The sequence below is a fragment of the Thunnus thynnus genome, chromosome 1 (assembly GCF_963924715.1).
Source record: "Thunnus thynnus chromosome 1, fThuThy2.1, whole genome shotgun sequence".
Taxonomy (NCBI): Eukaryota; Metazoa; Chordata; class Actinopteri; order Scombriformes; family Scombridae; genus Thunnus; species Thunnus thynnus.
In genome coordinates this window covers 29122599-29266535 of record NC_089517.1, presented here as the reverse complement: position 1 = coordinate 29266535, position 143937 = coordinate 29122599, and the positions used below count along the sequence as shown (strand labels likewise).

Sequence of the window (143937 nt, the reverse complement as noted above, 5' to 3'; positions counted from 1 at the left end):
TCTCCTGATGTAAAATTAATGACCACAAGCTTTGTAGATGGCCCTAGCATGCAATGCCCCCCTCCTGTCCCGAGTGGCGAGGAAGGGTGAACTCTAAGAACCCTGTGTGCTCAGTCACTTCTGGGCCCATGCAGTCAATAAGGCTATTTCTGATCTCCGGATGGCTAGGGTTTCAAAGCTGTTTAAATGGGCTCCCACAAGCCGGAAGCACCAACCTCAGTCCTCTCCCTCCCTGTCTGTCTTTCTCCTCTCTCTTTTCTCCTCCACTCTTTCTCTAAATATTGAGAGGGAGCTCAGCTTGCCTACCCCCCTCGGTAAAGAGTAGGGGAGGTGGCGGTGGGGGAGTCCTCCCCTTCCACATGCAGGGTGGTGAGAAAGACAGGGAAGCGCAGGGTCAGGGCTCCCGGTGCTAAGCTGTGAAAGGCAAACGTTTGGCGGAGTAATTACACGCCGCACTGCTCTGGGAGTGATTAGTGATAGTTGTCTGTTCAAAGTGTTTGGAGCTCACAGCCTTTATGGGCTACGCTTGCCTTCCCTTTGCCTAATGTCTAGATTGCATTTGCATCAGGAAGAGAGTTGCATGTGTCAACATAAACAGAGTGCCTATGAAGCTCACCAAGTGTGTGCTTGCTTGGGTGTTTCGCTGATGCTCCAAATATATTTTTACTATGATATCCTTGAAAGATTATTATATCTGTGTGGAGTATCTTTCACAATCATTGGAGTTAGTTAAACTTATCACCACTGATATTGTGGAGATTTTGTCAAGCCAATGATTTAGACAATGTTTTGTTATAAATTTAGTGTCATATTGAGCAAAAACTTTGGAATTCATACATCCTCAAATGATTATGTTTTCAGCACCTTTTGAAACAAACCAAAATATCTATTCAAAAGCGTTTGATCTGCAAATACTGCTTTCAAGCTGTATTACTAACATTGTCTACTCTGGTAGCAAGCCTATTTAGCACTTCCTGGATATAATGCCTTCACTTGGCACAACAAAATCCTCTCCATTCCCAGGTCAGGTGACACTGCGGTGCATTGCAATCAACATGCTCAGGTGGTGCGGCCCGGGCTGCCAGCCTTTGATGTCCTTGCTGTGTTTATGTTGGCTAGCCATGCTGTCCCAGCGCAGCCTGCAGATGTGCCTGTAAGCTGTAAGGTGAGCAGCAACACTCCTGGATAACGTGTCCAGTTGTAAAGCATACCCTGACAGAGGGTGTGGTGTGGTTGGTGGTGGTGGTGGTGGGGGGGGGTGAACAGCAGGAACAGATGGATACAAGGTAGAAGACATGTGGGATTAGGAAAATAATGATGTTTGCACTGGAAATGTTTTGATATCAATTCTCATTCAGGCAAAATTAATTCCTTTCTTTGTTGAATGAAAGCACGTCTCATTATGAGACCGAGTTAACTGTTACCTCTGTAACATTTGTCTATCTGGTGTTCCAAATAGACATTAACTGTGAGCAACTAATTAAAAAAAAAAAAAAAAAAAGTTGACAGAATCTTTTTACTTGAAAATCTTAGATAAATTTACATTAGATTTTAATCGGCATCTTTTGGGGCCTAAAAAAAAATTCCTTAACAAATGAGAATAGTATAAATCAAAGGGATGATAGGCATCATGTTTCAACACCTTCTCTCTCTAATCTCAACACAGGGACCGACGTTGACAGAGGCTGAAGAGTTGGGTGGCAAAGCAGAGTAGAAACAAACACAGCCGCGGACAGAAAAGGAAATACCTCAGGGACTTTCTGGGATTGGGGAGGAGGTAAGACGGTACCTGTAGTGCAATCCCCTCCAAATCTGCACCAGGTGTCAGGCATTAAGGAGAGCATCTCCGCTTTGGCTTTCCACGTCTGGCTCAATCACCCAGGGCAGTGTGTCAGATGTTGGACAAAACGGATACTCTCGAAGAAGAAGAAGAAGAAGAAGAAGAAGAAGAAGAAGAGGAGGAAGACCTGGGGCTCAGCACAGTAAAGAGAGGAAGGTTTCTGATGACAAGAGTAAAATGTGTACCTTGTCTAATAAAAATGCCCTTTTGCAGCGGTTATTTCATTATTTTACCACGATTCTCGACAATGTTTGACATTTAAATATTCAATTACATGTGAAATTAGCCTACTGAGAATACAGTATATTATGAAGACTGCAGTAAGACAATAAAATATGGGAGGCAGAGCTGAACACTTTGAGTTTTAATGAATTAAAATAGATTTTGAATAACATTACACTGTATCCCATTGAGATTTTCAGTTAACTACAAAGACAACTGAGCTCTGCTTATTCCCTGTGTGATAATAAGCATGGAGTATAGTATAGAATGCTTAGCTCAATACTCATATTACACTCTCAATCATAAAGACAATTTCTAAATTGAACACCTGGCACCCTCTCAGTTTCAAGTAAGTAAGCTTTTTGCATGTGCAATTGTCCTGAAACAAAACATCGGCAGCGGAATACTTCAGTACCAAGAGAGAGAAGGGAACATAGAGCCTTGTTGGCATTGTTGTTGCCACAGATTATACATGACACACCGAATAAAAGGGGCTGATTGTAAGATGTTTAAATGTATCAGAGGCATGGGAGAGGAAACTTAATACCTCAGCACTGGGAGATGGAGAATGCGACTGGGCACGTGTGGAATGCAGAGTGGCAGGAGGAAAGCGGCAATCTAAATTTCTAATGCTGAGGATGTTTCCCATTCTGTGTTTATGAAACATGGCTGCCGGGCTACAAAGGTAAGGGGATACAGCATCAAAGTCTGCCCTGACAAAAACAAAAAAGCAACAATGCTGCAGTGGAATGCACGGCAGAACATAATACTCCACCTCCTCCTTCTCCTCTCCCCTAAGCAGTCTCATTTGATTACAGTGTAGCAGGCCCCAAATCAACCCCTTAGTCCCATTTCTCACTCCCCACTGGTGTTGTGAGTAGGAGGTAGAACACAACTTTGCCAAAGTGGCCAGGGAGGAGATGAGGAGAGGTGATGTTGTGGAGGAGAATCCCTCATTTGGGGAACAAAAGAACATGGGAATGGGTGAGCAGAGGTGTCCGCAGCAGGAGAGGAACGTGGTTGTTGTCCCGAGTGTGGTGAATGAGGCAGAGACTGCATGTCTGATGACGGCGAGGCGAGGTATCGTTTACAGGCTCCCTCAGCAGAAGCCCCTCGCATGTCCGTCTCCAGCCACAGAGTTCGCCCTCTACTTAAGGCAACAAGAGTCAGGCTCAGCATTACAAGCCTATTAAAAGATACTTTTAATTATGCCCTGCTCTCCCGGGATCACTTCTTCCGTGAACTCTGTGTTTCTTTGGCATGTGCACTTAGGAATGGCACAACCAGAAGCACGTGTTGTTTTCTCCCTCCAATTAAAGGGCATGTTGACAGATTAAGGCTGCTTCTGGTTTGTGCTCCACTAACGCATTTAGGGGAGATGATGAACATGGAGGGAGGGAGGAGGGGGAAGGGGGGGGGGTCTCAGAGAAAGAGAGAGAGAGAGAGAGAGAGAGAGAGAGAGAGAGAGAGAGAGAGAGAGAGAGAGAGAGAGAGAGAGAAAGAGGGGCTGATAGAAAGAGGAAGAGAAAGAATAAGAGAGAAAGAACATGCACATGAACCCTGAGGGATTAATGTGTTTACATTACCTGGGCTGTGATCTATCACCAACCTCGTCAACTTCTATTATGCATCACATACATAAGCAAGCAACAGACCTGGGAGCCCCTGCAACTCACTCATACTATTTCAATTGGATTAAGTCAGTGCAAATATCTAGGGCACAGCTCCCACACTGTGGTTTTATCATTCTGGTAGTCATTTGATTTGTATGTTGTATCACTTTACCTTCATGAAGGCATTGCAGGAGTACCTCCTACATGCCTCAAGAGCTTTTAAGTAGTATGGGATTTAGATGATTACCATATGGCACCTATAGCACCTTCAAAACAAACATGCTATTTAGCCGAAGGTCTGCTAAGACAGCAGCCAGGCACGGAAGCCCCTCAGATCATGAATCAGAATATACAGGTACACATCAGTGAGAGGGATAGGGGGAATGTTGAGTATGTGGATTCACCATCTGTGATATTCACTAACATCAGGTTTACTTTGTCCCAGCTGTAGTAGCAGATCTGTATTGTGTGTAAAACACTCGTTTGGAGAGGTCTGGCATCACTATATAGATACTGACAGTGGAGTCTGCAGCAGGGCCCCTGAAAGAGCTCATATTCACACTCAGGCTTCATTATATCCAATCAATATTCGTTTAGTCACTGAGCCTATTGACTCATTTCTGAAATAATATTATAGGTCATTTGTCTTGTCATGGAGCAGGGAGAATTATCTCTTTTATACCATCCCCCATTTGGAAAAAGGGGGTATGGGGTAAGTCTGGATACGCCCTGGATACAACTGTAAATAAATATTTTTGATAAAACACTGAAAAATCAATGGGTGCTTCCTGTGATCCATCTTGGGCGAATCAATCATCATCTGCACAGCTGGCAGTGTGGAGCAGGAGGACGGTGTGGCAGTGAGAGAAGGGTTGCAATCTTTGTCTGATACCTCTCATTTTGGAATCGTTTCTCATAATAGGGTCATCATTTCATCACTTAGCCAATCCAGAACCCTGCCATTCAGCCTTGCGGGGATCCTGAGGTGTGGAAGGTGAGGGGGTTGTGTGTGTGTGGGGGTGGGGTGGGGTGGGGGGGGGACAGGTCCCATCAGGAGTAAACTGAACACACACACTTTCGCTCCATACATCTTCATTCAGGTCAATAAAAGAAAAAAAAAGAGATCACAAGAGCAGAGAATAGATCAGAAAATCCATTTTCTTTCCTGAAAGCCAAATGGCTCATTATGCTTCATGTAAATTATGTGATTCTAAGTTTTAACTGAATAGTCTGAGCAATAGTTATGTTATTCTGATAAAAAAAATTAAACTTTTCAATGTTAAAAATTACAAAAGTGTTGCCATAATAGCATTCCCAAAATGTGGGAGGCAGAAAATTAAATTATTTGAAACAGACAACATATGATAAATAGTTATAAATACAGACCTGAACATTATATTAGAACATTCAATAATGATCACTTAAAAAAAAGAACTGATATGACAGTAGAGTTATATAAGTACGTGTGTTCCTGTGTGTGTTTGTGTTGGGAGTGGGGGGAAGGGGGTGTTTGACTGACTGCTTGGTGACATAAGAAGACTTCCTCAACATGGATCTGAACAAATTCAATACAAAGACAAACAGTCAATTATTATTTTTTTAATAGGCTACATTTGAAAAAATAAAAACAAAAACAAACAAACAAAAAAAAAACAATAACTTTGTAACAGTGACATCAGTACTAAAAAAAAACAAAACACAAAATGTGCAGCAACAACCAGTGTTACTATGCTATCACATTTTAAAATACATAAATAAAACGCTTAAAATTACTGCTATAATAATTAATTACTGTAATATAAGAGCTAATCATAGCTGTGTGGATGCCAGTTGTTTAGTCAAGTAGCATAGTGCACATATGTTTAATCATTTAATAACCCCCTCTTCAGAAAAAAAAAAAATGCAAGGTCAAAAATAAATTACATCCATTATTTGCAGCAGATCTCCCCAAAGCATTTGGAGCGAAAACTGTTTTGAATTTCAATTGGCTTCCAAGTGGCAAAAGCCCTCAGCTAATACATCAAAGAAAAATTGGTGTCAACTAATCGGTTTAGGACACAGATTTAGAATGGTTAAAAATCCCATGAATACTTCAAGCATTTTTCTGTAACACTAAAGGCTTGGGAGCAGTGCAGCTGACCTTGTGCGCTCCAGAAACCTGTCCGCCACTCGACATTAACTGACTGTTTAACTCGCCCAGCAACGCAATTAGTCCGCCACAACGAATAATGTTGTGTAATAATAGCCTCTATATCCAATTTAGATTACACTTGCTCCCTCAGGCATTTTAAGTGGCATGCATCATCTTTCATTCACTTCTTGTTTGCCACGTTAAGCCGTTTTCATGCGTCAAAAAACCGAGCGCGTTCTCGCAGGGAGAGAGGGAAAAAAAAAAGAATGAGCGATAACGAAGAGGAAGCGACAAAGTTAGAAAGCTGTCAAAGCACCACACACACACACATATATTTATGTATATACAGATTTGGATCCGCATCTTGCGTGAGAATATTCATCTAAACACACAGATGCACCGCAAATGAGTAAAACTATACTCACCTATACCTCCTCCTTTATCAGAGCAGTGCTGTGAGGTGGTAGCAGTTGCCATAACCTGCTCCTATTATAGGCTGCGTGATCTGAAATTATGGGTCCTCCTCCTACTTCAGAGAGCAAGTCTGAACCAAAACGCATTAAGGAGGACACATGACAGAGACCCTTCATCCCGGGCTCTCTCGTGTATAAACTTTGCCGACATCTTTTATGCAATAAATAAATAAATAAAATAAAATAAAATAACGTCACTAATTCTGCATGTAAATTTGCATCAGCTCACACTGGCGTAAAATATTCTGAGATGTTTTCTTTTATATCTCAGGAGATATATCACGGACAACAATTTCACTTGAAACTTTTAACATAGATAATAATAAGGCTACATTATGTTTATTCCCCATCGTTAAACCTACATGAAGAGGGATGATTATTGTCAGTGGCAGCGGATCAGTTTGGTCCTTGTTGCAGCCGTTGTGATGAGGAAAAAGTTCCAGTAATTATTTGATTGTCTAAACACTACAGGAGGCTGTGAAACTAGGTCTCATCGTATCACTGTCATCTGATTAGGCTATACTGTAGGGTCGCTTTGTGTATCCATCCTCCTTTCTTTCTTTCTCTCTCTCTCTCTCTCTCTCTCTTCTTCTTCTTCTTTTTTTTTAAAGTCTGCGTCGGCTCCCACTGTACCAGCGTCATCATTCTTTGCTCTCTAGAGGTTTTCAGAGCGTAAAAAAACACGTGACAGTGTGTGCACACACTCTTTAGCAGCGCCTACAGCGATCCCTTTCGGCTTATCTGAGACTTGAACTGGAAAGTCAATCACCACAATGAAAATGGCTTTTTACATGTCTGAAGCAAAGTGAATAATAATCATAATCGGCTACCAATATTTTTTTTTAAAAGCTAATTTAGTGATCAAATCAGGTGCATTTATTTCTAAAAGCCCTATAATTAATCATTATTTTCCATATTGGCAATAATAATAATAATAATAACAATAATAATAATAATAATAATGATAATAACAATAATAATTAAATGCATTGAGCATCACATCAAAAATGTGTTTGGCAGACTGGCGTCTTTTGTCTATTAAATATAAAAAAGTAATTGCTGATAAGAGTGTCATGTTAAATAAATCTAGAATATAAATCTGGGATTTACAATATTTCAACATAGAAATGTATCTGCAGTGATCAAATGAGATTAGGCTACATCCACTGGTCCTGGCGGATTTGGTGTAGTTGGCACTATCTGTCCTGGCTTGAGGGTTTATGACTTTCTGGGAGTGTATCATCTGACTGCTTTTTTCAAGGATATACTGCAAAAACTATGTAGCCGTCACCACCGTAAATCCTTCTAACACAAGTGACGGCGCAGAGAAAATATACTTCTACAATTACTACATATACATGTTGGTAAGGAAAAGTTTGTTTACATTAACTATTACGATACAGCTATTCGGCCGAGTGCTGTTTGCGTCATCTTACTTTTACAGTTGTCATATATCTTACCAATGCAAAATGCGTCTGGCGTTAGGAAATCGAAGATTTTTTTCAATAGCAGTAATCCATCTGAAACTCCCATTGCGGATTTTAACACAAGTCGCGCGGAGATCACGAAGCATCAGTCTGTTGATTTAACGCGCATATTTAAAATGACGACTTTTTACGCACAAGGAAAGAATAACAAAAAGAGTGCAGCAGTGGAGCGCCTTTTTTTTTTAAATTCCTGCCGGTATCTTGCAAGCCCATATCCTGGCATACAACAGCCGATTTGTTATTGATCAAGTGTGAAAGTGGAGAAAAAAAGAAGAAAGTTGGGAGTTGACAGACTCGCGTGATGTCGCCATCCAAAGGGGGGCTGCCAGGCGCACTTAAGACTTACTGCAACGATCCTTGTTAAAGAGGAAAAAAATAGAGAAATAGACGGATTGTTAGTTAACGCGAGAGAGGGATGGAGGGGGGTGAGGAAGAAACAGAGAGCGAGCGAGCGAGCGAGCGAGAGAGAGAGAGGGGGGGGGGGGGGAGAGAGAGAGAGAGAGAGAGAAAGAGAGAGAGAGAGAGAGAGAGAGAGCATGGATTTGGGCAGGGCTGTGGTTACCCAGCACAAGCTTGCCTTTTCCTTCGGTGACTACACCCCAAGAGGAGGAGCGTAGTGTGCAGCGTAGTAGGCGTCAGGATCCTCAATTTCCAACTTAGCATCTTGGCAGGACATTTTCCCAAGCAAAGCCCCAGTCCGACGGGTAAAAAAAAAAACTTCTGCACGGGCATGAGAGCGGCGGTGCAACTCAGATAAGGGAGCAACAGAAAAACAAAACGAGACAACATATCCGACGGGCAGTGGCTGCGACCAAAATAATCCATCCAACATCTAAGCTCTTTTTTATTTTACCACTTTTACTTTTTTTGTCCTCACCGTTGTCATTTAGAAGCGGGGACAGACAGCGGGTCTGCAGACACACGGCTCTATGCGCTCCGACAGCAGCGCATGAGAAAATAAAGGGGGTAAAGTGCGCAAGTTAAGTGGCTTACACTCTCCGGGCTCCAGCATGGCGTATCCTCAGGGCTACTTGTACCAGCCGTCCGCTTCTTTAGCCCTGTATTCATGCCCTGCGTACAGCACCAGCGTTATATCGGGACCCAGAACCGAGGAACTTGGGAGATCCTCTTCGGGATCTGCTTTTGCGCCCTATGCCGGATCTACTGCGTTCACCAGCGCCTCGCCAGGTTACAACTCCCATCTACCATACAGTGCAGACGCGGCGGCAGCTGCCACATTCACCTCGTACGTGGTGAGTAAACTAAAGGTGATTATTCAGTCTAGTAAGAAGTAAAAGCGAGTATATTAAGTCGATATAGAAGCCTTAAGCTTCCACTGTGCGCTAGGAGCCAAGAGATTAAGAAGGAAATATGCGTTACTGAAGAGTGCATGGATATAAAATTACATAATGTCAGGTCCAGAAAACATGTTGTTGGATAAACAGAACTAATTTAACTGAGTAGTAGACAATTATACGGTTCTCAAGTAAATTGTAGTTTTTATGAGAAAGAGTGGGCAATGCTTTGCTTCTGCGCTCAGAACTGACTGCAACGCGCCGTGTGATGGCAATTTGGGTCATCTTTCCTATCATCTTATTCATCGTATTAGTTGCTCCAATTGGAAAACTTAAATATTGCAACTTTTGAAAAATGATGAAAGAAAATTCTGTTCTACTTTTGTTGTATTCCCAGTGAGTGATCGCAACATAAGTAATTCATAGGGACTGATACTAATGTAGGCCTAGTCACTACAAAGAAACATAATGTTGGGCCCATCATGCATAATGTCAATACGTTATAAAAAAAAAAAAGCAAATTGTATCATTTTAATGGCGGAAATAATAGCAGCTGCATGCCGACATCATGTAAATAATAACAAGGGAAAACAATAGAAGCACAAAATCCAATTTTAAATATCTGATCAAGTTGAAACAAACTCCATGAGAATATACTTCAAACTTGACCTACTGGAGGAAAGCCAATATATTTGTGCATGTGTGTGTGTGCGCGCGCGTGTGTGTGTGTGAGTGAGTGAGAGAGAGAGAGAGAGGGAGAGAGAGTCTGGGTCTCTGTGTGCACGTGCATGTCGATGGATGCGTGTGCGCGTATGTGTGTGTTCATGTTTGTGTACCATAAGTCGTTTTTAACTTTGATGCAGTTTAGAATTAGAATGAATGACTCAACTTTAACACACTTTTATTATTATAATTTCCTTTTTTTTTTAAATTACAGAGTTCTCCCTATGACCACACTACGGGTATGGCTGGCTCAATAGGATACCACCCTTACGCAGCACCCTTGGGCACCTACCCTTATGGTGACCCAGCATACCGTAAAAACGCAACCCGGGACGCCACTGCCACCTTGAAGGCCTGGCTCAACGAACACCGCAAAAATCCCTACCCAACCAAGGGCGAGAAGATCATGCTGGCCATCATCACCAAAATGACCCTCACCCAGGTGTCCACATGGTTCGCCAACGCCAGGAGGAGGCTAAAGAAGGAGAACAAGATGACCTGGACCCCCAGGAACCGGAGCGAGGACGAGGAGGAGGACGAGAATATTGATTTGGAGAAAAATGACGACGACGAGCCAAACAAGCCCACAGACAAGGGAGACTCCACAGACACAGAAGCAGGTCGGTGGTGCAGGGAGAAAAAAAAAAAAGGCAAACAAAAATCATCAATTTTTCATCGCAGTCGTTTCCACTCAGGGTGCAAAATTGATTGCTGGTTAATGGTGGTATATTATTTATAATGGGACAATTGCTTTAAATAATAATCACCTTGAACTCCCCTCGTTTGACTTCTCAGTGGCTGAAATTGCTGGTGACGCAAAGTGTTCAGCAATCAATTTATCTTTAACTGCATAATAAGGATACAGCTGGTGCATTGCGCCGGGTATTCAGCAACAAAAAAAAAAAAAAAAAAAAAAAGCCTTTGTATGATCTTATTCCAGTTTTAAACGTTGTTGAATTCTGATTATCATAAGTATTCATATTTGAAACGGAGAATATATTTCTAAATGAAAATAGTCAACACATTACATGCTCATGCTTCAGTTTGTGCCACAGTGTTCGTGCTTGTGTTTATCCTCGTTCATAATTATGGAGAGGAGTTCATTCACCTTTTTAGGGTGGCACACAACTCCACGTGGACAATTTATAGCACACACAATAACTCTTTTTAAGGGAAATATGCAGCTAATTATTTTTTATATATCCCGAATTCAGTCTGCATTGCTGCTCGTTTGTCTCATGATCACCTAAACAGTTTTATTCACTCATTAATGTTACACTTATTTGACAGTAATTGTATTCTTTATTTGTGCTTTAGATCATAAATTGCTGAACCCAGGGGACATAGGCTGTGACAGATTTAAAGAGGAGAACCATGGCAAAGACACGGATCCCCTTCTGAGCGACACGGAGTTAAAAGAGCAGGAGGAGCGGACTACAGAGTTGCTGCCGGATTCCGCAAAACCAACTACTTCGTCTCCCTCGGCGGTGCCCCGGGGGAACCAGACCGTTGCGCAACAAGACAAGCCGTCAGATTTGAGCCATGCAACGGGTACGGTGACCAGCAACGTGACCTCTGTTATCCATTCGCCCCCCTCGGCCCCTAAACCCAAACTCTGGTCCCTTGCGGAGATCGCCACGTCCTCAGACAGGTGTAAAGGCAGCAGCGAGGCGCCACAGGCTTGTCCCGGTTTGGGTCAGAGCGCAGTTATGGGCACCAACGCGTCACCATCACGGTCCTCCCCACAGTGTCCGCTCCCTAACAGCACGGTCCTGTCCAGGCCTCTGTACTACACCTCCCCTTTCTACCCCGGCTACACGAACTATGGTGGCAGTTTTGGACACCTTCACAGTAACCACGGCTCGGTAACCACGGGCTCCACGGCACATTTCAATGGATTAAACCAGACTGTGTTAAATAGAGCAGAGGCTTTGGTAAGGGAGAGCCAGAAAGTCAGAGGCCAAACGCAGGTAGATCTTTGTAAAGACTCCCCTTATGAACTAAAGAAAGGTATGTCAAACATTTAACACCTGATTATTTTCCAGTCACCGCGGACTTTTATTTATTTTTTGTGGTTGCATAAAAAAAAGACAAAGAACAATGATGAAGCCAATTTCTGAGAACAGTTATTTTCTGAGTAAATGCTTATTCTCAAATTTTTAGTTTCTGAATGGTTAATCCCACAATGTAACAAGAATGGTCTTAATCGCTGCAGCCGCCGGAGTCTATTTGTATTAAAGACTAACATGTATATTTAATGTAGCATTTTTGTATTTAAAATGGACAATACACTATCTTTGAAGTAAATTATGGAAAAAAAATATATACTTGTGCAGCGATTGTTTTGGGGAGCAGTTGTCAATTCCTGATATGTGTCTAAAGTGCTTTAAGGCCAATTCATTTATACGAAATATCAATTCAATTTTTGCACCGTGACAGATGTTTCAATGGCAATTATCATTTCAAAATGAGCACTGGCGCACTTGAAAGAAAAAGGCCTACATTCAGCAAAAGGATGTTGTCATATCTAAAGAATAAAAGGGTTCAGTTTGTTTTGGTTGATGGAAAATATTCATAGATTTTCTGTGAGAGAAAAATGTTGGATAAATCACGGAGGTATATTTTTGGTCCATGCTTTTCACCAGTTTATTTATGTTATTAAAAATACACCCAGGGCCTCCTCGAGCACGTTTCTAAAAGTGGATATTGATATAATAACAACACCGAGGCGCAGTCATTTAACCCAATTACCTATCGTGTTTTATGCAGAGCAATCAGGTGGTGAACTCCGGTAATGAGCTCGATTTTATGCCAAATTTAGACCTCATTACTATTTTCCAAGGCGTGGCAAAGCTGTTAAAAGAGACGCGGCCATGCATTTAGAACATTACTGGCCTATTATATATCATTTGGCGCGTTAGATGTGAAACATTGCTGTTTGGAGAAAAGTGAGAAGGCTGTCATGCACACAGCAGAGACAAGACAGATATTATTATGTAGTGTGCAGCCGGTAGCCAGGCACTGTCCTCTAACTCTTCCAGCTTCTGCAGGTAGGTGTCACACTTGCTCCTAATTTCAGGGGGGACTCTTTGTTAATCCGTCACGGAAACCCATCCCTGATCAAATGGCTTGGTTAAAAAGAAGTGGAGCCAATGGGGCACACACAATGATCACAGTTATTATGAGGATTATAGCAACTTTGACAAGTGGATAAAAAAAAAGGCATCCATTACTTGACCGACATGCAGAACAAAAACAATAAGGTTATTTCCCAAGCACTGAGGATAATGTTTTTTGTTTTGTTTTTTTCTTTTCTTGATGGTTTATTAAATTCGGAGCCATGCATTCAAAGAAAAATAATAATTATAATTATAGCATCATATATAAATTTGTATTCTTATTATTATACATGTGTATTTTGACCCTTTCTCAGTATTGGAACAGCTGTAGGCCACTAAAGGAGCACAGGCCTAAACTTATTTTCCTCTTTTTTTTAAAATCTAATAATATATTTTTGAAATATTCGTTTATTCAATAGCTATTGCATTTTAAAGGGCATTTGAACATTATTTTTAGATAATAATAATTATCATTATTATGTGTATTATTACTATTATTATTAGACTACTGATGTTGGTGTTGTTGACCTCTACTGAAGTAGGACAGCATGCTCTTGTTTATGGCTGCCATTAATCTCTATAGTTTACGTTCCCCTTCTCCAGTTTGAAATCTCCCCTGAGGTTTATATAATTCCCTTAGCCTTAATGTCCTCTATTCGGGCCCTCTATTTTAATCTGACAGAGTGTGCTGGAGCAGTGATTGCGACACATCAGCCGGCTAAATAGCATAATTATGTTTTTTTTTTTCGTTTTTTTTTTCTTTGCTGATCCCCGCGGGATTTAACTGTTCGATGCAATGCCCCCTAAGAGAGTATTAGAGTTTTATTTGAAACTGCGTTGTTTTCTCACAATATATTGAAGGAGTGACGTTTCACCGGGGGGAAACACACTCACAATTTTTGGAGGTGTAAATCGCCTGTGTGAGGCTAGGTAAATACTGTGACGTTTATGTGTCAAATAGGTTTTTCATGTGTGTGTGTGTGTGTGTGTGTGTGTGTGTGTGTGTGTGTGTGTGTGTGTGTGTGTGTGTGTTGGGGAGATGCGGGGTTACAGCAGTGCAAGTCAAGTCGCAGAGCCGTGTAGCTGATATATATTTATACCAATTAACTTTCTTGTTAAAAAAAAAAAAAAAAAGAAAAAAGAAAAAAAAATACATGTTCAATATTTGGGGAATTACCATCTAAACCGACCAGGAGGAGTGTTTACAGGCGATATAAATCATGTCTGACTTTTTTTTTTCCACTACTGAAATAGCCTAAAACATTTGACCAATTTTGTACAATGCTGTTTTGCGGGAGATATAATTTTGAGGTGTTCTTATTTTGATTTTCAAAGATGTGTAATATGATCATTCGCCTTTTCTCCCCCTAACAGCTGTTTTTAAAATCACACCCAAAGAATAAGAGGTCTTTGATGCTCCTGTAAAGTCTGCATTAATCATTTGGATTGTAGTTGATTATAAATAGGAATATTATTATTATGATTATTATTATCTTCATTATTATGATTATTATTATGTGCTTGGAGAGTGGAGTGAGTTGATAAAAACGGTAGGGATCTAGGGCTATTTAAAGCAGATGTTATATTTTTATAGTATGACTTGGAGTCGCGACAGCTCTGATGTCACTGTGTTTCTGCTCACCATGTTCACTATAGGGCTGCGTCTGGGAAGAAAAAAAAATCTCACCAATTAAAAAAAAAGATATATTCGATCGTTGATTATACTTGTTCTATTTCTGTGCGTGATAAAAGTCAGTCAATTAACCCCAGATTATTTGAGGAAGCGGAGCGAGAGAATTCGCAAGCCTTCATCATAGCCTACAGGGGAGATCCTCTCTGCAACTTTATACAACTTGGTCCCTGGCTTCCCCTCCACTTGAATGGCGTGTCGGTTCATTGTTGGGATTGCTACAATGTGAGAATACTAAGCAGGGGTGAAACTGTTCCCACGTGTGAAAACGGGGAAATAATCCGACAGGAGAAGAAGCAGAGGAGAAAAGAGGAGGATAAGTTCTGTACCCTTCACTCCGACTTTGTTAATGTTGAGCGTTCAAAAGCAGCTTCCTGGATGTTTGGAAAAATGCTTCTTTTTTTACTGTCGTCATATTAATTAAACGACTTCCCCTAAAAACTGAAAATAAAGGCCACAGGCTTTACATGGAAGTCTGAGGGCCGCGATTCACGGCTGATTAAAAATGATTGAATTAAATCTGTATTTTTGTCAACGTAAAATTCATTTTTTTGGCTCAACCTTCTAAAATTAAATTAATGCATAATTCGAATTTATGCACTAATGAAGGCACGTCAAAAAAGACAGGAAAACTATCTGATTCTTTGCCATGTTTTGGACACCAAAGAAAATGAGCAACAGCTTCTTTTTTTGCGGGCTACTCTGCGGCTGATGCGGTTTATTTATGCGCGTTTACTCTAAAAGCAGATACGACATTTGTTTATTTCCACGCGCTGTTGTCACGAGGGAGACTTTCAGTGGTGACTGAAAATAGTGCTAATATAAGACTAATGAAGAACAAGAGTAAACCGTGGTTTCTTGTTTGTTTTCCACACTTTTGGGAACGGTAAACTCTAATGAAGTGAAAGTTAAGTCTGGCATCTGTGGCCCCGTGTAACCTCTGCGCCTATTATTGTAAATATCTGCGCAGCCTAGTGCGCAGCTTTATCAGCGGCAAAGCAACGGAATCCACAATTTCAGTGTCCAATGTTTAAGTGCCGGGGTATTTAGATAACAAAGGATGCAACATGAATGCAACATATGAACGCACGTAAAAAAAAAAAATCCCCTTGCACGTTTTATTCCTCTGAAAGGAGTTTACGCATCTTCTGAGGCTTGTATATCTCCACGCAGGAATTCACGGCACGGAGCGCAGTGTTTGAGAGGAAAACACATGTTCATACATTTTAAAATTTAATTAAATCGTTTATATGACTTGTTATTTGCCTGATAATCGACTTGAGATCATAGTTAAACCCTATCTTCCATTTGTCATAAACAGACCTGCAGATTACAACCCTGAATGTAGTCTGGCAAGAGATTTGCTGTATGAGCAGAGTTGTGAAGAAACTTGGAGCTGTGGACCAAACAGATTAGACACCTGCCACTGGACAGCTCTGTGAACGCCTGTCGCATGCTACTGTGTGTCAAGACCACAAGGTGAAACCCAAAACCTGTTGATATGCACATTCCCCAATATCACAGGGATTACTCAGCCGACCAAACGGCACTTCGTATAAACAGCATACTGTTAAAACGTCCGTCTACACGATACAACACATAAGAGTTGGGGTCAAATTCAGCTCAAATGTGTAATTATACACCCGCTGTACTTGACCTGCAGGGATTATTCGCAGGGGGTATGATGATCAGCGACGCAAGTGTTGCCAAATGCGGTATAAAAGAGGGTTGAAATAAAAGGAGGGCGGCTTTTTTCAGGAAAGGAGGTCATTCATATCTGTGACTGAAAAGCAGACGGCTGTTGGGATATTTGTTTCCCCTGAATTTTCTCTTTTCCCTTCAAAATGTGCCTTCCAAATTCAAACACCACCACCCCCCTCCCCCCCTAAAACAAACAAACAAACAAACAAACAATCACTTTAATGCTTTACAGGGGCCAGCTGTGTGCGTCTTTTCTACAACACCCTTATAAGAAATTGTTTGCTTTGCTTTAATATTAGCAATGTTTGCATGATGTGTAAGCAGCTCCTTTTCTTTCAGTTTCAAAGGTAAAGAAATGAGCCATTTCTTCTTTAGTGACGTTCAGTAAGGAGTGCAGTAACCGCTCAGGGCTATTTAATCATCATCATTCCCTAAATGAGAAGGCTAATTAAGGACACGATATTTCAGCTTTAGTCTTCTGGCGAGACATGAGGCCAGTGTCGATACGCGCCGTGTTTGGGTAAAACAACTTGTAATTCACGAATTCAATTTTATCCCACTTTAAATCAAACAATTTTGACTTCTGAAATGTCTGAATATACACCCACGTTTGGAAACCAAAAAGAAAAGACAAGAAAAAGAAAACAACGTGTCAAGGTAACGTGAGTCTCAAGCCTTAGCCTTTGGCTTGGCTGTTAAGTGGAGTTATAAAACGGTCTTGAACACACTGTAAAGCGACCCAGATAAGGTGGCAGAGAGTGATTTACCACTGTTTTTTTGCACTTCACCGACTGTTTTTCTATTTCTCCATAGAGCTCCTCTGGGAGAGATTACATGTGTAATTTTCAGCTGTGAGATGTTTTAAGTGACCTCCCCCCAACATAAATAAAACATTTCTATGAAGAAGAGAGAAAAAAGAGGGGGGAGAAAAAAAAAACATTAACGAAGAGTGATGAACTATGAAGTCCTAGGAGGCCAGGGGTTGAGGCTACAAAACTGAGGGAGTCAGTTCCAGTGGCAAGAAATAATAAGCCTCTATTTAGCAATGGTTGGGTTATTAAACTGTGTCCATCATCTTAAATAACAGTAAAATACAACAGATATTTTTAAAGGTGATATTTTTAATTTGAGATTGGATGATTATATAAACTTAAATCTATCTAAATCTTCCATAATCTTTTACCTATTTGCTTTTTTTTTTCAACGTCACAAACAAGTTGTGTAATTCTAATATATAAATGACACACACACACACACACACACAGAGCCCTTCTCTGAAAGCACCTTGACTTCTTGAAAAGGGCTGCTCATTGACCAATCTGCTCTGACAGCAGTGTGGCGTGAGCTTCTGACCCTGTGACTGCAAAGGGTCTGTGTTCAGTGGCCATGTAAGGGCTCACTGGCACTCACACTGGGGGTTTCTGCCCTGCCCTGGAGGAGGTGGCACGCACGCACGCACACACTCTCTCTCTCTCACACACACACACACAAACACGCATACATACGCAGGCGGGCCTTACACTCAACGCCAACCCCCTCAGGTATGCACAGCCACAGAGCAGTAAGTGTATGCATCCAGTCTGGAGGTGGAGACACCGGCAGGTTCTTCCTCCTGTGGCTCTGTACAGGTCCGGCCTGTGTCCTCATCCAGCTCCTCCCCCACTATGGTCACAAGGTGAGAAAGTTCAGCACACCCACTCCTGAAACACTGACTAATGCCAATGTTTTGTGACACAACCCTGCTACCTCACACAGTGCGGCATCCTTCTCAGCAGTTTTCACTCTCACATGCATACCAAAGATAATGTAAAAATAACATAACCGAACGCAACATAAACCAAGTATTATTGATTTCTTCCCACTGATTTACACCAACGTCAGTATCTCTGCTTATGTGATGTGTACATTTATTAAATGGTAATAATATTGTAGATGTGATTTGTAAGGAAACATTAAAAATGGGATTGGGCTTTGCAAGATAAGGCCCTCTAATTACAATATTAATGGTTGTGATGAAGATTGATGAACTGTTTTCTTTCAGTGACTTCAGAGGGTCCAGGAGGGAGGAGGGGTACCAAGCAGCCTGACTGTTTATTTACATTTGCCCTTTTTAAATGATCCCTTTCTTCTCAACATCTGCTCCACATTACCACACAGATATCTGTCCTAATGACTGCTATAATGCCTGTGCTCACACTCACTTGCTCAAACATAACCACATGCACATACACTGGCTGTAACATTACCATTATCCACCGTTCACCTGGGACACTTTACCCTCTCTCATCCACCTTGCACAACAAATGGACCCTCTCTCACTGCTGGCCCTTTTTGTTTGCTCTGAGCTCTCCACTTTTCTCTCCCAGTTTGGTGTAGTCTGGTGGATGCAAATGGGCACTTACTTAATTGGATCAGTTCCCAAGATGGAGATAAACGGGACACTGCCTTTTTTTTTTTTTTCTTCCCCTTCCCAAGTTATTTTGAGCCATGCTCAGTTCAGCGGTGTGTGGAGAGAACGTTAATGAGGAGGGGCGAGGAAACGCCGTCGCTGCTGGACTCAAACTCTCTGCTCCAGACTGGCCTTCACTCTCACACAATGAGGGAAGGAAGCTGCATGGGACACATGTGAGACTGTATCTCAGTGCCAATTTAGTAAAGTGCCTGCTAGTGATGTAACGCACAGACTGTCCAATCAAGAAACATCTCAACGCCTCCTCTGGTTTTGGTACATGCAGGTAGCTGTTGGGTTTTGTCATTCACCAGACAAATTAGATGGCAGCCAAAATCTAAATATGGAGAAAAACAAATCAGTTTAGTTCATGCCCACGCCTGCTTACACTTGACACCTGAGTGTTCCAGACATTAGCAGATTATTACTAATGAAAATATTTGGCTCTGTATTTTTCTTTTTTTGTCTTTTTCACCACTCATCCAAAAAAAAAAAAAAAAAATCAAGCAGTGGCTGCATGCCAGTGGGAGTGTGTTGGCTGCTGCACCCTGATTAAGGGTGGTTTACAGCCAACTCCAATAGGTAATCTCATCAGAGAGAGGCTTTAAACAGATAAAGACCACCCCTAACTACCCCCACCCCGCCACCCCTCCACCAACCCCTCCAACTGCATCCCTTCTCGCACAAGACCTCCCATCTAACACACTAACTGAGACCTGCGAATACCTGGAGCAGGCTAACATGGCCAGCCACAAACCAGGCTCAAATCATCTATTGACCTCATTTTCAATAAAGGAGCCGTTTCCAGTCTGATGGATGATTTGTTGGTCTTGCATGGAATGGCCATCTGGATGGAAGGATATGATCGCTGTAGTAGGTATGCATCACCTGCCAGCTAGGATTCTCTTTATAGACTAAAGCTTGTAAGCTGTAGCTATGCGTCTGTCTATGTCATCTCACTTGAGCTAATGTGTTTAAAACCAGACTAGCTTCTAAAAGAAAGAAAGGAAAACAACTAATTGAATTTTGCACCATATGGTCACTATTGGCTAAGTTTTGATTTTTTTTTCATCTCAAGTCAAACATGAGCTTATTTTGATCCAATATGAGAAAATCCCTGGTTGCATCTGGAGACATAACAGCACTTCATTCAGTTATCAAAAGCTTTGTACCCGGGCCTTTTGTTACAGAATAAAGAGGAGGAATCCAAAACAAATCTGTGAAAGAACTTCGGCTGTAGTAAAACCCCTTGTCCCACACAGCCTCCCTTTTTTGTTTGGGGAGCTCAGATTGGGTTCACAGTAGCTGCACATTAAGTATAGAAAGATCTGATTTATTAGCTTGTCAGGGGAAGCATTGTTCAAGAAAGCAATCAAAAAGCACTTACCTAGCTCCTCTAAAATTACTGCTTTTTTCACTGGCTAATTTGTGTAACTCCCATGGAGAGGCTGGCAAAGAGTTTGATGAGGCATATAATGATGATTAATGAATTTATTGCCCTGCTGCTCATCAAACGGTTGTAGTATATACTTCTCTCCTTTTCTGCCAATGTGTCGCACAGGCTCGAGAGCGACAGAGGGGCAGAGATGAGATAGTGTTGCCCTCCTCCCTGCTACCTCCCTTTGGCTGTTAACCTGACGGGCATGAGAATGTAGCGGGAGGTCTGTGGGCAGAGTGGGAGCACAATGGACAGTTTAATAAAAGCTTAAACTGGAAATGCGAGTAAACCTGCTGCAAGGGACACATGCTCTCAACTTTCAGCCTCTGATCACTTTTGTGGGAAAAGCTGGGGGTAACCAGATCTACACGGCTTCTTCTGCCCTCCACCACCACCTCCACTACCACAGCAACCTCTCACAGGCCCCTGCGCACCACCCATGAACAGAGAAAAAGACAAAAGGCATGAATGCAACTACAACACTTTTAGTAACGAGTCAACAATCTATGTAGGAAGCAACAGCCATGCTGTGAGACGAAAGCGAGGTGTTCACATATACTATTATTCTGTTCAAACAAGCCCTGCTCTCATCACAAATGATGATTAACGACTGACGGGGAGGGTAGGGAGTGTGTGTGTGTGTGTGTGTGTGTGTGAGTGTGTATTGGTGGTAAAGTGCTTGTGAAGCGGTCACTATGGGGTCAAAAGCACTTCTGCATATTTGCTAAATAAGCCCACCCCCTCCATCCAGCCTGCTCCCATAACTCCTAGGTCACGCATCTCTCCCGTTCAACATTGTATAGGATGTTTACACTTGATTACACTCTATGCCTTCCTATCCCCTGCTCTTTGGCCAAATGTGCTTGATTAAGTCCTTGCTTGTTCACCATTGCTGGCAACCAAAGAACGCATTGTTGCAACTCCCCCCCAACACCACCACCACACACACACACATCCCCACCCCCACCATCACCCCCTTTGAGATCAGCTCCCTGGATAGGCTGTTTCTGCATTCACTGATTCATTAGGTTGGTCCCTTAAATACATCAAAGAGCTCCTTCGCTCACACAATAAACCAATAAAAGCAATTATAACCCCATATCTTCTAGGCAATGTTGATCTCTTGGGTGTTAACGTTAGATAATGAAAGAGTTTGATGACATAAGTTTTCTGAGAAAGCTTACTTTCTGTCTCTTTCTAGTATGCATATTCTCCCACTGATGTTGGTTCTTTCTAAGCATGCTGTGCAAAATAGCACATGCCGCAATTTCCCCCTCAAATAACATGCATGTAATTTGCCCATATATCATAACCCCAGAATTTTGTAGTCAAAATTAGAAGCCATATAAAGTCTTTGCAAGTATAGTGAGAAGCCTGCACAAATATAGTAGTGCTTTGGCTCTCATGTGTTTAACATTAAATGTTACCCGTTAAAGTTCTTTAAATATTCATTGCCCTCCCTTGCTCTCTTCCTCCTTCTGTTTGATGGAGTGGATGGAAGGGTTTAGGTATGGGCCATTCTGGCTCTGATAACCTCTCCCGCTCAAATGGTGGAGATGAAATGCATTTGTCAAAAGGAGAAATTGAGATTCACTCAGTGCTGCCCGATATTGCTTTCATTCCTTTTCCTCAAAACAAGAGACGGCAACCCAATCAGTGGAATCGGCGTATGCAGATCAAGCCGATAAATTTTTCATGAGCATGTTTCATCCTAAAGCAGATAAAAATGAAGAAGGGGGAAAGTGGTTATTTAACAAAAGATGGATCAACAGAGTGAAAAATGGTGTTGAAAATGAAGTTTCTAAGTGGGTGTTTTGCTTCACAAGCAGTTTCAATTCTCTGACAAGTATGCATATGGTACGACCTATTACGCTGCATACAGTATGCTAAGTGGGAGCGGTTAAAACTTCCTTTTATGCAGTTTGGTAGTATTTCTAGGATGTCATCTTAACCATGTTGTCTTTGCATCAACTTTTCTGTGCCACAAGTTAAAAAAAGGACACATTTTCTCTTATTGGAAACACAGTGAACCAACGGTCAGCAGGTTCACTTGCATATATCACCAATAAGTTATAATCACAGTGTCTGTCGCCTGTGGGAATCCTGGAATTTTAATGAATGATGCTTCAGCCTCCATATGCATGAGCTTTAGTCTCTCTGGATAGAGTGAATGTGTGTGGAGCAGAACTTGTTCAAACAATATTTGCAAATACTTTTCATGGTTTAGTTTAATCTAACAGGTGCTAGATGGGTTTGCCGCAGTAGAGGTTTAGAGGAATGCAAGAATGCTTAATAAATTAGTGAAATATGCTAAAGTCCATTTTATGTGCTTTTTTGTGACCGGCGACTTATCCAATAGCCTGGATTGACCTAATGCAAGTAAAAATCTTTGTGAATACATAAAAATGACTTCAATTTACCCTCTTTGAGTATGTTTATAATGTAGCCTGAACAAATAAAAGTTTTGAGTTGTTAAAGACGGACTTGTGAACAGAAGGTAATTACTCCAAATCCCTACAATGGCTAATAAGAAAAGGCCAAGAAAATGAATAAAAATACATTAAGTACCATCACCATACCTTTGAGCAAGGCATAAAACCTACAGCTGCTGCAGTATGTACTCAACCAACATCCTTGAATAAACACAGTTTGAAAACAAACACTGAAGCCATAATTTCCTAGTGTTTACCTGAAATATGGTTAAAAAAAACGATTTAACTACCTTCACATGTGCTGGTGCCCTAGCAGAGGACGACTGTGAGATCTCCTCCAGTCCTTGACCTGTTGACTGACTCACAAATGTGCTGACTTCATTAGGAGGTCACCAGTCAGCGCTCGCACTGTCATTAGTAAATACATGAGTATTGACACACACATATAAAAACCTTATGCACATTATGTCATCGACTAGTTTTATCTACAAGGCTACAGGGCTCCAAGTTGATGAGGGGTCACCCAACCAATTACAACTGTTCCACCTGAAACAGTCAATAGCAAGTAAAACCTTGATTCATTATCAAAATTGCATGGATAAAAATGCAAAGTAAAAAAAAAAAAAAAGATATATGGATCGGCATAATATGCGTACAGTTAGACAGTCCCAGTTTGTGTGCATAATTGCTTTAATGTGGGCTATTAAGCCTAAGTGGATATGATTTTACTGTCTGCCCTACATTCAGTATGATCCCTGCCATGATCAATACTTATGATTTGTAAGTCACCAGCCATCGATAGCATAGTGTGATAGTTAAGTGTTTGACCTTGTGAGGAAGATCTCTTCTTGTTCTTGAGAATATCAAAGGACAAATTGATGCTGGAGGACAAAGCAGAAACACTGCAAACACAAGAGCTGTAGACACAGACAGATGCACTTTCTCTGTGTGTGACTTTTACAAACTACGGTGTTCTTTTAACATTCACATTATTAAAGATGCATCACGTGAGGCTTTTGGTAACATTAAAAAAGTAAGACTTTTTAAGACCAGCTATTACATGCTGCCATAAATAATAAGTATAATAATAAATAAATAATTAATACCATCATAATCAATACCATCATATTGAACATCTGTATGCAGGCAGGAGGAAGGGATGCAGGACGGGAAAAATGGGCTTCGACTGGGCTTCTGGCCCGTACATTCTTTCTCAATGTATGACCTGTTTAGAGTGCTTCACCGTGTATATAAATGACACAAACACACACACACAAACACGCGCTTCAGATTAGACGTTTAGCCTGAGTGACTTAAACAAGAAAAGATAAGTCTTTGTATGGTGACAGATGGATAAGCAGAGCTATCTCAGCCTGTAATCTTGGAATAGTTTGAGACACTTTGTGTTTTGGCAACAGACGAACACGATATGTGATCTCCCCCTGAATGAATGAGCAATAGTGTTTTAAGAGAGAGGGATCTGTTTTTGATTCGTGTTGTGTCATGTTTTTACCGTAGGCGATCAGACACCAACATCTGGCGTGATCACCTCCAAATCCAACAAAAATGTCACTGTAAGATAATACATGAAACCAAAAATCAGAAACACCAAAGGTAAATAGCTGCTTTGCATGCACATATTTGAGGTCTGTATATCATATTTTGTATTTGCCTGCCCACAATTGTAAATGTGCATGCATAGGTATGCAGTCTACTCAGGTTCTGAGGGTCCTAGACCAATTAAGATGTTCTTGCTCACGATCAATGAAGAAAACATCAGAGGGGAAGAACTCCCAGCCTCATTAGTTTTAGCGAACCCTGACACTGGTCAGTCAGTTGTTGATGAAGATCTACTCTCAGATCTCCTGTGTGCATGTCTACATGTGTCTGCATACACATGTGCATGTGTATTTTACAACAATACACGCGTTTGCAATTTAATACGACCACTTTGAAACATGCTGAGGATATGTAAGCATCAAAGACTTTACTCATAAGTGGTGATTAAGATACAAAAATCATTCCAACCTCTTTAATCTGCCTGTCAGTCATTTATGTTATCCAGCATTGCATTATTCTTGTTTCAACTTGTCTAGAATCTCATGTTTCCAGTCAAGCCGACTCTGACTGGAGGCATTTCTTGACCGCTGGCTGGAGCAAAGTTTTAGTGAATTCTGTTTCTATGGGTGGATGAATCTAAAGGAAGCAGAACCAGAGGCTTCTAACACAACTCAATAGTCAAGTGCTGGTAGCATGAGTGGCCGGAGTACACAGGGCTATTAGATGTGAGTGATACGGTTGAAGCTGCTCTTGTGAACTTTGCTGTGACTTGATGCTTGGTACTGTTTGGGAGGAGGAATTCTTGGGGGGGAACCACTTGAGTCAGAGGTGAGGAGGGGATGTATGGCCTAACAGTCGATATTTATTCCAGCGGCCACACTCCCCTCCTTGTTTCCAGTTGGATTCCACTCATAAGTGCTGCCATTCTTTCCGTCATTGAGTGCAGGCAACACGTGTTTGTGACCGCACTCTCTCTTTCTTTCGCTCGTTCGTTCACTCTCTCACTCCCTCTCCGCCGAACCCGGTTATTAACACAAACACTGGCTGACACTTGTTTGTGCTTTTAATTGTGCCTGGATGTTATGTCTCTTGTGAACACATACATTAGCATTTCTCTTGCACAGTATAATCACGCCTTCAACCACAACGCCATGCAGACAGAGCACAGGAAATTACCACATGCAATCATGTTTGCTGCACAAGCACATTTGGCTTCGCTCGGCTCCTGTATAGTCTGCAGCAGCCTCTAACTTTGTGTTGGGTTGTGAGTAAGTGCTGTTTGTAGATGTTATTTAACTTCAGCTCTCATTTGCCAGTGTAGTGATGGTAAATTGAATTATAGAATCTTTCTTTCCAATGATGTCAATAGTGTCAAATTATTAGATGGCTGTGAAATAATATGTGAAACATAATTTACAGTGGTAGATTGACGACGTATTCTGCCCTGTTTAACATTTAGTATAAATGAAATGAACATTCAGTATAAATGGTATCTATTAGCATAACTCAATTTGAATGAAAATGAATAACAAACCACTAAGACAACAATGTAGAGATGAACGCACAATATTCCTTTTTTACCTGCCAAGTCCTATGCGATTATTAAAGACTTCACAGTAACAGTGAGATGATTCGGACTGTCAAAATGCATTTATATTTTTCTCGTTTTCCTCTCACTGATAAAACACGACCCCCACAAAGAAAACCTCCTTCTCTTCAGGCCTCTCCACATACTGTGAACAAAGCAGTGGTGTGCCAAGGATTACACTCTAAAATATGCATGTCCCAATGAAATATGTATATAGCCGTGTGTCATCAATGACATGGCTTCTACAAAGGCTATACCGCGTACACAGGAACGCGTGTTTCTCTGATTCTATTCCCTTGACTTTAATGGGTGTAGACACAAGAAAAGACTCATCTGAGGGAATAATTAAGCCTGACATCAGTGTATTTGGTGTGCATCTTAACACGTCTCACTAAACCACTCATTTAGTTTATTTGAATAACTCCTCGAATGGTAATAAAAAAGCATGCAATAAAAGGGGCTCAGTGCGCCAGCCAGCATTGTTTCTGAATTAAACGCCCCAAATATCTTCAGGAAATAAGATTGTTTTCCAGCGGATGGGGGCCTAATCTACTCAGTCATGGTGGTTTGAAGAGGGAATGTTTTCAAGTTTTAACAGGGTTGGTTCCAGCATTCCCACCACCACAGTGATCTAACTATGAAGAGGGGCTTCTCTTTTCCTCTCTCCGCCACCAAAGGGAAAGGAGGTTACATGGATGAGCTGTGAATTACACCCTGGAACAACCTAAGCAAACCAACTTCAATGCCTAGGACCTATGAAGTGTCAGTGATGATTAAATGATATTTATCAAGATGAGCTTTGTATCATCTGTGTACAGTATAGCGAAACTTTGTCCTCTAAGCAGAGATTAAAGGAAAGGCTTTTTTGTATTCATTACAAAAACTAAGCCCAAGGCTATAGGGCCACCAGATAATCTCCCCGTGACTTAGACTCCCACAATCAACACAAAAGCATTAGAACCATAACAGTTTGACAACAGTCAAGTACAAGAGGGTGCAACCAGAGGGAAGCTGCATTAGCTTGTTGCCTCTAGCTGCTAGGCTCCGTGTCTCAGGTGTCTGCTTCTCTACAGGTATGTGTTACCATAATAGAGCAGTTAAGAGGGCCTCTTGTCGAGGACCCTTCCCTCCTGTCTCGGCACACTGACTCCAGTGTGAACAGGGGTGCCTGGCCGATTTAGCGCAGTCTTGTTAGATTGAGTATTGCACAATGGAAACTGTCATGCGGCTTGTAATGTGTAATTGAACTTGGAGCCATTTTGCTTGAGAATATTCAGACCCAGCTCGATTGGATTTCACTTGTAAAAGCCGACAGACATCCCAAACACTATTTGCTCAAAGGCTCATTTTTTTGAGCAGGGAGCACAGACTGGGGAACACTTCTTAGAGTTTCTTTTCCCAAATGGCTACATGTCCAGTACAGTTGCACCCTTCTCTTATGTCCCCAAAACCACAATCAACCCCCGCCCTCACAACCCCCACACTGCTCTCTCACAACCCACCCCACCCTCGCTGGGACTGTTTTGTCCTCTGGAACTTTCATTATGTGAAGAGGATAAAAATACAGCACCCTGTGAATTTATGGTTCCTTCAGAGTTGCCATTGAAAATATGAACTTTTCAGAGTTTCGCTCTGAAACCTAAGTAAGAAAACAGAGCAACCACAGCATTTATACAGAGTCACCGCAACACAGAGGCCTATAGTCAGTGCACTCACACTTACAGCTTCTTGGTATTAAGACACAGTCAATTTAGGCTCTCCTCATACACACACACACACACACACACACACACACACACACACACACACACACACACACACAATCTCATACATATCCACCCACAGCATGAGTACACATTCATGCAAGCACTTAAACATCCACATGTATTCATATGAGGAACACAAGCATTCAGTAACAAATACAAACATGCACACAGGAAAAACACACCCACACCCACAGACAGACACAGTTACCATAATCCATTACGTCCTTTTGGATATATTATACTTGTTTATTGACTGTGCTAGTTTTAAAGGACAGTCCGTATATCTTATTCCTCTCCAGTGTAAACGTCTCCTACCCATTTCAACCTCAGACACTGATGACACATCCCTTTAAACATCCCTTTCTCTTGCATGGACATATGACTCAATGATAATGACAGTATTGAGCGTTTTATAGAGAGTCATAATTACAATCATCTAAATCTCCATTCTTGGAAGTTTATGTCCATCTCCACCTTTCTGTCTTTCTCTCCATCTCTCTTTTTCACTGACAGCGGCTTTTCCTGGGAAAGTGCCTCTTTTCTCAGACGATAATCTATTGCCATCCTCCCATCGCTTACATGTAGCTACATGGTGAGTCAGTGCTGTAATTCCGTCATTAGCTGGATAATGTGTGTGCTGTCTGTGTGTTAAAACTCTAAGTGCCAGCTTTGGTGTGACCCCGGGGCAGCCTGTGGGTTTGACTGATGCCAGTCTACCCACCAAGCGTCATCTGAGCTCTGTAATAGGTTTTGTCCAGCTCAGTTGAATTGTATTGGCTTAGGGTTTCACGGTTGTTATATGTGTATGTGGACTAAATGTTCCTTTTCTCACTACCAGACAAAACATTTCATGTGTTTGAAAAGGTGATGTACTATATAAAACAAACAAAAACAGGGATGATTCTTGATCATATTGAAATGGTTAGGCTCACATTAAGGCTATTAGAGAGCATCAAGAGAGTTTATGACATAGGGAACCAAGTGGAGGCAAGACTGTACATAATGGGATTTTTATTAAATGTCTAGAGAGTATGTGAAAGCTCATCGCTGTTTTGTGCCCCACCTTTTTCTTTTCCTGATGAACTTGTTGACCGTGCGTGGTGACACATCTCTGACATGAGATTCACACCAGCACACAGTAACACCCAATCACCTCCAGCCACGTTCTCCATAGCCAGCCGTCACAGTGGGAGCATTCACCACAACGCCTGCCAGAGAGACACCTCTAAATCAAAAGTGGAATTACAGTGAAACATGGGTTGTATTACGCCAATACCTTCAGATACATTGAAAGACACACAGCCAAATTGATAAAACATGTCTCGGCTCAGTCCCCACCTGTCTTTTTCCAATAACAAACCTGCACAATTAAGTTCTAAACTCTGCTATAAATCTTCCAGGACGCATGTTTAAAGAGTCCCTCCAGGCAGGCAGACATTTGCTTTTGATTGCAGTGTGAGGAAGAAAGCGAGAAGTTTGTGTCTGGGTTTTGGAGTTTTTACTTAAAGTGACATATGTATTCATATATCCATATATATGTATATATATATATATATATATATATGTTTGTGTGTTGACGTACATACAAACATGCAAAGACTAATTTAGACACAGCTCATGTGTGAGGAGTTTTACAGATTTTTAAATGCATATATCAAGTGCACATGCGTCTACTCTCTGCATATGTGTGTGTGTGTGTTTGTGTGTGTGTGTGTGTGTGTGCAGGCACATGTCACATTCAAACACCACATTCAATCACAGATGAGCTGCTACCAGCCCATGACAAATCTCCACCTGTGTGTGGGATCAGTGTTGTTGCACATGTGGGAGCTCGCTCTGATCCCACAGTCTCTGTACTATCACCCAGCACCTGAGGCCCTGCCTGAATGACTGACTGACTGATGGGAGAATCTCACCTGACTAAAAGCGTCAGTGATTGATCACCAAGGCTCACCTGAGCACCTGAGGGGGTCCCAGCATGCCAAGAGTGCATCTTTTCTGGGCTTGTCCACCTGACTCCCTGGGGCAGATTCCCATGCACATGGATCTGTGTGGTCATCACCGCTGCTACATGTATTTACACAATCTATCACTGACTGCGTCATACCAACCTAAAACATACAGTGCACCCTAGGGTCAGGAAAATTAATTAGACACTAAATAATTTATACTTCCACACAAGTGTTCTTTCTGTTGCTCTTGAAAGGAGCCCACTGACGAAGCAGGTCTCGGAAATAACCTTGGGCTATTATACTGACTAGTCTGAGAAATGGGATTTCGGCTCATTAAAAATAAATCAGGCCATTTTACACCATACAAGAGCAGGCCGAATCGCACGAAAGGACAATTAGCACAGAATCAATCCCTTTCTTCCCGTTTCCTTTTTTCCCATCTCATTTTGTTGTTTCTTTATTTTAGCACCATAATGAATGCTGGGAGAGGAGATTCTTGGAAGAAGAAGGCAGACAAACCCCCATCTCGCTCATAGCTATGTCTGGATTGCCTTCTGCGCTGAGATAGGAGTCAACATGTTTAGCGACATCAAAAGAAAACCTGATACCTTAAGTATAAGAAGATTAACACTTGCAGTGATCTTGAGCTTAGGCTTCTCCAGGACTTTCAACAGACTGTGCCAGAAGGGACAATTACAGATGAATTGGCACCAACATCTCGTAGTTATTTAACAAAATCTGGCACAGTGTATAAGCTCTCTTCCTTAAGACTTCCTTTTAAGTCTGGCCCTGGTATCAGAAGGCTAACAGATTGGGGAATGTGACGAGAGCCGACAGCAGGGGAATCTGCAGGAACACTGGAAGAGGGAGGTGGGAAAAAAGAAAGCAAGCAAACAAGAAAGAAAGAAAAACAAAGGAGACAAAGAGACAAATAAAGAAATAAAACTGTATCACTGAGTAGACATTTTATTTCCTAACTTTAGGGCTGTGTCATATCTCAGGGTGGATATTTGTGGTATGTCTAAACTCACTGGTATGCCTGTGGGTTTTTTACTGTGTACCTCAGTGGACTCAATATGACAACTTTAGGAATGTGACATTGTGCAAAACTCTGAAACGAATGCTGACAGTCTGACAAAGAGCAACAGTTGCAGGCAAAAACATGCGCATACACACAGAGAACGACTTTAAATACATTTTAATCATATAATGATTTAAAAAGCATTTTATTCCATGATCATTGCTATTTAGAGTTTTTATAATACTTAAGTGTCACACACAGTCATGCACACACACACACACACACACACACACACAACTCAGCTACAGCGCACCTGTAAGAGATGTTACGTTGCCACAAGCCCTCTGTTAATCCTTACCTTGAGCACCATGCACTCACCACAGGACTTCGCAGGGTTTATGGAGTACACTACTCTTTACACATATATCACTCCCTATTAAGCCAAAGTACATATTGTATGCTTGTACCTACAACGACTTTATACAGCAAATGTAATCTGCCTGTCAGAGGGGATGCCAAAGAGGAAGCTGCATGGGGGAGTCATGGACAAGCTCCTCATACAAAGATGTCTCCTTCCCTGCAAGAAACTCTGACAGCATCCCGGCTTTTCGTCTCCAGAATCTCTGAGTAGGAGCAACGACTTGGGTGAAATTCCCAAACAACTCAATTGATGTTTTATCTTTCATTTTTGTTAGACCTGTACTAATTAATTAGTGTGTGGTCTTATTGGCATTCCTCAACCTCCTAAACTGTTTCCAGAAAAAAAAAAAAAAAGTACAAACTACCCCACACAAAGTTAGCAAATAAATGTGAAAGAAGGCAATTGTTTGCTAAGATGTTATCGGCAAGAACTTTATAAGTTGCTGGTTGGTGGTGGCTGTTTAGGCTATTTGTTTTGATGTTTTTCTGTCCCCTAGTGGCCAAAAATTGATTAGTGCAACTTTAACGTGTCTGACAGTTGCTTTTCAGGGACGTTCAACTGTAACTGAAACCTGTTTGAAAGATATGAGTAGTCTAATAGCATGTATTGTAAATGCCAGTGAGAAAATGAGAAGCAATTTGTAGATTTTTGAAAAAGTACATAGCGTAGATATTTTGTGATTTTCTGACAACACCATTAACCATTCTGTGTCCATGTAACATGCTAATGTGATGAGGTAGGAATAATAACTATGTAAAGTGTTAAAAATAAATCTACATCTCCTAACAAATCTGTAACAAATGTTTGCTTCAGCAATTCTCCTAAAACTTAGGCTCACATAAAACCATTCTGCATTTTCTAAATATTTTCTAGGGAAAAGATCATTTGGAAGATAATGGTTTTTTTTGTTTTTTTTTACCAAAATATCGACCAACGGATCATTTTAAATATACCTACATGATGTTTTTCTTTGACATTCCTTACATTATCTGCTTGTGGCAACAAAACCTTGATGATACCAATCATAATCACTTGGTTGTGGTTAGGGAAACCTCAGTGTCATTGCTACAGTATGGTTAGCATATGTTTTGTTAGGTTGAAAACTGTGGTCTTTGTTAAATACTGAAAAGTCAATGCAGAGTTGAAGTAAAAACTTGGGTGAAATACATACATCCACTATACCATCCAGACCTCAACATCTTTCTGTTGCCCTCAACTACATGAACTTCACACTACTTTCTGCATTGGCACTAAACATTGAATGTGAATTGCTATTGCAAATTAGTTGCATATGAACACAATTTCTATGAGACATGGTTGGTTTGCTAAGGAGAGTACGTTTGCCATCTGTCTTCCCTTGTAAGTAAGTAAGTAAGTGTTAACTAAATACAAACACCATAAACCATCACTTGGCTCGACTACAGAGCAGCATGATTTCTGAGTGACTTATACCCATTTAACTTGTTTCCAGCCATTATGGGTCATCAGCTTTAATAGACCTGAATAGATGCCACGGCACGTTCAATGTTGTAAAACTCCCACCCTGCATTTTTAAGAAAGCTGTGAGTGATCCGTCGCAGAACTCAAAGACATGGTAAAGATAACAGGTGACAAGACAAGCGGCGCCAGTTCGTTGTTGGATCTAGAGGCTGCCTTGGGATACTGTGACAGACGTTGGATTCTGACACATCTTCATGGTAGATGGGGAGGAGCAGGAAAACTGAGTGATTTGGCGTTGGTTTGGAGAAATTCCCTCCAGTCATGTGCTCTCTCATTTCCTAACTCTCTCTGGAGTGGCTCTGACAGATAGACGGAAGAGACGTGACCTGAAACAAGTGGCTGTTTGATCATCTTCGTACCACTTTCATTCTGTCACAAAGATCTATGAAAAATCACTTAATATTAAAAAAGATTTCAGTATTATTAAAGTGAAAATAAGCTCACTGGTGCCAATGCATTATACATCAATAACTCTGACAAAATCTATTTTGTAAGTAAACTGATGAGCCAAGGGAAGAAACAGAAATTGTGATAAGTCTTGAAAAGGGTATAACGTAGGCCATAGAGAGATTTGGCATATGCCTCTGTGTGTTACAAAGAGAGAGAGAGAGAGAGAGAAAGGAAGAGAGAGTTTCAAGTAGATCATAAGGTGTCAAGTGCAGGGAAAGAACATTTTGACTTCTAATTCTGTCCACTCTCCAAGCCAATCACAAGATGTTATTTGATTCAGATTTAAAGAGAGTGTATTACATGTATGTTTTTGTAAAGGGCACATGTACTAAAACAAATGATCTACATCTTTTTGCAGAAGGGGCATCTGCAGACACACACGCAGATAAACAGAAATAAGCACACTCACACACATAAACTCAAAGCTATCCCAACACCTCATAAAGTCAGAGACCGCCCACGCCCAAACAAATTTAAAACAACCAGAGGGTTTGGCAGGAGCAGACTGCTGGTCGCAGTGACAGCTTGTCCTGCTCACCTCATCTGTCTGCCCTCTATAAAGACCAGCCTTATGGGCAGGCCCCCCAACCCCTTCTCACTCCCTTCGTCAGACACTCCTATTGCCCCTGACCCTCTTCTGACAATTTAGGTATGTAGCTTTTATCCATAACCACAAAGGCTGGGGAGAGCATAGAAGACAACTTCTAAAGTACTAACAAACTTTAATGCATAAATTAGCTATCTCACAGCTGACAATATAATAAAGATCGTCCTGCAAAGTTTGTTATATACTGAGACTTATCTCAGGACTTCAAATATCTTACACATATTTATTTATTTGTGTGTTTATTTTCTTTTTAAAGCATATAACCCCATGTCCCTGAGTTTAAAATAACTGGAGCAGCAGAGTAAATTCATATCACAAAAAGTACAAGCCACCAATACTAAAAAGTTCAACAACTAAAATGAAGACACCAAGACAAATATTCCTGTATCCCTAGGATAATCATATGAGAGCAAAATTACCGAATCTCTCCACACTCTAATATCTTTCTCCACTATGAGCTTCAACTCAAGATATTTTTTATAGCTCTGTTGATTTACACAGTGAGGAGTGACAACATATCCAAGGCAATGAGGGCAGAAAAAAGCCTGTCAAGTCATCACTATGGTCTAAAACCCCCAGTGATTTCACTATTGTTCAGTTTTCTTCCTTCTTTTAGCCACTAACACATTTATATACACCCACGCAACAGATGGATGCATCCTATCACATATGTGATCTGTGTAAAGCTACACAAAGACATGCAAATCTTCAACTTTTCCTTCTAGGCAAACATGCAGAGACAAATAAACTAACACACCCCAATATAAGCCTCTCCGACTCTCCTCCACTGCTGTACCCTGCCGCAGCCGACTTAGGCAGGATTTACGCAGCCCAGTCACAGCGTCTCCATTAATTGCTGAAAGTGACACCGTGCACGGTTATTACACGATTACGACATGACAGCTCTCGTTTTTCACCATTAAGAAGCAGAAGGGTCTGCGCTCAGCTGCAGCAGAGTGTCAGCACATGGAAGTGACTAGGCAGGAAGACAGGTTATACTGCGAAGGCCGCGGCCACAGCATGGGGTGCTTAGCTTGCTTATGTGTTGGCACGACACAAGGAGGGCGTTAAGAAATCCACCATCCTTACGAAATCGCACACAAGTGACTATGTAAACCACGTTCAGTCAACAACGACAGCACTCACATAAAAGTCACAAAAACAAAGCCAGGGGGATTTTTCTCAGTGCTCCAGAGTTAAAAAATAAGGTAGGAGCAGTATAACTAATTGTAACCCTAGTAGACATTTATGAGAAACAGTGAGTGCATGTCAGGCATTCAGCGGAGTAGTCTGGGGTTTATGGCTAGCGCTGCCTTGCTATCTGTGTGTCGCAACCAGTATAAATTATGTCAGAGGGCATTAGGGTCCCTAAGGTCATGACGGAAGGTCTTGGGGGGGCAATAGGGGACAGAAAATTCTGATTTAATTCATGTCATTTTTCAATATGAGAGGTTTTGTCTTTTTTTTTTAAATCTACAGTACCAGTCAAAAGTTTGAACACATTCCCTTTCAAGCGAATGGGAATGTGTATCCAAACTTTTGACTGGTACTGTTAATTAAAAAACACACAGCAATCACTGACTCAGATGTTTCCCAAAATGATTTTAGAAATACTTGTCAAATAATTATTTCCAGATGAACGCTCAAGATTAATTCTTACAATCATACAGTACAATGTAATGATCATCAATATACACAAGTAATGTGATTAAGCCACCCTAAGCAGATATTGTGATATATATTGATATTTAATTCATTTTCCATACTGTCCATTATGTGTATAAATATTCTTTTTCTTCATTTTGCAAAGCACTAGCACACACAACTAGCACCCTGGGGAGGCATTGACTGACTCAGCATAATCATCAATAACATACATTTCTGATCATAGTCTCCTTACCAAAAAAAAAAAAAAAAATAAAACCCAAAACATAACACTGCCATTTAATGACATCATTACGTCCTCACCTTTAACTACAATTATGAGAGAAAATAGATCCGTCTTGCGGTTCTATTAATTGCCCACTTGAAGCAAGGACGTCAAGGCCGTATGGATTTTCTGCCAGGGAAGTCATGTGTGGCTGTCCCTTTCCTGATGCAAGAGGATTGGGAGGGGGTGTGAGAGAGGATGTGAATAATGCATTACAAGGTATGAGGCTGGTAAGGAGCCGGGGCTCTGGGAATTTAAAGGCATTTGTGTTTGTCACACAAATCAGGAAGTCTTGCTGCGCTTGGAGGCAAATCTGAACCGACGGCTCAGAGCAGGGGATGACACCACCTTTTCCACAGAACTCAGGCCTGAGAAGGCAGCCGTTTGTGAGACAGTGAGAGAGGAAGTGTGCGTATGTGTGTGTGAAAGATAGAAAACAGAGTGGGAAAGAGAGAGAGAGATAGGAACAGTTAAAGGAAGCAATATCAGATGTTTTTTTTTTGCGAGGGGTAAAGCACAATTGAAATGAATACAATGAGTACAACATACATACATACTGGTATTTGCCTCACACTGTGTTATGAATAACTTTCTGGATTGGAATTCACAAATACTATATAATATTAACTGAAATATTATCGCTGAATAAATATTTCTACATTTTTGGAATAATTGTTGTGAGGCTGATATCCACAGCGACTTAAAGTAATGTGAGTAAGTGGTTGGGCTTTAGAGTCATACTCAAAGATACTTCAACATGAGCATGAGGCCGACAGCTGACCTATGGCTTTTAAGGATCAAACTTATGAGCCACATATAGTAGTTACAGGGCGGTCTTTCTAATCTCAACTCATAGTGTTACAGATAATATTTGCTGCACTGATTTCTTCAGTCAGAAATAGATACCCATGATTCAACTTTTACAGGCAGCTCCTTACATGTGAGACCTTCAGATGAATAAGACCCATGCAAAGGTCAGACATACTAAAGATAAAAGCCATTGACCCCTGCTCAGGGGGAGATTGTCTTCCTGCCTGGCATGCCGTGCTGCTCTGTAGCTTGTCTGTCAGTGGTGCTATGTATGTGTCTGTGTGCACATGAGCCTGTGTAGGATAATTTGTGCGTCTGTGTGTGTGTCTATCTATGTACCAAGGGTCAAGCCGGGCTCCTTGTGTAAACCAGTAAGGCGTGTCTGATGCAGTCTTGAGGAGTTGGTTGGTCTTGGAGATTTTCACCTGACCTGGTTTGGAAGAGGGGGGCATGGTAGAGCCTAAGGAAATGGACATGGAATGGGTGGGTGTGGGTCAGGGCTGTTTCGCTGTCACTGATGCAGAGGGCGCGGAGGTGCAGACAGACAGGAAGCAGATCACACTCTGAGAGGCTGAGCCTCAACAGTCTCAACCCTTTTTGACTCTAACTGTTAACACTGGGTTACTATGGACTTGTTCCTTATTCAAATAAATACAGTTTGATAGAAATCATAACATGCAACTTGACATGGTTTTCAGACAATGTGGTATTACAACCATGCAGTGTAGAAAAGCAAACAAGCTAGGATAAGCAACAGTTAAGTTCAGTCAACTTTTCTGAATGGAATTTGTCTGCTGCATGTTTGGCATGATTCCATTTTTTTCTCTTATTGTTTGCCATCATTGTTGCTGCTGTAAGTTCACTGCTGCTAAAACGGGAAAAAAAAGCCAGAAAATCAAATGTTAACAAGAGATTGACCACCCCTAATCCAGACCATCAGATCATGATGCAAGCACCCATAAAGACAAAAATGTGGAAAATGCCCAACTTCTCTTTTCCTGAGTCTAGAAGTTTGAAGTGGTTTCCAACCTCCCTGCTGACAGAGGATTGCATGTTACTTAAGGTAATGGCACAAAGGCTTGACTGCCAAGTTAAGGCTGGCAGACACATACCAGACCTTCACTTAAAAGGCCGTGTCAGGGGTTAAGTGGTCATGGAAAAGGAGGCAGAGAGCTGCTGCTGAAGTTATTAGGCAGCATAGTTTCTCTCTCGTCAGCAGGTGGGAGGTGAGATCTGGTGTGAGGAGCAGGTGCTGCTTAGGGCCAGAGATCACAGCTGAACCTTAGGCTGTGATAAGCCCAACGCCACTTAAATTACACCCCCAGAACCGCTTTGACCCAGCATGGTTTGTATGTGTGCGAGAGAGAGAAAGTGAGAGTTGAGGGTATAAGTGTGAGAAACAAAAGCTGAGACATGTGGATGCATCTGTGTGCGTGCGAATGTGCATGCGGGTTCTTTTTTCTTTTAACGGTGAAGGTTATATGAGTGTCTACATACTGTGTATACATTAAAGAGAAAACATTGATGGCTAAATAAAGTCCAGTCAGGAATGACAGCTAAGAGCATGTTTTTCTGTTTATAGTCCCTCTCATTCTTCAATTTCTTATTCACTTCAAACATCCACCCAAGTGTTGATTTGCCGTCATAACTCCCAGGGTGTGGGGGTGGATAAAGGCTGCCAATGAGAATGGAAGATGGAGGCTTATGTTTTGTCAAACGCGTGTGCTCATCCACAAACTGGCATCAAGCCATAAATTTCAAACTTGGGTATTTTGTCAGAAGCCAGTGTCAACACATGTTAATGACATTTTGGAAAGAAAAAGAGTGGGAGAGAAGGCAAGCAAAGGGATGAAAGAGGCAGAGTGAGAAGTGAAGGAGAGAGAGCAGGGGCGGATGCATTTATTTGATGATTACCTTTTTGTTTGTTACGGCCCTGGAGATCCCAACACCAGGAGCACTTCCAGAAAACCGAAATCATAAACAAACAAAAAAAATGGTAGAAGAACGAGGTGATGAAAGTGGACAGAGAGCAGGAGCACAGGGAGCTTTGAGGATGAGGCGAGGTGATGTATCGATCATTCATTGACAAACACAATAGAAATTTTAGATGTGATGTGAGAGGCCCCCATCCATAATTTATCAGCGGGCCAAATGTGAGTGACGTGGGGTGTGGACAGGGGGGAGCGCTGAGTATTGATTAGTGGGGGAAAAAAGTGCACAGTGCAAGGGGGGCTCTAGAGAGGGAAAGAGGGGGGAGGAAGGGTGAGGGAGGTGGAGGGGATGCAAGAGAGAGATCGCTGTGCGAGGAGGTGGGGGGGGGTGGGGGTGGGGAGGGGGTCTAAGATGGAGCACAGGAAAGCCATTAAGGAGGGCAGTGTTACCAGACACTGGCAACGACTGAGAGCGCAAAAGAGAGAAGCGCAAAGATTGGAGGAGAGAGAGAAAGAATGAGAGAGAGGTCAACCCCCCCCCCTTACACACACACACACACACACACTACCACACCCCCTTTCCATCCCATCTCCCCACCACCCCAATCAATATGACCATGTCAAAACATAAAATGCATGCTTTTGCTCTTAAGTAAAAGGTGTCTAAGATTTTTAAAAGCATTGATTCAGGGACGGGTCGATGGAAATCAAGGCATATTTTCCTGTGCAAAGAGGGGTAATAACACTCAGCTGATAATAGCACAACAGAGGGGACTTGACTGTGTCTGCGAGGAGTGCACTGGTCAGATTACTGCATCCCACTCCACCAGGAGAGGTCACAGGAAAGGGGCGGGTCAAGGATTTCGCTCTGAGATTTGTCTATGGGGAGAACGCACGGAGGAGCATGAGTTGATGGCACTGGACTTTTACTGGAGCATCTGCCAGAAACATTTTACACATTAAAGTGAGGAGTATCTAGACAAGAAGTTCTCACAGGCTTGGTCCTGGGGGAATATAGACCTTCAAACACAAGCAGACGGAGCAGATAATTCCTCTTTTGCAATGCTAACCACACAGAGCCAAACACATTTAATGAAAATTCTTTTGAATGATATATTGTTGTTTAAACATGTCAATCATCCTACCTTGGGGTGATATGGCTGTACTATTTTTGTGGTTGAATTTCAAGCTCACCCCATCAATTATTATTTTGGCTGCGAGTTGTCTGTGTGCCCTGAATGAAAGTCAGTCACCAAGGGGAGAAGGCGTCCAGGGCAGAAAATTCTGGGTGGGTTCAGCGGTTAGGGAAAGTTTTTTTTTTTTTCCTAATGTGGGCACCAGTGAGGCAGAGGCAACCTCCATACCGGCACTGGGGACACAGCACCGCCCATGGAGAGCCAAACCCAAGTAGTTAAAACAGACCAAGCACAAAGAGAGACAGCAAGAAAAACACAAGACGAGAGAAGGAAAAAACAAAATCATGTTCCATAATCAGAAACAAAACTAGTACCCACCACATGAAGGGCACTGCCAATGTGCATCCATGTGTCCCTTGTTGTTGCACCAGTTAGCACAGCAGCCACAAAATGGGGCTTTAAAGACAATGGCAGCACAGCAGCAATTAGCCTTATCCCTGGGTGTGGCTATGCTCTGAACACACTCATCTGTCCATGACCACAGAGGCGTGTAATGAATGACATGACATTGCTATGACACAATAAAATAAACAACATCTGGCAGAACTTAGACAACTCCCTTCCTCTTTGTTCACCCCTTGACCTTATATAGGTTGTAAATCAGGCTTTAATCAACAACAACAACAACACAGTTAAAGCTGAAATATACAACTTTTTCAAAATTAAAAATTAAAAAAAAATTCAATTACCTCTCATTATTCTAGAGGCCAATATAGTTCAAAAAGTGGAGGACTTGAGCTTTAAAAATGTCCTTTGTTTCATATAACTCCAGGGATCCCAGCAGAAAGCAGAAATGTCACCTAAGAATAAAGTATAGTCATCTTTCGTACCTTGGTAACTGAAAATTTGACAGGATGGTCACAGTGGTCGCTACAGCCTAAGATTGAACCAGTGTTCCTCTAGATACCCAACAATCTCACTAACCACCAGGTCAAGCTAACACCCCAAACAACATGGTTTTTAGCTCAGAGAGGCGCATGCTTGACAAGCAGCATTCTTCACTTTGGACCATAGCCCATCGAACTCTAAACCTAACGCCAAGACCTTTGAGTCAACAATCTCTGACCTGAACCTTTCTCTGACACATGCTGTGGAAATCGCAGGCAGCGAGTGACCGGTTGGTCACTTGGTTGGTTTCATCCTGACTGTGTGATCTGTTTTCAGTGCGGCGCATGAGAATGTGGGAAATGGAAGCCGGATGGGAGATAATCTGGTCACCTGATCCACGCTTGGTGGAGGCGATGACAGCCGTGCTGTGCCACCGTGTGTCATATGATGAGGGGGCCAAACGGCAGGTGACTGACTCACCCCCTCTTAATGGACAGATGACCATGGCACCAGGAAGACGTGGGAGGAGATGGAGGAAGGCGAAACGGGGGAGGTAGATGGGGTTAAGCAGGTAGAGTGACGGCTTTCGTTTGATGCAGCATTTTGTGCGATTCTTGATAAAAGTGAGTCTGATGTAAGATGGCGAGGTAGGGAATAAGGAAGGAGGAACGGAGAGAAGAGGTATTCTGTTTCACAATGCAGTGGGCTAGAAGGCTCTCTGCTGGTACTCCAGCGACACTGTGTGAAGCCAGCAGGTATGGAAACACTGTGTAACACATCAATGTGCGATCAAGGATGCATATGAGCATGTCGTGTGTGTGTGAGTGTGTGCGCTTGTCCGCGTGTATTTAACAGCTTAATCAATTACCCAACCACTTGCCAAAGAGGAAACAGGATTTGCTCAACATGCCTCCCACCTTGCAGAAGTAGAGTCTACACAAATAGCTTATGCACGCAGCTCAAATAAAGAACAAAGCATCTCCCCCTCCTTTTGTTTAAAAGAGACTTCTAGTGAATTGTATCAATAGCCTCAGTTCTCTGTGGAAACAAAGCCAGATGACAGTCATCAGTGTGACAGAGAGGGGGTAACCACACAAACACATCTATATTAATATCTTGTATTACTACATACACACAAGATAATTGCCCAAAATAGATAAAGGGCCAAGCAGCATGCTAACACCCTCATAAATGCAGATGTTATGCGGATGATTTAATCATGGGTCTAACAGATGTTTTTAGGCTGCCCCCTTTCATTAAAAGCCTGCCGCCGCAGATACAGGAATCAAAGATTATTCTAGGAATTAGGATATGAAAAGCATGTTAGCTCAATTAAGAAAATTAAATTGTGTACATTAAACAGAGCCTCGTTCAACCAGCAGTGAGCGTTCTGCCGGCAAGGCCGGGGCATAATAAAATCAAAGAATCATGCCTTAATTGAAATGCACTTAAAAAGGATCATGCTGACAAATGTGATTGTATTGAGGCGCTAATGTGCACACCTCCTCCCTGTTCTCTTTAAATCCAATGAAATTGAAATATCCTGGGCTGCTGACCGCTTCCTGATACAATCAGCCAGCCAGCCAGCAGCACAACACATGCAAAGAGGAAGAAGATGATGAAAAAAATAGGAAGCAGGTAATCAATTTAAAACAAGCGCACAGCACCTCCCTCACTGCTCCAACCCTTTCCTTCACATACACACATGATGTTAAGACCACTTAAAAGATCAAAACAAATAAAGGGTGGCGTGTAGATAGCAAGTCATCATAGCCTTATCAGTCTTCTCTTGTCAAGGGAGACCATTCACTTCGTTGAGCTCATAATAGCATGAGGTGGACACTAGAGATGATAGACCACTTTGTATTTAGCCGTAGGCTCAATTAACTTGCATAACACATGCACACACCCGTAGGAGCACGATCATACACACATTTGTGAATGCAAACACAGGCTGGCATACATATACCCTCCTGTATGTTTCAATATATCTCATCTAGATTTCACTAATCAGAGGGCAGGACTGCTTACAAGCTCAGTGGGAGGCTATCTACTATCTGAAACACACACTCTCAGGTCTGTGTGAAAATCCATTTCACTGTCTCCTGATCAACAGCACTGATCACTCTGTTTGCACCTCAGTCCAAATGACTATAATTAAGATAAACTACCAAGTATGTTTGTAGGTGTATACTTCTTGGCTTGGCCTGCAGAGGGGCTGAAAAAGAAGTGTTTGTCCCAAAAATACTGTTTGGATTAAACCAATTGTCTTAACACAACAAAACATTAATATCCTAGTTAAAAAAGAGAAGATCAGATTATTATTTGGTGCTCCCCAATGCACTATCCTGCAGCCTACTTCTTCTCATTGCTAAACAGAATATATTAGGGTGAAACATAGTGGTAGAGAAGGCAAAAATTACCATCTTGCAAGTTGAAAATCATGTATATGAAAATAAACAACTCTTTCCCTTAACACTTTTATTTTATTTAGTAGTAGTTGATGAAAACATTGTACTTGAATTGCAAACACTAAATACCTACACACCTTTTGAGCTTACACTATGTTTCACAAACAAGCCTTTCCCTCTACATATATATGTAAGCAAACAAAAATAGAAGGCACGCATTTGGACTGCTGATATGGAAACAAAAAAGTAATGTGTTTGCTATTTTTCTTGCCATTAGTGTGTTTGCTGCTGAGCAGATAACTCTCTAAGGTAATTCTCTAGAGGAGCCACTAGGGGAGCTTCCAACCCCCTTTTCAGCAAATTTGAACACACAGTGTATGCAAACACAGAGGAACACAAGGCACACACACATACACAAATGAATGGATAGTGGAGACAAAAAGAGAAACGAAAGAGAGAAGGAGAAGAAATGTGATCTTGGAGGACTTTGCTTTGAAGATAAATTGCATCTTTCAAAGTAAAAAGATATCTTGTAATGCACTTTATCTTTCTGTTATTATTGTGGCCTTATCCTCTCATCATCAAGCCATCCACATTCTCTTCTCACTGTTGACACTACTGTGCGATCTACAAGCCGATATACTATTGTAGTACAGCCTAGTATAGCGATGGGAATACTGCGCACCCCAAACTACAGAACACACCTCCATTATGCATTACACATCTAAGATATTTAAGCTCTTTGTAAGAGTTAAGTCTTGGAGCCATGCCGTGTCATTCTGTGGGGGATGATAGGGAGCTTTAGTCATGTCTGTATTAGCGGGATGACTTCCAAAGCCTCTGGGATGGTGTGTTACAACCACTAGCTCCAGTCAGTCCCTGCCTGGCCCTAAGCGCCAGATCAGAACCCCAAATAGGCCTTGCATTAAAGGGGATAAGCCTTACCACAGGGACTGACTATTCACCAAATAAGATCAAATGAATCGCTGTAGATTTATTGTGAGTCGAAATAAATAGAAACGCAGTGGTTCAACAGTCCAGTGTGGGGATGGAGCCAAGGAGCAAAGCTCTGATTTCTGTTTTGTGCATGGGGAAAAAAAGGCTGTGCAAGATTATTGTGCTTTACAAAAAGTCTTAGGGAGGGGAAGTGAGACTTGAGACCTGTGAACATCAACTGACATGAATTCCAGGACATGTGTCGTCTTCAGAAGTGGGAAAGACAGTGTTTTCCCTTCTTGGAGCAGGAGAACATGGTTCTTATTCTAAGATAAATACCGCCCATCTGTCTGGTGCTGTATGGTGGCGGGGTGTGTGTGCCAACATCGGAGCCCTTCAAGAGACACTTAGGTCTGTGTGTATATTTTCACAGTCTGATTGAAGTAAAACACAGCCTTTAATGTATCATTTCAAGTGAACACCGTGCCCAAATGAAAACACACACACCTACAAGCCCCACTTAATTGAAGGCTACAGGTTTTCACATAGCAGGCAGTTTTTTTTTTCTTTTTTTCCAAGGGGAGAAGAGAGCACTTTTTGAAATCAATATTCTCAACTTGTTTTCCTGCAAATTAAAGCTGCCATTCTCAGGCTGGTGTCACCAGGGACCAGCACTGAGAGACAGAGAGGGATAAGAACTGCAGCAGTAAAGTTTTATATTTCAAGCAAAAAAGATTGAAATGTAATCCTGCATTATCTCAAAACGACTGAAAGGGAGAGAGAGAGACGGGAAAACATATACACCAAAAGGGAGCCCAGATGCTATTTCTGTTTTCTAACAGAATAGGGAAGAATATTCAAAAAGAAGAAAAGAATAAAAATACCATGGCATGATCATAATTTCAAATGTTCCTCATACATTTCTCTTTGAGATATAACATGAGAATGTGTCTGTTACAATAACTTGCTGTTGACATACTTTCCATCCGTGGGAGAAGAATTTCATTGGTACAAGTTTCTGCCTCATCTTCCATCTCAATAACATGCAATTGCCTCCAGTTAGTCTACATAACATGCAATTTACACACAAGACTGCACTCTTTCGCTGTCTGCTCCGGTAGAGCAGGACTGTATTTTGCTATAAAAACAGATACACTCTTCAGGAAGCTTTGCAGTGCCTAAAAACCTCAATTAGGTTCATCAATATTTGATGGAATGGCTCTGATAAGGCCTGGTTGCACCCCCCCTCCAGAGCCCCTGTGCTGCCGTGATGTCTTTAATTGTTGGCCCAAAGCACTGGAGACAGACAAGACTTTGTTTGCTCAGTAATGGATGGCTCTGTCCCTGACACAATATTGAGAGTGGCTGTTGTGAGAGCATGGCTGCCGCACTTCTGGCCTGCAGAGAATGGAAAGGGGGAGGGAGAGGGATGTTGACAGTGGTGGAGGAATATGGAGGAGTCATGTGATGAGCACTGGACCCCCCTACATCCCCTAACATGATGTGCAATACAGTATGTCAGTACATGCTGACACTTGGTAGAAGGACAACAAATCACAGGACTTCCATCCCTCCCTTCCACCACCACCACATTGTTTCTCCTCCATTTCCAACTCTTACAACAAAAGAACTTCTCCTTCACTGTGTGCAGCATTGCAGGCAGGAAGCATCCACGTCAGGCCAAGCTCTTTAAAACTATCTTGCACATACGGCAGGGCTGTCAAGATAAAACAGGCACGAGGGGAAAACATGAAAGACAGTCCTCACCCTCCCTGGCTCCCCCTATCTCCTCCTCCTTCCTCTGGCGTGTGTGTTACTTTCACCTTGGCATGCGGTGATCGCATCCTCTATTCTCGCCTGTGCTCCTCTTCCAGGACCCCTGAGCTGTCCTGGGAGGTGCCTTTACTAAGGGATTTCTCTTCATTGACTTCCTGGGTAAATTGATTTTAATAGCCAACACTTGGGGCCTTTTCTCACGGTCTCCTCTTTCAGCAGCGGCAGGCTCTGTCACGCCCTGCCATATTTCTCCACTCAGGACGTCTGGGCTATTTTCCAGGGCTATTGGAATAAGAACTGACGAATCCCTTTCAAGGTCCCAAGGAGATAATCTCCTGTCATTTCTGATTTGCATAACATTATTTAAAATTTAATGTAATGGCATTAAGCTATAGAAGACCCTCCCTTTTCTGTGAGCCCACATCTGTTTGTGGTGTGTGCGCACACACTTGTGCATTTGTGTATGTGTCTGTGCAGAGGCACAACACTGTGGGGGCTCATCTCTGATGGGGTAACAGGAAGCCCCCTTCTTCTCTCTGCTCTTCTCTCTCTTCCTATCTTTCCAGAGCAACCCCCACCTTCCAATCTGTCCCAGCTAACACACACTACGACCGCAATGCGCTGAGATAATCAACAGATAGCTCAAAGCAGATGAAAGAGGCATCAGATCTATCCACACTCAAACACACACACAAAGACACACACACACACACACACTGAGCAGCTAACAAAGCAGTGTGTTCCAGGGTACAGGGCCAAGGCATAGCCCAAAGGACCGAGGGCCGGATACCATTCCATTTGTCGGATCCGTACGTGTCCTACTTAGAAGGCTGCAATGGGACTCAATTAGGCTGGAACCAAGACGAGCTGATAAATTAATTTATTAATGAATACAATGGAATGGAGAATGGAGGGATGAGCTTGCTCATTTGTTCAGGGTTGGCTAGTCCAAACAGCTCCACTACAATACCAGGCTTTGATTGGGGAGGAGATGGGTCAAACAAGGATTATGCAATGGAGACTTCAATAGCTTTGTGTCGGGTTTGTGAAAAGGACAACTTTGAAAACAGTTTAGTATCATAATGTATAATATTAAGCAAAAATAAATAAATACATAAAGTAACATTCAGTGCTCTGTTTAAGTAACCATCTAATCTTGCATTCATGTTTTCCTCTGTAATCTCAAAAAACATGAACATAAAGTAAAAACCACAGACACTAGCATTCTGATACAAAGGCAGGTAAATGCACATACAATGTGCAATTGCATTACTGATACATACACACAAACACACAGGCTCATAGGCACACAGGAGCATGTTATTACACTGCAGACAGACAAGAACACAAACTCACATACGCACCGTCTCTATTCTCTGTGGTAGAGCATCTTCCACACATTAAAAATAAATTCATTCAGAGTCAATTTGGAGAATGTTTGGCGATGCAGGGCAGGAATACCATCTGAGCTCTGGGAATTGTAGATTGCTCCCCCTCTCCCTAAGGCATTCTCTTTGTCTATCTATTTGGTGTGATTAAAAATACAATGATGAATGCATATTTCTTCCAGATGAATAACTTGAAGGGGTTGGCAGCAGATGAATCAGGGTGCAGTGTGTTGGTAGAGAGACTAGCCAGGTCAGACAGATTCACAGTCAGATCCTCTGTAGGCTGGACTTCCTCAGAGAAAAAAAAAAGAAGAGGTCATCTGGACAACAGTCTACCACGCAGGGCTGGAGCTGGTTAAATTCACATTAAAGCTGCAGGCAAAATTTTTATGTAAAAATACATCTAATCGTCCTAAAAATGGAGCTGCACAGGGTCCAAATTCACATGAAATCATCTGAGAGACTGTAATTCATTCTATTTGCCCAAATTAATCTCTACTGTCTTGTTCACACACAGAAGTGATAGATTAAACTCAAAAACAAAACTGTTTACTGATTAGGAGTTCATAGCACTACATCCAAACCATCGTCTTCTACAAAAACAAATGTAGACTGTGTATTTCATCGCAGTCACATTAAAAAACATCAGTGCATGTTTTGAGATTTTGAAATCCAAGAAAATAAAAGTGATAACATCTCACATCTTGCTGCCATTTGGGGCCGCCCACGTATGAAGCTTCTTTATTATGCTTTATTTTTGTCAGCACTTTTAAATAGGGGGAAACAATTGCACTGTGTTACAACACTAAAGAGCACTACCAAAACTGTACTGCATCCTTAATGTAAACACACAAACACACAAATGCATGCTTGTACCAAGACCCGCACCAACCCCAACATCATACATAGTCAACCGGGCACCAAACATATGAAACGTACGCTTCCCTAGTGGCTGGGGAAGGTCTGGGCTTGAAGGGCAGCGGTTGAGGCTCATATCCCCAGTAGGGATCGCTCCTGGCAGGGCTACTGAGTGCCCCCACTCCCCCCCCCCCTCCCACTGCCCCCAACAAACCAGTGAGAGAGGAAGGCCCTCCTCTCCTTACATGTCAACTTCAGAGAGCATGCCTCTTGCTGCCTCAAAGCTTTGATACCAAAATAGTTCAGGAAGCCTCTGTCTTAAAAATGCCCCAACAGGCCTTGATTCTGGGGATGCAGGGAAAAGAGGTTGGAGAGAAAACATAGGAGAACGAGAGAATTACTAGGAAGAATAAAAGAGGGAAAATGTATGGGTTTCTTATACAGTAACCGTTCCCACACTGTAGTGTACTGCAAACTGCTCTGGCAATGAGGTCCACTCTTGACCAGCAGATAAATCTTTGCATGAAAGGAATTCAAACAGATTTGAAGCTCGAGGACCGGATGAAGAAGAAAGGTGTGAACGGCTCTTAAGGGAGAGCCAACATTGGTCTCCTCTGAGGCCTTAAGCTTCCAGGTTTTTCAGAGCATCCAGTACGCACCATACTTACATAAATAATAGATAAACAATGTTATTCAAAGCATCTGAATGAAAAGAATGCTTTAATAATAGAGCTGGTGGTGAGTTAAGAAAGCAGAGGAAATACTGAATATTGGAGAGGAGAGGGGTTATTTTTAATGATCTGCAGCTGGAGTGAGAGTGAGAGTAGGAGGACAGAAAGACACGATGAAGGGTCAAGGGGGTGTATTATCCAAATCCTGCCAAAAAGAGGTGTGTTGGTCCATTCAGAGACGACATGCTGACATTCTCCACGCATTCACCAACTTTAACAACAACCAGCCATTCAACAATGAAGCAATGGCTTTCTATCATACTTTAAAATTAGCCTCAGCCTTAAACTAATACTGCAAAGATGCAGATTTTATTCTTCATATAATAACACCTTAAAGCACAGAGCGACCTGGCGTCTATGCTCTGGCAACCTCATAGATATAACATGTTAATTAATGAGCTTTTAGAGGTGCTGCTAGGTGGGTAATGTGATGTTTGAACACAGCAAAGTGTTTTCTCCAGCTTGTAGCATTAAGAATATTTCCCAAAATGTCAATCTATTAATTTTAAGTCTACCCACAGGTAGAGGTTTTATGAAAAACTAGTCATCAGCAGACGAGAATATCTTTAGGGACCTTGAAATGGCACAACAGCACCTCCACTAGACATTCTGCGCTGGTTTAAACACCAAACACCAACCACGCCTTTAGGTACTTGGTGATGAAGTTCATTCGGACCAGGGTGTAGCAGTGAGCAACTCGGCCTGTAGCGGCCCTACTTAGAACTGCTGTAATGGGTCACTAGAGTGTTGAGTAGGGCCTCTTCAGGAAGTACAGATGCTACAATAGTGGGAGTATATCTCTATGTCCTGTCTGCACCTAATCCCAGTATTGAATTGGAGACATTTAGGGGTTCTAAGGGGTCTGACAGAGAGTGAGCGAGGAACCAGCACTTGAAGGACGCCCCCCTCACAATTTGACTCTATTTACAGGCTATCTCACTTGTCCAGTTAACAAGTAGGCCCATGCTGGCACACTTGCTCATTCTGCGGACAGACCCACTAGTTGGTTCAACTCCAAGCTCACCTGCTTACTCAACATATAGGTCTGGGTTACCTTGTTCATTCGGCAATGCCTAGCACTAGTAAGATGAAAGCACTTGCACCTGTCAAACAAACTGCTGGAACTGTGATAAATTAATGATCAAATGGCTCACTGAGAAGTACAGTGGCATCACTGAGCCCTGTAACCACCAAAGCCAAAGAAATACAGATAGAGAGAAAGGGAGAGGCTGAGAGAGAGAGGAGGAGACAAAAGAAAGACAAGGGGAGAGGAGAGGGAGAATATCAGAGTGAGATATATTGGGATGAGGGAAAAAGGAAAAATAGAAGAAGAAACTGACATCAAAACATCTTCGATAGTGCGTGTGCACGTTTGTGCAAGTGTACAGACCGGAGTTGCGCCTTCAAGGTAAGGGGAATGGTGGGAGCACGCATCTCAGTGGGGGCTGCTGCAGTGCCCTCTAGTTTGAACAATACACACACAACACAATGATGGTGGTGTACAGTGAACGTATTTACTTTGTACCTGTTTGAAGTCTTTATGGACCCTTAAACTGCCATAACCAAACTCTTATACACATTCAAAAGCTGCCTACCAGCGTGAAACATTGGCCTAGTGGCTGTTTCAGATTGTGACAGCGTACCGACATTGCAGTAAACACATACACTTTGATAGAACAGGATTTTTATTATAGACATACAAGAGAATGTTAGCAAATCAAAACACTTCATCCAAACACAGACAAAATTCATTATTCATCTGCCGTATATTCGTGGGGCTTTACACAAGCATATTGTCTTTCTCTGTGAGTGTGATTGAATTTACTTTGGGCGGCGAGGGATTGCTAACGGCTTCTGAGGAAAAAGGGAAACAATGTCAAAAAAGGGTTTTTGTAAACAATGCATGCTTGTGGGCTTTTGCTGGTTGAACTGCGAGTGACTAGATACCCTGTTCTTTCCGGCATATTTCCATCCATTATGTCGTCCAGGCATTGTGACGGAGCACTGCAGCTCATCTCATACAGTATGCAGTTATCCAGCTAACTATCAGCCTTCCCCTTGCTGCTCCACCGGCCTTTGATAAGAACAGAGGGAAATTAAAATCATGAACCTGAATTATGAATCCAATGACAAGATAGCCTCTGAAGGCTCTTTCTCAGTACTGTCTCTCTTGGCTATTTCTCCGTCTCTCTCTCTCTTTCTGGTTCTCCTTCTCTCACTTTGACTCTTGTTCTGTATTTCTCTTCCGATCTCAGTGTTGTTCTCTTTCACTTTTTTTTTTTCTTTTCCTAAACCCTGCCCCCCGTCTCTCTTGGTTACAGAAGATTCAACTGCTAGCATATTCCATAAGAGACTGAGGGGGAAAGAGAGGAAAAAAGTTTCAAACGACGATAACACACAGTTTGATAAAACTGACAAGGGACTCAATTAAGGCTTCCCTGTCAAAGCAGTAGTGATATTTTATTAAGTGGCAGTGTGCCATTCGATGGGTACATCAAGCGACACATCTGTAGACGAGAGGACTGCACCAGCCGGGTAAGAGGGACACGTGTTGCCACTTTCAGGAAACATCAGTCGAAACTCACTTCATCACGTCTGCTGAAAAATTAAGAGGCCCCGATATTAGGATGCTCATTTACTTTTTCATGCACCACCCCTCGTATTTGAGGAGAGAATATTGCTGTCCCCCTTTTTTTCCGCTTTATTTCGAACACATCCAAACACAAAGACTTCTGGTACGAGCTTTTGTTGCATTACCATCAGAACAAGCGCGACCAAGATTCTGGCAAATCTGAAAAAGAAAACAACCAAAGCCCTGCACTGTCAGTGTTGCGCATGAAGCTTTTAAGAAACAGATTTTTAGGCCAACATACACGCTTATTTTCAAACTGTGTCTAACGTTTCAGAGGGCTTTGATTCTGTTTCCATGATTTCCTGATTCGATATATTAAAAACAGGTGAATTAAATGTTTCAGAAACATGGCAGTAAAATTTTCCTTTTGTGAATATGCACTCAGATAGTTATTTATACAGAATTCTATTTTATTATTTCACAAAATATGAGACACAGACTACAGTATTAGTCACCAGACTTATGTATTTCGAAATACAAACATCTATATAATCTGCATATAATATATATATATATACACACACACACATATATATATATATATATATATATATATATGTGTGTGTGTGTGTGTGTGTGTGTGTGTGTGTGTGTATGCTCATGACACACTAAGCTTTTTAGACTCTTCAAGAAAAGCCTGCACTAATGTCAATGTCATAAGGATGTCAGGAGACTCTTCAACTACTTTCAAAAGAATTACACTTTATCATTGCAATCAGATATTTTTCATATGAATCTTGTTTTCCTCTGAAAACTTATAAGGCTTTACTTTATTGTCTCGCAAATCTGATGTCTGGGTGCTGTGTTTTTGACCCTTACACACTTTACTATTGTTTGCATACACAGATTAAAACTCAGTCTACCGTTGCACTCATTTTAAGTCGCTCTGGATGAGAGACTTAGTAAAATACACAAAATGTAAATTGGAATGTAGCTTTCTTTGTCTATCACTGCAAACAGAGGATTTCAGTAATAACATTACATATAAGCCTGGTTGTTTGTGTGGACTACTGCATATGGTATATATTCAGCAAGTTCCTCCCTACTTTAAATTTCTTTTTAAGTAAAAGTAAACTTAATCCTTCAGAGACAGCAAACATGGTGGTGTTGTTAAAAAGAAAACAGCAGTGCTCTGATGTGCCGGGAGGAGGCCACAGTGTTACAGTAAGATGAAACTTTAATGCTGAAATCTTTCTTGTAATTGAGATTGCTCTTGTAGGATGTTGTACTGCTGAGAAAAAACAGATGCCCCTGTCCACCCACACACACACTCACATACGCACACACTCCATAAATATGTGGGTTTACATGTTCTACATGACTACGGGTCTGCATGCCAACTTGCCTATACATGGGATGTTTGTGTTTGGCTGCCTTCATCTCCACAAATGCGTGTGTGCACATGTGCATGTGGTGGAGCGGACACTTGGTTGTACAGGAGCTCAGTGCTGACCATACATAGTCTGTTTCATCTAGAACAAAAGCTCTGTTGGAGGACACAAAAGGCCAGGTTCAAAAGCGTTGCAGGCGTCAGGAGCCCAGGCCTAGATACATGAAACAATCAGTGTAAACTTGTCCACAGCTAAGAGGGCTATGATACACCTACAACAATGCTACTTGTGCTCAACTGCAGGCATGGCTCTGTCCACATAATGCAAGACTAAAGCTCTGAGTGGATTAAACACGGTGTTGATGATTAGCAAAAAATAATGTTTTTGTGTTTCTATCACTGATTTATATGTTGCTCTATGTGTGTACAAGTGAGACCGTAGCACTCTGCTCTGCGTGTGTGTGTGTGTGTAAGGAGGGGGGGTTGTCTCACATGTATGTGTGTATATGCTGCATGTGTACAAACACATCATATATGACAATTGTGACGAGAGAGGATGGATGTGCAACACATTCTTAAGGCCACATCTCAATGACAGCTACCGGAGGATGCAGTGACGGATTCAGGCACTGACAAGCAGCAGTGCTTTTTTTAATGAAGAGGAAAACACACACACACACACACACACACACACACACACTCAAAGCACAAAACTATAAATGTCTGAAGGTCCCACTCTCCCCCCTCTCTGTTATTCCCTCATTTCTTCCCCTTTCCTCCTTCCTCCATCACTCTCTCCAGGATATTTATGACTGATAGATCTGTCAGTGCTCTTGCTAAACAAATGAAAGTTGCAGCCTGTGCCATCGAGGCGTTGCTTTCATCAGCGCTTGGCAGGATGGTTGAAGTGGGCCCCCGCCTCCCTCATGTACCGGCGCTGAACTTGATGAGCTAGTACTTGGGAATGTGACATTTACATTCAGCCACCACATGTAGCATAACTGTGTTTATTTTTCAGCTGCAGAAAACTGATAGGGTATTATAGGTCTGTCATTATATAATTATATAACACACAAAATTAGTTTTGGCATGACTTGCAGTCTTGATTCATGGTGATTATACTGGGGTAGCAAGTAGAGTTACAATTGAGTACCAGATCAACTAAAGCCCTATTCAGACCGAAAGGTTTTACAAAGAGATGTGGTGTGTAGTGTAACTTTTACCACTGCGTTGTGAATTTAATCCCATCTGAGTTGGCCATGTCAGTATTATTTATGGACCGAGAGCTGCTGTGTCATTAAAGATTTCAGCTTCTTTTACTTCCTGTTAAAAGGCCCCTAAAATGTCCTTAAAACCAGTACTGTGCAAAACCCTTGGTAAACATTACTGTTTTTGATTTCTTTATAACAATTGAGGCACTACTTAAAGTCTTTGAACTCTTCTACTCAAGGCCAATAATATTGGCCTGTACTGACATTAAGTGGACAAATGAAAAATCAAAAAAGTCAAGAAACAGCCAATTATTATTATTAGTAGCTGTAAAATGTTGTGACAACAATACTCACATGTCTGTACATTCAAAGATTGATTGAGGAGATATTCTATCCCATTTAAATGACTGTGTGGATGGTTACAGTATGGATAACCATCATTTAACAGACACATAGGGCTTAAGACAACCATGCATCCAACTCGCATGAGCACCCGTGTATGAGAGGGGACAGTATGTTAGGAATATACTGTATTGTATGAGTGTGTCTAAAAGAGAGAAAAAAGAGTGTCAGTGTAGATGTGTCTGTGCGATGGTTCAGGAACTGTTTTGTTCCCCCTTACTACCTGCAGGCTGTCCTGCTCTGACTAGACACCAGTGTGCTGTCAAGCCCAGGGGCATTGTGTCTAGGTTGGCCAAGCTTTGGTCCCCTCACCATCACTTTGTTACCGTCACCTGGATACTCACCTACCCACTCTGTCAATGCATTGCTCACTTTTTTTTTTTTTTAAATTGTTTTTATTCATCCACAAATATTTCTGCATAATCTGAATCACCCAGTGCTGCTGCTGCAGTCTTTCACAGCTGGCTGATTAGTAGTTTCAGGTTGAGGATCACTCAACTTTAATTGCTGATGCAGAGTAGAGCCACGTCGATACATCAGCCAATAATAAGATATTTCAGATATACCATATCGGTGTACGTTGGCCAATAAGTAAAAAGAAACTGCAGTACATAAATGCAATTATTTTGGTGGAAAAAAAAGTCATGTCACATGGATTGACAGCCAGATAAAAAGATGGGCCAACAGGCAGACATGCGACTAGACAGAAGTATCTATCTGTCTCTCTGATGTGTGGAAGTGTTCTGTGTGTACAGCTCTGATAGTGTCAGCCCTGTATCTCTAGCTTCTGTTACACCTCGATTGAATGCATTAAAACAAATGAATAACACGATGGTGGGTGTGAGTCAGGAGAGCATCAAGCACAAAACACGGCGAGGCTTATTGTACAAAACTACAAAACTCTAACACAAACCTCAGTGATAAGCAAAAACACACACAGAAACTGTAAATACAGAGACACAAGAGCACACTCATACTCAAACAACAGACAGGAATTAGCTTTGTTAAGTTGCTGCAGTTCAAATACAACCAATGATTGAACCATAGGCTACAGTTGTTTTCTGTAGAGGCCACATTACATAAATATGTAATGGTCAGATGAGTGATCAAATACTTTGGGCTCTATTTTCATGAACACTGAAACGTGGTGCAGATCACAGTCAAGTGCGCCATGCCCGGTGTGTTGATGGCTGTGCCAACACACTTTTGGTAATTTCGTGCCCTGGCGTGCCTGGCACACCTGCGGCACATTTGGATTCAGGGTGGGATGAGAAAGAATACATAATCATACATTATAGTCAGGTGTGTTAGAGGGCCTTTAAACACATGGCTCTCCCCATCATGACGCCATGACAGTTTGGAAATTGTGAGGGGAGTTTTCCTCAGAGGAAATCTACTGTTGTTTTTGACATACAAATTGGAATAGACAATATATGAATATACTGCACAGCAGCTCAAATATGCTGCCAAACAGATAATGACTCTTTTAAGTTGAATTCACTTGTCTGGACATGTTGAAGATCCTATGGTCCCCATGTTATCCATGCGTGATGGTCCATAATTTTGTCATAATGATCCATATAACCATCTGCAGTTAAGTACCATCATATAGTCAGAAATAATACAAGTAGTATTTAGAATGTGCTCTAGTATTACACACAATGCATTTTTATTTTAATTTCTGAAATATCTTAAAGTTTAATTCAGCTAGATTTTACTGTTTTACGTGCCAAATAATTGCTGACAATCTGGGAACAAAACAATTATCTGATCTTCATATTGCAACGTACTTGTGGATCCCGGTAATGATCCACAGATACAATAAATTAGGATTTTTAAAATAACACTCTTTTACATGCTAAAATTTAACCTCAACAATCTTCATCACATCGTGTTGCTTTTCACAGCCACATCCTAACATGTATCGTAATTAAAAATGCTGAGCTCCAGGCTTAAGTCACTGTGCCTGTTTACCCTGTTTTTTGAAAAGAGGTACAGGGAAAGGATTGGTGTGCACAAATGATCCTGAGGGAGTCATTAACAGAGAGTGAAGTTTTAATTGATATGTGATTTTTCATGGGACTAACCAGGCGCGTAGCCAATAATGAACCTGGGCGGCACTAGCCCACCGTCATTACTCACTGGCACACCCAGCCAAGTTTGATCAAAATACATTTTGTAACAATAAATATAAAAAATATATAAAAGGAAATGAATAAATATAAACTTGATTTATTGTTGACTTGACATGTGTCCTCTGATTAAAGCAGAACTGTTGAAATAAATTGTAGCAAGTCTCCAGAATGTAATTAGTTGCTCTGGTTCTGACATGCAGACCTTCCTGAGCTGCCTTCATCCAACTAGCTGGCTTTTCAGGTGATGTAACGTTAACGCACAAAGCTACAATGATTCCTCAACAAAAAGGTCGAGGAAGAAGAGACTCCACCGCCTCCATCGACTGAGTCCACCAGACTCATCAGCCCACAACGAAGTCAGCCCGGCCGCTTACTCCCTGGTGGTACAACACTTTTTCACAGTCAGTCTTATGCGGGTTCACCCATAGCTGTGGGACTAAGGGGGGCGCTGCAGGGTGCTGGAAGTGCTGCAGCTTCCAAGCTGTAAGCCCATTTGTGTTGTTGAAATTTTTTCTTCTTTCTGTCGTATGCGAGACAATTGGCAAAAATAGACCCTGCGCATCAAGATAGTGGAGAGAAAAGAACCAGGTGTGAGACACGCGGCTCACGGGGCCGGTTGACATATGTCAGTTAGAATGGTCTCCAGCAGCCTGACTACTAAAAACTGCACTTATCAACTTGATAGAACAGACTAATTCTTTTTCTGGAGAGTTTCAAGTTGTAGTTTCTGAAATAATTTTTTTTAGACAGCTCTGATGGAGCTCAGGATTTATCAGGAGGACGGCTGCTTTACTCCAAACAATTTCACTGTATGAACCTGGACTGTATGTGACCTTTTGGATGTGTAGAAGAACACAGAATTGGTTAATGGTCTTAAGTAACAAGTTTAACTCCTCGGCCCCCTTCCACTTAGAGAAGATGATGCACATACACTTTATGTGACAGTAATAGGAGTTATACACTCTGTACTCACTTGGACAGCCATCAATGCCAGACATCACACTAAAGTCAGAGCTGTGACTGTGCATAAAGTTAATGTAACTCAATAGTTTTTTTCAGTCAATGCCACAAAAATGTAGCATATGAAACAACGCCAAATCATCCTGGTTCCTCCCAGGTTTCGACCAACTGCAGCAAGCAACACATTACAGCCAGCTAAGCTACTGAAAATGAGTTCATAACTTTTAAATGTGGGGGTAAGCAGTGGATGACCGCCACTTAGAACCAGAACCCGAGCAACCCACTTGCCATCCGGAGAGAGACACACCGAAAGCAGGCTGAGCAGGCAGAGAGCAGGAGACTTTCTGCCGAAAACAAGCACGAGACCCAGGAAGACATAAGAGCAGCTGCTCGCTAACAGCTATGTGTGTTTACAGCAGAGAGCAGGAGGGAGGACAGACGTCCACTACTTTGTGCCATGACTCTGCTGCTGCTGTTGACGCTCACAGAGCTCCATTGTCCAATCCCCCCAGAAGACCACTCAAGATGTGAGACATTCAAAGAGGCGCAGTCTTGGTCAGCCAAGTGACCCAGATTAATTTGATTCAAGTAGGGGTGTAACGTGTATTTGTCCCGGACCGTTCGAAACAGGATGTATGGTCCAGTATGCTCCGTGACCCATAAAATAACTGTCAAAATAGTTTAGCACGGTGGCTCAGTGGCTAGCACTGTTGCCTCAAGCAAGAAGGTCCTGGGTTCAATTCCCGGCTGGGGCGGGGCCTTTCTGTGTGGAGTTTACATGTTTTCCCCATGTTTGCATGGGTTTCCTCCGGATGTTCCAGTTTCCTCCCACCATCAAAAACATGTAGGTTAGGTTAATTCTCCTGTCAGTGCTCCTGACCAAAGGCACTGGCATAGAACTGGAGTTGGTCCCCAACACATTTGATTTCTGACGAGGTCAGACAGCACGTCATAAGAACCAGTTCTGAGAAAGAAAAATGTAGTTAAAAAGTATGAAAGTAAAGTAATGGTTTGGTCCCTCTGACTGATATATTATTATATATGATGTCATTAGATCATTAATACTGAAGCATCAGTGTGTAAGCAGCATGTTACTGTTGTAGCTGCTGGAGGTGGAGCTAGTTTCAACTACTTTATATACAGTTAAACCATAAATCAGCATAAAACAGCTGCCAGAAGGTGTCCTGATTCCTTGCAAGAAACAGAAAAGTTGTTTTCTTTTTCCACTGTAGCAACTAAACTGTTTAAGTAATAGTTTCCACTGCAGCACAACTAAACTATTTCAGTAGTAGTTTCCACTGCAACACAACTAAACTGTTACAGTAATACAGTGTTTCCCCTATAATTGTACAGGCTTGGCAGGCCACCAGGCCAACAAGAACCCCCGCCGGGCCAAAAAAATCTTTTTTTTATAATGCCAAAAATAACACCAAATATCCATTCATCCAGAAATCATTGGCATTTGGGAGCCTTTGTGCAGCACTGTTCCAAAACATGAGGCAACCTCTGTGTCGTTGCCTGGGAAACTCTTGGTAGCGTAGCTGCTTTAAGGAATAGGTCAGAACATAATGTGTGTGCTTAGCAAGTGTGTGTTTGAGCAAGTGTGCGCGACAGAAATGTGACAGTGAATGCGAGTGGAGCAGAGGAAAATGTTTGTTGTCAGTCTGGCAGTAAATGTACAGTGCAGGCTACAGTGTGTAAGTTAATAAATACTGCAGCTTGTCAAGACAGAGAAAAGTCATGTCTGTTGTTTCCCCAACTCCTGGAAAAGTGAAAGAGGTTAGCCCCGAAGCTAGCAACAATTGGTTAGCCTAACCTGATGATGCTAAACAGAGGAACAGAGAAATGTGAGTCTGTCCTGAGTGAGTTTGTGTTATATGTTCTAAGCCTTCAAAGACAACCAAAATATTTGTTTTTGGAAACAAGATTTTCACTTGTAAGATGTGTGTAACTCTCATTGTTATAGTAAAAAATGGATGCATTCCATGGTTAGTAGCAGGTTTTATAGACCTAACAAGATCTAGCAAGACTAGCCTAGCCGTAGCTAGCCCAACAAATCTGAATACATTCCCACAAATTCAAATACAGCGTGTTTAGCAAGTCAGTTTTCTACAGCAGATACACAGACGCATTTTGATATTCTTTAAGCCTAGTGATTTTGAAAACGTAAGTTTTCAGTGTTTTGGAAGGCTTTGGACATATTTGAACAGGAAATACATTGGGGACATTAAAAAGCAGCAACTTCAGCTGTAACTTTCTCAGTACTGAACCTTTTGTCAGATTTTTGCTTTGTAAAGTTATATTTGATTGTATGTATCAATATTAATAACAATATCAATATTGTATCAATATGAGTATTTCCAGCTAACTTCAAGACATATTTTATCTTAAAATGCTTATATGTCACTTTCTAATCTTATTTCGTGTGGGTGATGGTCTTAAATCTAAAACATTGTCACTATTACAGAACTTCCAATAAGTTAAATACACTTGAAATTAAGAAGATGACATGAATGGTAAAAAACCAAAAGCCACCTTTAAGGGATAATATATTACTTTTGAGAATTACAGGCTTATGATACAACACTTCCTAATACTATTAAAATATAGCTGAAAATGAGTTAACTCAGCTAATTTCAAGATCTCTTTTATCTTGAAAGGCCTAAGTATTACATCTTATTTCAAGAAAGCTCAACAAGCGAATGTTTACTTATTCCATTGACAGATTTTTTTCCTTATTACAAGCACCTTGTATTCATAGTTTTTTTTTTAACTTATTTTTGAAGTGGCATTTTTAACACTGCATTACAACTGTGTAGAATAATTAATCATAACTGAACAGTTTGGTTTGGTGATTTCTGTCTTGTACTGGTTACACAAAATTTTAGCAGTGGATCTGGTTAAAGTTGTGGTTTGACATCGGTAATATCTCTCCAATTAAAAACTACAAATGGAACAAATATCTGCTGCCTAACCTGAATAAAACTTTTTTTTTTCTTTGTGATCAAGTGTCAGCTGGTTTAAGAATGCTGAATCAAAGTGGAAAGACAAGCAAAATACGAAAAAGGAGTTTGTGTGATTTCAGAGAGGTTACCTACACCCACCTGTTGCTAACAAAATACTAGCTCTATTTTGGTTGGCAGAAGACATAACACACTTTTTGTACAATGTCCTATCTGTTTGTTGAGCTGTATTAAGAATATCCTAGCCTCAAAGGCTCATTCACTCAAGAAAAATCAAACAAAACTGTGTGAGCAAGCTCCAGGTCTGCCTCTTGTTTTGCTCAAATTATGTTTTGTTCAAATGTGTGGCTTGGCACACACTCACACGAAGCAACACATAAATACATACATACACACACACACGCGCGCGCAGACAATGTTTAGTCTCCTCCAAATATGCATGTGTGTATCTGAAATTGAGAGGTAAACAAGTTTAATTATCCTGTTTCATGTCAATTTCACTGACAGATTATGTAGAGATGAGAAAGGTAGAGCATCAGGGTTTTACCCTAACTGAAGCTATGCATAAAAAAAAATAATGCAGAAAAAAAAAAAAGAAAAAAAACCCTAAATAGTTAGTTGGTGATGAAACAGCCTAACAGCGCTAATTGGATACATATATATTTGTGGAAGAGAACTTAACAGGCATTTAAATTATGCATTAATCAAACAAAGCTTAATATGAACTGACAAGAAGCTTGGCAATCTGGCAGCCATCTGGAAGATAGGCCTGTCAGTCACAGAGAGGTGAGAAAGAGGGATGGCTGAACTCTGGGTTAACCCCAGAGTGAGGGGGGAACGAAGGAGGGAAAGACAACGAGAAAGAGAAAGACAGAGACAAAAGACAAGAGAAGTATAATGAGAGATAGAGGTTGAGAAAGACAGTGAGAGAAGTTAGGTCTAAAGGTTACATAGACAGATATGAAGAGCACAGAAGTGGATCTGGACATTGCTGAAGATGGGGGGTCAAGTATCACAGACGCCAAAACAAGGTCAGTTAAGAGAGGCGTGTTTTTGACAGCCCTGGTGAAAAGTATTGTCAGGGTCATCATATCTCAGCTTTACAAATAGCCACATGTACACACTTCTAACTCTTTGTGCTGCACACCCATGAACACAGCTACACTGCTGCAATGCACATTTGCACAGCTACTCACAAACGTTGACTTAAACACACCCAACCATTCTTTCTCTCTCACACATACACTAAAATCCACATTCCACAGGCATGCAACACACACTTGCACTTAACCCAGACGGATACACTTTACACTAAAGTTGCGGTATGTCTGACTACAGCCTGTACCTCATGAACCCTGTTGACAAGCTGCATTGTTGTTGTTGATAATAGTGTTGTTGGTTGCAGTCGTGCGCTTCAAGTATGCTGTGGGTTCAGACCAAAAGCCTACAATCAGAAAGTTCTCCGAATGGCACATAGTTATGTCACCAGGCTAAGCTGATCGCTTGCCATTGGCAGCTGCTATATTCCACAGATGGGGACACAGTAACGAGGCGAACAAGAGGAAAACTGACAAGACTGTGATATGAGCAACGAATAATTCTTCTACCGGCTCACGCAGCACTTTGATTCGCTCCCTCCAGTGGTTAGAGCAATTTTGATTTTACCCGCCTGTAGTGTACTTAGACTCTTTTTCTCTTTTAAAATCCAAGTCTGATTTCACATTGTTCTCCACCTAAGTTATGTATGACAAACGCCTGGGGCCAAATCACCATCAAAGGAGCACATCGCAGGAACACGGCGCTTCCGAGCTTCTTAGTGATGACAGATGTCACTTTTGAAGTGAGCACAGGGATGAAAGTGGCGGGGATGTGACGGGCGGCATGAGGACAGCTTCTCCACCGTGACCTGCCATCATCAGTGCTGCTGAGGTATAATGGGGAGAGACTGCAGGGGCCTGGAAGCTCCAACGGCCGTCTGGGGTGTCTGTCTCAGTGCCCACCAGGGGCCAAGTCTTAAATGTCATACCCACCTAGCTTGCGAGCAGCCAGCACCCAACCTGGCAGCCCGTCAGCCAGCAAGACTGCAAGTCAGCCAGCCAGCCAGCCAGTCATCATCCCACTGCCACCCGATTGGGATGGAAGTGTCTTCCTCCGTTACACTGGCTGCTATGCCAGTGGATTCGTCTGGGTACAGAGAGAATAGCTAATCTGAGGGAACCAGCGGCCCGGAATCAAAGGGCCACTGGCTTCTCTCTTCCTTGTGTAGCAGCGCTCACCTGGGTACTATCCCCGGTGTGACAGAGCGAGCAGCAAGAGGACTTGGTAAACAAGGCAGAGCAATGCAACTTTCAAACAGAGAGGCAGCTAGTGCAGGGAAACCAAAACAAACTCTTAACTCAAGAAATTCACAGAACGTTTTCCCCCTGCCTTCTCCACTGTTCCCTGTGTCTTTATTGTGGCTTGATATGTCACCACTGTCTATATCTCCTACTTACTCAGGACTTCAAGTGGCTGTCTCTATTTTGCTGGGCCATAAATTATTCAGTGCCATGTGTCTTCTTAGTATCTGCGCTTTCCATTTGGTTCCTATCTTATCCCCTGTTCTGAAAGAAGGGCTGGTGCTTTGAGACAGAGTTTGCAAAAGGTAACATAGGAACTTCAGCACCGACAACCACTTTCTTAGTAGGAGCTCTTGTCAAGTACATATATTTGTTCCAGCACAAGGAAAATATGAAAAAGAAAAACAAGAAAAAAAGTTGTATCTGAATACAACATGGAAACCAACAAGCTCCACTGCTGCTACTACAACAACTTGGACTAGTATCTGAGCTAAAAATAATGACAGTATTCCACACAGAGGAGTGTGTGTTTTGTTTCCCCAGCTCACGTGTGTGTGTGCGCGCGTGTGCGTGTGAAGCCCAGGGAGCCCACTGTATGTAAATAGCCATATGAGACTGCATAGCATTACTGTCCAGACATTGAAGAGGCGACCTGATCCCAATTAATCACACAATCCCAGGGAGAACTGTCATATCCCATCTCCATCGGCAGTACCGTCCTGTTCTGTCTCCCTCTCTTGTCATCCCCTGCTCCTCCATCTCTTTTCCTCTCTCTCTCTCTCTCTCTCTCAAACACACACACACACACACACACGTACAACAGACGTTGCATGCATACCCTACCAGGCCCCATCATTCCCTCACCAAACCCCCCTTCACCTCCCTCCTTTTATTCAAACACACAGGGTCTAAAGCTGACAGGTCAGCTGGCATGGGCCAGTCCATCCCCACCTGTCCCCTAGCTTCTTCCCCCAGAAGGCAAAGTGCCAGAAGAGTGGAGAAGAGGCACTTCTATCTTTACAGCTGCCAAAACAGGATGCAGCCTTAGGCTTTCTATCCCCAAAAGAGATAGAGTGCTTGCATTGCGCTACTAACAGTGAGGGAGACCAAATATTATATGGTTTATCACATTCTTCAACAAGAGTACATTAGGGTGAAGATGGTGACAAAAAGATTTGACATGTACAGTATGTGTAAAAGGCAGGTTGTTTTATTAAAATTTGACATGATAAGACTACTTGTAATGCCCGTGTAACCCTAACAATCAATAGGCAAAGTGAACCATCTTTTAAATGTGGTATGCATGTATATCTTTACTGTACTCTTGACTGACATGAGTGCAGATATATGTCCTTTGAAGGTAACACTGATGACTGTGTTTGTGTGTCACAGAAATTCACACACACACACACACACACACACACACACACACACACGAGCCTTAGCTATAGCCTTATAAAGAGTATTATTGAAAAAGTGTAAGAAACATGATGTTCCAGGTGTCATTTTATTCTATTACTGTCACCTGGTATTATTTTTGAAATTTCTTTAGTTAGTCTAAAACATGGCAAAATATATATAACAAATGACCAAAGGAAAAAGACAATGCTTTCTAAAGGCAATATGACAACCCCACTAGAAAAAGAGAAAGAAAAAAAAAAGACTTATTCTCATGTGACCTGCAACTCAAATGATTGGTCTAATGAGGGTTGTCTGTCGAACCTATCAGCAACACTATAATAAAACATATCCCTTAGTTTTTTTTTAATCTTTTCTTTTTTTTTTGACAAAGATACAAGTGGAGATCAAAACATGAAGCATGTCTATGAAAGTGGCATACTGGATACAGGAGTCATGTCGTAGCTTTGTCTTGATTTATCCTGATATAACCATTTTCAGTATTCCCTTTGAAAAATGGAGAACTGGCATCTTGTGAAATCACAGACGAAGTCAGGAGACTATGCATCACATGTCGTTAAAATTCTATTGTTTTACCCAGCTGTTCGTAGACTTTTTCATATCAGCTTGTTCAAGCTGTTCCCCTTTGTGCTGTTACACTTACAGGACTGTGACATAAAATCAGAAGTCTGCACAACTACAGGGTAAAACGGGGTCTTTTCCCTCATTCAAACCATATATGAATGTTGATAGTTTTTAAAAAGTTACCTTCAACTTACCCTCTATTGCTTTGCAAAATTTAAATAAAACATGCAAACTTAAGAACTGTAGACGTAAGACTTATTTGACTGAAATAAGACTTTTAAACTACTGAATTATACTTCACTATTTGCTTCTGATTCAAAGAGGATTTATGATTAGCTTAGAGTCTCTCACTCTCTCTTTCTCTACTATTCCTCCCTTCCTGTACGGCTTCCTCTGTTGCCTCCATAGTTTCTCATTAGTGGTTGTGCATGATGACTGTAATTTCAGTTACTGAAAAACTTGAGAGTAAGCCCAGAGAAAGGGATCTAGGAAGGAGGGAGCCAAGGGGCCATTGTAAGTCCTACATAGGAACCCACAGAAGAGGGAAAGCCCACATCTTGGGAACCAACCTTAGGGGAGAGGGGAGGAGAAAGATGGGTGTACATTCCCAAAACACCCTAAACTCCCCTCCTTTTACATTGTCTTGCGTACTTCCTTAACCCTCTCCCTACCACCCCCTCTTCTCACATGCCATAGAAAAATGGAAAATTGGGAAAAAATGGAACAGTGGGATAAGTATTTACTATGGTAATGAGGCCCCATGTGGCTTCTATAATTTTAAATCTTGTTAATCATCAGGTGAGTGAGGGCTGTTTTACAGGGAATTCACAAAGAATAGCAGCGAGTGAAGGTGCGTGCAGCAACCAGATACACATCTTTGATAGCACCACCAACAGCAGCAGTGGTACTACGGAGACATTAACCTTTACCAGAGTGAGAAAAACCTCCGCCCCTCCTCTGATAGAATTAAATTTAAACTTCTCCCCCAAGAAACACCTGCTTCAAAGACAGATCAGTGTTGTTCACTCGCAATAGTGAAAGTGAAAAGGGATTGTTTAATCCAGCAGTCAGAGCAAACAAATGATATTATTAGCACTATGTACAAAATTACATTCTGCATATTTCATTTTTTTGGTTTGTATTGTGGTCAATTAAAATATACTAATCTAAATAATCATAATAATCTTTTGATAGAGAGGTCCTGGGGAAGGACCAGAAGTAAAGACAAAAAGAAATAAGTAGGGAGGAAAATACATGACATAGTATAGTAATACAAAATAAATATTCTTTGTTATTCATTTTTATGTGACATTCATTAACATTAATTTATGATTACTTAATTAATTTAAATGTATTATAATGTATTAATTGCACTCATAAAAAGATACAACCATGACTTTCTAGTTATTTTCCCTAACCTGCCACTGACAGCTCTATGTCTTCTTCACAATAATAAAACATTTCACAGGATAAGTTAAAACTTTGACCAGCTGGTGGCGCTAGATGAAATTTCACGGGATCACCAAAGTCGGTAGGATTCATAATCTGAGTGCCATGGAAATCTGCACAAAATTTAATGGCCATCCATACAGTAATTGTCAAGAAATGTTACTCAAAACCAGAATGGTCAACCTCCTGGTATAGAAAATGTCAGGGGACTTCATCCTGTGGGGACCATGAATGCCAAAATTCCATGGCATGACTTCCATGGGATGACTAGACCAAGATGACTAGACCTTGAGAGCCATGCCCTAGCATGGCTAAAAGGTGAGAGGGGTGGATGTAATCAATTTCAAGATGGGATTCATTGACAAAAAAAAAAAGAAAAGAGAGTGACACTTCTGTCTTGACTGAATGTTGAGTGGCACATTTCTAAGCATTATGTGTGCCTGAATTATACTCATATTCTTTAAAAGGTCATTCTCTGTTTAAATCCTGTAACATGGGAATAATGATAACCTCTAAATGCTTTTATTGACAATTGACTATTTGTAATGCTCTTTTACTTTGAGATTTTATGCGAAAAAAGAGTGGTCTTTGCACACTTGTAAACAGGTGCATAGCATATAAAGCAATAGTTAAAAACTAAAAATCCGGTGTTGGTTTTTTTTAAACAATGTGACTATTGAAAATACATGTGAAGCACATCAATCATTTGCTAATATTGTTAATTAAAATCTTCAAATAGCTATGGGTGGATCCTCTAACAATTTGGTCCACACATTGTAGTTTCATCTACAGTCAATTCCAACCATTCTTTGGCCTGCAGGTTCATCTCCTTCTATATTGTCTGAGCCCTGCATGGTCCAGCTGCTTTGACATATCTACTGTAGACCCAGGCTGGGTAATTATGAGCTACAAAGCTCACTGACCTTGTCAAGATCTCTTTACCCTTTCCAAGCTAGCCCAGTGTTTGGGAGGAGGGGGTACATTCTGTGGCTGTCTGGTTACCCCCAACACACACAGACATACACACACACACACACACCTGGACCATAGCTGTTTACCTGCCAGGTTAAAGGGCTGAAGTCAGTGACAGAAGGAGCTTTAACAAGGAAGCAGGGAAGGTGGAAGAGGATGAATATGCAGGAAGAGCAGAATGTGAGGGAGAGGGGCAGAGAGGAAGGAGGGTGGAAGGAGAGTGACAGTACAAAGCAGAGGGTGGGGGTGAATGGGGGTCACAGAGTGATGAGGGGGTTAAATGCCACAAATGCCATGTCTCAAGGCCTCATAAAGACAAGCTCTGCATTGCTCCCAAGGTCAGGGCATGCACACATGCACCTGTGCAATGGCAGTGGTGGTTTTGTGGGTGGGTGGCTGGGGGAGCATGTGCGAGTGCTTCAATGTACACTGCACACAATCTAGCCAGTTAGTGCATACTGTCTGGGACAAGTGGTCCCACAAAAATAAATTGTGCACCACTCTTACAGGGGATTAAAGAGAAATTGACGCTTTTAGCCTTGCCTGCAACAGATGACAATAGAAAGGGGGGTTGGTGTGAGGGCTAGAGGTAAACCAGCAAGAAGACACTAAGGGATGAACTGCCCGGCATCACTGTTTGCCCATAGTGATACAAGTCATAGCTATAGTGACTAACTGCTGCCAGGCATTTGATAAATTATCAAGTGGTTGTGAGTATTGTATAGTATGTTGTTTGTCCAGCTCTGGTTCTTCAGTCTACTTTACCATACCAAAATATCACTAAATAGGAATTATGAAGAAAACATGCTCAGTTCACAGAAGTAGGAAAGACAGACAGTATCACCAGAGACACACACAATGAACAGCTGTTTGGGATTTAAACAGTGTGGTGGAAAACTTGGGCCCAACATTTCCCTTCAATATTTCTTCAGTTCAGAGTTACCCTCCATTTGGGGTTAGAATGAAGGGTAATGGTACCACAACGTCACTTATGAAACAAAATCCAATGATAACAGCAACACAGACAGACCAATATGGGTGCAGAGGTCAATATTTTCATCCTGTCTTTTTAATTCTTTACATTGCCAAAAAAAAGGGCCACAACCCAAATTAAACTTGTTTTCCTCCATCAACTTAGACATAACTAACCTTTTAGACGAGTCAAAATTTGGGTTATGATCTCATAATCGTTTCATGGTTAATGGATGTAATCTTCACATCATTCGTGTCCACAACATGGGTTTCAGAGTTCTCAAAATTACAAAATTACATGAGACTGTGTTGGAATCCCCCTGCTGAAAGATGATAGTGGACAAGCCAAGTGGCAGGTTGAACATGCCAGTGGCCAACCAGCATGCACCAAAGTCCCTCCAGCCAGCCAGCTAGAACCCCAGATGGCTGGCCAAACTGTGGTCAATGGAGTCTGCAGGAGTCGGCATTACAGCTATCCGTAGTTATCCAAACCACCACGATCACTATGGTAACTGACAGATCTGGAATCATCTGGAGAGCCAAGTCTTCAATTAGGGGAGGTGGGAGGCAAGAGGACATTATGTGCTATCTTCAGTCCCAACGGTCGAGACAGCCGTAAATTAGAGAATGGACACCCTTCACAAACATGCGTACATTCACGCATGCATGCATAAAAATCCACACACACACTGAACACACCCTCAGCCTCCTAGGCCCAAAACAGCACCAAAGCCAGACAGATGAATGTGAGATGGTTAAGAGTCTGATCCTTTGATCACTTCCAATATCCAGTAACTTTGCCACCTAAACCATTATTGTCCCATGAACTTAACAGGCAGAGGCAGCCTTCAGCCAATTACAGGGCGGCATTAGCGTTAGGCAGGAGTGTGTGTTACATGAGACAACCAATTAAAATCACTTATGGGTAGGGTAATATCCAGCGATTTAGGCCTGAACAAAACGGCTTTGGGGGGATTATCCCTAGCGTAACCTGATCTCATTCTCTTCCACTCAAACACACACACACACACACACACATCCAGGAGCTGACACTTGCAGGCCTTGCAAACCTTACATACACACACACACACACACACTAGACAGATGACAAGACAACTGGACCTCGGCCTGCTTTTGTGTACATGCCTTTGTCATTCCCAGACAGACAATGATGAGGCACATTCAAATCTACAGACTATAGGCATAGAGGATTGTTTGCAACACATGCTTCCTTATACACACATATTTCTCCAGCTTTGCTACAACTTGCCTTGCTAGACCTTATAGCATATCTGTAATCAAAAGGCATTCTTTAAATACTACAGTATATTTATATTTTTCTCTTTTTTTGTGTTGATATTTTAATGAAAAGTCCAATGAAACAAACACAAATCTGGGATAATATAAAGTATATCAATGACATGACTGAATCATGATGTTGCTGATATTTTAACTTTTAAGTGATCTACTTTTCACTAAGGATCAGCATTTCAAAAACTCATCTGATGTTCTCGCTTCACACCCTCAGGACCTTTAATAATACTTGAAGCACACAATTCTACCCTTGATTTTACTGAATTAGTTGTGACCTATAATGCTCAACTGAATTAAGAATTAAACATCTCACATTCGGTTTTCCAAACATTCATTCATTCAAAATTCTCCAGCATATTTTTTGTATCTGCACCTTTTGCCCATTCTAACTACAGTTAAAGATCTGCTTGTAGAGTTACTAAACCTATCAGCAAAATAGTCAAAGAAATCCTTTTTAAAAAGTCACAATCCGCAAATTGTATTTTCAGGCAGACTTTTCTTCAAAGCAGAGCTGAGCTACATAGACACCACCTGTCAAATGGACAATGGTCAATGTGAACTGTGTCGACAAAGATCCAGAAAGTCAGAAATACAGTCTGGCTGATGCCAGTCAATCCCAAGGGATTTACTCTTTATGCTGGGGCCTTCAATCTAATCCTTAACAGGTTTGGTTTTCAGGCCCTGTGTCTGCTCTATAAAATGTTTTTGCACTCATGGCTCAAGAGAACAAGTGCCAATTCTTAGTAAATGGAAGGTTAAGTATTGATAATACTGTTGAGATCACTGTTGACTGTAAACCCATGTATAACTGAAGCAATGAGCCCATAAAATGACATCATTATGAACTCTACTAGTCTAGAAGAACTGATACAATCTCCACTATTTTTCAGTGTCCCACTATTTCTTATTCCCATGGTCTGAGTAGCGAATAGCTATCATCTCCTCACCATTTATACACACCAGCCAAACCCAGCATGTAGCCTACTGCAGAGCTGGGAGTCTGCTAATGAGCTAATGGCTAGTGCTCTACAGCCATTTGATTGACATAACCAATCCGTGAGCTCTGTTTGCCTTTCACCTACTTGTGGCTCCACTGTACTGCCAAAGCTCCCATTAATTCTCCCCATGGGCGTTTTTTAAGGCATCCACAGAAAACCATTGAAACGCAACCTAAAACCTCAAATGGGCATGTCAGTGTGGGCTAAGTTTAAACTGGCACAGTGGAGTGTACTTTCCTGCACCTCGGGACCACTGAAGCTGACCTCGACATGCAGGGAGACAGTTTAAGGGATATGTTTGCTGATGTGCCTTGGCTAGATGTGTTGTACTAGATCACTAACTGTGAGGAAATGTAGCATTGTCAGGTTGTTGTGGCGAGCTGTGTGGTGAGACTGGTCCTCACTGCTCCCCCACTTTTATCCACCACAGCTGCATCTTTCCACGGGTCAAGTCGGAAACAGAAATCTGTTTACATGAAAAAAAAAGAAGAAAAAAGAAAAACTACCCATGTCTGGGAACAAATTGCTTGACTCAAATAAGGTTTGGATAAAGATATTTTGGAAGGAGAAAGAAAACCAGGATTACCTGACAAAGGGATAAATCAGTAGCTATACATAGAAATAGATAAAAATAAAAACAACTGACTAGCACTAAGCCTTTTAATCTTTCTGCCATTTAAATTCATCAGTCTAAAACAAAATCATACAGTCTGCCAAAATGCATGACACAGACACTCCATGAGAACATTATTCCAGCAATTTGAAACCTTGCACTCACAAATCACTGTACAAAGCACAACAGGGAACAAAGCAAAACGGACCTTTCAAATGATTAAGCTGAAACATTATCATCATGTTCCCCTATTTTTTCCTCCCCTAGATCAGAACAACTGGTTTGCCAGTTTAGTGCTGGCAGGGGCAGAGCCCATCTATGATTTCAGTTCAGAGCTGTCGGGCTGAGGGGCCAAGCTGGCCAGTGCCCATCTGGAGCGGGCCAAATGTCTGCTCTACTCCGGCTCAATGCACAGTGGTGATTACTGCGATGGTGCGGCGGCGGTCATGGTGGTGTGGTTATAAATATAAGCCCTGGTCTGATCCCTCTTGTTCATAAACAGAGGTTTGGAGCTGCTGTGGGAACCGAGCACAAAGGCTTGTGGGCCTGTGAGGGCAACTGAGCTCCACAGCCACTATACTACCTCAGGTTTGTCTGGCCAGCTGGTGGTGTCTCACCAGATGAGGATCGCTGGGCAGCGCATAAGGGAACTGAACAACAGAGCAGAGGGACGGAGGAACTGTTGGCACTGACAGAGATTGAGGCAGAGATATGAGAGTTGGAGCACGGGAGTGGAAAGAGGCCACAGGGCACCGATTCAAACTGACTGGGAGATTCTGCTGCACTGTCTAAACAAAATGAAGCTTGTGGATTTTTAGTACTGACTTACTTTTTCTCTCCTTTCTACTTTCCAAAGGAAAATACAATATCTACAGCTTCTAAACCAGATCGCTTTATAGACTTGATACTGACCAACCCAACTGTGCAGAGTAGTATTTGATCCCAACCACCAGACTCTCTCAGGCTTGATCTAATTAGCGTAGTAGGAGCTGAAGTGGTGACATTCTCCAGTGGACTAACTCTGCCATGTTGCCCACTAATCCATGCCTGGATCAGCTCACCACCAGCAACCCCCACCCCCTCTCAACCCCTGCCCGCCAGTGGTCATATGGCTGACAATGTCTGCTCCATGCCCAATCCTATATTAGCATTAGCATCAAGGGTTAAGCTGCTAATGCTGCCAGCTGTGCACGGCTGCCCCCTCCACACCAATCCCTTCTGAACAATGGAACAACATGGGGGCAGGACAGTTGGGATGGGGCAGGGTGGCATCCCCAGGGGGTAAGCGTGGCTGTAGTGCCCTCTTGTGCCAAGTGCTTTAACCTGTTCTTTAGGACAGTGGCATTAGAAAAGAATTGAAAAAATAAATAAACTAAAATTTTTTAAAAAAGTTATATACAAAAAAAACAAAGAAACCTCTAATTATATAAAATGTCTTTGATAGCTAAGAACTTCAATAATGCTTTACGGCTATGTGTACTATCATATAAAAATTATCTGTTTACATTTTAAATATGAAAACTCTCTGAATGGAGGTATGTCATCATGATGTGCTGGATTGAATTTTCTGCTATTTGCTACACTTTTTAACCTGAAAGAAAGCACTTAACTATACTAAGATATTTATTCTGCTTTGTTTGTAGTGGGTAGGCGGTAAGTGAAACCCTTAATTCTGGCAGGGCTGGTGCATTGCTTTACTAAAGCATGTCAAGACAGTACACTGGTGTAGAGCACAGCAGAGAAGGGCAAGGCTGAGCTGGCGACACTGCTTTCTCAGTTAAGCTGATAATTGCCCTTATTGATGTATAAAAGATATCCCACAGAGCCTTGTGAAACACCATTAGCAGGCAGAAGCTGAATTGTTCATGAGCTGCCTCCAAATGAGGAAGAAGGGCAAAAAACTCTGAAGATTAATAAGACTTCCCCTGGAGTGTGATAATAACATGATGTATGTGTGTGTGGGCCTATGTGTGAATGTGTATTTTCAGCCCTGCCTCTGAAGAGTTCCCATTACTAAAAGACATTATTCTGGGAAACTAATCCATTCTAAATCTCAAATTGAGGGGAAAAGATGTAATGTGATTTAGCATACAGGGAAGGGTGATGGTCATTATCATAAGGGCCCTCCTCATTTCAACTAAGGCTGCTGAAGCCTAAATGGTGACACTTAAAATGCCCCCCGAGCTCCACAAAAATGAGACACTCACAGCAAATGTACACTAGTGAGGCACTGTGTGAGGCCAAATTTTCCATGCTGATGAGTCTATAGTGAACAACACGAAAGTAAGTGGCCCTAATAAGGTGGATCTTTGTCTTTATAGGCTCCTGTGCCCATTAGAGGTCTAAACTCAACTAGTGGACACAAAGGACAATAAATTGACTACAATGATTACCACATCAGGGACAACCACAACCCTGGATCAGAGAGGAAGTGCAGAGAGAAGAAATAAAGTACCTAGTTAAACTTTATGAACAAAATCTTAACGGTATAGTGTAACATTAACATTGAAACTCCTATGAAAATTAAAGGCTTGATACACCATTTAAGTACCTGCACAGCAACATATAAACTTAACTAAATTATTAACTTACATGTCAAAATGAGTTCTACCAGTTGCAACATACTGTACATTATAATAAATCTGGATACACTTAAACTTTCTCTACTTCACATGTTTTTGAGCAAGAGCCTGAGAAAGGAAGTTGACAGAACCCATTACAAATATTCATAGGCTTGACTGAAAAAGGAAATTTGTGAAATATTAAACAGAGCATTGCACACTGTATCTAACGATTCCTGAAGTCTCTGTATATGTATTCAAATCCAAACCTCCTAATTATTCAGAAAGGGAAGCCACGGAAAGTCTGACGGGGGTTATCAATGAGAAATGACATCTTGTTAAGTTAGGAATTCTCTTTGTGTTAGCAAGGTTTCTCTAGTTAATCTGGCACCTTTCTTGATCTGCACCAAGGTAATTGGAATGCACAGTGAAAATGCCTGCCGTATTGAGCCAGCAGAGAACAATGAAAGAAATGGATATCACAACAGGCTTTAGCTTTCTGATCAATTCTCTAACATACTGTTCAAAAGTAGGCTTGTACTTTTTTAATGAGGACGCGGGGGCTGAAGCAATCTGGCTCAAACCAACACGGCAGATTACAGCTCCAATTAAGTAAACTTTCACTTAAACATCAAGTAGAGTTATCTCTTTGTTGTGGAAACCGTGTTTGTTGTTGGTTTTCCAGACAAAAACCAACAAATGTCGACTAGAACACCTATATCCATCAAACAGTCAAAAAATGCAGCAGAGCAAGTAACTGAGACACACACACACAAAAAAAAAAAATCACATTTTAAAGTTTGCCTGACTGTGTGGGTTAATGTGGTTTGTCTGTCTGTGTGTGTATGTGTGTGTGAGTAAATGTGTGTTATCCAGTCATCACACCCCCAGTGCCCTGGCATTAAGCAGAAGGAGGGGTGAGAGGTCAGGTCAGGGGCAGCCATGACCTTTCCATCTCCACGGCACGGTGTCATCCTTTGGGCAAGGCAAACAAACAGGCCTGGCCCCCCGGCAAGGTGGGCTCAGCGGGGTGGCATTGCCAGGTCAGGGTATAGCCTGGGACAGGACGGGATGGGATGGCAGGCCTCTGATAGATGCTGCTCATTATTTTCACCCCAGAAAACTGGGACAATTACAAACAGAGAGATGCCATGGCAACTGGGGTATGGGGTCACAGGCAGAGGGCTTTTCATCTTAGCTAACCCAGCCACATTTGTCAACTCAGCCACACAAGAGCACACACACACACACACACACAAACACACACATGCAAACTTTGTAACATTTGACTGACCAATAAACATTTGTGGCCGTGGCACCACAATAGCTCCAGTATCACTGCTCAACATATTGTGTGATAAGCACAAGAAACTTTTAACAAACTAGACAATGCACAAAAGAATTAGTGTTTCTTTTTGTTTTTTTTAATTAAAACTGGTTGATTTTTGGTTGTTATTATATTGTATCATATATACCATCTTTGTCTTGTTTGACAAAGAAAAACTTTTTTAATTTTTCATTTGTAAGACAGAGTTTTAAAAAGTCAGGAAGATAACAAAATAAAACACATAGTTAAACAGCGTTTGCCTTTCCTATCAGGACTACCAGGACATTCTGGAAATATCAGCACTTTTAAGGAGAACATTGAGGATAAAATAATTTAATTATTTTAAATTTTTTATCTGCATATTAATACTAGCGTTTTAACATAACACATTTACTATACAAATGATAACATTCCCAAAGGCTCAAGTGAACGTGTTCTTAACTTATCACAAAACCTTAGTACCCTCACAACCTGTAAAACCCCCAAATCCCAACAGTAACCAAATCAAGACACTGAATATTCCCAATCCTTATTGGTGCATTTTTTTTTTTATATGACCTGCATATTTTCCCAGGTTGTTTTGTATAATTTAAAGAGACCGTAAGGGAATGAGGGGTGTGTGTCATGATGTCTCTCTGAACTACCTATATTTACTACTGAAAGTGAATTCTTTATGAGAGCACAGATATCAAAGACAGCGGGATCAAAGAGGATTTAATAAGCTACCCACTGTTCTACGAAACCTGAACTTTCATGTCATGTGTTTTCCTTGGTTTCTTCATTTTGGGCTTTGGGCCAAGAACTGACACTAAAGGCAAGCATGTGTAGTCACACTGTCATTCTCTATTCCTTTAATTTGTTAGTCTGTAAACCTTGTAGCGGAAAATGTTCCAGTGGCTGCGGCAAGTGCTGATTTTTTAAACAGTGTCATTTTTGCACAGCACATCAAGTATCTGCTCCTCTTATAGCATTACTTTGGTACATGTTTCCTTTGCTGTTGGTGTCTTCATGTGACTTATATGCTTATATACAGTACATACTGTATGTGTTATATATGCGTTTCCTTTACAATCAGGTATAACGTATTATTTTCTTTATTACAAAACAGTAAACATATAGTAATTGCAGTAACACAAATTCTTTGACAAGATACAATGGATTAATTTGGTTAATGCCTCTGTAACCACAAAAGGATTAACAGACTGTAGAGTGTGCACATCTAAAAAAAGCTTCTACAGGTGCTGGATTAAAAAACAAACTGATAGCTCCCAGAAAATCTTATTTAACACAGTAACATTTCAATCTGACAGGGATCTTTGTCTAAGCACAAACACAAAAACAAACACAAGCAATTATTTTATTTATTATAAAATGGAGGATACATCATCATATCCCCCTTTTAATTTTTTTTATTTTGTTTGTGTTTATTTCCCTGTTGTAGCTATGCAAAAATAATTCTGTCCCGTTGCTAATTTGTACTTACATTGTCATTTACACCCTTTTGGGACAGTCATATATTATCATAATTTTCAACTTTTCTATTTTCTTTACATAGTAGTTTCTATCATAATTGCTTCCTATTTGGATGATATATGTGACATTTTACGGAATCTTTGTTGTATTAGATATAACATGTTCTTGTATTATATTTTTCTGACGGTGTTATCCAGCTCTGCTGATTGGTCGAGTCTGAGAGAAGATTGACTCTCATGCAGATCACAATATAAAAGATATATATTTATATATACTGTAGATTCCTTGCTCTGCTTTGTGATTTTGACCACAAAAGGATTGCCAGAAATGTTGCAGTGGTTGCCATTTAGTAATAGCAAATTGTGTAAATAGCAAAAACTATACTCTGAATACATTAGTTGACTTCTTAAGACATCCTAAAAAAAGGAAAACAATACAGCTGATAGAATATTACTGATTAAGTTGCTAAATTGCAACATTTTTATTAAAGGAAAAAGAGTTTGATGAAAGGATTAATGCCACTCTCATGTCTGTCAATTATATATGAAGTGACAGCAAGGAAATGGTTAACTTAGCTTAGCATAAAGACTAGACTATTGCTTTAAGCATTTATTTAGTCAATCAAAATATTGTGCTGGTACTAGGTGGAGTCCTTGGATCCCACACAGGCGTTTCAGCAGGGCAGTGACATGTTTAGTGTTAACCCAAATACCCAGAGGACCTTTTTTAAATTATTTTCTATGTATGTTTTAAAGTTGTCACAGTTTGTGAGCAAAGGTGCGTCATTGTGGTGCAACTTAAACTTAGGCTAAGTGAGAGAGAGAGTTAAGAGTGTGCATCACATCCTGACAATGTGTAAGTTTAAAAAAGTCAATGTTAAATTCATCAATGGATGGGTGTTTCTAGCTACAACATTTACTTATGTATACCCAGGCTGCATTAGCCTTAACATAAGATCATATTGTGGGTAGGTGTGGACTGCAAGTATGACAGCGTGCGCAAATAGTCTTTCCATCCATGCATTTTTGTGAACGAGAAAACAGATGGACACATGCATCCTTGTTTATTTTAGGTCTGAATGGTATGAGTCCAGAGATGAAGACACACAGAAATATGGGTATTCGCTGTTCAAGAGAGACGTCAAGACAAAAGTCCATACCAGGAATGTGAGCCATCTGAACAGACCCAAGCTAAACATGGAGTTTGTGGTTGTAAATCCCCATTTCAAGGAATATTCATCTAATGGGAATCTCCTGAGAAAATGGTTTCAACAGTTGAAGTAAGAAGAAGAAACATTGTACGGTCAACACTGGTTTTGAATTCACTTTTAATTTTTTTCTTACTGGTACACAGAGTTTAGTCTACACAGCATTGTCATAGAAAAAAAGGTTTGTGATTCAGCTATGTAATCATGGCTTGTGATTAGGATATCCATGACTAAGGAGTACAGAACTCTACCTGCAATAACATCCAATTATCTTTTGCTATTATATAAGAGACTTTTTTTCTCACTGTAATTTGCTATGGACCACACTATTATGCCAATCACAGAACAGACCTTGGTATAACTGGTTTATTTATGCTTATTTTATGTGGGTTTAAAGGCTGTCAGCACCATGCTAAACAGTTCCCTTTTTTTAAGCTTACAACAACATAAACGGAGCATGCCTTTGTCAACACTGTAATAAGGAAATCTGACTGAAACCACAGTACATGATGTGCATGAAGGGAGAAGATCACGTAAAAATGGAAAACACTTCTGTAAGATGGTAAGCTACATAGTGTTCTGTCCCACTAAATTTACAGCACAATATATAAAGCATGTTTTGGAAAGTGCTAAAAAGTTGTTTAGCACAAAATATTCCCATTGCTACCCATTGATAACAAGTGTGTATAACATATACATTATATTTACCAGAATGTCATAATTCTACATGAATTTGAGCAGATCCTCCTCTAGGCCAGTATGCTTTTGCCTGAAAATCATCTGATGGCAAATCTTCATCTTACACCAAGTACAGCTCTACCCTGGATGATACACCCTAACTCTAATCTTCTGGGTCCCATGAGGTGTTCGTCCCCTGTGGAGGAACCTCACAGGACCCTCTGATGTCATCGACAGCTAGGTCTGTGGTGTTATGTATTCAATGCCCTCCTCCCCAGAGGATTACAGTAGCTCACTGTACTAGTGTGTATGTCAACTCATGTCTTGGGGTATTGACACACAGCTACTGTACTGCAGTGTATAGTGCCTACTGTATCCATCAATACTTTGAGAATATATTGTGTTTATAAAGCATCACACAATACAGCAGTTCAATACCACTGAGGAAATTCACAGAGTTGAGTTGTATACAGTATGTGATGAATTTGGAATACAAAAGTGCAGCTGAAGTTGTGCTAAGAAGCCTGCCTGCTGTGAATAGACATGCTGCTTCAAGAACCCAAAATGCAAATGTTTTCAACAAAGGATTCATACAGAGACACACAAAAACACACACATGCAGTGTGTCAGCTCCATGCAGTCTCTATGTTTTGCTTTTTCTAAGCATCATCCAGTATTTACCTGATTTGAAATGTATTAGCCAATTACATGGTAGCTGTCCAATGTATGGATTGGAATATGATACTGTAGCTAGCCTAGACAGCAAGCTGGCTGGTTGCATGGGTGATTAACATTTAATTTTAATGGTAGGCTTATGTTCAGGGCAACGGCACTGGGATTAAGTAATGATAATAGCAGAGTTGGCCACACCACATCTGTAATAATGCTGTCTGCAAATCGTGATGTGATGATTGTGAAATTACTACTCTCTGCACCGTTTACTGAACAGTCAAACAAGCAGTTTTACTGTCAAGCAACAAGGTCACACTGGCATACACAATCAACTACATCAGAGAGACAGAGACACACACACACTGACATAGCAAGAAGGAAATGGAATACATGTACCTTGGAATGGAGTAATGAAAATTAGTTAAAATTATGTTACACAAAAACAAACATGTAGAGATTGGGGGGATTCAGCATTTCTGTATGTGAAAAATGAGTGAAATTTACATGATGCTATTATAGTTTTAGGACAATGCTGAATTCTGTTTGAGTCGCTGATGTGGTGTTTCCATTCAAGGATGATCAGACATGGTCTTCATCTATTAAGCTGTGTTTACTGAGACGATGAAACAACATCATCAATCATTCTTAAAGACTAGTGCTCCGATGGGGAGAATTAGAATGCATTACAGATGTCACGCATCATCAAGCGAAACATCTCATTTCCACCTCGCTGTGCGCTTTTGTCTGCGCTGTGTCTGGGGCTTGGATCTTGCTCTGTCTGTGGAGCATTTGTGTGACTGTGTTTGTCTGTGTGTGTTTACGGTTAAGTGCTCTCCTGGCCATTCTCCCTGGGGCAAGGTATCCATCACCGTCCAAGCAGTTTTTGAATGGGCACAGCTTAGGCCCTCGAGCCTGCTCTGGTCCCCTGAATATCTCCCTGGGGTCCCTCTGTGTCAAGGGATACCACCTGCATCAAACACACACACATACATACACACTAATACAAATCACTGTGACCTAACCCTCCTCTAATGCCCTCATTAGGTGATTAGTCCCAGAGGTGGGACTAAACTAACACTGCCCACTCCCAAATACCCAGCTTTGCCCCTGGGGTTAATGGTGGAGTCAGGTGGGGGTACAATACACACAGACAACCTAGTGACATTAGTATATTTTGCTTGTTCTGTCAGTGGTTTGCATTTTTTTTTGTATTGTTTTTGACTGGGATGCATGCATTGAAGCCTGCTTTCTGTTATACTGCCTCGCCTTCCTTTGTGTAAATCACTCTGCTTTAGCACACAAAAACAGCCCATACACATTGTGAAACATTATTCTAGCAAAAATTATTATGCATTAATAGTTTGTTTTCCCTTATTGCTGTGTTCAAATATCTATGTTTGATTTGTTTTTGTGTGTTTGTGTGTGTGTGTCAGTTATTGTTACAGAGAGACTGTCCTTCAGTAGCAAGGTGGACAAACAGCTCAACAGCATTTTTTGTTTTGTTTTGTTTTGTTTTGTTTTTGGTAGCGTTAATAGACAGCAATATCTGATGTTATTGCACTGAAAAGTATATTTATTATTACTTTTCGTTTAATATTAATGTTCATTTTCTTTAGAAGTCAGGTATAGAATAAGCAGTGTAATGCAAATCTCTATTTTCTCAAATTCGTATACTGCAGAAATCTGTCCAAATGTGAGGGGCATTATTATGGGAGTGTGACTAGGAAGTTATGAACTAATTTGTTTGAATGTGTGTGTATGTGTGTGAGTATGAAGCACAAAAAATGACATAGGCATAAATAAATACATAAATGCATAAATAAATAGATGTTGGTATTGAAAGGGGCATAATTACATTAATGTCTTGGATTTCTTTTCCACATTTCCATAAATAATCTTTTAGTTCTATTTCTGTATTTTTACATTTATTTATTTACTTATTTATTTATTTATTTCTGTGATTTCATATGTTAATGAGGTAGGTGGTCCTAACCTCAGTCTAAAGCCGGATTGATAACAGAGCAGTGATCAGTTTGGCTCTACTACTGCTGCCTTGGCTTGAATCTTGACCGTGGCCCTCAAATTTCTGATTGAAGTGGCAGATGAGCCGAGTGACCGCAGCAGTTTCTGAAGGAGGATACTAATATACTTCTTCATTTGTGATTCACTACGAGCATTTTTAAACCAGCGTGGAGCCGCTGTTGACTGTTCTTACAGATACTGAGTGGTCTTCTTTGCTTTCTGTTTGGTAAGTTTATCATTGTCATCAGCTAACCTGTGTTAGCTAGCTAGCTAACCTTAGCCTACTGTAAAAGTCACAGCCTGGTAGGGCAACTATTATGTGTTTATAAATTAGATTTTGAGTCGGCAAGACCACACTAAGTATTTAAACCACAAAATTGTATTTTAATGTAGGCCTAAATCATAACATTATCAGCCAGCCACAGTTCCTGAAAAGCTTTGTTATTAACATATAAACTAGACAGTCAAAGGACAAACTTAATTTTAGTTAAGCAATATATATATACATGAGTGTGTGCTTTATCGTCATTATTGGCATGACAGTGATGCAGTTAAGAACAAGCGCCTCATTCCTTACAGCATCACTGTTGTGTCAATATGATGGTAAAGCATACCGTCGAGTGTAATATTGTGATTACACAATGGTTACCAACAAAATAAAAGATATAATAAAAATGTTTTCATATTGTAGGGCAATTCACTGTCAAAATAAAAAAAACCCTTTTTGCTACTGTTCTCTCCATTTCCCTGGAAATGCATGGGATCTGATTCATACCTGGAAAACAATCAGTTATATCAGTAGACTCCTATGTAATGAAACCTAGTTTACTACTCCAGCAAGTAGGCCGAGCCTTAGTAACAACCCAGCAACAGAGACGATTTCTAGTCCCTGTTGAGTCAGCCAACTTGAGCCAATGCTTTCTAGAGATCGTGGGATTTCCCAAACTGAATAAATACCACACATACAAACACAAAACCGCCTTGCTAGCTCAATCTTCTTGTAACTAAGATATCTGCTGAAAAAAAAGTTTTCCATGCACAGATTTAGCTACTACATCTACAAACTTCACATATATTTTTAAGCTAGTAGCGCCATGTCACCGACTCACCGGTACAGCTGATGGAGGATGCTAAAGTGAGAGCTGAGATATACTCTGAACGGATGAGAAAATGGTTAAGTCTTGTCGTGTATGGGGGTGCCAGGTAACGATAAAGAGTGGAGAAGTATTCAGGTTTTTCAGTGTGTGTGAGTGTCTGCGTGTGTAACTTGTCCCACAGTTTCAGAGTTCAATCCGCTCAGTAAACGGTCCGTTTTGTCTTACACACACAACACCAAATACCATATTTTCTCTAATAGTGGCCAGGGCCTTTATTTACCTCAACTGCAGAGGGTACCAGGCCTTTATTGGAAGCAGGCTTATATTAGAGAGAGGCCTTCATTCCTAATTCCCTCTGTTTGATAAGTATATTTGCTCATATTTTAGTACAAAGCCCCCCTGTTTTCTGATCTGCTTCCATTTGCTATGTTAAATTTTTGTTACTGCATTATGCTATTAAAAAAATGAAAAGCCTTCATTTCCCAACTTTTATTGTGAAACATTACACAAACATACGTACAGGAGGGGAAATATAGCCAGTGTCAGTTAAAAACTAAACAAATCTGAGGTAATGTTACGCTGGATATAAACATTAATAGCCAGTTAACAGCACAGTCAAATATCAAATATGAATCAGCTGTCTCTCTAGCTCCAAGCTAACTTTCTTCCTCCCACCTCCAGCTAGCCGTGCTCTCCTCTTGTCAGCTAACAGCAGCTCACGCTTCCTTTTTTTCCCGTATCTGAATCTTTTCGGGTCAGTGTCAAAACGTCTTGCAACTTTCGCTCCTTAATTTTCCTCTGTATATTGCAAAACTCTCTTTGAATTTGACATCAAACTTCCATCTGGTGGGTGCTATGTTCGCTCTCTACAGTGTTGTGGCATTGGTGTTATGGAAAATTTAGTCACTGACACTTGGACAGGTCCTATATAGTACTTCACTTATAGCTACCGCCATCTTGTGGCACTTGTACATTACAACAAACCACAGTCACATTATAACAGGCACAAAGAGGAGGGAGGCGGACATTTCTTTTTATTTGATAACGTTAAAAGTAAAGTTAGGCTTTGCTGTCGGTTTCCCAACTCATTTTAAAAAAAGACGAGAGAAAAAGAGGGAGAGGGGGCGAGAGAGTGAATGAAGAGATGGAGCTGGTAAGAAAGCAGTGAATCAGATCAATAAAAAAAATATCTAATCGTTTCACAGCTGTTACTTTCTAGAGCACAAATAAACACACACACCGTCGCACACCACCGTACAACCCAGCAGCAGTGCGCAGCAACACTTGATTTAGTCTGAATACCGCCTCAATCCATCCTTGTTTTTTCCCTCCCCGGCCTGTATTTGGGGCCAGCCTTTATTTGTTCGTGTCGACCATACCCCCAGCTATTATTGGAGACCCAGCTTTTAACTGAATACCGGCCACTATTAGAGAAAATACGGTAAGTTCAGTTCAATCCAGTTTCACAAAATAAAAGAAAGACTACTCAAAAGGCCGGTCCAGGTTTTACCACAGATCCTGTGTTACTCTGAAAGTGTAATTACTTAAACATAACGTTAAGCGCTAAACATAACGCTGAAGCTTAACATAGTGTGTAGTGGTTCATAGAAGGTTAGCTAGCTTGTGGCATGTAGAGTTGATAGAAATCATTTGCTTCTGTCTGGTTCACCCAGCTGACTACTCGAGCGTTTTAGACTGATAAGGACCGCCCACTCAATTAACATACTGACACAGCAATATAGAAATAAATAAATGAAGAAATGTAGAAATACATAAATAAATAAATGAAGAAATACAGAAATAAATTAATTAAGACAAATAAATAAATACAGAAATTTCTTAAATAAATTTGATGTATGGAAATATAGAAATAAATTCAAGACAATTTAATTATGTCCTTTTTCATTACTAAAATGTTTTTATTTATATATTTATGCTTACGTCATTTTTTGTGCTCCATATGCGAGTGTGTGTGAGCATGTATTCATATACATGTGTCCACATGTATATATGTGGTTGGACAGCCGGAGTGGTTTAAGTATCCATATCTCTCTATATTTATTAATTCATCCGGCATTCCTCCAGCCTGGCGTGTCACTAGCAACAATGTGCAGCAGAGACCCACCACAAGAGCCTCTCCAGGAATATTAAAGTCAGTGGCTTTGCTGTCATAATTAACTATGAAATATTGATGCCCATAACTTCTTCTGTGGTCGCTGTGAGCAAGCCTTTAAGACACGTTGGGTAAAGAGGAAACTGTATGTGTCTGTGAGCTTGCGAACCTGAGTCACCAATGAATAATTGACAGCAACATAATTAGCTTGGTGCTCTATTGTGTTAGCACGTTTCCCACACATCCTAGAAGCATGTTCTGCTATGAAGAAAAATGTCAAACACAGGCACAGAGAGATCTCTGAAGATGTATAATTGAAATGTATTAGTAAAATGCTTTTTTGACCTCATGTTGCATGTTCAGTGAACAAATACTATGATAAAATAATTATGATAAAATGTAGAAATGTAAGTGATGTACTTTTTTCCCCCATCCCAATGCTTAAGCACAGCAAGAAGAATCATCTGCAGAAGTGTGTGAACCTGATGCTTCAGCTCTTTTATCCGTACTCACTGAATAGACCTTCAAGAGACCTCCTACCTTACTTTTAGTTATTATTTTCACTCATTAGCTTGACAGCTGTGACTGATGTTAGACTTCTTCTACTGGGATAGTCAGTGGCACACCCACTGCTTGGGGGACATCTATTGACATATATTGTAGGCCTATATCAAATTCAATGTATTCAATGACATTTTAACACATCATGTTTTCATGAGATATGTCCAGAACAACCGTACAAATCCAGGAATCAGGCTGCATAGGGGTTAAGATACCTAGAAAATGTTACTACAGTGCCTGCCTTCACCTACTAGAGAGATTCATGCTGGGTAAACAAAGCTATTTGGGTGCTGTGTTGTATCATTTCCCTGATAACTAATACATTTTTCCCAAAGTTTGAGTAATTTTACTACAGCATTGCATTTAATATCACAATGTTATTTGATTATTTCAAGATGCAACTTTCAACAAGATGACTGCAACTCTTATTGGCGCAGCATCACCTGAAAGGTAACACGACTATTCTAATAATGACAGCTTGGACTGCCTTGTACTCTTTCACAGGCAAATTTATGAAAAATCACAAATGATTCACCGGAAGCTGACAAATCCAAAGCTAACTGAGGGCTGTCTGCTCAATACCATCCTTGTGCCATGGAATAAAATAATCCCTCTCATCTGCTCGGACTTGTTAACAAAGCTGTCAGCTTGCTTTTACAACCAAACAGGCCTCAGTCAGACCCTCTCTCCGACAGTGGAGAAGGAGCAGACTCTGTGTAATGCTTCAAACAGCAGCAATACTTTCCCCTCAATACCAACACGTACACACACACACCCACTTCCCTCTTACGCTCTTGTGTCGACTAAATGTCAACTCTCCTGACATACAGCCTTGTTTGCAGCCAATGATTACCTCATAGCTAATTAATCCTGATTCAATCAATGTGAACTGTTCAGATATTGTGTGTGTGTGCATGTGTCTGTGAGTTTATGCTACTTGTATACATGCGCATGTGTGAGTGTGCAAGAGAGATGGAGTAATCAGAAGGGAGGACCAGTAGGTTAGATGATGATGGATGGCACTCAGTGAGAGGCCTGTTCTAATCAGCAGGACCTTTTCCCCGTGGTAGAGGAAGTGGCAGCAGAGAGGATGGGGAAGGCTGATTGACAGTGGAGGAGTGTGTGGCTGTATGTGCATGTGTGTGTGTTTGGGGGGCTCCCTTGCAAAAAAACAGAAGATGGAGAAAGAGAACAAGAGCAATAAAACACCATACTGAGTGAGACAATAAGAGATGAGAAGGGATAATTGATGTGTCATATAGGCTAAATCTAACAAATGGCAAGCTAAAGTCCTCACAACAAAACCTAAAAGAGAGCTCAATCGACCTCAATAAACACAATTACATGTACATGTATACATTATGTAAAAATATAAAAAGTCATTCCTAATTATCTTTAATCAGTCACCCTCAAATTGAGCCTGTAAAGAAAAGAGGCATGATCAACAAACAAGAAAGACAAATCTTTACAGTAGGAGTGTAATGCTACATGTATTCGTCCCGAACTGTCATGGTATGGATGTGACAGTTCTTGTGGTGCAACGGATCGTAGTTGATCCATGATCTGTACGGATCGCCCCCCACGGTTCTGCATGCATGTGAACCGTGGTTTAATTGCAAAATTTAATGTCTCATTTAAGACAACCTAAACAAACTGCTATAAGTACAAGTCATGGACAGACAGTGTGTTGCTAACAGGGATTTTGAAGAGCAACAACTAAACCAGCATCTAAGGGGTCCAAAATGACATCTGCAGGTAACGTTATGTTTACACACTGTTTAATGTGCTGCAGTTAAGCAGCTAATTAGCTACCTAGCTGCTAACTGTCATTAGCGGTGAATGTTTGTTTGGTGGCTCGTTCAACAAACTAAGCTGCAGGACAAGACGTGTGTTCATGTTTGTAAGTTATCATCAAGTTTTGATGATGTGGACACAAGCTGTTGTTTCATTCACTACCATGTTTAAAGGAAGTAAGTGTTTTACAGAATATACGTCCCCCCTCCCGCCCCTCTTTTTTTTTTTTTTTGCTGATCCAAAAAATGATCCGATCCATGACTCAAATCCGTGATACGATCCAAACCGTGAGTTTTGTGAGCCGTTGCACCCCTAGACATTTCAGTATGCAGTCACGCGAAGAATGTGTTTTGTGACCCAAGCAATTGCTGTCAAAATAGTTTAATCATCCACTAACTCTGACGTGCGGAACAATATTTCTAGAGCTTGAGTTCCACCTGGAACATTTTTTGGCAGTGTACCACTTAGCTGTAGCATGCTCGTATGCTAGCCAGTTTAGCCAAGGTAGCCTGGTTACTCTGTAGTGTCACTGTCATCAGAATGACAAACTAGAGACCCATAACACTGATCGGGTGCAACACTATTATTAAAATATGCTCTGTTATCTCAGTAGTGAAACAATACTGCGTATCCCTGTCCCCTTCCCCTCTCTGTGATAGTCGGCTTTTCATTCCACAAGCTGCTCAGAACAACGATTAACACATTTGATTTCTGATGTGGTCAGACAGCACGTCATAAGAACTAGTTCTGAGAGAGAAAAATGTAGTTAAAAAGTATGAAAGTGCAAGTAGTGGTTTGGTCCCTCTGACTGATATTTTATGATATATGACATCATTAGATCATTAATACTGAAGCATCAGTGTGTAAGCAGCATGTTACTGTTGTAGCTGCTGGAGGTGGAGCTAGTTTCAACTATTTTATATACAGTTAAACCATAAATCAGCGTAAAACAGCTGCCAGAAGGTGTCCTGACTCCTTGCAAGAAACAGAAAAGTTGTTTTCTTTTTCCACTGTGGCAACTAAACTGTTTCAGTGATAGTTTCCACTTTTATTTTTCAAAATAAAGGACCAAAATATTATTTTCTACTTTTCTTTTTTTTCCCTGCTGTACTGAAATTGTACCAAACCGTGACCCCAAAACCGAGGTACATACCGAACCATGAATTTTGTGTAGCATTACACCCCCTACTTTACAGAGACCAAAAGGAAGATGAAGGCAATAAGTTGGACTGACTAGTGTACAATGCATGCTTTTGCTCTTTGATAAAAGTCAAACAGATGGGGTAAGGCTTTGTTACCCCTTTATGTCCCCATTCCTCCAATGAGACCAAGTGTCACGGACTTAGTGTTACTTTGGCATGCTTACTAAAGACAAGCTCTGTCTAATAGCTGCTCTTTTTATAGTCTCCCCACTACACTGCACCAAACCACATGAGGTCTGGGCATACATCTTATATCAAACAGCTGAGGCCAGGAGAATTAAAGAAGAAAACATGTTTGTTGTCTCCCTTCCTCTGTTCATTAGCAGCACTCGAGGAATTGTCCCCAGGTAGCCTCTTTCTGCTTGTTTTCTGGACTGACTTTAGAGAAGTTCTACCAGTGGCATGTTTAAAAGATCATTTGTAGATATTCAACACAAACAAACCAGCCTCATTTAAAATGTTATGGCATAGTGTATTTGCAGGGCTTGTTTGCATTTGAGTAAACATGGTGGCGTAAACATTTTATAAATATATGAGTATTCTTATTAATCTGGGATTTTCTAAGATAATTAAAAGTAATTAGTTAACAAGCATTAATAAGTGAGGAAAAAGCTGTCGCATTGCCTCTTTCCAGATGACATTGAGGAGGGAGGGGGATAAAAGCCCGACCCAGATATGTAAAATATCCTCTAACAAGTCCTTCTCTGAAAAACATACTGGTCAAATGTTACTGAGAGATAGATTGTATCTCTTGAGTCTAAAATATCCATCGTTTATCATAGTAGCAATAGCAAAATGTAGCCTGGTTTTTACAGGGAATAATGATTACATGTTAAACATTGTTATGTTTAATTACAATTCATTTATATGTGTCTCAAGTTTACTCCTACAATCAAAAAACGTAAAGGTTGGGTGAACTGGATATTATACAGTAGGTGTGAGTGTGAATGTGTTGTCTGTGTCTCTGTGTTACAATGTTGGAACCCTTGTAGTAGGCTATCTTGCCTCTCACCAAGTGCATGCTGGGATAGTATCCGGTCTGCAGATGGATGCACAGATGTATGGAGTTAAACAATGCACAGCAATGCAGTGTGACAGTGCGAGCATTTTGTTAACATAACAAAATTACAGTGTGTGAATGTGGAAATTATGTTAAATGTTCATTCCCATCAATGATTAGGTTTATCAACTTAATACTTTTGAACGAGGACCATCAGTATTTAGAGTTGCTCATGAAAAATTAGATGTGCTAAAGTCTGTAGATTACACCTGTTATTTAAAAGGTGTCAGATAAATATGTAATCAGCATTTCATATATTCTGCTGCCATTAATGTTTATTTTGAATATGTATACCAATTCTATTTCTATTTTATGTCATGTTCATATTGCAGCATTGTGACCATTAATGAGGTTTAGTTGTATAATTTAAATTACTTCCAACAGTTGAATGCTTAACCTCAATTGATTCAATTCAAAATCTAAATTAATTCAGATGTGATACACAAAGTCAATACTGAAATCAGATTTGGTAAGCAGATTCAATAATGGGTTCAGATGAGCGGATTCAATACTGGATCCAAATTGGCAGAGCTTCAGAAGAATTAGCAATCTTTATGCAGCTGAAAAGGGTCTATTCCTGAAGCACAGTGCAGGTTTCAAGTACATGCTATTGTTAGAAATTTTTTAGTAATCTTTTAGTTATGTCATCCTGTCTCTGCATCTTCTGCATAACATTAATTTAGTGTTAAAAATGAGACGTATTTATGACAATTCTTTAAAAGAATGACTGTGCCCCTACATTTTTTTATCTATCTATCTAAAATAAATGTAAGTGTAGCCCTGCAATAGGAAAATTATTAAAATCGAGCATTCATTTAGTCAATGGAAAAAGCAACAACAGAGTGACATCAACTTGCAGTGCTTCTTGGTTAAGCCTGTTGAGCAAAATACAATCACTAAAGTTCTTCTTCCTCTAATCTTTTATATTTATATTAACTTTTAATGGCTTTATAGATTATAATTAAATAATTATAATCTAAATTCACTGTTTTTCCCAAGTTGCACAGTTGTTTAATGTGATGTGTGATTGCACAAACTTGGATTTTATAATATTTATTTAACCAGTGCCTGATATACCATATAAGGAGCAAGACTGAGTCTGTGAGGCTGCACTTAGGAGAAACAGTGATTTGAACAAATTAGTAACTTCGAAAAGCTAATTTGCTCACTATGACTATACTAACATGCTGATACTAAGCAGGTATAATGTTTATCATGTTTACAGTCTTAGTTTTGCATGTTATCATGCTAACATTTGCTAGTCAGCAAGAAAGAAAAAGTCAGGAAAACATCATAGTTAATACGGTTCATCTTCTGAGGACTGTAGATATCGATACCAAATTTCGTGGCAATCCATCTAGATATTCCAGTCTGGACCAATGTGATGGACCGACAGCCTGACTATGTCATCCCTATAGCCATACCACTAACATGGCTGAAAATTCAACAGCTAAATAAGACATAATTTCATGTTTTTTTTACAGTTACAGTTTATAATGATTGAGACTTCACTAAGACCTATGACTAAACACTGAAGACTTGACTCAGACTTACACTAATTGACTTCTGAGCTTCACTGACTTGATCACTTCATTCTTTGTGCACACTGACTTCATTCTCTCTCACCATTGACTACAATTGAGGTCATCTGCTTGAAGCATGATGACACACAGGGCAATAGCACAGAGTTTCATTAAATCAAGAAAAAATCTTTTAGAATGTGTTTGCGCCTGTGTAAATGTGTCACAAACTGCGTGTTTACTGAGCTGGCTGTGGTATCACGGGAATCAAAGGCAGTGACACACACTGCCAATGAGCATCAGACTGTCGCAATTACCAGAGTCATTAGATAAAGTAAGAGAAGAAGAACGGTGATGTTTCAACGCCCATTCTATTCCCTCTGGAACAGGAGCTGTAGGTGGCTGATTGCATGCACAAACACACATGCATAATTATACACAAGCATGCAAACACACACAAAGAGCTACGCCCACATGACGCTATTCACACATAAGCAATCACACTAAAACATCAACAGGCACACTACGAGAGCTGCACAGGTGGTGCCTCGTATGAGGTCTGCACTCCACATCAAAAGGACACCTCTGACATCTCAGATCGCTCACAAATGATGATGCACAGAGATCTTTTGCCACTACAAAGGCAGAACAAAAGAACTGACATGAAAGAGAAGTCAATAAACATAAGGCGTTTAATAAAACATTTTTTTTGCTGAATTCACTACAAAGGTTTTCACAGTTTTTCCTCTCACACGACACAACAAAAAGAGAAAGAACTGTTGAGTCACATGATTGACTGAGAAGAGTGGCAACAATCCAGTAATTTTCTGTTGGGATAGGCCTGCCCTGATTAGACTACAGAAATGTGAGAGCAAGTTGAAGGCAACATTGGAGTGTCAGTAAAAAGGCAGGTGTGTGTGTGTGTGTGTGTGTGTGTGTGGAATAGATCTGTGGTTAACATACAAATACACATCACACATACAGTAAACTCAAATCTCTCTCTTTCACTGTAGTTGACACACAAGTTTGATCATTTGTTTACTCACACAGTATCAAAGAAACACTCTCATAAGACAACAGAAAGTTTCTGATGCAATAACATGCTATGCATAGGCACACATGCACACGGACACAGTAGCTCACAAGTTTTACCAAATATGACCAGTGTCACAGTATGCTGCACACAACCCCACAAGCTGTGTTGAAAATACACACAGAGACACACACACACATGCATACACACACAGAGCAGCAGCTGCACAGAGAGCATGTGCCCGGTGCAGAGGCAGCTGAGTGAGTAGGAGCGGTGGCTTACAGATGTTCAGTGTCCCACAGCAGTTGTTGGAGCTACAGTGAAGTGTCAGCCCAGGAGGACGGAGAGCTGAGGCACAGCGGCATAGAAACAGAATGGAACATGAGGTCACACTCAAAGCCTCATAGCCCACAGCACCTCAAACTGCTGGCACTGCCAACAGCCTGTGAGTAAACATGAAGTCAACACAAGTCAGGGGGCTAGATGGTGACTAATCTGAATTCCATCATTTTCAGGTACTGGGCTTCTTTTTTTACATATAGCTAAGACTAAGGTATTTAAATAAATGGTGGAACATTACCCACATGGAAAAGGTAACAGAGGGTTGTTAAAATATAACAACCGATTTTTCTCGTTGAATCCAGCAAAACCAAACTAATGTATTGTGACTGTCAGTATTTGTTGGATGATCTGCTCATGAAAGACAAGGAACAAAATTTAAATTAACCATACCTTATAAGCCCACACCAACACTGCATTAAACATGTGCTAATATTCCATAACAGTAACAGTTTATGCAGATTCATAGACTGTAAAAAATAATAGACGTAGCTACCGTGACATCATTCATTGGTTTGTGGACTCCCGTTCCGAAGCCTTGAGTTTGCATTTTGACCATCGCTATCTTGGATTTTTGAAGCCAGAGGTGATCATATTTTGACGAGGGTGGAGCTGAGCTTAGCGTTAGCTTGGTTAGCAAGGTGCTTTTACAGTCTATGGTTAATTGTGATAATTTTTTTTGCTAGTGAAAAACAGGCCTAAACCCATTAAAACAAAATGTACTTACTGGAAAAAACTGAACATTCGACTCCTTAGAGGAAATTTTAGTACCGCCAAACGCTGATCAAGACTTATTTAGGCAACTAAAATGTTACAATTAACTTTCATGAACTGAAAACACACTGACATAGCGGCAGCTACGGCTACGCCTATACTGTATGAATTTGGGGTTACACCATGGTTATGTTACCTAACCAACGTCGCTGTGATAGCAACTTGCCTGTAATGGCACCCACCTGTCACTCAAAGCGGTCACACCCTTAATTATGCATAGCTTTAAGCCTTAATCAAATTTAAACAGGTGAGTTACACAACAAATTTTTAAGAATTGCCCCCCATACAGTTGTCATGGATGGGGAAATTAACTATAGAGATCAAAACCATTTTTTGTACCAAGCTGTAAATATGTTTATTTCTGCTGTAAAGTTGGGCATTTTAATATGGGGGTCTATGGGGATTGACTCGCTTTTGGAGCCAGCCTCAAGTGGCCATTCGAGGAACTGCAGTTTTTGGCACTTCTGTGTTGGCTTTTTTTCATTTTTTTCAGCCCCGGAGTTGCCGTTTGAGCAGATTGAGACTTCACTCATACCTATGACTAAACACTAAAGACTTGACTCAGACTTGCATTAAATGAGTACTGAGCTTCTCTGACTAGATCACTTTATTCATCATGTACACTGACTCCATTCTGACTCTTCACTGAACACCACTGGGGTCTACCTGACACATGATGACACACAGGGCAATAGTTTCATGGACTAAAAAAAAACGTTTTTGAATGTGTTTAAGCAACACACAATTGTGACTGCCAGTATTTGATGGATGACCTGCTAATGAAAAAAAGAACAAAATTTGACTTTTCCAGACCTTATAAGCCCACACAAACTCTACATTAAACTTGTACTAAAATTCCAAAACAGCTACATTGGTGCAATATAAATTAAAAGAACTTGACCTGACATCTGGCATGTCCACCATAAATCTCTACAAACACTGAGTTTTGTTTTAGAGTTGAGTGACAGCAGAATTGCTCCTTAGTTAATGGGCTGGGGAAGCTGCATAAATGGTAGTTAACATTAAATCATTGCTTTTCCAGGTGGTCTGTGCCAAGGTGAAAATGGCTCTGGTCATAAGTCAGTTTTGTCTTTTTTTTCTTCTCTCTGGTGTGGTACTGTAAAATGCCTCTTGGCGTTTAGACACCTCTCAAAGCCTTTCCTGTGGAGAGACCCCTTACATAGCTGTGTCCAAGCCTTCCCATGCTGGCTTTGGCCAGCCCAGACTGCATGATGTATCCTGAAGACAAAACCAGATGAAACCAACTGGTGATTTCCTCTGTGTTTCAACATTCTGTGTACTATTTCAAACAGATGATGTAATATAATTCAAAAGTTCACTTGATGCAGTTATTTTTGATGTTTAAAATGACTAAGCTTGTTCTTTTTTTTCCCCTCATTTCAAACATTCAACAGGGAAGTTCAGGCTTTTTATGTTTGTGTGTGTGCAAATCTATCTCAGGCTGTGTGAGTGTTGTGTTTGTCTGTGTGTACATGCATGTGTGCATGCGTGTGTCTGTGTGTGCTTAAACTGACGGATCACACACACACATGGTAGTGTAACATGAATATTCTGCTTTGCGTCTGGCTGCTGCGGTCTCCCTCGGTATGGAGAACCATGTAGCTGGAGGTGGGGGCGGTGGTTGGGAAGGGGTACACTCTCTAATGGGCTACCCAGGGACCTGACGCCACTCTCCTGAGACACATGGGCTCCATACATCCCAGGCTGCAGCCTTTGTCAAAATGCACACTTCCTCAAATATTCCTTTTCAAATCCATTAACTCCAAACTCAAATCCACACCAATTAGGCTAAGCAGGCCAACTTCATAGGAACTATACAAGCCACATGGCATGAGAAAGTTCTGATATGGAGTGTGTATGGACGATGGGTGTGTGACTGTCTGTGAAATTAAATTAGAGGTTTATCAGGAGAAATAATTAGCAAATTAAAGAGATACATATAGAAGTAGCAGATTTAAACGGTGTATTACAACTTTCAACAACTGTTGCTGTAAAAAAAAAAAAAAAAAAAAAAAGTAGATAATTTAGGTTTACTAGCGTAGAGGTGTAGATGTGCCAGTTCCTTGGCTCCATAATACATCTCTGTGTGCATAGTCGATTGAAGATGACATGAAAAAAAAGACATCCATGCTGTAATTACAATAATTATGTGTGTTAATCTAAGTCTGTACATGTTCTCTGTTTGCATTTGTGTATCAGCCATCAAGTAATACAAATTTGTATCTGTATCAGCATTTGCGTGTGGGTGTGCGTGTGTGTGTGTATACGCTTCACCTGTCTCCAGGACCACCATGGAAAGCAGTGTGCCTCCTGCCCCCTTTAATCAGAGTAGCACAATGGCGAGGCTAAAGCCGCCTTATCTCTACACAATCAGATTAGAGAGGATTGCTGCTCTGCTAAGCACCACAAAGTAAAGCGCAGCCACCCCCCACACCCCCCCCCAACCTCCCGGATCAAGATGATTTGATTAATAATTCGTGATCATATTATCCCTTAAGAAGCATAAATTGTTTTATTCTTATTTATTTATTTTCCATTTGTTTCTGTGTTTTCCCCCCACAGTTCCTAAGGCTAAACAGAGATTGAAAGATTATCTTCTCCACCTGAGCAAGTGCTCTCTCCACCTCCCTCCCACTCTTTCTCCCTCAATTCATTTCTCCCATCCGCTTACTAGTGGTGCTTTGTTGTTAGTTCCGCCAGTGACCAGATGGGGGTGCCATGCCTGCTGCACACAGCGGGGGCCTCCTCCACACCTAATCTCATCAAAATAAACATGCCAGCAGTTGTCAGCTTCTTCTGCAGCGAGAGGCAAGGAGGGAGGGTGCTATAGAAACAGGTCAGGCTAATCATGCATATAATTGCATTTTGACATTTTGGGCTACTGGGACCAGACCTTTGGATATCAGGTTATCCTTGAAGCACTTAAATGATTAACAAATGAAAATGCAGCTCTGAAACTTAATTAGATATTATGTCTTGCCCGTGCCTACAGGGTGGGGTTTTAAGGTAGCTGTTGTGTGGGTAGGGGAGTATTGTACTTAGTTAAATCAGGAAACATCAAGAGGTGAGGAGAAGAGGGGGGTTTTTTTATATCTCACCAGAAGACACATCACTGTGCAAATAATTTGTTTCTAAAATTTAGTACTTTCATTTTGGGAATATATTATTTCTTAAACAAATCTCTCAATATTAACTGGAGTTGGTGATTAAACAGTGTCTGATTTATAGTTTCCAGACTGTGACCCTGGTCGCAATCATTATTAAATGGCAAGCAAGTGAGAAGACTTCATCATTAGCTTTCTTCAACTTCCTTGTTTGCTCTTAGGAATAATTAGTTACCCTCCCCAGTGGCACAGTTAAGGAAAAGAAACATTTATCCTCCATTTTCATCAAAAAGCCGCTTTGGGCAGTGAGAAGCAGGCCTCTCTCTGTTTCTCTCTCTCTCTCTCTTTCTCTCTCTCGCTTTTGCTCTTTTTTTCCACTGTCTCTCCCTCCCTTACCCACGATACATTAGTGAGGTGTAATCAGCCGCAGGTTATCACCATACCATTCTGCAAAATCAAAATTCCCTCTCAAAGATAAACCTCAGACCTCAGAGTTAAAGTGCTAGGCTGGTCTGCGATAATTTGTTTTTCCATTACCTGGTGTTTCATATTTCAATAAACATCATAGGCAAAACAGAATTAGATGACAAAAATGGAGACATTACTGCTGACATAGTGTGGAATGAACTCTCCTCCTGAATGAATTCTCCTCCTCTTATGCATCATAATCATTGCTTTCAAAACAGAAAAAAAAACTCTATGCATACTGTAGTTTATTTCATCCCTTTATTATCATTCTCCTTGGTTTGCTCTAGTTTTTGATCATCTGTGTGTTAGTCAGTGTAATATGTAAAGCAAAATGCCACATGTTATGGTGTTACATTGTCATTATCAAATATCGGCATTATAACTTTCAGCACTTATCATTTAGTGATTGTGAACACACACACACACACACACACACAAAATTAGAAGAGCCTCCCAAAAATTGTGTCCCAATTCCCCCATACCTGTAGATGACAATGATGTCAGTAAAGTGATAGGGTGCTCCCTCCAGTATGACCCAAATTTAGTTCTCCCAGGTCACTACCTGATTCTCTGCTCAGCCTCCATCTTATCCCCTTGTTAAAACCAGCTCTTGAACACGATTAGCTACTTTTCCACTTTACTAATTCATGGGGCAACTTAAGCCTTTGAACACTAAGGCCACAATCCATCTCCTTATCTTGCTTTATCCTTCTCTAGTCTCTGCACTGCTTTTGTCCCTCTAAAGTACAGATCCACTCCATTTAGTTGTCCTGATTCCTTGTCCTGCTTCTGCTCCATCAGACATGGTCACTTATCACCATAGGGTTGATTCTTCCATCCATAACAACAAATCCCTCAACAGTGTTCAAGTAGAGAACATACAGTACAGTAGTATCAAGGGATCCTAATGAGGCTTTCCATTCAGAAGACCACTGACCACTTGGAGCAAGACTGAGATACAAGTGACAAGTTTAAGTAAACTTGCATTTAATTAATTTGATCCAATAATACAAACATAGAACACAGTATTTTACATAAGTATCACTGGTTTCTCTGCATGGTATCAAATGGGAATGTTTACTGTATGTGGAATCTTTAGTATATTCAAGCGGCACCTCTCAGCGACCACCATTAATCATGAAAATATATCCAAATGTGATGTTTAAGCTTCCCTGTGCAGAATGAAGTATATGTGCAGAGTGTGACACTAGAAGGATGTTTTCACATTCAGCTGCTGAAGATGGAAAGTTTCTCTGTGCTTCAAGGCATGTACCTACAAGCATGATTTATGAGATCACAACTTTGGAAGTCAATCTCGGTCCAGCTTGAAACTTATGCAAGTGTGATGGAGAAGGTTGAAGCCTCCAGTGCACATACACTGAAAATGGACCTTACGGTCAAGTAGGAGACATCTGTGTCTATCAGCTAAACTTTTGAAATGAAATGAAATAAAATGACTTTTTTGTGGAAAATCCATATCCATGCAAATTATTAGTTATGGAAGATTCTTATCTAATACACTGTATATCTTACAACATGTCTGTAGAGGATCTTTAATCACCTTTAATCTTTTATCTTTTAATCATGCAAACAATAACAATTATGACATGAATTTATCTAGAGTGGCCCTCAAATGAACAGAACAGGGCTTTTACTTTCTTTGAGAAACATGCAAACATGGTGGTGATTTGTCACTGACTGACTCATGAGCTGCATCACGTTGACTTTATCTCTCAGTTCTAATGGAAGTCTAATTTAGAGATTACATTTTTTAAACATAGTTAACATGACACTGATCTTGAATCCTGCTCATTGTGTATTTCAGTTTGGTAAATGTTGCACTGACTGAATGTCATAATCTAATGCATTAAAGTTTATGAACAAGAGTTACATTTAGATGAAGTCAGGGTTATTAAAGGACAGGTCATTCATACAGTAACAATATGAAATGTGTAAGTATCAGTAACACTCGATGTGATGTCGACATGTGAGTGCTAGGGCTGTCAGCCCCCTCCGCCCTATCCTGTTCAGAGCTCATCATCAGCACAAAGACTGTGATGAAGACATGGCTCTCGACAGACGTCCTGGACCATGTCTGTGTTTGTGCCTCTGTTTCACGAGACAACAAGAGCCGTCAGTCAGGGAGGATAGGCGGGGAGAGGGAGGGATGCTAGGGGGTTGGGGTTGAGGATGTGGGAGGGTGGACAAGGGAAGACTGGGCCTCAGCTGTCAGCTCTGTGCACTCACATATGGCTCAGTGTCCTAGTAGCACTATGTTAAATGACAGAGAGCCCTCCCTCTCCATCATCATAGACAGACACACCTTTACAGACACCTCTGTCTGTCTGTAGATCTGCACACATGTAGATGTGTACACACAGAAACACACACACACACACACACACACACACACACACACACACAGACCTCCGTGCACATTTTCAGATATGCAAGATACAACCTCACAACTATACATATACACAAGTCCGCACACACAAAAACATGCACAAAGCACATTCACAGGCAGGCATGCTCATCTCCTGCATTTTGCATAGGTGACACTTTTCATTATTCAAAGCTTCTTTCTGGGGATGTGGTGTGCACATCGAGAGGCGACATGCACTCTCTCCAAACAAGGTACGCCTTAATTATGCATGCTCAGAATACAGGCATTGCATTTTGGTGTGCATGTGTATGTGTGTGTGTGTGTTTATATGTGGGACATATGCATATCCACATATTAAAAACTGTATCTTCATGTATGTCCTTACAGGCCCATGAATGCAGATGTGCATATGTGATAGAGTCTTTCTTACAGTTTAAACCCCATATTATCTGCTATCAAGCCGCAATGAGTTCCAAGCAGTCAGTTCAATAATTGTACAGTATGCTGCATGTGCAAAAAACTTGAGCCAGCCAGTCAGCCAGCCTATGTTAGCTAAGCCGATTCAGTGTGAACAGATGTGATGTAGTGTGTCAAAGGGCTCCCAGCTGACCCGCCCCTCATCAGAACTAACTTCCGCTGCGAGCCCTCGACAAAACATATTTGTATTGTTGTTGTTTGCTTAGCCTCTTAATCTTCCTGACAGGGTTTCGAACTTGCACGTGTCTCCCTGAAGACGCAGCAGTTATGAAAAAATTAAGAAGATGGCGGCTCCTGTCGTTCACTTAGCGTTACAGCTCACTGTGAAACACACAAGTAGGCTTTCATTTAGGCGATTACACCAGATTAAAATTCCTATTAATGTTAGAGACTGCACGTTCCTTTAGAAGAGGCCTCCGCTTTGAGTGTCAACACAACGGCGCATTAGAACAGCGAGTATCACATTAACCAGCAGCACTGGCAGCTCAGAGGTGCAGCAAGACAAGGATTTTCAGCTTGATTGGGTTTTCATCTTGGAGTAAAGGGATGAATTATTTATTTTCAGACTTGAATTTGTGTGTGAGAGTATACGTAGTGTGTGTGTGTGTGTGTGTGTGTGTGTTTGTGATGGATGAAAAAGTCAAGCCAAGGTAAATACTTTAAAACATTCTACCTTTCTCTTGATGCAGAAAAACAACAAGCTTCAGGGTCAGAGTGCAACGTTCCCAAAAGTGAAATTCCAGCAATTATTCACGGGAGATCCACAGCGGGTGCTCAGGGCAACATGTCCGCACCCTTGAGTGGGCAGAGGAGACTGACAGGCCCATTATAAAACGGCCCGCGTGACAGATAAATATTTCAGACACAAATAAATAAAGGATGCCCGGCGTTTTCCCTCTGAATGACTTTTCACAGCTGAATGCTCACGGCCGCTTGCCCCAGGATCTCCTGACAGCACCCTTCACCCCTTCCTTACTATCACCCCACCACCCATTCTACCCAAGGCTCAATGCGACACCCCAAAACAGGCCGCCAACCCCTCCTGATGTTGCACCCCCCACATACACACACGACCACGGTCCTCCTCCTCCTTTCCTACACATATCCCCTGGGCCAACCGCCCCTGGCAGCAGTATGCAGGTAAAGGCACTGCTCCTCCATTTCTGGGTACAAAGAAGCAATTAATCGACGTGTCTGAGACAGGGTGTCTAGGAAGGCCTTCCTATTGTGTTTGTGGATCTCTCTCTGTCGAGCTAACTCAGAGAGCCAGTGCCCATTGTTGCCCAGTAATTACTGTAATGTGTGGAATACATGTTGAATTGTAATGACTTTGTTCTTTATTTTTTTCTTTTTTTTGACTAATGTTACCTATGGGGTGCTTACAAATGGGTTGGATAGGAGTTTCTCATGGGATATGTTAAAAAATAATAGATTTAATTTAATAGTAGATTAAGTGTGTTAAATGTCTGTGGCTGTAACAGGCATGGCTAAGCGTCTCCTCTGCCCTTCCCAATAGTTTATGGATTACTTCGCTCACTTTATTAGGGCAGCGTGCCATCCCAGCGGAGCGCAGTTTGATAATTCAATTAAAAGGAAAATAATGAGATGTTCCTGTGGTTACAATCTAAGATACACCAGATGGGAATCATGCTGCTACCCTCTCCCTTTCCTACAAGCAAAGAGCTGGAAAAAGAGTAATAAAAAAGAAGAGAAAGACAAAGTAGGAGAGAGATAGTGTCCCAACAGTATCAGTTCTCTCCTCTAAGGTATACACTGGGAAAAGATATGAGACAAGCGTAAGATGTGAGATCAGAGTAAGTGACGGGAAATCTCAGATCAGCTTCCTCAAAATATAGAACAGTATGCTTTGTTAAGGCTACATTTGTAGCAAAGTTTCAGACAGTTGAAGTCCCTGCCATGAACAGTGTATCAGAGTATCAAAAACATGTAAATATCAGCACTGACATGCATTTTAGTTCAGATATCAGACAAGCACTGTATCTGGCTAGAATGCAATCACATTGACAGGTTTGCCTGTGTTGGACTCGTCCAAATGTGTCTACTGTGTGTACAGTAGTTTGGATATCAGGTTTTTACTTTGATGTCCTGCTGGGCGGCACAGAGAAAGCAACTCTTCTACCAATGGGACTATTACACCAGACAAGTTGAAATCCTGAGAACACAAGGTCTTTCTGACTGTCTTTTTGTCCGTCTCTCCTTCTTTCACTTTTCCCCCTCTCCATCCTTCCCAATATTTCCCTTTCAACGTCTCCCTAACAAAAATCGTGTTGAGCGGTGTTAGCATTGAGATAAAAAGAACGCTAAAATATTAATGGAGGTGTGCTTTGTTCTGGTGAGCACAGAGACGTAGAGACGGAGTTCTTCTGACTGGTAGAAACCAGGTCTGATTCATTAGCTGCGGTGTCTGTGTGAGGAGGTCCACAGAGGGCTGCCACATCCACTGAGATTGCTGGATAGGCCAACCCCCACCACACACACCCCCTCCTTTCAATCAAGCCCTCCCATGCACTGTCTCTGTCTCTCTCCTCCTTCCCCTTCATTCTCTCTATCATTATCCCCCACCTCCTTATTCTCTATGTAATGTTTTAAACCCAAATTCTCTCAAAACCATGCTTTACTGTCTTGTGAATTCCTCATATATTATCCTCTCATCCTCCTCTTCCTCTCCTGTGATAAGGTTCCATTTACCTTCCTCCAACCTAACCTCCCTGTATGCATGTTGTTTCTTCCTTCTGGTGCCTCTCCAGATGTGGATGTGAAAGGGAACCAAGAAAAAAAAAACTTGTTCCCCAGCTCCACTCGACACTAGATCTTGAGGGTAAACAAGCTAGAGACCTAAGAGTTAGGATCTGGTGCTACACTTTACCCTCAGTGACTGCCTTTGAGAGGTAAAATGCTACGCATTCACACAAATGTTTGAATTATGCCAGGCTGTGCCGGGGAAGACTGTACCACAGGGAAAGTCCAGCTTCGTTCTGTGTCTCTCTTTTCTCACATCTTTTACTCTACCTCACTTTCCCCTTTCCCTGTGAGACAGAGATGATCAAACCATACTGAGTGGACACAGTCCCTCCACAAACTGGAAAGGGAAAGCCTAGAGAGAGTAACAGAAAGAGAGATGGAAATTATAGACTCCTCCAAAAGTGCTTTTTTTCCACAGTCCCTTAAAAGGATGAACTGCTTCCCCAATGAATAGGGTACAGCTCATTGGGATAGTCTAAGAACAAGATTGAGGATTTCTGGGATATGTTTTATCTTTGTTATGCTCTCATTGAAAAAAAAAATCAATAGAGCAACATGAGGATAAAAAGACAAAGATAACAATGAGGCTAGATAAAGTAAAGTTTTCACAGATGTCTTGATACTTGTTAAGAAAAGTACTACACTTGTGACTTTGTTTCAGGATTAAAACTTATTAACTTGGGTTTCTGTGTAAGAAAACTCTTGAACAACAACAACCTGCCAAAACATTACGCTGAAATCAGTGCATGAAGACTTCTCCATTATTAGGTCAGAATTCATAACGGTTGTACATGAGCTGTAATGTCTGTTGTGGTTTATACGCATCTATTGTGGTTTGTTGGAATGCAGCTCTATTCTTGTTCAAATGGTTTATAGTAGTCCAGTGGGAAGTTGGGGAAATATGGGGACACATGTTCTACTTGTTCACTGTGTAAACAAGACTTGACAACCTTACCTGATGCAAGAGACAGATAATGCACTACACAACAGAAAACCAACAACTGAGATGCTTTATTTCCTGAAATAAATAGCTATGAGCAAAGCAGTGAAAATTATGTTTGACATCCTCATATCTAGTGTTATGTTAAATTATGTTATATTAGGTTTTTTATTATGTTATCTTCATATTGATGTTTTTATTAGATTTTTGCTATATTAAGTTGTATATCATGTTTTATTCTGCATGTTATTAATTACACACAATTGGTTGTACTATGACATGCACAAATGCACACAGGCTTACAAACAGACACATATGCACATTTACGTTCTTACACACGCAAAGTGCTCTTTCTCACAAGCACACCAGCAAGCAAACAAGCACACAGATGAGCCACTTCAAGCTCAAAATCCCTTTATTACCTCTCGTTGTGGAGAGGATACAGAAGTGCCCTGCCATGTGCTTCACTCTCTGTATATAAACCCTTAAAGCCTTGTCCCACACCCAATGAAAGGCAAGTGCAATCTGTAAGCAACCCTGTTCCCATATGGGCCAGCCTGCCATGGGCCTCGTTTGCCTTTGTCCTGCAGATCTCTGAGGGCCAAGGCCTGCACACCCCAGCCTAGCTCCAGGCATTTATTAAATATGCACCTTCCAGTTGCTGTGAAGAAAGATCCCAACCAGCTAATCTCATCACAGGCTTGGGACCCTCCACATATGTAAATCTACATCTGTCCCCCTTCAAAGAGAGAGATTCTCTAGGATTATCCCGCACACCCAGACCCAGACATACACACATACACAAACGAGCATGCACGCACACGCAAACACACACAGAAACACATTTAAGTACTTGTTTCTCCCACACAGCCAATGTCAATCAAATTGTCCCCTCTCTGCAACATGTACTTGTCTGCCATCCCCACACTCCAAAGATACCCTCCTTTCTCAATTAGCTTGATGACGAGCGATGGCCAAGAAATTAGTCTTTGTGTCATTGCTTTGTACTTTCCTTGGTGGGAAGTGACAAGACAAGGCCTTAAAAAACCTGCCCCTCGCCTAAAGGCTATGACTGGCTTTAGGGGTGCTGGGGCTGGGCCAGGGCTCATAAAGAGCAATGCCAGAGGCCCAGGAAGCTGGCACCATACCGAGAGAAACATCCTATAGCGCCCTGGGATATCATTATACATCCCTGAAACACAGGATTAGCTTGCTCTCTGGCTGGGAGCTGCCATGAGACAGTCTATGGGAAAGACAGCTTCATCAAACATCAGTGACTGACTGGCAGATGACAGTATAGATACATGTAAGGCTCTAGTTTAAATGTGCAACCATCCAACACAAACTGCATGCACATTCAATACAATTCAACGAGTGCAGTGATGAGAGGTGATCAAACAGTGATTTTGATGATGTTTGGGACCCCCCGGGGAGAGAGAACTTGCTAACAGAAGCAAACATGATTCTGATGATTTTACTTGAAATACAGCTCGACTACCTCATGAAATGTGTTTTCTCTTGTCATATACACCAACCCAGCAAATACAAGTAAACACCTTTTTAAAGAATAAAAAGTGATCATTGAAATAAGTAGATAATTTGAAGGCATAGTCATGCATGTATGTATGAGATGCAGCCCCAGCGTACACCCCAGTGGCTGAAACTTTTTTTTTTTTTTGCAGAATATACATGCTTTTTACAGAAGCATTAGTATAAACAGAGAAAGACTGCTAATACATCATAGTCTAGCACAAAACATTGGTACAGCAACAGATTTCATGGATGAAGCTACCCGTGGTATTATATGTAAGATTACATATTCTCTATGAATGAGCCATGGTTTGCCTGGGGGGGTGTAGACAAGAGGAGGTAGAAGCTGTCCCTAATTCATCATTACTTGCAGTGCAACCATATCAGTAGTCAAAAAGCATCAATCAATCATGAGTGTTTGCTTAACCTCTGGTGAAATACTTCCCATCATGCCTGGATTGCAGCCATTACACAAGCTTATGGTGACAGTAGCACTGTCATAAGGTGCTTACACATGAATATTACTGGTGACAGATAAAAATGTTGGCTTATTCTACTGTTGTGGAAGTGTGTGGTTATGGACTTTGGGCTTTTATAATTTGGTTTCATGGAACGTTGGTCTAATAATATACTTCAATGGCCTTTCTCCAAGTCTAGATACAGTGCTGCCTGGTATGGACTTCAGTCCAAATTCAAAAATGTATGTTGAATACACATAGGACAATGTACAGACTTTCTGATGAATCAGACTGTGGCTCAAGCAACCACACCCGTGTCAAGAAGAGAAGTAAAACAAAATCAGTAACATCAAGTAAAACAATTAATGATCGATTTTGATGTGCATCCTTTCGCCAGTGACCAGCACTACTGTGCATATCCTGCTTCACCAAAATCAATCAAGTACATGTTAAATTTAATTCACCTTGAGATGGACCAGCATGTTCACATGAGCTGGTATTGTATAATTAGATTTTAAAAAAGGCTCAAACACAAAGAAAGACCATCTGACACGACATAACAGCTACACAGAGAATGGTTGTTAAGACGTGTTCGATAGATCCGATTTGCATGTTTAATTAAGCTATCAGTTCAGTACAACAGAGACCCAAAACCTAAAGCCGCAGAGTCAACAGCCCCTGTAATAACACCTCCCTCTGGTCAGAAGGGCTGAGGAGAAGTGGAGGGAGGAGAAGAGGGAGGAGGAGAGGAGGCAGGCAAAGAGGGTGTGGGGGGTTGCAGTCAGTCACTAATACACTGAAAAGAAAAGCGCAAAGCTTTTCATTAACACCCTGTGAAAGGCACATTCACACTCCAGCCCACTAATTAAGTCAGGCCTCACTCACTAGGGAGCAGCAGCAAAGGGGAGAGGGAGAGAGTGAAGAGAAAAAATGAACAGAGTTGAGAAAAGAGAGCAAAAAATTAGGATACTTGGAAAATGGAAAGGAGGAAAGAGGTAAAAAGTGTGGTGGAGAGATGGAAAAGAAAGACGAACACGCAAAGAGAGAGTGAGGGAGCAAAAGGAGGAGGGAGGTACAGAGATAATATCTCTGTCTCTAATCAGGTTGATTTTAAAGTCACTCGTTGCCAGTCCACTGCAGGCCTCATTAACTCGCCCCTGGCTGGCATCATTGTTCAGGCAGCGTTTGAAATCCACCAAAGGAATGGAGATTTGCTTTAATCCGGGCCCATCAAAGGTAACACTGATGCTGCAGTGACGCTGTGCCTCTGGATTAGGCCAAGCTCGAGGGGAGAGAGAGAAGAGAGCGGGTGGAACGAGAGAGTAAGAACGACCCATCCTCAAAATTTAACCATTTCAAATTCAGAAGGTGACAGGTCTCAAGAGCCTCACTGGCAGTGCAGATGACACTTTCAGGCAGCATTTGAATAATCTGGATGGTCTAGGTTACATAATTATGCCATGACAATTTGGGCACATATGTCAAAGTACAGTCTGGCAGCCAGTGTGTCAGTGTGGGGAAGCTTACAGGGGTAGGGATAAGCAGCATTCTGTCCCTGCATTTACTCTTCTCCACTGTGCTCTGCTAGGTGCTGATTTGGGAAAATTTGCAATTCAAAACAACTTTTTGAAAAGAATATTTTTTCGTCTCATGAATACAAAATTTGGGAGGCAGGGTTTAAATTGCACATAGCAACAACGGGAGACCATTTTGTTGTTCGCCTACCCCTGACTGTGTCAAAAGATGAGGACTAAAGACTGGCAGCATATCTGGGAAATGACAATATCATGGTACAGGGCTTTCCCTCAAGTTCAAAGTTTGATTTGTCAACCAGGAAGCCCCGTTCAAGCCAACAGGAAGTTCTACATGTTCCAAAAGGAAGGCCCATACTGATTACTACAAACTGAGATGATAAGGTCGTGAGGAAAAACAATATCAGTGCTGGACACCACAGAAGAACTTGAGCTCCATACAAAGTGCAAGATGATACTTGACAGCTGTGATAAAAGGCATGCTAAAATACACACTTTTATCACTTTCTAACTGTATCTTGGAAACACGCTTTCTGAGTCACCTCCTCTTAGAGAGAGCACTCTCCTGTCTAAGAGACCTCTGAATCCTGAGGTTTAAAAAAATACTGACATCTCATCTTTATTCATGAGCAAAACCACTACAGTGGACATTAAACTCTAAACAGTTTCAAGAATACAGTATCAAAGAAAGGAGCATCTATTCTGCAAGGCTGCATTCTACATTTGAAGCAAGTGCTAAAAGGACGAGTCTATACAATCTACCTGCTCGTTCTAAGAATGTCAACTCCTAACTCATTGTTTAGACATAGGATGTGTTTTATGCTGATTCATAGCATGCTTATGGCATGTTAAACAAGAGTTTCTGGTGTCACCAACCATGCCCCAGAATGCTTTGCCACAGTCAAACCCTAGTGATGCTGAGGATTCTCAGGGGACTTGAGGGCGAAGCAGAGAGCTGGGGATAAGTAGGAGTGGCAAAAAGGCGAGAGATTGTGGGCATGAGGGCCCTAGGCTCACAGGGGGAGCCAGGTTAAGCCAGTTAAGGGCATTAGACCTCCAGGCTGATGAAAAGGGGCCCTCCCAGATCAAATTGAAGTAAATCTAGCCTAAATCCACCCTACAAAGGGAGTTTAGACTTTGCCATTGTGCGGGCCAGAGTAAACAGGGGGTCCTTGGGTAAGCCTCCCTTCACAGGGGACAAAGGCAGAGAGTTGAGGAACTGATCTTACCCCAGTAGGCCAATGTTAGCACACAGATCACAGGGTTAGACACACTCAAACCTATCAGCTGCTACACAGGCCTCTACGGTCACAACACTCTCCTAAGCCTTAAACAAGCTATAAGTTCTCCACTGGCTCTGACACTCAAGCATGCCTCCCATGACTGCTCACATTTTGCCCTGAAGACAGGAGTGAAGACAACTTTGTGTTCAGTTTCTGGCTCTTGGACAGACATCTCAAAGGGCAGTTTCCTCACTCTCCAGGCTGTTTCACACATCCTGGCATTTTTCTTTTATAGGTTAAACAGATTGTTAAGGCATTGTGTTTCGACGACAACTGACGAATCAAGCCTCCATCATCCTTTCCGTCAAAGCATGAGGCAATTTTCCCAGATGGTCGCTGGGCACTTGTCCTTTGAAAGCAGGATCACAGTGGCAGGAAAAAAAAAATCCTCATTCACTAAAAACTTTCCAGAAAGGCAAGCACAATCATCCTGTTAATGGTTCTAATTGAGGCATCATCATACCCGTCACACTCCAGCTGAACCTAACACAATAAATATGAGTTCAATTAGGATCCATCAAATGCTCCCAGCCACCACTGCTGGAAAAACAAAGAGGGCCCCCTGGCCCATGGGCCTCGTTCAATTCACCTGGCAATCATATTAAGATGCTCTCATTTTTGACCTGCTTCAAATTATCTCTGGGAAAACAAAACCCTTCTCCTATCCACTTGTGCCAAGACGATTGTTCTTCCTCTCACAAATCAAAAACTTTGGCATATTATAGTCTCTTTGTGCTTGAAAGGTACTAAAGTAGGTGTCAGGTACTATTACAGTGAAAATCTACACAGACATGCACTCACACACACGAACACACACAGACAGAGGTTACAGGCCCAGCAGGCGTTTGTGTGAGCCTACAGAAAAAAAAAAACAACATCGCTTCCGTAATTATCAGCCAAGGAAACCATAACAGTGTTCACACAACAGAAGAATGCAAAAACAAAGGAGCCATTCAGCAGCAGTAACAGCCAAGGTGTTTTCATAGTGACGGCCATCTTGTCAGCTGACACAAGCTGCTGAATGAAATGAAAGATAACCACCGCAGGCAACCAGGTGCTTCTCCTGTTTCCAAAGAGTCTGTTCACAGCACATTAAGCATGCATTTGTGTGCATTCATGTGTGTGTGTGCATGTGCTAATTTGAAACAAAGTCAACTGAAAAAGTGAGAAGACTGTCTTGATTACACATCTGATGGTGATGGTGTGGTGCACACTTAGAGCACTACAGTGCATCAAAGAATAGGTTAGTAGGAAGTACTTCTTGGCCCATATGTGTGTGTATATGAGAAGCATTTTTATAGCTGCATGTCCACTAGGGCTGTCACTTTTTATTCAAAACTACCATATAACTACCATATCAATATGGGAAAAAATTTCATACTCAATATAGTTATCTGCCTGATATAAAAATTCACAGTGTATTTGTAAATATGGGACTGTAACAATAAAAAACTACTGTAGTTACCAACTACTGAAAAGAGAACAATTAGATCTTTCCAAACATGTTCATATCAGTGCAGTAACTCAGCAAACGTGCTGTGAAACGCAGCATGTTTTTTAGCGGCTTAATTGAGACTTTTACCACATAACTATGTGTCAGTGCACAGGCTTGTGCATGTGTGGAGGCTCCAAATGAGCAGGAGGAGGGTAGGGCCCGTCACAAGCTTGGCTATAGGAGATGATAAATAATCCAGCTGAAGTCAGCCATAAGGAGAGTTTGCCTGTCAGTCCACTTACCCCAGAACAGCCTGGGGTTATCATGACGTGCCAGCACATTTGGTGTGAGCGTTTGACTGCTTCACCTCCTAATCGTGCCTCCTCCGGGCAGCGCTCTCCAGGGAGACCTCCCATCCTCTCCTCTTCCTGCTCCCCCTCTTTCAGCAGATCCTCTGCTGTTATACTGAATAGTCACATAACTGTGGATGGAGGAAGCTTGCAAAGTGGGTGGTTCATTTCGACAATGCATGTGCCTATTCTTACTGTTTTGCAGAAAACTGCATGTTTGCATGTTTACACATATGCTACACCTGCCTTATTGTGGATATTTTCAACCTTGGCCTTAGTTTTCAGTTTTTGCCATCATGACAAATGATCTAGTCAGTTGTTAGCTCTATTCCGCCATATACACCCAGGGCTAACTAAGTGCGAGTAAAAAACAAAGAAGAGATACACATTTGTATTTGAATAACACCCTCACTGCAATGTTTCATACCTATATGCAATTTTTCTATGATTAATAGCATATAGTTTAAGTAAATATGTTATTTTGACTAGCACTAGGTAATTGATAAGTAGACCAACCAAACCATGATAATATTTTACTGAATGTTGTCTAAAGACAATCTGTCAACCATGAATGGCCTGTTCACATCCACCTCTTTGTGGAAATAACTTAGAATCACAAATTGCAGCAGTGCATCAATGACAGTTGCCAACTGTAGCTCTGTAACCACCAGTATACTGTTGTCTTTATACTTTCCCAGCTTATTTAAAAAGATGAAAAAATACTGAAATATTTTCATGTGGAATGACACTTCCATCCACAGAATTTGACTTGTAGTCTTAAAAAGGTGCAAGAAATGATATGTAGCTCTGCACTAAAGCAGTTCCAGTAAAGTTGTCTCCTATGTGTCATTGCTAACTATATTTAACTCATGATCACATAAAGCTAACCATTCATGACCAGTTGATCTGCAAGTGACAGAATTCAACTTTTCCACAGTCGAAACTGCAAAGACAGCCCCAGTTAAGTTTACATTAAACATTACGTAGGTTTTTATGAGAGGATTCAACCACTTTTAACCCCATTTCCAGCTCTACTTATTGTGACAGTGTCACAACTATTTTATTTCCCCATGTAAGCATCTATTTCCGTGGCAGAGGCAGGCTGTTTGTATGTGGCCACATCTTCCTCTGTGGCTTGTTGTTCTGCGCATTTTTGAACCCACCCATTGATTTTGGTTTGTCTTAAACTATATTTATCTCTCTCTCTCTCTGACAAGTGGGACTTGTGTGGAACATAGTGTAAAGAGCAAAGCCTGAACAACTTTCCCACTCTGACTTTCTCAGTGTCGAAAGAAGTACTGTAAGCCTGCAATATGTACAGTGTTGCCATTCTGCCAACCTTTTGATTATTCAAGCAATGCTTTAACAAGCATGTAATTGAAACTTGTAAAAAGTTTGCTGGTCAACCAGTTCACAAAGACATGCACTAAATAATGTCCAACATCTAACAAGGCACCTGTGCACATGCTCACACCAAAACATGTTGGGAAACCACAAGCACACAGTTCCTCAAAATTTTATGTGAATAAACAGTTGGGCAGTAACAAAGCACACAGTGATAACCTTTTTAGGTCATGAGTAGTGTAAGGGATTACAATTTGAAGGTCAGTAATTACACTACAGTAAGTAATCCCAGTAATGATCCATTAGTGGACAGACTGGTCCAATACATACTACTGTAGCTTGGTGCTGGGCTGCAGGTGTGGGGATGCGGTCAGCCACCACCAAAAGCGGAGGAATATGACTCCAGGTAACTGCAACATTGTCTTATTTACACATTGTGGCTTTGCTGGCTTGTCAGCGTTACCCACTGGTAAGGCTACATTAAGGATTTACCTGGTTTAGTCCATAGCTGGAGGGTGTGAGAAAATTGCAGCTTCACAGAAAGGATGGGACTTTAAGCTAGCATTAAGCTAGCTCTTAGTGGTCAGTAAATACCTCCAAACTGTAGGCTGGCTGGTTGTTAAACCACAACATCTAATTTATTTTTCTACACACATTTAACACAGAAAATTTAACATGTGAGTGTAGAGGTGTTGAGGTTGTTAAAAAGGCACCTATGACAGAGCTGGGCTGAGTAACTACAGTTAAGTAACGAGCAATGTAAATCAGTCAAGTAACACAATTCCTGTGAATAAATGATTTTATTCCAGTATTATAACAGTAGCTTTCATAATTTCATAACAGTAGATTAGTCAAGGGCGTCAACTCATCTAGAGCTCTGCCAATATGGGTTTTTAAGAATGATATGGATGTCACTGATAGCTTGTGCTATGTTTTGTGCCAATGCTCACTAAGTTTATAATTGAACATTTTAATGATTTCCTTCCCATTCTTCATTTACAAAGCGCTGCCCATGGCTGAATCCAACAAATGTAGCCATTAAAGAGGTATACTGTTCATCATGCCTGTCTGTCTACACCTTTATTGCTCAATCTCTGAGATGTATTTGCTAGATAACTCAAATGTTCCCCTACAAATACTGGTTTGGTAAGTAAGCACTTAAACTTAAAATGAAATGTACCAATTTCATAGATCATGGTTGTGTCATTTCAAGGAGTAATGATACTCAAAAGGAAGGATTTTCAATAACAATAATAAGAAGGCTAAATTTCCATTAATTGCATAATGTGTATTATAATACTACTGTTCACATCTTCAGACAGATAATAGACAGATAGGAATATTATGAGAGAGAGAGAATTTAAAAGTTGGTCTCTGGCTGGAAGGCCCTGTCTGCTGTCTCCACATTGGTGCTGTAATGTGATGGCAGACCATGTACTGACTACATCAAATATCAGGGAAGACAGGTACCACTCTGTGCCACCCTGATGGTTCCAACCTAAAGTCTTGGAACTGTTACAAATTTAACTCGGACTGGGTTTGCTTGGACTCTTGCTGCTCTTTAAAGAAGCATGCTGACTAAAAGAAAACAGACACTCCTGTCCACCCACACAAACTTCCCTCTTATGCTAAAAATTTTGACAGCTCTACTCCAAAGAGCATTGCACAGACTGAGCGAATAAGCCACAACTAGAACTTGGAGGCTTAAATGATGCAAGAGGGTGGGCAGCTACTCAGGAGGATGAATCAGAATTTCTCAGTGCATGGGTATACACTCTAAATATGAATTATTAAGTGGCTATCATACCCCCATAGTATGAAAATAAATCCAGGGGTGGATGGAATGAGAAGGGGCTGTAATAGTGGACCTGAATACTGATGCGGAGAAAGATCCCAGAGGAGGTACAGGTACTAAAAGGCCACCAGGAGGCTTGCTTGGATCTCCTGCTGCAAGTGCCTGATTGTACCTTTTAACCTCTGACATGGCAGATCACAACACAAATGTGACCGTCAGTGTTAAGAAATCTAAATGGACACTTTGAGTTTTCATATATAATCTGGTGAAGGGAAGTTATTGATAAAAATAGCGCAAGATAGCATCATCCTGGCATATCCTAAGAAGAAGAGTCTAATTCGAATAACAATACACTAGTTCAACCAACTAGTGCTAAATCATCTTAATAAAAAGGGCTACAATAATTAAACTGATACAACAGAAAAAAAAAATCATTGCTAATGCCCTCTAGAGGCTGTAATATTCAGTACGTCTCACGATACTAAAGAGTTCAATGGAACAAATTTCATGCTGACAACTTAGCTGCTTTGCGAAAGCTTACACTTGGTTAGGTAAGATAAAAAGATATAGTTTTCCTAAGGGTGGTGCTAAAGGAAAGGCTATGAGGTTATTATAACCAAAAGGGTTGATCCCCTTGGGAGGGTGGATGTGCTTAGCAATTTCCATAGCAATCTGCCTATTCAGGTGAGAGTGTGCAACTTTTGCTGGGCAGTGGCAACAGGGGCCTCTCTGCCACAAGTGTTAATTACAAGATGCTGGCGCATTTAATTATGTTGCCAGGGTACCACACTATTCTAATGGGAGGGAAACAACATTTGAAGAGGTAATTTTGGTTCTACTGTTGTGACATCCCTTGCCATGTTTATTGCTGATCTGATTAGCATGACCAAAAACTCACAGCAGTAGTGTGATAAAATTAAGTTGCTAACAGCTAGTATTACTCACAAAGAGCACTGACTGACTGATTAACAACATCAGGATAACTCAAGCCATGGCAACAGGCAGTTACCGAGTTACCCGATATTTAAATATGCCCCATTAATATTATGATCCATTTACACACTGCAGAAAGTACAGTGTGGTGGCTGGTAGCATGTAACTTAGTGTGTTGATAGCAAGCTAAGTTATTGCCCTTTTCCTTTTGGCACTTTTGGCCACGCCGAGTCAAACCACGTCGCATTGATTTGCATTTCTATTAACAGTGTAAACATGCCATGTTGCACAGATACGTTCCCTTTTGACTCTCTGAAATGGAGTCAAAGCGCACCCAATCCGCCTCCAAGCGGGTTGCAGTGATGTCAGATGGACTTCATCATCATATAGGGATGATTCGGCATTATCATTCAGTGATGATTCAGCGACATCTTTAAAAAGCCTCCGCTGCTATTGCCAATGAACAATGAGTTGTCGTTGGCAGCAGAGGGTATACTTGTAAGCAAGCAAAATATTGGTTCTTCTTCTTCTTTCTGTTGCCATTCTCTTCAAAAGTCAAAAAGGTAGCTTACTCTTCTAGATACATTTCGTCATACCGTCTCCGTTTTTCAAGCAGTAAGTGGTAGATGCCAAGCAAAATCGTGACAACAGCCTGAAAAGCCGTGAAAAGCTGGCTACCAACAACTGTTGCACAGTGTAATAGTAAACAGTGCTAAAGAGGGAGCTGCTTTTTAATGTCATCGACTCAAGACAAACGCATCGTCAGTTAAAGACACACCTTCAAGCAGGTAGCCCTGTTGTAATTGAGATGCGTATCCCCGTCGCACTGGACTGACGCGCCGAGTCAAACCAAGTCAAGCAACATTGGCTGTAACATAACTTCCAGCATCGGCTTATGCTATGCATTGGTCATGTTTAAGTGGCAGTTTTGTGTTGGGATTACATTTTTCTGGTGTCACTGTTATTTGCTGCAAATCAATATCCTAATGTTAGGAGGGTGACTACTACAAAGTAAACTAACATTAGTTGGTTTTATTTAGTTAGTTTTATTTAGCAGAGTTTTATTTGATTTGGTACATTATTTTCATCGCTTGAAAATATCACTTTTATGAGAAAGAATGTAGTTTTTGCAAATTTTAAAGTTATAGTTTTATTTTAAATGAAGAGATATCTTGCATGTAAAATTAAGCTTGACTACAGTGGCACTAGAGTGAAGCTCACCAAGTGACAGATTGAAAAGGAATCATCCTATGTGGGCTATGAATGTGCTCAGTAAATTTCATGGCAATCACTAATTAGATTTTATGGATATTTTTCAGTTTTTTATGTAGAAGCAAAAAAAAGGTTCATCCTCTGTGGACCATAAATATTCACAACAAATTTCATGGAAATCTAGCCCTTAGTTTTGTACATGTCATGGCCTTATGTGTTGGTTGACAGATATTCTGGTGAACCCAACAACAAATTGGGGATCATATTAGGGATCATTCAGACCAAAATTTTAGCAATCTGTTAGTAGTTTTTAAAATATCATGATCTGGACCAAAGTGCTGGACGAACAGATGGACTGACTGACTGACCAACACCATCATCATTATGCCCTGCTACCAGAGGGGCACTGTAACTCAACCACAATTCTACTAACCATGAAAATTTGACTTTAATTAACATATGGGCCCAACATTAGACATAACAGAGAAAATATAGAGCATGCTCTAATTTCAAGCCACAAATCTGGTGAGTATCTTTACCTGATGGCAGGTATAAACTTCAATACACAGCAGAGCTGAACCTTGGCATCACAAGAAGGAGCCTGGTTGGAAGTATTACAGCCAGAGGACAGATTGGATATTTATGGTGAAAAATATTATCATCTATTATCTATTTTATGTGATGTGTGGTTTTGTTGATATAGAAACTTCATGTGTTCATGTGTTTTCAGTATAAAACAGTGGCAATATACTGCAAGTAGGCAGAATACTGTACTTGTCATGAACATAGTTTGGTTCAAAAACATTTTAGATATCTGAGTTACTTTGGACAACTTTTGCAGTGTGTCTCCATGCAACCGTTTGGTGACAGACAATGTTGGCTTGTGACTTTGTAAGGTGGATATACAGTTTAACGTCTCAAACATGAGAATAAAAGACATAACACCAGTTATACTTTGATCAAATTTGATGGAAAAACCGTGGGCTGATGCAGGCTGTGGGTGCAGTTTGTGAGAGATTTGAGGCTTGAGAATGTGGAGGTAAATGTAATTGAGTCTTTCACCACAAGATGGGGTCTGTTTGAAAGGTCTTAATCCTCTCTATACATGCTTTTGTGGCTCTGGGACACAGTGCCCTGGGACTGTCACAAAACAGAATTACATAGCAATAAAGTTTTGTGCTTCTGATGTTAACATCATATTCCTTAAAAACCCACCCCTGCATAGAGCTAAACTGGTCTAGTTACTCATCCACCACAGTTTGAGACAATGGCTGTCAACTTTATGGGCTTAGAACTGTTAAAAATAGGTTAGCAGTCCACAGTTTTGCTTGTAACCCACTCCCCAATACAGTGGATGTGCATTCAGCATGTTGAGCATGCACAAAGTGAGGAATTTCTGCATCAGTGTCAAAGTTTTATTTCCCTCATTAGTAGATCCAGTAAAATTAATTTGATTAATTATAAAAGGAAGCCTGGAGGCTAGAAAATTGTTGATTTCATGAAAAAAACTTCACTGAAATAATGTATACAAAAAAAACTAGCTCTAACTGTACTTACAAAATCAATTTTTATATTTAAGTTAAATACACTGAAATTCTGACCTTTTGTGGGAAGGATATGGTGATCAAGCCTTGCCAAGTAATGCTACAAAGGCCAGTTGCAATGGGAAAACATCTGGAAAACTGTTGCCCAACAAAGGACTGTTCAACTGAACTGAGGTTTAGGAGGCTGCAGTAAATTTTATATACATCAAACTCTGTTTGTTATAGTAAAGAGATGAAAAGCTCACAGCAGAAAAGATATTTCATGCTCCTAGGTCACACCAGATCTAAGCTGTAACATCTTAACACATCACACCTGATCAGATGGCTTTAAAGCCCTAACCCTTGCATGGTTCCCCCAGAGAAAGATGTACCAGACTGAACCTTTGGGAATGAAGCCAACTAAACCACAACCATGTGTGTAGCATCTAGCCAGGCAGTGTTGAGCTCAGTCCAGCATATGTTTTAGCTGATGCAAAAGTATGAAAATACCAAAAGGGCTAACATTGCAACTAATCAATTGTAAGTACCGTAAGAGTCAAGGCTACAACACCCAATAAATATCCCTGTGAAACTACACAAAAAAATGATCATAGAGAGGATATAAAAGGTAAATTGAAATTGTAATGTATTTTTCTTTCTTTTTCTCACATCTGATGATGTCATATGTGAACTGTATTATATCCACCTGTGGATCTCCAGTGAGGACTCAGATGTTTTCACTGCACATATTTCCCAGGTGAAATCAACAAAGCATCTACAAATCCTGGTTTGATATAATGAGCACACCAGTACTTTTGTACATTCTGAGTTTTAGTAAAGGATATATTATCAGCTATACTTAGATGATTAGTTTTCAGTACCAGCACAGTACAGGCTGCAGTAAAATTATTTACAATACACTGGAAATTAATAGTCTTTCAGTATGTCAACAAAAATTCACAAGGTAAAAAAGGGTCATGATTACTCGCAATAGTTTCATTATGAACAGGACAGATGACAGATGCCATGGATTTATGTTTGAGCCAAAGAATCATTAAGGAATTGCTTTTCTCTCCATTTTTCCTAGTTACATGTCTGTTTGGTGAGGTTTACCTCCTAATTAAAGAAAAAAATAATGCCTGGTAAGCATGACAACATATAAGACAGATAAAATATACAACAAAAGAGAGACAGAGCAGTTCTTGTTTGTCTGACCGTTCATCGGCCCTATAATTCACTCTTTATGTTGTGATGTCGTAAAATGGGATTTTACAGTCACTGCTTTTATTTCCACATAAAACAGAGTCTTGTATAAGCCTGTTAAGCGAGTATCCACCGGTATCTTGCAAGGTTGGTCCCAAAGCGCTCAAACTACACAACAAAGCATAAAGCCTGTACTGGTGCCAGTGCCTGACCGTCTGCTTTCACTATCACAGCCGGCTGTTTGTTCTCTTTTCTCTTTCTACCTCTCTTCTTCCCCACCTCTTCCACACGCCAAGCACCAGGAGGAGCATAAAGAAGGGAGCAGTCTGAGAGGGAGAGAGAGGGATTTCTAGTATTCACCTTTTATCTCAAATACAGTATGTGGCAAGAGTGTACAAGGGGAAAGAAGCAATAAAGTGGTAGGAAAAATTAGAGATGAGAGCTGAAGGAAAGATACAGGGAGCAACTGAGGAGAAGAAAAAGAGTTGGGTCATATTTCTTTTTTATTCAGCATATATTTCATGTTCTCTGATCTGAGGAGGAAATGTTAAGTCATTCCAGAGAGATAGAGAGAGGGTTGATACAGCTGTCAATTACAACTTTACTGACTTCAAGCTTCAAAAGTACTGCCAACTCTCTGAACTACTCACCAATACAGCCCTTGTAAATTAATGGAATTTGTTGGGCTCATGGTTCCTTAACACACATAATCAAATTTGTAAGAATATCATTGCACTATACACCTAAAATATGTAAATTAATTTTGCATAGCAAGCTCATAATGTCAGTTACCATTTCCTCACAAATTAAGCTCCTGTACATCCTCCTGTACATCCTCCTTGTCCATCTACAAACCCTGACTATACATAAATTCAAGAGACTTAATGCATCCAAGTGGTAAGTGAAGCATGGTTTGTTTGCTGTGAAATGTTTTAAGCTGCTGTCCATCACAAGATAACCTCGTCCTGCTAGGAAATCACAACTGTTGGGACTATGAAACAACCTGGTGTAGCAACTATCTGGCAGAGACACCACAATAAACCCCTCAGGAGAGGCCTGCAATCACATCAGAGTGAGTGATAATACACTTTAGAGTGGAAGAGTTTTGAAGGCTGTAGATGTGAGTGCTACTGGCTAGACTGTTGAGTGCTATAAGGAGAGGCTGATTGCCTGCTGCCTCTATATCACTTGACAGGTGTAGACAGGAGGAGGTGGAGGGAGAGAACGTGGTTTGGGTCTCTCCAATGGCGCATCATTCTTGGCAACCAATGAGAGGAGATGGGGGCTATTGACTTGTCTGCCTTGATGGGCACTCAGTGGCTGACATCGCTGCAAACAACATCCTTCAATGCTAAACCAAATGGCCAAGCTTGATCAAGTCCTTTGCCCGTTAACCTCTTTACACCAACATAATCCTTAGATTACCCTCCAACCTGCCTTCCCTACCAATGTCCCTTTGGCAACAGGGAGTAATGCATTATGGAGATTGATGCCATATATGCCATTTCCATCTCTCCTTAAAAGTGTGTCACAGGAGGGATTCCAAAAATATCCATATAAAGTCTGTATTCCTATTCTAGCACAACCTTGACAAGGACCTCATTTTGTGAGTGTGTCTTCTGTTAGCAGATATGTACTGTCCGTTGTTGTTATACAAGGGCTTAATCAAAGAAATAAAGTTTGTTTTTGCCTATGGTATTTTCTTAATAACTAACCTTTAACACAGTGTGGTGCACATTTAGGATACTACATAATCATGTGTTTCCTTCACAGTGAAATATTCACTAATCACTATCATCAAAAATCATTGAGGGAACATTTGCCAGGAGATCCATATGATCACTTTCATACATTTCTATGCACAGGGTTAACTTTGTGAAGTTTTAAATAAATCTAGCTTATATGTAATGGTAAGCCATGCTATTATCTCATTACAGGTGTCTCTGCTCCAAGGTAAAGTAATCATGTTGAGGACAGAGCTATAGAATAGCAAGCTCCTTTCTTCAGACAGGCTGTAAATTGAGATGAACCTACTTGAGATGAACTCCTAATCAGTCGCTAGACAGAGACAGTGTCTCTGATGACTGGTGAAGGGTATTCATTGGAGAGGAGTTTAACATCATTGCGTCTGATTGACTGGGTTCTCAACCACCGAGGGTTAAGGGGGCTCCTGGGTTTAGCCTGGTCAGACAGAACAAGGAGGAGCGAGAGACAGAAAGAGAGCTAACGAAAGAGAGAGAGAGACCTTCAGTAAATAGGTAGTCCACTGAGAGTAGTACAGCAGTCTAATGGAGCCTCATCACGGCCAGTCTGTCAGTCAGTCAGGTGAAACAAGGTCTAACGGGGTCCTAATGAAGACAGCTTCACACCAAGTTGTCTTGAAACTGCAGAGCTAAAAAGCAGACACACTTATTATCCATCTTCCCATACTGTGGAATATTGCCCACTCAAAGTCACTAACAAGAGCAAAGGAGGATCCAACTTTAAGACCAAGACAGCCCACAACAGATTTTGTTCATTCTCTTTGCAATGAACACATTTTGAGAAACAGCACAGGGAAGGGAGTTTGTTGCAATGTACAGCTGTAACTCAGTTGTAGACACAAGGCTGCAGGCCAAATGCTGAAAATAATTACAGCTGTACTGATACAGTGCATAGAGTAATATACATGATATACGAAGTTCCAGTCTTGGATACAATATATCAGAGCTCATGGAACGCCACTTGACCAATTAAATTACTTGATTGTAATCAATTGTTGTTGACTTCTATATGACATCCATAATATAAGAGCTATAATAGTTTGTATTGTTTTGCTTATCCTATATTGCTTTTGTTGGTAACACTTCATAATACAGCTGCTACTTACACTGTAATAGCAGTGCCAATAAAATACTAATCAGTTCGAACTGGTACTTAAATGTATATACAATGCAAGAAGGACTATGGGGAATGACAGAGTCATAACTGGGCATTTAAGAAGAAGGAAAGAGGAAATAAATTATACTTTAAGTGTTTTGTAAATACTGTGCATCTATGGGGTACAGTACTAGGAAACAAAACTGAAGTTTGGAAAACATTGTGTTCACAACACTGATATTCTTTAGAACCAATTAAGTACATACTGTAAAAACATATTTCATAATTACAATATACTATCATAACTGACTGTGGTCAAGACAGCCATCATAGCTACCCATCACAGTTGCCCATAAAATTCAAGTTTGTGCTTTTCAGATCTTCATAGTAATTCATTGAACCAGCAAAATTATTGAATTTCTCAAAAAATGACAGTAGAATTTGGCCATAGTGTTTGTGCTGGATGAAGTTATAATAAATATTGGTCCAAAGTATCTTCCCACTATGGTGTTGGTTTTCTTAGCTCTTCTGCTGACTGTATTTCCAAAAATATAATCAGGCAAAATGATCAGCAAAAACAGATAAATAAATACTGCACAGTCCAGTCCAAGACTTTCTTCTATTATAGTGTTACCCTTTTGTTTTGTTTGGTGGGCTGCATCAAGCTATAAGTAGACATTAAATAAATTACTGCAGTTTGTAAATGTTTCCCCAATCTTATTAATAATACACAACCATGACATTGCTTAACTGAGCCATTAAATATGCATATGCACATTGGGATACAGAGTTTTCACAGATTTATAAAACATTCCCCACTAAATGCTCCTAAGGAAAGAAAATTGCAGTGGGCCAAGACAGAATTTAGAAGATAATTGAAGGACAAAACTGGAGTTAGATAAAACAAAATAATACTACATGTTGTATTTGAAAAAAAAAATCTACTACACAGGCTAACTACAATAAAACCTCTTTTAACATAAATTTTGATGTCCAACTATGAAAATTTGGACACATACACAAAGTGAATATTGTCCTTCTCCAACTACTGTTAAACTACTGTTAAAGGCAACACATAAAAACTACCAATAAGACAGGTTATCATGGTGTGAAGATAGAAAGAAATTACCCTGTCATGGTCTTTATAAGAATTTGCCCCTGATGCTGGCTGAAGCCCCTTCTATAGGCATCACAAAAAATGAAAATGCTTTTAGGTTGGTATAGGAACAGTGGATAAAAATGGAGAACCAATCATCCACACTGTCCTTCCCAGCCCAGTAGCACTGCCTCAGGACACAGCCTCTGGGTGGCCCCTAACCAAGACTGCCGTCTCTATGGTAAGTGGTCTTTCACAAGGTTGCCAGGGGCTTCAGCATATGCCACCAAATCCCTGGCGTATCTCCAATGGTAAACACAGGCCCTGCTAATGGAGGCATGATTCTCTGTATGTACTGTATGTATGTCTGTCTGTCTGTACTTCAGACTGACCTTCAGCTGGTCTACTCCTCCTCACCGCCAAATGTCTTCACGGCTGAATGAAGCTACACTGCTGGCCTCACTACATGTGGGAAAAAAAGAGAGACAGAGAAAAAAAGAATGGGTAAGACAGAGAGAGAACTCCTTATCTCTCCTTGACCTCAGGGTTCAAAGAAAGAGAAAATGTGTTCTGGGAGTCCAGAGTAAGAAATGCAAGCATGAACTGTTCACCAGATGTAGAGTTTAAGAGTATGCGTGCACATGCAAACAGGTGTACATACATGTATACACACTATCAGATACTGTTGGAGACACATGCCCACAAATACAGACAAGACATGCACATGAACATGGTGCTCTATATTGCATTCCCTTTGTGTACAGATAAGTCAAAACTTTTATTTCAGCCATGTCATGCCAAAATGTTGCCCATTGTAAAACTGTTAACATTTGATCTGTTTCACAATGACAATAATGGCACTGGGATATTGCTGTGGAAGTTTGTTTACCTTGCTAGGAAAAAGTGTGATGTTTGACAGACACTGTAAGCACAGGACACAGATAATTCTGTTTGTTTTTTTTGTTTTTTTTCCTCTTTAATATAGTATAGCCAACTCTCTTCCCCTCAGTGTTATGATCACATGCTATAATCACCATTGGTGTATATTTATTTTCCAACATATAAACTCAAACTTTACACATATGGTAATGGCAGGCTTCTAAGCCATTCACCTATGTGTAAACAGTCTGCGAGGACTGCCGAGTGGAAACAGCAGCACAGAGGATCTGACCTATGAGCCTTGGCAAACAAACCTTTCCATGTATTTATTTGTGTTGACTTTGTTTGTACTGCATGCATGCCTATTGCCAGTAAAGCATGCCATAGCCCACGCAGTAACCTATGTACTCACTCACAATCATAGAAAGACGCATGGTACTTCTTTACTCTCACAATGGCCAGTGCCCCAGTTTGTGTCTGTCATTCTGTGGGCATCTAACATAATTACAGGGCAGCTTTGTAGGTTTGTATAGGAGTATTGGGGCTAGATAAAGCTGTCATTACTGTACACATACACTGTCGACACACAAGCCCAGCACTGGGTACAATACAATCACTACAACTGTATTATCTTTCCTGTACAAGTCTATAATTAGTTTTTCCCTTGTTACAAAATGGGCATATGTTTTATGGAAGAATGAAAAGAAACAGATTACTTCAAACCTTAACCCTGTCCTATTTCTCGGAGATAGTTTTATAGCAGGCAGAGATAAGAAGAGAGCTACAGGGAGGGACTTTATAATGTGTGTCAGTATCAGGGAGTATGTGGGGAGTTCAGAGGCAGAGTAGAATGAGGAGCCCGGGGCTTAAGTCTTCAAATCACAGCTTTCCCAAGCACCGTCTCTGCTTTATAACACTGAAGATGTTAGAGGAATGGCAATTAGTTTTGACAGTGTACATTCATAGATGCTCTTACAGTAGGTGTGTATGTTTGTGTGTCCATTATACACACCCAATAATAATAATATCAATAATACCAACTTATAATATCATCTCTGGTGGCTTCTGTCCAAGGTTGTGCAATTAGTTTACAATACACTTCCCCTCTCATATCTACAAGGTATTTTAGGAGTGAAGGGGTTTATGCTGGCATCCATAAAACATAAAGGGGTCACATTTAATTGCAAGTGAAAGAGGAGATGAGACAAGACTAATTATCTTTATAGCCTGATGGTAATATTTTATTTAACTTCAGCACTGGGTTCTTCGCTATGTTGGCCAGTGGGCAGTAGACATGAGGAGATTTACTCATTGGGGTGCAGCTGAGCAGGTTTTTGTAGCAGCTATGATTCTCCATCAACTGCCAAAAAGACAACAATATATCCAGATGTGATGTATTCATTCTGTTCTTTCAGCCAAATACAAAAGGTGCCTATGCTACTATAATTTCACATACACATATATTTCACTCACATATGTGAGTTGCAGAACTAATGGCCAGCTTTATAAATGCAGCCATAACACTAAGAAATTGCCAAAAGCCTGGGACAAGAAGGCAGTCAGGAGGAGACAAGACTGTAAGAGAGAGATGATAGAGGGAGAAGGAGAAAAAACACAGAAAAATAAATTGAGTGAAAAACCCAAGACCAGAGAAAAGGGCGGGAGAGTGGTGTCATGGGAGCTGAGAGAGGCTAGTGCCATGCTATTGAGCGCCTGGAAGAGCACAGTCTCTGATTTCTTCCCTTTCTGTTTTTTTCCCTTTCAAAGAGCACTTGAAAGCTCTTCTGAGGTATCGAGCAGGTGGGGAGTGTTTGGTGAGGCAGACTGGGGCCGAGAATGGGCAGGGCTGGATAAAGTAGCTCCCTCTTCCTCTATCCAACACACAGAAGTGGAGGACTCAGAGGTCCAAAGGCCCAATGGCCCATAGCTCCAGCCAAGCATCTCTGAGGAGCCTTCAGTCGGGCAGAGGTGGAAATTGGAGGCATGAGACTGGGCACCCAGGATGAAGGCTAACTACAAAAGCTGCCTAAAACGTATCCACGCTTGGAAAAAGGAGAGCAATGTTGATACATATTTCAAAAGACAGTACCTTGACATTAAGATTTTTTTTGTTTTTTACCAAAACCACATAACATTTGACACTGGTCATTCCCAGTAGTTTCTCAGTGTTGACAACAACCTGCAAAATGTTCCTGTTGTTCTATTTGGCAAGTCACAAACTGCTGTAATTATACAGTACGTATCCCTTTAATACTGTTTTTAGTCATGAAGCACCTAAAACTCAACATTCACAATGTCACCTACCAAAAAATATTGATGCCAATATTTTCATATGCGTACTGTATACTATATATTAAACCATGTAAATTGCTGTCCTTGATTTGAGTCATCATGACACTTACATTTTTACTGAAACCTGCATAAGGCTGGAGATGTACTTGCTTTTTAACCATGCATTCATGTAGACAACCAGCTATGTCGTGAACGGAACTGTTAACATACTTCCCTATGTATTTTGCATGTTACTGGAGGATTCCAATAGAGGTGACAACAGAGCACTAATGGGGTGTTCACAGTAAGAGTGACAAAGCTACAAAACGGCCAAGCATGGCCAGCTACATTGTCACCAAGTCGCCGTTGAAGTGTTGCTCAAGCGCTCATTGATGTGGTTATGTCATCATGGGCTTGTGTACCATATTAAGCTATGATTATCTTTAATAGCTAGTAAACATGATTTAGTATTATTAAATAACACATTACCACAGCTATCCATTGTGCATTTAAAAATGTACATTACATACCTAGTACTCCCGCAATAGCTGCCACCCTCTGCCAAGCTGCATTTTTTTTTGTCCGTGTCATGGTAAATGAAAAGGGCAGAGTTAAATAGCACACAGAACTGGCTAACCGCAGGAATCAGTTTTTCTTCCATTTTTTAGACATAACTGAACAGGAAATGTGGGGAGAGTGAAGGGGAGTGGAAATGGTGAAACAAAAACATGATTGGTTGACACTTAACCACGTCATTGGAGCGCTGAAAAAAGTTGAGGCCAGCTCAACTTTGATTTCTAGCACGTCGCGCCGGTCAAGCAGCAAGTGTCAGGCATCAGTTCATCGCTTCATGTCACAGCTTCCATTGAAAATGACTTGTAGCCTGTTGTCGCCAGTAGTCTGAACACACAGTAAGGATATAAATAGAACTTCCACATTTCCATGATGTAAACAATAAACATGGCAACACTTGAGGGGGTTACTATTTTGTTTATTCTGAGATCATGACAGAAAATGCGACGGCGGTGCCGCTGTAGATCGTATTTTTAAGGTTCCTAAATCAAGCACATCGTGACAATGGTGAGTATGTTTCTCTCGCCTGTACTGATCTCACAGCGGCTATTCTGTCAAGTATATTTGTCACTGTGCAGTGGCAACAACACATCGTACTGATGTGGGTAATTGTGGACTTGTCTTCAAAACTTCCCGCCACTGTTGTCATTGCTGACATTCCTACTGACCCCTGACCTTGTCACATTCCCATACTGCCCCTACCGTTCATGAGCATATTGCATCTTGCAGACACATAGCGTTAATTTCAGAGGACATGCAAAACCAATGCTCCAAACGGATGCAGGATACGTGAGGCAGCCATCATGCGCACGGGAACGCATAGTGTTAAAAGTATATCTCTGGCCTAACACTGCTGAATTAAAGTGGGCTAGAAGGCAGTATTGACACAATCCAGATTTTTTTAAAGTTTGCACTTTAATATAATTGATCAAAACAGCAGCCAGCCTTTGAACACTTAATCCTCTGGGAGTAACTTCAAACAGTATCAATTATAGAAATCGGCTCGTAGGAGTGGAGTCAATTCCCTATCAATAAAGTATTCAGCGGCAATCACCAAGAGATTAGGGGAGAGATGAGCCAAGTGCAAACCCACAGGACTGCCTAAATCTACTGCATGCGGGATGCTCCAGTAAACTAAGTAGCTTCAGATGATCAAACAGGAGGTACTCCAATCAAACACTGCATAGAGCTACAGTAGCAGAAGCTGATAATGCAGCATTAGCCTGGAGAACATCTTTCAAGCCTTGACTGAAACATGCAAACTGAAATGTGGCACTACAGTTCTAGTCCAGTTACTCTGTATTGTTTGTTATGCTACAACTCAGTTTTAACAATCTAAACAAATAGATATAAAACAACCTGGGAAAATAGGATAAGTCCCTGTTTTTAGGTCCCAAAATGACAACATGATTACTGCAATTATATAATATTACTGACTTAAAATATGATGTGAATTGTAGGAAAAAGCCCCTATATGGCAATGTCTGGTTCTATTCTCAAGACCATTATATGAACTCCAATAAAAATTATTGTATAATTGTAACTGTATAACTATTTTAAACACTTTTTTCATTTAATCTAAAGCTAAAGCTAAAAAATCTACTAGAAATATCAGTTTTTCAACCATAGAAATCTCCCCTCTATCACCTCATGTGGGGATCCAGCCAAATATGTGAAATAATATGAAACTCTAAATATGAAACTGTATGAAATATTAGACTAAATATGATATATGTAAAAATAAGACCAAAAACCCAAATCAAGTCACTGTTATTAAAATATTCCTAGTGCAGGTTCGCTTTTGGTGTTACTCACTCCTCTGCATTTTATTAAGCCATTGATTGAGCTCCTCTCTCAGTTCTCCAATTTGATTGTTAATTCATGTACAATTACTTCTTGTTTGATTAAAAAAAAACCTTGGCCTGAACTGCTGACCTTGTAGAAGTTAACGAGAACTCTATGCAACAGGCCACCAGGATGTTCGCAAAGAAATCCTAATTCTAAATACATTTTCTATTTCTATGGCCAAACAGTACTGAAACAATGCAGAAAAAACTGCTTGTGTTTGCAGTTCACACAAAGACATAAGGGTATTAATCTTCAGCTCAGGCTTGTTTAACAATTGAGGGTTCAGATTGCCTATGATTAACTCTTACAAACAACATACAAAAACCAAAATACACAGATGCACATGCACACATTCACTCATGCATGCATATAAGCATACACCTACTTCTCTGCAGTATCAGTGTTACACTGTATAGATCTATTGACAGAGCCATGCCATATCAATGACACCTTCAATCTTTACAGGCCCTTCTCCCTGAAAGCCTCTGTTGCGACACAATCATTACAAATTGATTGCAAAATAGCTAACAATCATGATTAAATCATTAAATTCTTGTCTACGCTTCAGAGAATGGGGAGAAAATTAACTTCCCACCAACCTCTTTTTTTTTTTTTTTTTTTTTTTTTTTTTTTAACACGAAATAATGATTTTCTGCCAGTCTAATTACAAAGCCAACATCTGATCAAGCCTGCATCCAGAGGGGATTATCACATGCACCAGTATTAGACCTCATTACCAGCCTGAGTGCAGAATTATTACATCTTGTAATTGGATGGTGAGATTTATATACAGATCAGGCTGGTTTCTGTAAGATTGTAATTACAGGCTTCGTTGGTTAGCTACTTATCACTCAGCAGTGGAGTGCAGGAAATCGGCGCGTGGAAGAGCATTTCATTAACCCCTCACCCTGTCAGAGGGGGAAATCGCTGTACCTTCCATGTCTGTTTTAGGGACAACAGCATCTTTCACACATCAAACGATTTATCACCACCTCCTTTGCTCCATGCCTGGTTAGAGTGGCTCTCACTTTCTTGAACTCTTCAATGGATGGGAATGATGAGAAATTTGTCTGAATAAGCCATACATTTTTATCAATGACTGAGCCCCATTTTCTAATTACCCAAGCGAAGTATGAATATACCCCAAACTGTTCAGAGGTGTTTCATGAAGCACCATGCTCCAGAATTAGCTGGCTAGGGTTAACTGGCTAAAAGCTTAATACACTGGGAGGAGTGTGTGTGCATATACTGTAGGTGTTTGTGTATCCATCCATTTGGCTTCACCCATGTACACATACAGCTAAGAGACCACAGTATTTTTCCCATCTCTCCGTGGACAAAAGCTCTTCTAGTTGCTCCACTAGTTGCCTTTAGCTCATGTAAATTATTAAACACACTTTCTCCCCTTTTTTCTTGAGGAGGCCTTTAATTAATGGACCGGGACGCTTGTTAAACACCTCGCTTTCCATGGCACAAATCTGCCAAGTGTGATTAGACAGGGCAAGCGTGCTCCAGTTCATCAGAGGAGCAAAAGAGAGAGATAGAGAGGCTTCTGCAGCCATCATCATCATTCCTGATCACAAATGCAGCAATGGCTGCTCTACTTACAAACAGGTCACTCTCGATAAACCAAAGTAAATCTGCTCTGACAATGTCAAGCTCTTTTACATATGGTAATAAATTGAAAACGGGACTCAGGCAAATCATGAGGCAAATGAAATGAAAAATGACAGAGGGAGGAAAAACAAGAAATGTGTGTTGTAACGCGAAGCTGATGGAACACAACTCATTTGTGGTACATCATCCTGCAATTCAGCAAGAAATGCCTTGATCCACATGTCAGGGTGACACTGGTGGTGAAGAAAAGAAAGCATCAGCACCTCTTCACAGTTAACACCCATAAAACTTACTTTCTCTCTGCATACCCTGCAACCCTCTCCTGTAACAATCAATACAGGCCTACATTTTATGAGACAAGGAGTTAACTTGTTCAATTATGCCACAGACAGCTCTATTCTTTTGTAACAAGTAATCTGGGTAGTGAAATCAATACTGACAGGCTCACGGCACGCTAGCTAATTTCATATTACCTCCAGCCAATGGCAGAGCAGCTCGTAATGGAGCTGTAGTTCCACTTCATTACAAGGAAGGGGGGGGGGATCAATACTAGTAGACTCACACACGCCCACGTTAACACACACATACACACACACACACAAGCAAGCAAAGAGGCCAGGTCTGCTTCTCCACACACAGACTAACACAAACACATACGGGCAGAGAGGGCAACTCTGCAACTTCAGAGCCCCCATGGGGCTACACAGAGCTGTCTGATGCAGGGCAGATGGGGTGGGGGTGGTTGGAGGTCCGGGGTCGTAACCCCCCCGAAATAAATTACACTTCCAATCGTCAGAAAACAGGCGTGTGCACACACACAACCCACCACAAATACACAACTCTCATTTTCAAACTGTCAAGCAATCATGAGGGAAATACCATTTTTATTCACTGATCTACCTGTAAGCACACACACATGCACACAATTAACACTTGACTTCTTCACAACAAGGTCACAGTCTAAATCAGAGGTTGACTACTGAGAAGGAAAGGGAAAAAGAAGAAGAAAAAAAAATAAAAAAATAAGGGAGGATAACCTTCAGATGGCGGATCAAGTCTTTGACCTCTGCAGCTAATTACAAATTAAACTCCATATCTTCTTTTGTAAAAAAAAAAAATATCTCCATTCTTTTTTCCCATTATTGTTATCACTCTGTAGGATTAGCTGGGGACTAAGGGGATGATGTTGTCTAAGCCGATGTCAACTGTACAATTACTCTACTCATCCATCCCTTTCCAAGAAAAATAAGACACTGTAGATTAAGATAAGCCGTCTTGAGGAAGAATGGGGATGTAAAGCCTTTGACAATTACTAAGTACACATGGCACAGGGTGACGATTGCACTTGGTAAACAAACTAAATACTCATTAGACTTAACTCTGACATTCCTTTTTTCATAACTTCCTATTATGCAATTTGGATTTATTGCACTCATTAATAATCTTTACCAGGTTAGGCTACAAACACCGTGACAGCAGCATCGCTTAGCTTTAGTAAAGGGCGCCCGTAGAACGAAGGGCTACGTGAGAACACATCTCAACTGCATTAGGCGAGAGCCCAATTAAATGCATTTTAATCTAAATATCCCTCAATGTGCTTTATTGTTCTCCTTTAATTTCCTTGCCACTATTCCATATGGAGCACCAGTTATCAAGCAGACAGGCTTTATGAGCCCGATTGAGTTGTGCAATACTGGGGCTCATCAGTCCTCAGCCATTAACAGGTTGGCAAAGTCTCAGCAACAGGGGGACAGGCCTGTAACAAATGCCTGGGTTTTGGTGGGAATGTATTTAAGACACAGCTTTTCACTGGAGATATCAAACATTTATTAACAATTAGGTGTGCACAGCATTCATCACATACTAAAATGATTGTTAATTTATATGAAGTTTTAATGTGTGGATCATTGTGGGGTTTTCCTTATTATTAAGACCAGAGTGCATTTGCCAGTTGTGTATTACAGTCACAGACTTTATGATGTCCTTGCTCTAATGCACAACTGCCTTGTTCAGAAAATTGGCATTTCCTTCTTGTTATGCCCATTTTCTTGGCACAAAGTGATGATGCCTTTTCAGCTCTATGTACAACTTTTGCATAAAAAAACATGGGTATGTGGCTTTTGCTGGAGGATAGATGCAGGATAGAACTGGAGAATTTTGGGATGTAAGCACTATGTGTGTAAGCAAGGAATCTGGCTGAGCAGGAACATTTCTCCCTATGGCAAGCCATTTTACCATTTATAAGCTTGAATAGATTTACATTTTGGCCACTAGATACAGATACTAAAGTTATTTATGACTACTGAAAACAAAAGCTTAAGATATCCCTAATTACAATATATGTCAACTAGAAAATCGTCTGTATTAAAAGATGAAATCAGTCCCTTCAGGATCCTTGAGTTCTTTTGTGGTTTTTGCTGCAAATTAATTAAAATAAAATTTTTCACCATCATTTTTGGAAAATGCCAAGAAATTCCAATATACCCAGTCAAAATGATAACTCAAGATATTTGCAATTACAATTGGACTGGTAAAAGAGATAATTCAAGACCTCTCAAAACACATTTTGGAATTTCATTAATATATATACCGTGATGTAACAGATATGATTGTTGGGCTTGTCACACACACAGAGTGATACTACAATTGGAAATACTTAATTCAGATTTGATGAGTTAAAATTGATATCAGAGTTCAAATTTTGACTAGTCATATCTGTTGGTCAGGATGTGATTCTTATGCAAGGCTTTGGAACAAATTCTTGTCTTGCAAAGCAGAGATGATTGTCAGCTTGAAGTACAGCTACCATCATTTAGCAAATACTGAAAAAAAGAAAGTTTGTGTGATGAAAGAGAGCTGTGTTCCGCAGATAATTGATCAAGACATACAAGGGACATGCTCAGTTTTCCAAACAAGGTCATTTTAACCTTTGGTGCAGCAAGGATGTGAAAATTACCAACATGATTTTGATATTGTCAACTAGTGTGAATGATAATTCAAGATACCTATGAGAGGTCTCCTCAGATCAAGTTGCAAGCAGTTTCTTTTCATGTGACAGCGGGGAGCTTCCAAACAGGAGGAGTCACTAGTGCAATGCCTTACACTGTGTCTACACAGAAGGTGTAGTGTGAGCAGTACGTTAGCAGAGCAGCAGCAACAGCTAGTGCTTTGTTTGTATGTCTACACAGGATGCGTTCAGACACAGTGTTGAGTGTGGGTCATCCCCGTTTTGGCAGTGCTCAGAGCCCAATACACAATTAAAGTATTTATGCTAAATGTGAAGTGGGAGTGAGTGAAATGCGAGCCATTACATGGCCAGACTGTAATGATAAAAACGGAGGCATATCTGTTCCATAAGTGAGATGGACAACTGAAAAATGCGTCTGAAACGCTTTCTATGTAGACACTGCATTAGACATGATCCCTCACCGCCTTCCCACCGGCATATACTGCCAACTGGGCTCCCAGTCAAACCATAAAACACCACTGCCAGGAAAGAAATCTGGTTCTCTGTGGTAGTTTTTTTTCCCCTCCCCTCTACCTGTGTGAGCACATTTCTCATTAGTTTGAAATAATTGTAAGGCTAAAGGCAGAAAAAATGTTTTTTGTTTGTTTTAAAAACTACTATTTATCATTTAAGTGAAAGCACATTTATTAAATCAATGTTTTTGTTATTCCACCGAGGTTCTCTGTGTTTCTTATGGTAATGGTATTATTAATCAGAGTAGATTATATGAATGCAGACAATGAGATTGCAAATTCAGTTGAGACATATAGAAAATAGAGTGAAACACCTTTAACAGGTCTTCATGCATGCAACTGAAACAGGGGCTGTGAAGCGGAGACAGATAAACCAGGAGCTGAGAGATGTAAGATTCCGACTCACTCTCGCCCATTTTCACCTCCCATTATCTGATTAGCCTCCGATTTCTTCCCCATCAGTGCAGTGACCTGGATTTCGGGAGGATAGTGATGGTCAGCCAGGGTGGGGTCTGGTGAGAGGGGCCAAACCATTTGGGGGTGGCGGAACCATAAATCAGCAGCAGCGGGAGAGGAGAGTGAGGGGGATTTATAAAGATGTTGTGCTCGGCCAGCCCACTTGTGGACACTGTGATGAATTCACAAGCACATTGCCAAGGCAAACTACTTCATTATACCATGGCCCAGTGGTCATTAATCTCCCTGGGAGGCCAGCATCCTGGGGGATCGCCAGACCAGAGAATTTATTCAGGCCTGGAGGTACCCATTTCATTAGCCATTCAATCTGTTCAGTCCCCCTCTCTCTCTCTCTCTCTCTCTCTTCAGTCCTCTCTCTGTTTGTATTTATTATCATCTTAGTTCATATTATCTAATAAGTATCAGCTCAATTCCTCTCTTTTTCTCTCTGTGTAATGTCTTTATTATTACAAGTTACACATTCACAGAACATTCTCACAAATGTTGACTGCATTCAAATACTGGAGTTTTACACATTGGTTAGATATGGCCGTAACTGGATTTGTTATTTTTTTATGCCTTTATAATAGCAACAGTAGAGATACGACAGGAAACAAGGGGAGAGAGAGACGGTGAGCGACTAGGGATGGGTATCGAGAACCGGTAATAAACTGGTACCAGTTCCTGACTGGTCAGTACTGAAATACTGATAAGCTCCTGGACAAACGATGCTGCTACCAGTATTTATTTAATTCATTCTAACATTGCCGGCATTTTCAAATTCATAACCGTCCCCTAATGATGATGAAGCTGCCAGCATCAGGTAATTACGTTTGACGTTAAGTAACTGTGTGTTTACATTCTGTGTTCTCCAGTCATAGCTAACAGAACAAAATGTTCAAAAGTGTGGGCTCACTTTACTAAATTTAATGAAAATGCAGCTAAATGCAATATATGTAAAAAAAGTAGTTGTATGTAAAGGGGGTAACACCAGCAACCTCATGAAACACTTACAAATACAACATTCTATAAATCTAAAGCAGTTCAGTGTCTGACTGCTTTAGCAGAGCAGCTGCTGCACCTACGTCCTCAGTGCAGCCTCCTGGCTCCTATGCTGATGGGATTTACAAAACTAAAAATGCAACTGTCTCGACCTCGTCAAGTCAAGGTAACACTTGTTATCATTATCAAAATAAGTTAATTTAGGACTTAACTTACGTTTTAAGCACTTCTAATTTATGTTCCTAAATAATCCCATAGACAACGCCAGCCAAGCAGCAGCCAGCCACAGCTTCATCCCTCATTATATATAGGCCTACAAGAAACTCAAAAATCAATTTAACTTGTTATTTCTGCAAAAAAAAGTAATAATAAAATAACTGTTGAATCTTTTCCCATCTTTTTATGTCGAGTCTTTATTTTTTGCACCAAGTTATGAAGAGTAGTATCAATAAGAGTATAGATAGGTATCGGTATCAACAAGCAGTATCAGTATCGATATCGGTATCAATAAAATTCCAACGATACGATATAATATGATACGATACGAGCGACAGGCACCAAAAGTCTGCTGTAGAAATCAGATGTTATGGTTATGTAACATTCATTCAGGCAATCTATGACTTTCACTTAGTTGTTCCATCCATCTATCCATTTTCCAGCGCTAATCTGGGACCGGGTTGCGGTGGCATCAGACTGAAAGAAAGCCCATACCCAGCAACACCTTCCAGCTCCTCCTGGGGGATCCCAAGGCATTCCCAGGCCAGAAGAGATATGTAGTCCCTCCAGCATGTTCTGGGCCTGCTCCGGGGTCTCTTACCAGTTGGATTTGCCTGGAACACCTCCAGAGGTAGGCATCCAGGAGGCATCCTAAACAAGTGCCCAAACTACCTGAGCTGGCTCCTTTTGATGTGAAGGAGCAGCAGCTCTACTCTGAGCTCCCCCCTGATGTCCAAGCTCCTCAGCCTATCTCTCAGGCTGAGCCCAGACACCCTCTCAGTTACTTATTTATTTACTTCATTATTGTCACAGAAAAATTCCCTTCTGTACAGTATATTCACACAACTAAAAATTAAGTTTGTACTACTTAGTATGATGTGTACTATGTATTTACATTATAAGGATCAGCCTTACAAAGTTTTAACTACAATGTATTTTTCAAAAAAGTGGTTGGTAAAGTATTTTCGGGTGGGTAAAGACTCCTCTGCAATCCTTTATCAACATCTATATACTGCTGCATTTATGCACTTGCACTGCTGGTCTAGGGATGTCAGTTTCGGTTAATTTTGCTTTCAATACACCGCAGCTAGCCTACATCTTATCTTCATACAGTCTGTGGGCTACCATTGACTGTATCTAAATATGAACAAGTCTGCGCAGTAGAGTCAGGTGGTGGGATGATGGTCGTCAAATAACCAATTAAAAACAAACTTATCAGAAAAATCAACATCAGTGTGATAACAGCTACCTAAAATGACAGAAACCATCTTTGGGAAAAGTTTATTTTTATTTATTTTTTAGTTTGGCTCATGTCCTGTCCGCTAACATAGAGGGGACGGGACTTATGACCTATACTGCAGCCAGCCACCAAAGGCAATCAAGAGGTTTTGGCTTCACTTTTGGGGAGCTGTCATGATGTCCATGTTTATATACAGTCAATGTGGGCTACACACAGCATGGAACAGCTAGGCTAACGATGCTGGCCACGCTAACTAGCCACTGGCCACAGTTAAGGCTGGTAAATGGATCCATCATGTCTCTTTTTATGTGCAGGTTGGTGCTCCTGTCAGTGTTGGACACTCCGTGTGAGACACTTCGGTCAGTAAATGTGTATTTTTAAAACTTATTTCGGGGCTGCGCTCACTCTCAGTCCCGCAATGTACCGAAATTTGGCACCGATTGATTTAACGTGAATAACATGAAGTAACGAGTTCAGTACTCAACCCTAGTATGCAAGTTAACCTATAGACCGACATGTGTAACCGGTCAAAAATATTCTCAGTGGTTAACTGATTAACCAATTAACGGTTAATCGTTGACATTCCTAGGTCCAACACTGCAAGTTCAGCTGCAAAAGACAACCTGATAGTCTTAGATAGGAGGTGAGGCAGAGGTGAGACAGAGAAGGGATTCCCAGAGGTAAACTCTCAGCTGCTGGCTACTTCAGGTTCTGTAATGGTGTCATTACTGAGGGCAAGTGCTGCTGGCCCAACATGTTATGGGAGGGCCAACATCCAGTGATTACTTATTAATGCTGGGACTCTTTATTCCACACACATATAGAGAAAACAAATATGCTATCCCCTCTGTCTATTACTGTGATCAAACAGATGCACCTGGACACAGAAACACGGCTCCATACAAACACTCAACCATGCTTGTGCACAAACACCTACACGCTTCAAGGTGAATAAGGGTTGCCTTTGGCATTGTAAATTCTAGAGGATATCGATATTTATCTTCAGCTGCTGTTTGCTAAGCAACTGAGGTTAGTTGTAGTGGCATTATAACTGCCAATTGGTAACACCCTGTCTGACACAACCATACACCGACACATATTATTCTTGTCTGGCACACACAGACAAACACTGGCTTACTATCTCTCAAACACACACACACACAGTCCAGGAAACATTCACGACAACACTCAACATTCCTCCCATGTTGTGAGGTCTGTAATACCACCATGTCAGCCAAGCACACTAACACCCTCAATCTGTTATCATGTGATCAGACCTTGCATCTAAAAACATAGGGAAATCTTCATCTTTCTATGTTCCCTTGCTCCTCTCCCTGAAGGATTTAACCATATATATATGTGGAATAATTTCATCAACCATGCTGTGTCCCGGTGGACCCCTTCCACTTTAAACACTTAACGGGCTAAATAAATAATGATGGCTTGCGCACTGTGTGTGTGTTAACGTTAACGGCACCAGCCACTAGCCCCGAGTCCCACAGCAGCAGGAGTCCTTAAAGCGAATAATTTGCTTCCGCTAAGGCCGCCACACCGTAGCCATTCGCCAAGCAGATTATGGGCCTTTAAGTAGCAGTCAGGCCTGAAATGTGACTCTAGGGCTCACGGGCTGTCGGGGAGGAGGCAAGACTCCTTAGAGAGAAACAGTAGGGCAGGACAGACAGACATGGGGACTACAGTACCAGTTAGGAGAAATGCTAAATCTATAAATATGAAGTTACAAGAGGAGACATGGAGGGAGAGGTGAGGTGTTGGGGGCACTTACAAAGATGAACACAGCAACATAAAGGACACTCCTTTACCTCATGGTTGCATACCTCAACAACTGTGATCAGACCCTGTAGTGTGGGCACAGCATGAAGCCATCAGCCTGTATAACATGCAAGTTTAATCAACAGGTCTTTTAGCTGGTCACTTGCTTTTTATATCAAATTGGAAACTGTTCTTCTTTTATTTACTATTTTTATTTTGTCTCACTTTGATCAAATGTGTTTTATTTATTATGATCATGTTGTGATCTTGTTGGGTTCTTTGGAATCTGAGTGGTTTTCTATATGACAGGAATGGCACAGTAAGAAATGTTGCTTACCTTGATGATATGTTGCAGGTTTGAGTTCACCCAAACTGATGTACGGACCTGTCTCTTCATCAAACCAGTTTGCATTGGCTGCCTCCTATTTTACCGTTCAATCCTAAACAAGCAAAAACAAAAAAACACCAACCTTATTGTCTCAATTCGGTTAGATAGGTCTCTAAACATATTAAGTTTTGCCTCGAGAAAACGTTACATAAAATACTCTGCTTTATTTATTATTTTATTTATTTCTATCTGACATGACTTTTCCACAAAAAAGTGAAATTACTTAAAGTTTTACATCTCATTCTACTCCCTCACTGAAAAACCCAGAGCTGATGAATATGCAGATATGTTCATTTCAAAAGTTTAACTGCTGGGTGACAACAAGTCACCTAATCCACTGAAAAGTCAATTTACAGCGTATGTGCACTGGAGGCATCAAGTTTCCACATCACACTTGTGTAAGTTGCACAAGATGGACCTTGATTGGCTTCCAAACTAGCTGTGATGTCACAAATAACACTTGTACATACTTAAACTGAGATTTAAGTTGAGCAATGAGACTGACCGCCTTCAGCAGATGAATGTGAAAACAGCCTTCTAGTGTCAAACTCTGCACATACAGTACATGATTCTGCACAGTGAAGCTCAAACCTCCAAGTAAATTAACAATAACCATACACCGTAGCTCATCTTTAACTGGAGGGGGACTTTCATAGCAATTTTCACATTCCAGTAAATGTAGCCTCACATATGGATTATTAAATCTTAACTATCCAATCTTCATATATGTGTACATGAAAATAAGTGGGCTACCAGCTGTAGATATGAATTTGAATATCTAGTGGGAATTCAGGAATCATCCCATTCAATATCTTTATCTTTGATTCCTACTCTCCATTATTGTTACCACTGGATTATGCAAAACTGAAGTCCTTCCCCATGAACAGTGGTTTATAACCTTACTCACTCTTCTCTCCAATCATCGTCTCTCACGTCCTCCTGCTCTCTGTGCATTTAGGACCTCGCCAATGTCCCCATCCACAACTAATACCACACTCCTGCTCTGATCAACCCCTACAATACCTTCCCATCCCTCCCATCACTTTAAAGTCATTAAACAGTGAACACAGATGCAAAACATCCGTACTACATAAGGATAAGAACAAAAAATGTTCTGCCTTTGGTAGGAGCAGAAAGAGTCTATTGAGATACATAATGCTTTCTATATAGTGATCAAATTGCCAGATAAAGGGCCTAATGCATGCATGTGTGTGCACACGTGCTGTCTTCTGTGTATGATAAAGTCTGTTCACAGCCCTCGTCCTGGGCTTGGAGCTTACAATGATAAGCCCATTACGATATCAGGCTTTAATTCAAACAGCTTTGCTGACAAAAAAAATAATCAATAACATATTTCCCTAAACCTTCTCTTCTTGTTTTTCTTTGTAAGCTCAGCACGTTCTGAATCAACTTTACATCCTCAATTTGACTCCAAACAGCACCAGGCTCCAGTTAAACCCTGGAGAAAGCAAGCAGACACCATCAGTTGATCTATCATGCCATCTCCTCACTGAAGAGCGGACAGAAACATCAAATCACCCTGAAATGACATCTGAACATCAATACATGGTCCCCGCCCCTCCAATGTGACAGTAAAAGCTGTATTGATTTCCACCCAGATTAAGGATACTGCTGGGAGCAATTTAAACATACAAGATGAAGTGTCCCGGCCCAATCATGAGTGATGTCTTTCAGTGTGTATAATCTCGCATTTTGAAGAAGCAGAGGTCTGGATCATGGATGTGTAAAGGATAGGACAGGCCTCAGTAAGATCCAAACATTGGAGAGAGAGAGATAAAATGTCAGGAAATACTGACAAATACCCATCACAGTTTCCCACAGCATAAGGTGACATCTTCAAAGGTCCTGTTTTGTCCAAGTTATTCAATTCACAATGACATAATGAGAAAAGCAGCAAGTCTTCACATTGCAGAAGCTGGAAATAGACCATGTTTGGCATTTTTTTTACTTATAAATTACTTATTCGATTAATAAAATGGTTGGCGGCTAAATTTCTCTTCATTACGTTTCAGCACTAACAAACAAAATGGCTGACAGACTTATCAAGTAACGCTAAAACTGCCAAACGTTTGTTGGTTACTTCTTCTCAAATACATTTGTTTTCTTGTTTTCGTTTGTTTTGTTGTTTTTCTTGTTTTGTTTTTTGTTATTGTTGTTGTCCATGTCACATCATTATAACTTACACTTGGTCCAAGTGACCAGTTTTTTGGCTATAGTAAATTATGGCAATTTGTCATTTTTGACGATAAGCTAAATGACTGAACAGTTCATTTTTAAAAAAGGATAAAAACATATATATATATATGGGGAAAAAATAATTTATTATGGTAATCTACCCGAGATTTTGAGTACATGGTTATTTAGTGGTCAGTATTCCATCTCCAACGGTTTTAACGTTAAGGTACAAGTCAATATGTTAGCTAGCTCACACGGTGTTTCCTGTAATAAGTTAGGGGCTAGCCTCCAAAACCTAGCAAGGTTGGCTGAAAACAACTGTTTATGTAGCCAGCAATTAGCTGAGGTTATGTTGTAGGTGAGGTGGCTACATAAAAATGTCGACACTGAAAGGACAAAATACAGCATACTACTTACGGCAGTTGGTCACACCGACCAATGGTGTAGCTGTTGCCAGAGTCAGGCTCAAGAATAGTTGCGTGCGTACATTCCGACGTAACGATGACGACATGTTGAATTCGTCCTCTTCTTTTCCAGTTAACTTGAACCTGAATGCTTGTACAGATGTTCGGTCTCTATTTTACATTATTTTAAAAACGGTGTTGAACTGTAAAAACAGAGAGAAAGAAAGAAAATTCTTCTTTTCTGATTAATAGCAGGTGACAACAAACGCTAATGTGCATTTCTGCCACCTGCTGGTGCGGAACAATACCTACAGGACAGGACAAAAACCGTTTTCATCCCATTTTCTCTCAAGTAACTAAATAAAATAGCATTAACTGGTACTATTTAGATCTCAAATGTGCTTGAGAAGTAAAAAAGAGTAAAATTAAAATAAGGTCAATTGAACTAAATAAATAATAAAAAAGTGTTGTTCTAGATGACAACAGACATGGAGAGACAGGTTTTCTAGTATTTCGGTTATAGCCTACATGTATTTACATAGCCTACTCATTTCTTTTATTGTGTATTGTATGTGTGTATAAACTTTATATTGTGTAGCCTATTCATAAAACATTTTTATTAGTTCAGTTTCACAGCTTACTAATGTGAACCATGAACTGTATATTGTTGGATAGAATAGTTAGATATAGAATAGAATATAAAACATTTTAGGTTTGGTTCACCAAGAATCTAGACTTAGATATTTGAGTGGGAAGCTATACAACAAGTCTCCAGGGCACTATCCCAGATTTTTTTTTTCCATAAGGTCTCTCTGTGTTCATCTTTTAAATAAAGATGTAATCCCTACATGGTGTAAAATGTTTAATAGCAATGGAATTCAATTTAAAATATATATGATAGTGTATATGGTGTACTTTGTAGCAGAGGTGTTTCACAGACACACATCGCTACTCTAGCATTTGTCTCCTTCTGCTTTTGAGAGTATTGCTAGCAACATCTTACCCATCATTCACTGACTCTCATATTTACACTACCTACCCAGATGCACACAGGCACCCACCACAGATGTGCAAGCATATATAAACACACATACACACCCATTCAGTTCATCCAGATTTTCCTTCCCCCAGCTGTGCAGTAGTGCTGAGGCCATGTATCCTGATGGCACTGATGATGCTTCATGCAGCCCTCAGGCCTCTGAAGGTTAACTCCCTGACCTCTGTGGTCTCCTGGCTGCTCTGATAGATAGGCCTGCTAATAGATAACTCAACAGAGAGAGCACACAGCACTAATCCAACTAATGTTAGACATTTCATAATGGATGTAGCACAACACTCCTTCTGTACTAGTTTCATCAGCTCGATCACCTGTTTACTGTAGCCCACTGTGTAAAGCTCCAAGTTGGTGTGGTGTGAATCATGAAGTTGTGACCCTTGTCAATGTGGTAACAGTCTTGCACAAGTCCTCTGTTTTACAGTGGGTTGCACGGGTACAATATCATCTAAGGTCATCATATTGCAAAGATTTTGATATGTATTACATTGGTTTTATTGTGTCTGGACACAAACAGTATATAAATTCATATAATAAATCCTGCATAACATACACTCATACATTACTGTGTATGTGTAATATTGATGACATTTTTTCTTTTGATACATAAGATTTTCATTTATTGCTCTACAATAATTCACTTCATTGTGGGCATCATACTGCCTCTGGCCTTAATGTAGTGGCCATCACATAAAAAACATTGAAGTGTATAATTTCATTGTACTTGTAACCCAAGCATATTATATTTTTGGGCAGTGTTTGCATAGTGAACCATATATCTGCTGAGTGAATGAAAGACTGCGAGGAAAACAGAGAGAAACAATGTTTTCAGTCGAAACTAAGTGATATCACATCCTGTGTTGCAGAACAATCAAAGCCTAGGTGAGACCCGAACACATGTGCACTTGAACTTGGCTAAATGTTGCTCTTGAACATGTGATAGGTGCTGGGAAAAACAAGCCATTAGAGCCGGTTCAGGTAAACAAAATAGGACTCCAGCAGGAACAAGCAACATTGAGGGGTTGTGGGGTGGGTGGGTGTCTTTGAAGTGGCTCGGAGTATTCCCCTGACACTTCTGAGATATTTATTTGAATAATGTGCAGATTCACACCCGAGTGAGCAGAGATCTGTACGGTGGGTGGGAAGATGACAGGGTTTAATTTCCAACTCTTCTGAGAGGAGTAGTAAGAGAGAGGGAGGGAGACAGAGGAAAGAGAGACAAGGGAATTACAGAAAGAGAGAGAGAGACAGAGGGGGGAGAGAAATAAAGAGCAAGATATGATGCGAGGAAGGCAGATGGAAGTATATCAGTTTCCCTAAAAACATTTTGACATTTTAAATCGAAAGCAGTTTGCAGGCAGTAAATAAAGGGAAGGGAATCAATAGCAGTCAGTGATAAGGGGATAAAGCAGCTAAATATGAAATACAGCCTAACAAAATGGTATGGATTTCCAATGGGGCCACGTGACAGAGGCTGCTTTGAAATGCAAATAGTAACTTATGCACATTGTCCTTCTCAGGTCTGGCCACCTATTGATCGGCTAAAACAAATTCTATTGATCATTGAATATTTAATGGAGATAATTAAATCTCTCATGGAGGTACTTACACCCCGTTTCCAGTTTTCATACTCAGGAGAGCTGCTTTCGACTCACTAAAGCTCCACCACTGCTCGATGAAGGATAGCGCACAACTAATTGCAATAAAAGTAGATATTGAGTTCATGTTGAGAATAGTGCACAGGCTGTTTCCTGTCAACCTGAGTGTTCCTCACAAAGGGAAGAGACATGTCTACCAAAAATGTAAAGCGAAAATCGCCTTGTACTGATCTAATTGAGGCAGTCAATTATCTGCAAATGTTGTTAAACGTTCCTGCTTCATGTAACATATGAATGAATGTATTGAGAATTATACAATTTGGATTTAAATTATGCACTGCCAAAATTCATTGGTGGCTGGGTGAGAAAAGACACAGCAAATATGAACTGACTTTGGAAGTGGAAAGCAGTGACTAGATTAGTCTAAAACATCAGCCTCACTGTATATTTATGAGAAAAAGTTAGAGCAGAAATGTAACTTCTGGCATATATAAGCTTCTTGCTGTTGGAGTTCCCATTATACAGCTACAAAATGGCACCATCTGTTACCTTTTGGGCTTTTTCAAGTCTATCTCACCACAATACTTAAATGCCTATGTGTACATTGAGACAGATTTTGGTCACTATAATTGTTTTTCTTGTTCATACTGGCCCTGAAGAGATCCCCTCCTAAAGCAATTTCAATGTGAGTGATGGGGGACAAAATCCACAGTCCTTTTTTGTGAAAAAATGTAATTTAAAGTTCCCCTGAAGCTGTATATGAGCAGTTCAGCAGTCTGAGTTACAATCCTGTACATTTAGAAAGTGTAGAACAGGTCACTTGAGGCAATATTGAGAACATGAGTATTTTGACCCATTATGTGTGTACCTAATGTACTGTACCTTTATATTCTAGTGTATAGTGTAGTTTTTGAAGTAGGATTGCAGCTATTTTCTGATCAACAAATACTGAATACAATGATTAAAAAACTTATTTGTCAGGTATGGTATGCTGGTTGGAAATCACTCTATCTAGCTAGACCCTCTCTTCAGCTAATTATTGCATTTTTGCAGCAAAATTGAAAAGCCCACTGCATCTGATCAAGCCACTCATTCTAAAAACTAATGTCTAAGCGTGACAATGCTTTTCACTTATGATTACTAGCTATATGGCTGCAGATGCTGTGCAGAGCTGTGCAGATGAATAAACTGACAACTGACAAATAGCTCCAAACTCTTAAGTGTCTCTTAAACCAAAATCTGCACTGTTTTATACATTTCTTGAGTTTAATAAAAAGGATAAATCTCTATACCAGATGCATAGACATGAAACTGATATCAATCTTCTCATCTGAGTGTAAGTTTAACAACGAACAAGCATAATATCTATGTTGGATTATTGCTCTGTGCTCTCAGGAGCCACTTCTTTCATCTTTTCAGGAGCCACTGTAGGGGAAAGAACGTGAGGAAAAGTGAGGAAAGAAAAATCTCCTTAATTGACCGACATAATTTATGACATTAAGAGACTGGCAAACAGGAAAAGGTTGCTGTCAGGATAGTATTAGAGGGCAGCTCTCACTGCATGGGCCAGTGTTAAACAAAGTACCAATCAATAACCCTTTTATTAGTGACCGCAATCAATGTACCTGTGACTGAGTGAGCCAATTAACGCTATCGATCGGCTGGGCAGAAGAAAGAGAAGAAGGGAAGGGGACGGGGGCGTAGGAGAGAGACAGGAAAGAAAATATGGGAGATGATAGCAGAGGATGAGCAGCAGTGTCTTCCTCAGGTCTTGTTTTCCTTCTCATCTGTAGGGAGGGGGAGTGAGAAGACCAGATTCCCACCAAGCAAGAGGCCCCGAAGGTCTGCCGGTGAGGACACCCTGACAGAAAGCAGAGGCCGCCTATCTCCCAGGAGGAAGTGAGTGTGTGTGTATATGTGTGTAGTGGTGGTGGTGGTGGGGTGGAGTTAAGGGGAAGCTGCCCACCCCACAACCCCCCATTCGTGCACATCATCTCATGCTGGGGGTGAGCTGCACTGGGAATGCAGCACTACTCGTCTTCTCACCACTGGTTCTGAATAGTAATGAGGTCATAGGGATATAGGTCCCTGTGCACGCTCAGCTCCACCTCACTCCCCAAGAGACTGACCAGTGTGTGACTGTGTATGTGAGATAACCGAGACTTGGGGACACACATTACATAATTTCCTAGGGTCTCTGTATAATACAAAAACTGCACATGATACTAAATGTCAGGGCTGCTGTATTAAATAC

The 143937-nt window shown here is 40.9% G+C and overlaps 1 protein-coding gene and 2 long non-coding RNA genes across 6 annotated transcripts; 2 read left to right on the top strand and 1 right to left on the bottom strand.

Moving 5' to 3' along the window:
• The first annotated feature begins 8240 nt into the window (after positions 1–8240).
• irx5a (iroquois homeobox 5a) lies at positions 8241–14564 on the top strand. 2 transcript variants are annotated; one of them, XM_067594767.1, is made up of 3 exons: positions 8241–9034; positions 9999–10404; positions 11102–14564. In XM_067594767.1, the coding sequence occupies exons 1-3, from the start codon at positions 8777–8779 to the stop codon at positions 11809–11811; spliced, it is 1374 nt and encodes a 457-aa protein (XP_067450868.1). In that variant the 5' UTR covers positions 8241–8776; the 3' UTR covers positions 11812–14564. The 2 variants fall into 2 exon arrangements, with proteins under 2 accessions (XP_067450868.1, XP_067450877.1); XM_067594776.1 differs by having other exon boundaries at positions 8256–9019.
• A 31597-nt stretch (positions 14565–46161) lies between these two features.
• LOC137186110 (uncharacterized) lies at positions 46162–139287 on the bottom strand. 3 transcript variants are annotated; one of them, XR_010928966.1, is made up of 6 exons: positions 139045–139287; positions 136381–136483; positions 121084–121153; positions 79286–79431; positions 50221–50347; positions 48751–50127 (listed from the first exon to the last, which is right to left on the bottom strand). It is a non-coding gene; the product is annotated as an uncharacterized lncRNA (long non-coding RNA). The 3 variants fall into 3 exon arrangements; XR_010928967.1 differs by lacking the exons at positions 48751–50127; positions 50221–50347 and adding an exon at positions 46162–46972 and having other exon boundaries at positions 139045–139284; XR_010928965.1 differs by lacking the exons at positions 48751–50127; positions 50221–50347 and having other exon boundaries at positions 75775–79431; positions 139045–139280.
• LOC137189520 (uncharacterized) lies at positions 90287–93984 on the top strand. Its single transcript, XR_010929652.1, has 2 exons — positions 90287–91381; positions 93122–93984. It is a non-coding gene; the product is annotated as an uncharacterized lncRNA (long non-coding RNA).
• Positions 139288–143937: the final 4650 nt, after the last annotated feature.

Bases quoted from the DNA above. Each gene is read 5' to 3' on its own strand.
- irx5a (XM_067594767.1), top strand. From the start codon at position 8,777: ATGGCGTATCCTCAGGGCTACTTGTACCAGCCGTCCGCTTCTTTAGCC. The intron at 9,035-9,998 runs GTGATTATTCAG...TTTAAATTACAG, and splicing joins ACGTGGTGAGTAAACTAAAG to AGTTCTCCCTATGACCACAC. The intron at 10,405-11,101 runs GTCGGTGGTGCA...TTTGTGCTTTAG, and splicing joins CTCCACAGACACAGAAGCAG to ATCATAAATTGCTGAACCCA.